Source organism: Lissotriton vulgaris, chromosome 12 (genome assembly GCF_964263255.1).
Source record: "Lissotriton vulgaris chromosome 12, aLisVul1.2, whole genome shotgun sequence".
NCBI lineage: Eukaryota > Metazoa > Chordata > Amphibia > Caudata > Salamandridae > Lissotriton > Lissotriton vulgaris.
This window is the reverse complement of record NC_141700.1, coordinates 203095039-203239217: the sequence shown is the minus strand read 5'-3', so window position 1 is coordinate 203239217 and position 144179 is coordinate 203095039.

Genomic DNA, 144179 nt, shown 5'->3' with positions numbered 1-144179 from the left:
TGCACTTCCTAGGTCCCTCACACACATGCACCCATTGGCATAAGGAATAAAAGATCTCCGCAAAAGTGCAGCACTTTTGTGCTGCCCAACGGGCATTGCACCGCCAGCCTGCCGTTGGAGCAGGGTGCCAATGATGATACTGGACATTCATCGGATGGGATGACAATAGCCATTCAACCTTTGGTATGTGTGAGGCACCTTAAATTCCGAAAAGGGATTACTCTACTCCCTACTTTGTCACACCCTGTAAGAGAGAGGCTCCTTTGAGTTACTTTAGTTAATCCCGGTGGGGAACTGTGTACCTATTTTGTTGATTCTCAGCGAAGAAAGGGAACAGAGGGGAACAGGACTGAAGGAGAGGTACTAAGAGAAGGTGACTGGGGGATGAAAGTAAGGGGAAGGGGAATGAAGGATAGGGAATGAAGGAAAGTGAGGGAACCAGAGTAAGGGAACAGGAGTGAGGGAGGGTGAGAGAACGGCAGTGAGGATCAGTAAAGAGGGGTGATAGAGGATGGATAAAGGCTAGTGAGAATAAGACTAGGGGACTGAGAGAGTGAGGAGACAGAGGGAATAAAGGAAAGAGTGACAGAAGGGGACTGAGTGAGGGAGCAAAGAAACGTAAGTAAGGGAGTGTGGGAGAGTTAAAGTGAGTGAGCATGAGGAAAGGGGACTGAGAGAGTAAGGGGACAGAGGGAGTGAGGCTAAGACAGAGGGAGTGAGGGAAGGAGAATGAGGATGTGTTAGGACAGAGGGAGTGACAGAAGGAGTGAGTGAAGCGGAGTAAGGTGAGTGAGAGAAAGGCAAAGAATGAGGGAGCCAAGAAAGGGAACAGAGGGGGACAGGACTGAAGCAGAGGTACTAAGAGAAGGTGACTGGGGGATGAAAGTAAGGGGAAGGGGAATAAAGGATAGAGAATGAAGGGTAGTGAGGGAACCGGAGTAAGGGAAAAGCACTCTAAGCACTCAAAATTATTTTTTTCATTCTAATTGTTTACACTGTTTTTCCCCGTGGTGTGCTCAGGGTACGCGTACCGGTAAGCGCCCATGTGCGCCCACCCTGAGCTTACTCCGCGAAATTAAAATAAAAACTAAAACCTTTTTTGCTCTTCGGAGTCAACCTAGGCCCCCCTGATAAAAAATAAGGGGGGCAGGGTGTCTCTACCCTGCCCCCTATCAACGTTTTCCACTTTTATTTTTCACCTCTTGTGTCTCTGTTCTTCAGAGTCACAAGATGGCGGACTATGCAGACCATTTAGAATGTTTACAGACACCCAAGAGCCAATTAGCTTTTGAAATTTATAACCAATTAAAATGTTTCTTTGTTTTTGAATTTGTGTGTGATGAAGTTTCATTGGTTTTCTACATGAATATACATGAAAAATGAGAGGGAAACACAGCCATTTTGTGATAGTACTCTTTGAGGTACATTTGTGAGGAATTTTTGGTGTTCTATTTCTGGTGTAAAATTTACACAGTACTAACTCTTCTACTGCTTTCTAAAAGGTGAGTTGTTAATTTGTAAGAGGAATTTAATACTTGATAAAGCTAGTTTTATATTATCTATTACTAAAAACGATAAATTAAAGTGATTTTTTTTCTGCAATTTACAGCAAGAAATTTGAAAAGAATATGGATCTGAATGAGGACACCGTTGATATTAATTTTGAAATTTCTGCGACTTTTGTTGAGGCGAGTTTTATTGAGGTCTTGAATGATCCTGTTGATAACACTATCCATGAAGAAGACCTTTTTTTGAGAGGAGATGGAATGGGGGATTTTAATGATGAGACTTTGGATGCAGAATTAATCGAATGTTTGGACTATATTGAGTTCCAGGACTCATGTATGGAGACTTCTGATGAGGAGATTCCTGATCAGTTAATGTTAGAAGTTCTTTTAAATTATGAAAATTCTGAAGAATACGTTTATATTTAGAAATTATAAATTGTTTGAGACATTTTTTATTATTTTATTTGTAATTTATGAGATTGTAGCAAAATTATTGTGGTATAAAGTGGGACTTATAGTATAGAGTGCAACATTTACTTCCCTTCTCCCAAAAAGAGTGAAATGTAATACTTCCAAACTTGAAAAGGGGGCAGGGTAGAGTGCCCCTCACCCCCTAGACCTTCTCAGGAGGTTCCAAAAGGATCTGTTTATGCTTTCCTGAGAGACTATGGTTTGATTTGAATATACCACAATAACTTGCATTACAACATGCAAGATATCTACAGAGGAAACAATATACATTTCTCAGATGAAGAAAACAGAGTTTTGCTCTTCAATTTTAGACTCTGCATCAGTACCTACTTATAGGTACTGAAATCACCCACATAACACAACAGCTCTTTTTAGAGCTACCCTACCTCTAAGCAATCCAAATTATTATTAAAAACTATTTTCTTTCACTGTATAATGAAGCAAGGAAACACAGGATCTCAGAATTGAAAGATAAGGCATGGAACGATCTCAGTGCACCTGCAGAGTCCAACGATACTTCGAAATTCTGAGCAGCAGTAAATGCACCTTTCCTTGCAAATATAAATGAGGTACCAGCCATTGATGTAGAAATAAGTAAAAAGACCTGGATCAATTCTTCTCTGCTGTATACGCTAAACAGCAGTCCAATGAGGGTACTCCCGGGAGGCAAGAATCACCAAATCCTGATCAACATTTTATTCCCATTAATTTAGATATTTCACTAAAGGACGTAAATGCTGCAGTTGTTGCTAGTAAAAGTGGAAAGGTGGCCGGTCCTGACGGGATACTGATTGACCTATACAAGTCAAACTTGGAGGTGTGGGGTCCTATTTTAACCTGGGTATTTCAGGGATGTTGCGAGAGAGGATTTATTAAAACTTAGTCCGAATCCATCATTGTCCCCATCTTCAAAAAGGGCAACCGGGACAATCCTGCCTGCTATCGCCCGATGTCCCTTCTGACATCTTTGATGAAGGTGGCTGGCAGGATTGTCCTAGATCGATTGCAGGGATGGACCGAAGAAAATGAGGTTTTAAGTGACGTCCAAAACGGTTTTAGGGCCGGCTTAGGCACAAACGAGCAGATTTTAAACCTAAGTATTTTAATTTGTAAATATTCTAAGACAAAATAGAAATTTACATAAGTCGGAAATTGAAAACAATGATAATGAACAACTAAATACAACAGACACCATGACCAACATGCAATTGTGTGAAGAAATGATGATCAAAACATATCCATCAGCAGTAAATGCAGAACACAGTCTAAATTTTGCCCACAACTACCAGCAGGGATTAGGGTGGACATTTTTCAAGAACTGATGACAGAGGAACTTAGGGCAATATATGCAAAGGACAGAAAAGGAAAACAACTAAGATGGAACAACATGAGCAGAGAAGACAATTAGGCATTAAAAAATCTTCGAATGAATGACAATATTGTCATTAAACCCTCAGACAAGGGTGGTAACATTGTCGTGATAGATTCCCAAAAATATTACCTAGAAATTAAGAGACAGCCTAATGATGTGAACAGCTATGAAAAGCTAAGAGGATCCATATGCTGCAATCATGACCCAATTTCACAGTATGCTACCAGCTGGCACGCATACGTTTTGCTAGATGATAATAAATTGGAATTTATTTTAATCACTCGACCTATAACCCCAACACTCTTTGTCTTACCAAAAGACCACAAGAACTTAGAAAATCCCCCTGGATGCCCAATTCTCAGTTCATGTGGCTCGCTCTGGGAAAACACCTCCAGCTTCCTAGACATATTTCTCTTTTCCTATGTAGAAACCTTACCATCATATATTCGTAATTCAATGGATTTTTTAAATTGAATTGGTGGGATTCCCTGGAATGAGAATTATACAATTGTGACCATCGATGTGGTCTCATTGTACACGTCAATGAGACATGATGATGGCATTTAAGCCTGTGAATTTTATCTGAGATCTCGATCGCTGAGTGTACTTGGCCAAACTCAAATGATCTTAGACATGACACGTTTCTGCCTGATGAATAATGGGATGTATGACGTTATAACGCACACCATTACAACTACCTACCATTACAACGCGACCATTACAACGCATACCATTACAACGCATAGCGCTTAGAGGTGCTGGATAGTGGTAAGTATAATTTACTATTCCAACTCCGGTCCCCGTGGACACTAGGGAAGGTGTTGGATAGTAAATTAAACTTATTCCCTATCCTAGAGCGCCCCCCAGCGCAATGCGTTGTAATGGTATGCGTTGTAAAAGTTGCATTGTAATGGTAGGTAGTTGTAAAAGTTGCGTTGTAACAGGTGTATACTGAATAAGGTGTTTGTTTTCTACAAGAAATTCTACAGACAAAGCAAAGGGACTGCAATGGGTACATTATTTTCACCCACATATGCCAACCTGACAATGGGTCTCTGGGAAGCGGAACACATCTGGTCTGAGAACAACAACAAACTAATTGACAATATAATGCTTTGGGTGCGTTACATTGAAAACCTGTTTTTAATCTGGGAATGTACAACAGATGAACTGAACTCCTTTTTATAGTCTCTTAATAAAAATGCCTTCCAATTAAAATCCACCTACAACACTAGCCAAAATGAAATAGACTACCTGAGTATACACATCTACATCAAGGACCAAATCATTTGCACAAATCTCTTCCGCAAGCCAACAGGTTGTAACAGCATGTCTCAAATTGAGAATCCCTTACGGGGAGTTTCTACAAGCACAGAGAAACTGCTCAGAAGATATTGAGAGTTCTATTTATAGGTTGACAAAATGTATGGGAGGTTCCTAAGAAGGGGATATCCAACTGTAGTCTTGGACAATGCGAAGATAAGGTCAATAAACAAGAAAAGGGAGTCTCTGTTAAAACCCAAGAGTCTCATGGGAAAACAAAAGACAAATCTTGAAGAAGACAAAATCAGATTCATCACACAGTACAACTCGTCAAGTAACAGTATAAGAGATGCACTACAAAGCCATTGGAAGTTACTTAATGAAGATCAAGAGCTAAAAACCTATGGCTTGGACCACATTAGCATTACCTACAGGAAGGCGTCTTCTCTGGGGGATTTGCTAACACACAACTACTTTCAGAGGCCTAAGAAAGGAGGAAGCAGAATGCAGTGGCTGCGAGCATATGTCTTCTTCAAATGTCCAAGATGCAAGGCACGTAAGCATGGTCAAAACCAACAAGAAGTAACTACTTTAACGGGAGAAAAAATCTAAATCAAGTAAAGAATAACATGCAAAATTACACATGTGGTGTATGCTCTGAGGTGTCACTGTGGCAAACAGTACATCGGAAACAGAGTGAATAAACTAAAATGATTGATTCTCCAGCATCTAAGAGAAATTAACAACTAAGATTTTTCTACTGCCATATCAAAACATGTATGGAAAGACCATGAAGGCAATTGCGAGAATCTACCCTTCTATGGCATTGAACATATTCCTTGAAATTTGAGAGGTGGGGACCGAGACCTGACATTATGAGAAGCAGAGTCCAAATGGATTATAATAACAGACTAGAGATCCCATGGTGACTCAATACTGATGCAGAGCTTCACACCTTCCTGTAAACTCGCTTTAGACCACTGATGAGATCATGTACTCATAAATAACTGTGTATTTTGGACATTTCTCTTTAATCTGCTTGATTGGTTGTTAGTATGTTGTTTTAGGATTGACATTTTTGACACTTGCACTTTATGTGGGGGAGAAAGGGTAATGATTAGTAATCTGCATGGAGCAATATAGTTATGATTGTAATTCAAACTTATTTTTCCTTTCCCTTTCCATAGTAGGGAGTAGTAGAGAGAGTAACAGAGAGTGAGTAGTAGAGAGTAGTAAAGTGAGTAGTAGAGAGTAGTAGAGAGTGAGTAGTAGAGAGCAGTAGAGAGTGAGTAGTAGAGCGTGAGTAGTAGAGAGTAGTAGAGAGTGAGTAGTAGAGAATAGTAGAGAGTGAGTAGAAGAGAGTAGTAGAAAGTGTGTAGTAAAGAGTGAATAGCAGAGAGCGAGTAGTGGAGAGTAGTAGAGAGTAAGTAGTAGAGTGAGTAGTAGATAGTAGTAGAGAGGTAGAGAGTAGTAGAGAGTGAGTAGTAGAGAGTAGTAGAGAGTGAGAAGTAGAGTGAGTAGTAGAGAGTAGTAAAAAGAGAGTAGTAGAGAGTGAGTAGTAGAGAGTAGTAGAGAGTGAGTAGTAGAGCGTGAGTAGTAGAGAGAGAGTAGTAAAGAGTGAGTAGTAGAGATTAGTAGAGAGTAAGTAGTAGGGAGTAGAAGAGAATGAGTAGTAGAGAGTGAGTAGAAGAGAGTAGTGGAGAAGTAGAGAGTGAGTAGTAGAGAGTAGTAGAAAGTAAGTAGTAGAGTAAGTAGTAGAGAGTAGTAGAGTGAGTAGTAGAGAGAGTAGTAGAGAGCAAGTAGAGAGCAAGTAGTAGAGAGTGTATAGTAGAGAGTGAGAAGTAGAGAGTAGTAGAGACTGAGTAGCAGAGAGAGTAGTAGAGAGTGAGTAGTAGAGAGAGTAGAGGAGAGTAGAAGAGTAGTAGAGAGTGAGTAGTAGAGTGAATAGTAGAGAGTAGTATAGAGCGGGTAGTAGCGAGTGAGTAGTAGAGAATGAGTAGTAGAGAGTAGTAGAGAGTGAGTAGTAGAGAGCGAGTAGTAGAGAGTGAGTAGTAGAGAATGAGTATTAGAGTGAGTAGTAGAGAGTGAATAGCAGAGAGAGAGTAGTAGAGAGTGAATAGTAGAGTAGTAGAGAGAGGGTGGTAGAGAGTAGTAGAGAGTAGTACAGTGAGTAGTAGAGAGTAGTAGAGAGTGAGAAGTAGAGAGAGTAGAAGAGATTAATAGCGTAGTAGAGAGTGTGTAGTAGAGAGTGAGTAGTAGAGAGTAGCAGAGAGCGAGTAGCAGTATGTGAGTAGTGGAAAGTAGTAGAGAGTGAATAGTAGAGAGTGAGTAGTAGAGAGTAAATAGTAGAGGGTGAGTAGTAGGGAGAGAGTAGTAGAGAGTGAGCAGTAGAGAGCAGTAGAGTGAGTAGTAGAGAGTGAGTAGTAGAGAGAGAGTAGTAGAGAGAGAGTAGTAGAGAGAAGTAGAGAGTTAGCAGTAAAGTACTAAAGAGTGAGTGTTAGAGAGTAGTAGAGTGAGTAGTAGAGAGTAGTAGAGAGTGAGTAGTAGAGAGTAGTATAGAGTGAGGAGTAGAGAGTGAATAGTAGCAAGTGAGTAGTAGAGAGTGAGTAGTAGAGGGAGTAGTAAAGAGGGTGTTGTAGAGAGTGAATAGTAGAGAGTAGTAGAGTGAGTAGTAGAGAGATAGTAGTAGAGAGTAGTAGAGATAGAGTAGTAGAGAGTAGGAGAGAGTAGTAGAGAGTAAGTAGCAGAGTAGTAGAAAGTAGTCAGTCAGTGTCAGTCAGTCAGTGTCAGTCAGTCAGTGTCAATCAGTGTAAGTCAGTGTCAGTCAGTAAGTCAGTCAGTGTCAGTGTCAGTCAATCAGTGTCAGTCAGTGTCAGTCAGTCAGTGTCAATCAGTCATTGTCAGTCAGTCAGTGTCAGTCAGTGAGTGTCAGCTAGAGCAGCTCTGCTGACCTGGTTCTCTGGCTCTAAAGCAGCTCTGCTGACCTAGTTCTCTCCCTCTAAAGCAGCTCTGCTGACCTGGTTTCTCTGGCTCTACAGCAGGTCTGCTGACCTGGTTCTCCGGCACTAGAGCAGCTCTGCTGACCTAGTTCTTAGGCTATACAGCAGCTCTGCTGATCTGGTTCTCTGGCTCTACAACAGCTCCGCTGACCTGTTTCTCTGGCTCTAAAGCAGCTCTGTTGACCCGGTTCTATGGCTCTAAAGCAGTTCGGCTGACATGGTTTCTCTGGCTCTACAGCAGCTCTGCTGACCTGGTTCTCTGGCTCTAGAGCAGCTCTACTGACCTGGTGCTTAGGCTCTAGAGCAGCTCTGCTGACCTGGCTCTCTGTCTCTAAAGCAGCTCTGCTGGTGTGGTTCTATGGCTCTAAAGCAGCTACACTGACTTGGTTCTGTGGCTCTAGAGCAGCTCTGCTGACCTTGTTCTCTGTCTCTAAAGCAGCTCTGCTGGCCGGGTTCTATGGCTCTAAAGCAGCTATGCGGACTTGGTTCTCTGGCTCTAGAGCAGCTCTGCTGACCTGGTTTTCTGGCTCAAAAGCAGCTCTGCTGAACTGGGTCTCTGGCTCTGAAGCAACTCTGCTGGCCTGGTTCTCTGGCTCTAAAGCAACTCTGCCGAACTGGTTCTCTCCCTATAAAGCAGCTCTGCTGACCTGGATTCTCTGGCTCCACAGCAGCTCTGCTGACCTGGTTCTCTGGCTCTGAAGCAGCTCTGCTGACCTAGTTCTTAGGCTCTAGAACAGCTCTGCTGACCTGGTTCTCTGACTCTACAACAGCTCTGCTGACCTGGTTCTCTGGCTCTAAAGCAGCTCTGCTGACCCGGTCCTATGGCTCTAAAGCAGTTCTGCTGACCTGGTTCTCTGGTTCTAGAGCATCTCTGCTGACCTGGTCCCTTGGTTCCGAAACAGCTCTGCTGACCTGGTTCTCTCCCTCTAAAGCAGCTCTGCTGACCTGATTCTCTCGCTCTAAAGCAGCTCTACTGACCTCGTTTCTCTGGCTCTACAGCATCTCTGCTGACCTGGTTCTTAGGCTCTAGAGTAGCTCTGCTGACCTGGTTCTCTGGTTCTAAAGCAGCACTGCTGGCCTGGTTCTATGGCTCTAAAGCAGCTCTGCTGACCTGCTTCTCTAGCTCTAGAGCAGCTCTGCTGTTTTGGTTCTCTGGCTTTACAGAATTTCTGCTGACCTTGTTCTCTGGCTCTAGAGCTGCTCTGCTGACCTGGATCTATGGCTCTAAAGCAGCTCTGCTGACCTGGTTCTTTGGCTCTAAAGCAGCTCCCCTGACCTGGTTCACTGGCGCTAGAGCAGCTCTACAGACCTGGTTCTCTCCCTCTAAAGCAGTTCTACTGACCTGGTGCTTAGGCTCTAGAGCAGCTCTGCTGACCTAGTTCTCTGTCTCTAAAGCAGCTCTGCTGGCGTGGTTCTATGGCTCTAAAGCAGCTACACTGACTTGGTTCTGTGGCTCTAGAGCAGCTCTGCTGACCTTGTTCTCTGTCTCTAAAGCAGCTATGCTGGCCTGGTTCTATGGCTCTAAAGCAGCTATGCTGACTTGGTTCTCTGGCTCTAGAGCAGCTCTGCTGACCTGGTTTTCTGGCTCTAAAGCAGCTCTGCTGAACTGGGTCTCTGGCTCTGAAGCAGCTCTGCTGGCCTGGTTCTCTGGCTCCAAAGCAACTCTGCTGAACTGGTTCTCTCCCTATAAAGCAGCTCTGCTGACCTGGATTCTCTGGCTCCACGGCAGTTCTGCTGACCTGGTTCTCTGGCTCTGAAGCAGCTCTGCTGACCTAGGTCTTAGGCTCTAGAACAGCTCTACTGACCTGGTTCTCTGACTCTACAACAGCTCTGCTGACCTGCTTGCTTCTCTGGCTCTAAAGCAGCTCTGCTGACCCTGTCCTATGGCTCTAAAGCAGTTCTGCTGACCTGGTTCTCTGGTTCTAGAGCAGCTCTGCTGGCCTGGTCCCTTGGTTCCGAAACAGCTCTGCTGACCTGGTTCTCTCCCTCTAAAGCAGCTCTGCTGACCTGATTCTCTCGCTCTAAAGCAGCTCTACTGACCTGGTTTCTCTGGCTCTACAGCAGCTCTGCTTACCTGGTTCTTAGGCTCTAGAGTAGCTCTGCTGACCTGGTTCTCTGGCTCTAAAGCAGCTCTGCTGACCTGCTTCTCTGGCTCTACAGCAGCTCTGCTGACCTGGTTCTCTGGCTCTAGAGCAGCTCTACTGACCTGGTGCTTAGGCTCTAGAGCAGCTCTGCTGACCTGGCTCTCTGTCTCTAAAGCAGCTCTGCTGGTGTGGCTCTCTGGCTCTAAAGCAGCTACACTGAATTGGTTCTGTGGCTCTAGAGCAGCTCTGCTGACCTTGTGCTCTGTCTCTAAAGCAGCTCTGCTGGCCGGGTTCTATGGCTCTAAAGCAGCTATGCGGTCTTGGTTCTCTGGCTCTAGAGCAGCTCTGCTGACCTGGTTTTCTGGCTCAAAAGCAGCTCTGCTGAACTGGGTCTCTGGCTCTGAAGCAACTCTGCTGGCCTGGTTCTCTGGCTCTAAAGCAACTCTGCCGAACTGGTTCTCTCCCTATAAAGCAGCTCTGCTGACCTGGATTCTCTGGCTCCACAGCAGCTCTGCTGACCTGGTTCTCTGGCTCTGAAGCAGCTCTGCTGACCTAGTTCTTAGGCTCTAGAACAGCTCTGCTGACCTGGTTCTCTGACTCTACAACAGCTCTGCTGACCTGGTTCTCTGGCTCTAAAGCAGCTCTGCTGACCTGGTCCTATGGCTCTAAAGCAGTTCTGCTGACCTGGTTCTCTGGTTCTAGAGCATCTCTGCTGACCTGGTCCCTTGGTTCCGAAACAGCTCTGCTGACCTGGTTCTCTCCCTCTAAAGCAGCTCTGCTGACCTGATTCTCTCGCTCTAAAGCAGCTCTACTGACCTCGTTTCTCTGGCTCTACAGCATCTCTGCTGACCTGGTTTTAGGCTCTAGAGTAGCTCTGCTGACCTGGTTCTCTGGCTCTAAAGCAGCACTGCTGGCCTGGTTCTATGGCTCTAAAGCAGCTCTGCTGACCTGCTTCTCTAGCTCTAGAGCAGCTCTGCTGTTTTGGTTCTCTGGCTTTACAGCATTTCTGCTGACCTTGTTCTCTGGCTCTAGAGCTGCTCTGCTGACCTGGATCTATGGCTCTAAAGCAGCTCTGCTGACCTGGTTCTATGGCTCTAAAGCAGCTCCCCTGACCTGGTTCACTGGCGCTAGAGCAGCTCTACAGACCTGGTTCTCTCCCTCTAAAGCAGTTCTACTGACCTGGTGCTTAGGCTCTAGAGCAGCTCTGCTGACCTAGTTCTCTGTCTCTAAAGCAGCTCTGCTGGCGTGGTTCTATGGCTCTAAAGCAGCTACACTGACTTGGTTCTGTGGCTCTAGAGCAGCTCTGCTGACCTGGTTCTCTGTCTCTAAAGCAGCTATGCTGGCCTGGTTCTATGGCTCTAAAGCAGCTATGCTGACTTGGTTCTCTGGCTCTAGAGCAGCTCTGCTGACCTGGTTTTCTGGCTCTAAAGCAGCTCTGCTGAACTGGGTCTCTGGCTCTGAAGCAGCTCTGCTGGCCTGGTTCTCTGGCTCCAAAGCAACTCTGCTGAACTGGTTCTCTCCCTATAAAGCAGCTCTGCTGACCTGGATTCTCTGGCTCCACAGCAGTTCTGCTGACCTGGTTCTCTGGCTCTGAAGCAGCTCTGCTGACCTAGGTCTTAGGCTCTAGAACAGCTCTACTGACCTGGTTCTCTGACTCTACAACAGCTCTGCTGACCTGCTTCTCTGGCTCTAAAGCAGCTCTGCTGACCCTGTCCTATGGCTCTAAAGCAGTTCTGCTGACCTGGTTCTCTGGTTCTAGAGCAGCTCTGCTGGCCTGGTCCCTTGGTTCCGAAACAGCTCTGCTGACCTGGTTCTCTCCCTCTAAAGCAGCTCTGCTGACCTGATTCTCTCGCTCTAAAGCAGCTCTACTGACCTGGTTTCTCTGGCTCTACAGCAGCTCTGCTTACCTGGTTCTTAGGCTCTAGAGTAGCTCTGCTGACCTGGTTCTCTGGCTCTAAAGCAGCTCTGCTGACCTGCTTCTCTGGCTCTAGAGCAGCTCTGCTGACTTGGTTCTCTGACTCTACAACAGCTCTGCTGACCCAGTTCTATGGCTCTAAAGCAGTTCCGCTTAACTGGTTCTCTCCCCCTAAAGCAGCTCTGCTGACCTGGTTCTCTAGCTCTAAAGCAGCTCTACTGACCTGGTTTCTCTGGCTTTACAGCAGTTCTGCTGACCTTGTTCTCTGGCTCTAGAGCAGCTCTGCTGACCTGGATCTATGGCTCTAAAGCAGCTCTGCTGGCCTGGTTCTATGGCTCTAAAGCAGCTCTTCTGACCTGGTTCGCTGGCTCTAGAGCAGCTCTACAGACCTGGTTGTCTGGCTCTAGAGCAGCTCTACAGACCTGGTTCTCTGGCTCCAAAGCAGCTCTGTTGACCTGGTTCACTCCCTCTAAAGACCTCTGCTGACCTGGTTCTCTGGCTCTAAAGCAGTTCTGGTGACCTGATTCTCTCCCTCTAAAGCAGCTCTGCTGACCTGGTTTCTCTGGCTCTACAGCAGCTCTGCTGACCTGGGTCTCGGCTTCTAGAGCAGCTCTGCTGACCTGGGTCTCTGGCTCTAGAGCATTTCTGCTGACCTGGGTCTCTGGTTCTAGAGTAGCTCTTCTGACCTGCTGCTTAGGCTCTAAAGCAGCTATGCTGACCTGATTTCTCTGGCTTTACAGCAGCTCTGCTGACCTAGTTCTATGGCTCTAAAGCAGCTCTGCTGACCTGGTTCTCTGCCTCTACAGCAGCTCTGCTGACTTGGATCGCTGGCTCAACAACAGCTGTGTTGACCTGTTTTTCTTGCTCTAATGCAGCTCTGCTGACTTGTTCTTAGGCTCTAAAGCAGCTCTGTCCATTCCTACAATCATCCTGACAGAGCATGACCTTATCTAATCACTCTGCTGAAACATAAGTTCTTATAAACGCTAGGTACCCAGTCACTGTCTATGCACTTGCAGAATGACTTAGGCATTGAGACAAGCAGTGGTACAGTCAAATGTGCACAATATATGCAGTCCCTTAACCCCTTGCAGACTACTGAGTCAGTCCTGCAAAAGTCCAGGTAATAGTCATGCTTGCCTGGAATCCCACTGTGCGTCTGTGTCCACTCCTACAACCACCCTGACAGAAGCATGTCCTTATCTAATCAGTCTTATGTTTCATAAGTGATTATAAACTTATCCTGCTGTCAAATACTAGCACTCTAGGAACCCAGTCACTGTCTATGCACTTGCAGAATGACTCAGGCATTGGGACACTACCTAAGCACTTATAAATTAACTGAGCTCTCAGTTTGCAGCACTGTCATAATTCTAGTTACTAGTGATGTTCTTATAGGATGACCTAGGCACCAACACAAGTACACGTACAATATTCTATGCACAATCCCTACAAACCTCTAAGCAGATCCATACTATTGGTACACCTCACTAAATACTGAAGTAGTACTCATGCAGCCTAAGATACCTCCTGTCAGTCTCATGCAGTTTGTCAATCAGCCATCCAGCACTATGTTCTATTGTATCACTCTGCCAATACCTAAGCAATTACGGGGCAGATTTACAAGCCCCCTGCGCCACCAGTATGTCACTTTTTGTAACATAGAGATGGCTCTGGGGACTCCTCCATATTTACAAGGAGAGGTAAAGCTACCCTGCATGGCTTTTCCTCTACTTGAAAATACAACCTATTCAAACGCGGCACTTTGTGTTGAAAGGGCATTCCATGGGTGTTGCTTTGTCTGTTCCCACACAACACCCATGGAATAACATATCTCAAGACTTACAAGAAACTGTAAATCTGTAGATACGTGTGAATGGTGCCCCACCCTGGAAGTGGTGTAGCGAGGCACAACAAGGAGAAATGTTTTCATTTCTCCCCATTTTTTCCTCTTTCAATGCATGCTGCATTCCACAGCAGAAATTGAAGGAGGAAAATGCCTTTAGTGATTGTTTTTGTGCAGGAATGAGTCCCTTCCTGCACAAAACTAATCTCCCCACGACATAGATATCATTGCACCATGATGCAATGTTGCCTGTGTCACTGCATGGCTGCAGTTTGTGTGCTAGTGCGGTGGAGCGCAGAATTGCGACATATTCATGTAAATATGTCACATCCCTGTGCTTCAGAAGTGCTGCAGCATGGTGCAGCTAAAGGGCTTGCAGTGTCACGCTGCAGCACTTCCTCATAGATCTGTCCCTATGAATTCACCATACAGTACTAATGCATTCTTTCAGGCAATCATGCTCTACACATACATTCAACCAAACTTTCCGGCATTACCATGCAATTAAAGTTATTTTTTTAAACCAGATAAGGTAGGTATGAACTTTTCTGTTTTTTTTTGTTTTCTATTTTTTTGTTATTTTTTAAGTTTTGTATTTTTTTGGTGGTTTTTTAAAAAATAGAACAAAAAAGGTACTAAGTGAACAGTTATCTTTTGAAATTCAACATCATTCCAAAAACAAACAAAAAAAAATGCATTTGTAGTTCCATTGAGCTGCACAAATAGTGTCCACTGACTGTTCACTATAACAGATGATGGTTTTTCACTTAGTGCAGTGCTGCTGCAGAAAAGCAAATTCTGGGCGAATGTCTACTGGTGGTGCTGAAGTGGACGCTCCGGAGGTGCTAGCAATGCCTTGTGGTGGATTTTTTGCTGCATGCCTCATTTCTTCTCATGCCAGATTCTTCGGGTGAATGGTCTGCAGATGTTTATACAAACTCGCTGTTCCACAGGAGTATTTCTTGTCACTGCCTCGCGACAGGACCCTGTCACACAGCAAGCATGTGACTTTTCTTGCTTTGACCTTTTTTCTCCGGCAGGAATGGTGAAAAATTTCCATACCACTGATTCAGGCTTCTGCTTGGGTGGATCTTCCTCCAAGATATCTTCATCTGAAGAATGATGAGGAGATTGCTAATCAGAAGCCATTTCTCCGATGCAATTTTTTAAAAACACCAACAAAATTCCAAGATGTCTCTCATCAACTGCTCCAAACAGAATAATTAATATGGGTGGGATCCTTCAATAGTTACATTGGGAAATGTTGTGAACCAATCAAATCTTTTTTTTGCGGTCACATGGGATCTGCGCACCGTGCGCTTACGAAGCGCGCACCCGACGCGACTTCGTGAAAACAATATACGTTTATTACAAATAGAATTAGTAATACATTATTTTTATGAATACCTTAGATAATCTTTTGCCCTAATATGCACATTAAAGACACAGACATATCATTTTAAAACATAAAAAATTTCAGGGGAGTCGCGCACTCAGCGCACCCCAGCATGTATATGACGTCATATGGGGCCAGCCCCCTTGCAAGCGTTGCATACCGTAATACGCAGGAGTAGGAGTCGCGGATCGGTCGCATACCGGTCGCGCACACCACGTAACAGTGTACGTATATGACTTAACGGAAAAAAACATGCACTCGTCACTCACCATAGATGGATCCTTCACGACTTTTCCAAAATGGCAGCTAGAATACGCGGACCCGCTGCAGTAGGTATGTTTTGTATGCACAACTATTAAAATACAAAAAACTAAATCATAAAAAATATTTCAGTTTTAAATTAATTTCTTTTTTTTTTGCAATTTTCAGAAAAATATATATTGTTGTTTAATAAATTAAATATTTATAAATAAACAGTTAAAAAAAATTAAAAATCCAGTACAAAAAAATAGGTATAACTACTATTGCACTTAAAAATTTGCATTTAAAAAACCTTTGAAATTCACTGAAAAAAACATAGGTTTCAGAGACGCTATAGATAGAAATGAGCATTTAAAAAACCTTGGAAATTCACTGAAAAAAACCTAAGTTTCAGAGACGTTATAGTTAGGAATTAGCATTTAAAATACCTTTGAAATTCACTGAAGAATTTCAATGGTTTTGTACGAGTGAAATGTCCAGCTAACTATAATACTCATGAAACCTATGGTTTTTTCAGTGAAATATATATATATATTGGGTAGCAATATTTAGGATTGTGTTTCCATAGAAAGTGCCTTTTTGTGTTGTTAATAACTTTGGAACGTTGACGCCGCCTGGCAAATCTCCACAAAACATTACTTTTTTACCCTTTTCGGTCTCTACCGCAGGTGATAGTCTACAGTCAGTAAATTGACTAAAGGGGTCCCAAAATGCTGCATTTAAAGTCAATCTTAGGAGCTCATTGGGAAATGACTTAAAAAAGTGTGATAAACAGACACACAGCGACATCACAATTGTTTGACCGTTTTTTCGCCTCAGCTGTCGCTAGGGGATGAACTTATGCATCCCCTCTAATATGGAGGAAATTGTCCATTATTGCACCACAAGTACAAACATGGAAAACGGTAATCCTAAAACCAATGCAGATAAGGTTAACTTAACAGAACCTTACCATATAGAGATAGAGGATGTACTCCAGCACAAAAATAGTAATAGCCCTGATAACTTGCTGATAGCTGATTCTGGAATATCCCTGAGTAAAAGTTTAAAAATGATGACATGGAGCATAGCTTGTATTCAAAATAAAATCTATGATGTTAACTGTAACAAATGTTGGAGGGTTCTGGGGTTGTACTACTACAAGAAACTTAGTGCCCTGAACCTTTTTATGTAAATGGGTACCAAAGTATTTGCACTAATGCAATACCATCAAGAAAGAGAGGGGAGAAGGGAGGTCTGGCTACCCTAATTCTAGATGCCTCCCCTCTGACCATTAGGAAAACCTTAATTGAAGCACAATATGACCAGCTTTTACATCTTTATTCCAATGAAAATCAGACTTTTGTCATAATAAAATTCTATAACAATATTTTTGATAACACAAGTAGCACTGTAATCAACCTATTAGAAGAGGATGTGGACCAATTTGTGAAGAGAATTTTAGGGATTTACGTTTTAATTTTAGGGGATTTTAATTGTGTTAAATGTGATCTTTTACGCTGGTGAGCCTTGTGCGTATTGTGACGATTTTGGTGACAAGATCCCACATTTCCACCATGATAGATATGGAGAAGCCATCAATAATGCAATGCATAAATATGATTTAATAATTTGGGAACTGATCATACCAGATGGTGAAGAAAAAATGTGTACCTTTGTGGGAACAAGGTCATCTTCAAACATAGACCATATCATAATATCTTCAAATGGTAATGATTTTCTTCGTTTGCAAGTTTTATCTGAAATATGTAAAATGGCTTTAAATTCCCCTTCTTAAAAAGTATAGACCAATTAATATGGAGGAATCATATCAACTGCTGCTTTCCTTGGACAATGAAGAGATAATCTGTCGCACTTGTACTTTCTTGAGAATCGCTGTTCGAGCCCGTAAAATGATGGACAATGCCTGAGTCTTTTTCTCTGTATATTAATCTGTATAATTATGCCTTTACGATTCAATAATTGTATACAGTTTTTATGATAATTGTGTAAATTGTGTATGTGCTTTTATGAATTCTTGGAATTCGAATAAAGATTATGAAACAAAACATATCACAATATCTTCAAATGGTAATCATTTGGTCGAGAATGTTTCGGTAAATATTAGTACGGTTAGTGATCATCATTCCCTTTGAGTGAAATTAAAGGTAAACTTGTTATCAAAACAAAGGGGCAAGAATGCAGATGTTGATATCGACATCCAAGGAAATAATGGTGTCTCAATAAAATGGACAGGTGTTCATCCATCTTCATTCATGAAAACCCTCAAACAGAAAACACAAAAAGAAATAGAAATCTGCCTGGATGGTTCCTCTACGCAAACAGCTGTTATAGCTGCTTTCGCCAAGATCACCAAAGAAATTGCAGGTGACCTAAAATCTAAAAGAAGGAAAAAAGTGTGTGGTCTAACTCCAAGATGGTTTAACCATGAATGTACAAGGCTAAATGGGGAGTTGAAACTTGTGTTTAAACAATAACCTAGAGATCCACAAAAAATCAATGCTGTAAGGAAAGAGTATAAAAAGTCATTGGAAAAAAGAAAAATGGAGATCCGTGAGGAGGCCTGGGAGAAATTAAACCAGGCAGTAGAGCTGAAAGATTCAGCCCTCTTCTGGAAGATAATAAATCATCCATATTTTAAAGATAATAACGTGGTGAGGATCGATACTGTAGTACCACCAGAAGACTGGGTGCAACACTTTAAGAGTATTTTTAACCCAGAAGGAACATATATGAGTGATTTGAAAAAAGAAAAATGTATAAAGGTAAACCCAGTGAAAACATCACCAATCACATCAGAGGAAATAAAATCAGCACTCCAAAAAAGTGCAAGCTGGAAAGCAGCAGGCTCAGATGGGGTGCCGATAGATGTTTTTAAGTATGATTTAGAATTCTGGATACCAATATTAATGAAAGTTTTCATGCTGCTTTGGGAGGAGTATTACCAGCCACATGGGTTTGAAGTATTATTGTACCCATATTTAAAAAAGGGGACAGGGAAAAGGCTAATTGCTACCGCCCAATATCCCTTCTTGATTCCTCTTCCAAGATTATGGGCCAAATTATGCTGGAGAGGCTTGAAGCTTGGGCCAGTGAACAAAATATACTAACAGAGGCGCAGTATGGTTTCAGAAGGGGTATTGGGACGGTAGAGCAATGTGTAAACCTAGTGTTGTTAATTGAGAAGTCCACAATAGCTAAGGAGGGGATACTTCATGTATGTTTTGTAGACCTTACCAGTGCCTTTGACTCAGCCAATCATCAAAAATGATGGCAAATTTTAAAAGGGCTTGGTGCTCCCATAGAAATAATCTTATTTTTATCACAAATGTTTGCATATTTAACCTCAAGGGTATGCTATGGAAAATCAGGGGAATGTACGCCTGACTTTGTGGTAAAGCGTGGTATCAGACAGGGATGCGTATTAGCTCCCCTTTTATTTTCATTGTATATAAATAACGTGGACTTGTTTTGACAAAAATTGGTTGTAGATGCCCCCGAAAGTTGGAACACGCCCCACCCCCGTTTTATTATACGCAGATGAAGCTGTCCTAATGTCTAGAACTGCAAATGGCCTGCAAAGTCTAATGGAAAATGTTGCCCAATACAAGAATGACTTGCAGCTGAATCTAAAAAAAACATTTGTAATGTTGTGCAGGGGAAGAGACAAAAGTGTAGACAACATCATGTGGGAGGGTTTTTTATAAATAGAGTCCCAACATTTTCATATTTGGGGATGTTGTATTGTAATAACGGTACATGTAAATCACATTTTGAATTGTGCAAAATGAAATCTTTAAACCCGACTGAGGTTATATTTAGATTTGCAGATAATCAGGGAATAAACCGATGTGAGAAATTGTAACCTTGTATAGGAGTAAGTGTGTCCCAGCAGTTAATTATGGAGCTGCAATATGGGGGAGAGCAAATACGACAAACCTACAAACTAATGAAAACAAGTTTTAAAAAAGAAATATTTGCTGTTCCCAGTGCAATTGCAAACATCATTGTTCATAAAGAACTGTCCGTCCCGTGTATAAATGATGTTATTAATATGGCTAGTCTTACCCTCTGGCATGGCATATGGACGAAGGAAGAAACACAATTTTCTAAGGATTTAATTATTGACTGTCTAGCTCTAGAACATAGTATGAAAATACCATGGCTAGGGCACATTTTGAATCTCTTGATGAAATGGAAAGTAAATTCAGATACCCCCCTATGTATACAGGAATACAGGAAAAGCAAACTGAAATTAAAATATATAACCACTGCAGACTACGAAAGGGAAAGGGTGGCCAACAAAAAACAGACTGTGGTAGCTTATTGTGAACGTCCATACATGAGTGGCACCCACTTATACCTAATTTTGGTTCGGAACATTCAGCACCGGTTTTACCTAACCAGGTTAAGGATGGGTACCTTACATTATCTAATTGCATTTCCAAGTACCGAGAAATGGCAACGAATATTGCCACCCTGCCCGTGTGATGGTAAAACCTTACAGTCCACCTTGCATTTTATCCTTTTTTGTCCTTTTTATAAGGGTATCTGGAAAACTTTTTTAAATACCCTCTTTTTAAAAAATATGCTTTTTAACTATAAGGATGCGTTTAACTTTATATGTAGTCTGAACACTATGAAAATCTGCTCAGTTAATCGCTTCATACAGCAATCGATTGAAAAAAGAAAAGACAACACCTTTGCTGTATGAAAAAGAAGGTGCATAACATTATTTCTTTTAAATTGTACCTTCCTGCACTTTTTGCACTTGCACTTTATCGTATGAATAGTGGTAGTCTGTATTTTTTTTAAACTCAGAAAAAAATGTACTTACTATTTTATCATGTTATCCTCCCCACGTAGCCCAAATTTGTAAATATCATTTTTAGTATTAATTATTGCCTATGATAAACTGTAAGAAAGTATTTTTAGATATATGAGAATTAGTAAGCTTTTACGGTGTTTGTTTCATTGTCACCGAATAAAGCTGTTTTGATTTGATTTGATTTGACTAGTTTGTGCACAGAAAGTTTCGGGGTGATCCACCAAGAGGGGAACGAGAAAAAGGGGGGAATCCAAAGCACATTTTCCCCATTCATTTTTTCATAGGAATTTTAGAAACAGCTAAATCCCAAACAGCTGAACATATTTACACCAAATTTGGCAGAACGTATTTTTTTTGTGATTTAGTTTAAATTGGTTAATTAGTTCATCAGCAACTATAGTTAAAAAATGTGCATCTATATCACGCTGCGAAGGTTTCGTGAACCCAACGTGCTGAGATCTGATTGGCTGCCACCTCATCAACAATGATGTGGTGGCTGCCATTTCAGGACTCGGAGTTCAGTCCTGAATTCCCAAAAAATATTTGAAAAAAGACATAAGGGATCATGATAGGGATACCCTGTCCCTCAGGCCAGATGAAGGGCTCCCAGAGGGACCTTTGCTGTGGCCAAAAAGTTTTTTTTTCTTTGAATGTGCAGGGGATCCGAAAATCAGGACACATTTTTTTTTAAAACATGTTGGCTCTCACAAAAACCTTTATTGGACTCAGTCAGGCTCTTTTATAAAGCTTAAGCTCAACTCTGGGTAGTTGTGGCTTCAAAGAGCAAAGCTTAGACTAAGGAACTAAGTTTAAAGCATTTAATAGTACAAAAACAACAAAATGATAAGGCCACATAACACAAAAGAAACACAACACCAATTTATAGAAATATAGTGTAATTTTATGAATTTTTAGGGTCCTTGATGATAAAAATTCACCTGAAGCTTTCTGAAGATACAGATTTTTTAAGTTTTGTTCAACAAAAGCTTTTCAAACTTTTCAATAGTTTGAAACAGTTAGTGCAGCTACATCTGCCAGACTTGGGAGACCAATTCCAACTAGGAGAAGCTCTAGGGGGCCAGAAAGGATACTTCAGACAGTCACCTGGCCACTAGAGTGATTTCCAGTCTGGTTTCAGCCTTTACAGTATGACTACCATAGAAGACAATGAAGTTATACTAATGCAGAGGATGCAAAATTAAAATATGCTCAAATATGCTCTGGTTGTAGTGTGGTGGACAGGGGTGCCTCCGTGATAAATCCTTAGTCCATGGGTGATATGTGGTGACTTGGTCCACAGAGGTTCAGGGTCCCGCTATGTCCTCTTTTCCGGGGTGGAACAGCAGCAGCGGCTGGCCTTCGGATCTCCAGATACATCGGTTGGCGTCAAATCCTCTATTGGGAGCTAGTGTCTCTCTAGGGTGACCAATATGGACTCTGACGGCACTTCGGGGTCTGGCTGACTTGGTTGCAAATATTGCATGTCAAGGATAGCCTCGAGGGGCAATCAGCTATGGCTAGCAGAGAATCTTCTCCAGTGGCTAGTGACTCTCTGGTTTGGACTTCTTCAGCTCCTTTGTCCCTGGAGCTGGTTCCAAGAGATCATAAAGTTAGGCCTCCAAGTCACTTCACTGGTTAGGTGCTGGAGATCAACTTTTCCCCAAGCTAGTAGCCACAGGCACAGTCCAGATTTTACTAGCCCGAAGCGCAGGAAGTGCAGTCCAGCATACATACAACCTCTCATTGTGCAGTTTCAACGGCAACATGAGAGTCTTTCTTCGGTCCTCTTTCCACATCCAGTTATCTAAGGTTCAGGGTTTCAATGATACCATATTTATCCCTGGAAAGTGCTCAGAGGGGACAATGCTGTTACTATCCAATGGGCTACATGGTCCCTTCCTACTTGGTGATTGATTTCTGGTGATATGTGGCATCTGGCAATCCCAGAGTTCACTGTTCTTGCCACTCTCAAGATGCCTGAACCTTCTCCTGACTGTGGAGAGGTTGGTAGCCCACCCCAGAGGTGTGGCTACCTGAGGGCTATATGCACACAGGAAAAATGATTTTCAGAATTTTTTTCACTGTCTGGCCTGCCTCCAACTAGTCTAAATGAGCAAAGGGCAGCTCCTCAGGAGTGATACCTCAATTTTCCCATCAAAGGCGAATTCCCCTTTCAAGCTCACCTGTTTTATGCTAAAACCCAGAGTGACTTCCTGCAAGGGGGTGGTGACACCTCTTCCCTGCAGCGGGCATTGCTGCAAAGCTAGGGAGTTGTTCACACAACTCTCCAGGCAGTTAGGAAGCTATTTGTGGGCCAGTGCCCCATGTGATGACACTGGACCAGCTAGGATACAGAGTGGCATCTTTCTAAAAGTTGCTTTACTTCATTAGTAACATTAAATGTGACCTGGGCACCAGGTCGGATTTAATGCCACAATTAATTTGATTCCTTACAGTACCAAGTAAGGTGGTCAAATTCAGAAGTTAGCCAGGTTTGGGTGCCAGCCTGTAACCCTGTATTAGCCAATAGTGCTTACTAACTTTTTCACAGTAAAATGACACTCTGAGGTGTTTTGCTGCAGGGACATATATACACATCCATGTGCCACTTAATGCCTGAAGGCTCCATAGGCCTTTCTCAGTAAAGAATTGCATATATCATTAAGGGAAGTGGTGGCTTTGTCGTTAATGGTAAATGCAAAGTCGTACTGGCAGTGTTACAACTGTCCTTCCAGTCTGCAGTGGCAGACTGGGAGCCATTTTGTTCTTTTCTCCACAAAGAGTGTGGCTCAAACAGTGCTGCAACCCTGGGTGGACACTCTGCCTTACATGCCCCTTAGTATCCTGGGTACCATGTACTAGGGACTTATAAGTAAGTCAGTCTGTGTCAATTGGGGCTAGCCAATTTGGCATACACTTTACCATGGGTAAGAACACTGGCACTGAGGTCTGATTAGCATTCCTCAGTGCACTCTCAGAGTTGAAAAACCAGCAGCTATTAGTCCAAATTGGGGCAAAATTTTGGAAGAGAACTGCAAGAAGCCTATTTCCTCACAAATCTTACTCAGTGGCCAAAAATACCTTGGAGGATCCTGGTGGTTTAGGGCTTTGTTTCCCATATTAATTTTAGGGTTTGACACAACTTTGTCCTTGCTCAGATTAAGAGAATAACCATCTTAGTGAGTGTACAGGGAGATTTGTTTTAGCATTTTTCCTCCCCTTTCCATTATTTTACTTGCATTCATCTTTGCTTACAGCATCTCTCTGATTCACATGAGCCTCCCCTTGTTTAATAGGATCATCTTTCACCTCTGCATTTGCAGCACCTGGGTGGCTTACAGGCTTCCTTTCGCCTCTCTCACCTTAACCCCTTAGACTTTTGTTGCATATTTAACTGTTGTTAGCATTATTTCTATAAAGCTTAATTTGAGCTGTCTTTTTAGTTTGTAGTGATTTAGCATCAGTGTATGTAATTCAGGTGGTTTAATATAATTAAGCTGCAAATCTTCTGAAACTATTATTCCATCTTCTGTCTCAGAGGCAGCATCACTATTTTGCCTTGTAGCTACTAAGGTTTGGAGAATAGAAATCAAGCAGGATGGTATATGATCTGTCTACCCCCAGTGATTTCTCCATTATTATAGTACAGAAGTCAGGCCCCTCTGTAATGCATTTAAGGGTTCCAAACTGATACGTTCTTGGCAGCTTTCAAGGCTAGGGGCATTTTCCACCACAAGGTTGCCATTCGATACGTTTAGGAAGATTGAGTCATCTAGATGTAGTCCCACATTACTGATTCTGCCACTCTTCAGAGAGCTCTTGCCCAGCTTAGCAGATTCCTTATTTACTAGTTCTCCATCAAGGTTACCAGTCCCCTTGTGTCTTCTTGGGTTGGATAGTGCTAATGGGCACATCTAGGAGAGTATTATCAGGGACAATTGGAGAAGTGGCGTGTGGGAGTACATCTTTTGATACTTTGAAATTTTCATGTACATTTTTGTTGTTCTTATGTAAGCTACTATTCAGAACCTCACTTGCAGATTTGGATTTGTCTTGAACATTAGCGTGGTACTTATGTGATTCTACTTAGTCAAGCACTTTGACAGCTAGTCACTTATTGTTCTTCCCCAGCTCATCCAACTCATCAGTTTTTGCTTTATCTTTATCATGTAGCACACTCCACAGAGGTGGTGTGCACACTAACTTTATCAATTGATCCGCTACCGGGGGTTTTGTTGCTCAAGTTAATATGAGAGTTATGTATCACTTCCTTACTAGCCTTCTGAAAGAAACTTGTTATTAACTTGAATACTGGGTTAGGTCCTATAGGTGATTCATCTCTACACATTTGCTGTATATGTGCTGCTGATCAGAGAGCATAGCACTCACTGTCATGGGAGCTTTTTTCCCCTTTGAAAGAGTCATGATCAACCTATTAATGAGAGACTATGATATACTCTTAGAGAGTGTCTTGGTGTCATCTGCTTCCTGTTAAAGTGCCTCTTACAGACAGTCATCACACTCCACGTTCTCAACTTTGGCAGTAGCCAAACAGCACTGAAATGTTAATATCTTTTAGCAGTAGCTAGGTAGGTAGGTAGCTAAGGAGGTAGCTTAGGGAATTCTACGTCTGTCTCTTATGATGGTTTACTGATGCCACCTGACTGCCACTTGCCACCAACATGCTCACTGTCTCTAAGTGATCTTCAACTCTCCCATAACTCTCTACTTCTCAAGCAGGCAATTTGGCACTTTTGGGTAGCTTGTTTGTCACTGTGCCCAATTGCCATCGGCAGACAGGGAGGTAGGCCAATTTAGGACTGGCATGAGCACAACATCTGCTTCATTGGACTTAACGCTTGCTCTCCAACTGGCAATTGTTCCAACCTCCAGTTAACCCCAGCTTCTTGCTACAAATTCAGATCAAGGTCCAAGTCCAGATTTCCAGACATGTAGGCTAGTGGGCTTTGTAACACTCATAGGCCCCGGGCCCTGCGGATTCTGTGGACCCCTGGAAGTAACTTTTAGGCCGAAAAACAAACGCAGCCATAGTCACAACCCAACAGACAAATATGAGACAAACATGAGCAAAGTTAATTATAGAGATTCAGAGAGTCACTAGGTGTTGACTTAATATTCAAGTCAGGTCAAGTCATTCCCTGTGCAATGTTCAGTGACTGCGTGAGTACCTACATTTTTGCAGTTCTTTTGCAGGATGGATCCACAGATTAAAACATGCAGGAAATATATACTCCTGTCAGGTTTTACAGTCTTCAGCCAGCCATGCTGCTCCAGCCAGCTCTGACTCGGCCCCACGGACTCCATAGCCTCAGGCCATGCTTGTAATGCTTAGAGTGGCTCAGGATCAAGCCACTGAAGCCATTTCCCCTCCTAACAGTTCCCAGTGTCTTACAGCGGTACCTGGCTGCATGGCTGCCTCAGTAAAGCAGTAAAGCAGCCTCCCTTGCACCTCTGCAAGCTGGCGGCTGGCATCTACCGAGAGGGGTGCGGCAAAGCATTTTTTTTTAAAGAAAAGGAAATGTAATTGAAAAAAATTACCGGATCCTGACGACGTCCTCCTCACACTCTGACCTCTTCTGCAGGGGCTGCCATGCAGGCCCAGCTAACTCCCTCAACCAATTCAGGCCTGCTCATGTGCTATTAATCAGCATGCAAGCAATGCTCTGATTGGTGAGAGCGGCCTGTTTTGGCATATCCAAGGGAACTGAATGTCTGCACTTTGCTCTCAAACTAGCTGTCTTAAAACAGCCTGGTTGAGAGGTTTAAAGTGCGTATTTGAGGCTGGCCATCGCAAGATGGCCGGTCATAGGGACATGAGCACTTTAAACAGTGCAAAAGCATCCCTTTGCCCACCACTACTCCATGCTGTCACTTAGCAGGCCCCTTCCGGTCCTGGCACTCGGTTCAGGATGGGAGGTTGAAAAATAAAATGGGAATAAATTACCATTTTATTTTTTCATCTCTAGGGCTTTGCGAGGCACTTAACTGGTGTGACACTCCTCCACTCCAATAGAGGGCCGCCCCTGAGTTCTCTACAGTTTTCAGTCTTTCGAACTTGTAGAAAATTGCTACATTTAGAGGTACTAGTGCAGCCCTATCTTGTTCAATCGCTATGTGTGGTTGGAAAGGGGTCAGGAAGACCCAGTGATGCAGAAACTGAGCTTGTGCGCAGCAAGCATGAAGAGAGATGTCTGGTCTCCCAGTCCGCCCTGGTTCAGGGTTAAAGTCAAAAGTTCCCAAGCGATTCGAGCCTGCCCCCTGTCCAACACCAGCGATATCATCAGGGATCTGAGTTTATGTAAAAAGGCCTTTGTCAGAATTATGGGAAGATTGACAAAGAGGCATAGAAATTTGGGCAATAGGACCATCTTTGCGATGGCTATTCTGCCTGCAAGTGAAAGCAGTAGACACGCCCATATCTCAATCTTACTCTCCAACAAAGTCACTGCTCGTCCAAAATTCATCGACCAAAGTTCATGCATATTCTGATTTATCCAGACCCCCAAGTATTTAACTGGGCCCCTTGCCCATTTTATTGGATAGTCCAGTGTGAATGGGATTGCACCATCCATCAGAGGGAAGAGTAGATTTTTGCCAATTAATCTGAATCCCAGTGAAGCCAGAGAAGTTGATTATTTCCAGCAGCATGGGGGTGTATGCTGTTTACTGGGTCTGTAATATAGAGCGTGATGTCGTCCGAGAAAATCGTTATGGTCAGACCCCTAGATGAGAAGCCCACTCCCCTATTTGTGTGATGTTGTTGAATTCTGGTAGCCAGGGGCTCCATTGCTATGGAGAAGAGGAGTGGGGACAGAGGACACCCCTGTCTGGTGCCTCACGTTACAGGGAAACTCTCTAATAAAAGGCTGTTAACGCTCAACCTGCGCTGTAGGGCTTGTGTATAAGAGCCTGACTTGGGCTATAAAGGTAGGGCTAAGGCCCAACCTGGTTAATACTGTAAAAAAAAGGCACATTCGAGGGTGCCAAATGCTTTGGTAGCATCTATTAGTATCGCCACGGATGGGGTCTGCGGATGTAGGAAGTGGAGCAGAGCAAAGAATGACCATAAGTTATGTGCTGTTGACCTGCCCGGTATGAAACCAGATTGGTCTGGCCTCGCTATCAATGGGAGAAGTGGTTGTAATCTATGAGCAATTAACTTTGCCACATTTTATAATCCAGATTGATAAGTGATAACGGACTATATGAATCCTGCTGGTAGGGTCCTTATCAGGCTTGAATGGTGTGATTATAACTGCTTCCCGCATTGAGGGAGGGAGTTTCCATTGATTCTTGATAAATAGAAGACTGGCACTTAATGGCTGTGGCACACATTCAGATAACTACAGAGGCATTCACTTTCAGGTCAGGGCCAACAGAGTCAGATAATCACTTCCACTATTTTTAGGTCCATATATTTAGAAAGAAAAAGAGATATGTTATATGGCAACTTGTGTAGGCTGTAGGTCTGCTGCTAGGTACATTACCAGCTGGGCATCCTTTGAATATGTTATTTTGGTTTCCCTTCCTCAGTTTCATATATCAGTTTATGTCCTTTTTCCTCAATGATTTCTGAGAGTACTTTGTCTTATGCATGAAGATTTTGATCGCTGAGACAACATAGTGGTGGTCTGGCAAAGCCTATAGAGCTGGTTCCTTCATGGCCCTGGGGCATATACAGGTGCCTGATGGGGCTCAGCATTGCCTGCGTACTATAGGAACTGTTCTTCAATCATGTATGAAATTGGGTTGTTGGTTACCTGGGAAGTGTGCCCTGGTCAAGCAACAACCACAATCCATATATATATATATATATATATATATATATTGAAATTTATTAATAGGTATCTCCAATAGCCTGAATAAAGATTTTTCTGATACATTTAAATAATCAAATAACATGGTTATGTGTGCATATTTATCATAGTGCACGTGGTTATATGCATTACTATTTTTTTAAATATATTTTTATTCGCATACATGTGCTTAAAATGAAAATAAAATCAATACCATCATAGAAACATAGTAGAAAGGCAGTCCCTTTAGCATATCAAGAACATCATGAAAGTAACGATTCCTGCGTTTCCTTCAAAACATTATGTGTGCTCAGACTCAATACTGCTCATCAATACAGTTCTACTGCACCACGTAATTCCCAATAGATATCAGCATTTTCATAATAATCAAATTATATGATAGCTCCATTTCTGTTGGGGGTAAATGAGCATCCATTGTGTCAAACGGTTCTTTCCTTCTGGTTGCCCATAAACATGTCCTTGTTGTCTACAGTACCTTCTTCTGCACTTAATAATCAAGTAATGTGAACACAACACATTGTACCAGTTCCATAGCAAAATCCGAACAAACAAACCTATAACAACTTCTAAACCCAAACCACCAGAGGATCGCTCACCTAAACTTGTGACTTTAGTTTAACCACATCCGCGCTAGTGGAATTCTCCTTCTATGCTGAGATTTTAAAAAACCCATGCTCCATGACGAGCTGGGCTCGTCATCAGTGTGCGAGGAGGCTACACCATGACGAGCCCAGCTCGTCATGAGCCTGGAAGGGGTTAAAGCATCCAACCAAAAGTTGGCAGGAGGGGGGTAGGAGAGGAAAACAGAAAAAAGAAAGAAAGCGACACAGGGTCTCAATACCTAATTGAACATCTGTAGCTATCCCTCAGAGTCGGTAGAAGAGGGGGTCTGAGTTTGTTCCGGTGTGTGTCTCTGTTCCCACATTCTCACCTTATCAGCCCAGGGCTCTGTCAGTGGTTTATGCCGTTTCGTAACCCTATCGTCTCTTAACAGGGCTTGTTCCTCCGCTCTTACCCAGCGGGTGAAGTCTTCCTCCCAGGTCCTTATTAGCGGGGTATTCTGCGATGTCCACCCAAAATCTATACATCTCCTAGCCTGGATGAGAGCCAGATCTATAAACCTGTGCCCCAATTTTTGCGGCTTAGGACTCAGGAATAATACCGGTAGACAAATCTCTGGGGATCACGCCATGGATCTAGAGAAGACCATATTAAGCGTATCTACAACAGTAGATCAGTAACCTACCAGCTGCCCACATGACCAGATCAAATGATCAAAATATGCGTCCAATTTAGAGCATCTGGCGCAGGCCTGATCCTCCCTGCAATATACCACGTTTAACCTATGTGGGGTAAGGTATGTTCTATGTACAATATTAAATTGTATTAATTTAAAAGCTGCATTTCAGGATACTTTTTTTGGACCACCCAAGATATTTTTCCCACTCCTTCTCAGTCAATTGTCCATTTAACGCGGTCTCCCATCTTTCCAATAAGCCAGACAGGGAAGGAGGTGTTAGTTTCCTTATTGCCAAATACAACCTTTTCACTAAGTGCCCCGCTGAGCCCATCGACAAGAGCGCCTGTAAGGCAGGATGAGTGCCTGGTTCATTCTCCGCTATGCCCCAAAGCTCTGTCATCGCCGTCAATTTTGTGGTAGTTTAAAAACTGTACTGGTGGGAGTGCATGGTACTCTAAAAACTCGGTCAATGGCAACAGTTCACCATCCCTGTATAAGTCCCCAACTCTCTGTATGCCCACCTCCCCCCATCCCGCCAGCTGCCTGCCAATAAGGGTGGACCTCCTCCCTCTTGAGGGACACCCGTGATTGGTATGCTGGGTGCATAGAGCAACGTTTCCTTAGAATGCGCTGCGCATCTATCCCAACAGGTCACCGCCACGGAAAGCAAGGCCTTCACACCGGAAGTTTCTGGTGACGATTAAGCAGTCTAGGGAGCAGTAACATGCGTAGGCCCTCTGGGCAAAGTGATGACATAGATAGATCTCTCCCATCCAACCATCTAGCAAGCCACTAGAGCTGGCCCGCCAGATAGTAACCCTTGAAATCCAGGGCCCCAACCCCTCATTCGCCAACGGGAGCTACATGGTCTGCAGCGACACTCTATTCCGGCCACCATCCCACACAAAATCTCGCAATATCCCTTCAAAGATTTCTAAACCATTGTTTGGGCACCACCACAGGCAGGTTGACAAAACAATACAAAAGTCGTGGCAGTATGACCATGTTGGACAGCGCTATCCTAACCATGACCGGAAGTTTGAGCGTCTGCCAGAAGGCCACATTCGTCCGAAGGGATTTCAGGGCCCCCCCAGATTGCCATAAAAAAAATCAGTTTGTGAATGATAAATCCATATCCCCAAGTATCTAAAGGAGACTGGCATCCATTCTAGGCCAGGCGGGAAGACCACTGGCCGTGGATACGCGGGTAGCAGTGGGAACACAGAAGTCTTCTGCCTGTTCATGTACAGACCTGAGTGTTCCACAAATTTGTCAAATATGCGCATCACAGTATGTATCCCATTGAGGCCATTACACAGATATATCAACACATCATCTGCATAAAGCAATATTATGTATTCGGCCACATCAAGAGGGATCCCCAGACCACGCCCCTCAAAATCGTGCCGCTAGTGGTTCCATTGCCAGTGCGAAAATCAGGGGTGACAGCGGACCCCTGCCGAGTGCCTATATGGCTGAAATATGGGGTCGATATTACTTGGCCAGTATGGACACGGGCCTTAAGCCCTGCATATAAGAGGCGGATCCACTTCCCCCACCTCTCTCCCAGCTGCATCTTACCCATCACTGCTAGTAGAAAATCCCAGTGCAACGAATAAAACGCTTTTTCTAAATCTATCGCTACCACGACAGAATCAGAGAAATTTCCTATGTCGGGGTGGAACATGATGTGATAGAGCCGCTGATGGTTGCCAGATGTGGAACATGTTGGGATAAAGCCATTCTGCTCTTCATGAACCAGGCACATCATGTGGGGCAACAGCTTAGTCACCAGCGTCTTATTCAGCATCGTGAAATCCATATTCAACATGGATAATGGTCGATACTCAGACAAATGACCATGTATGTTCTTGGTTTTTGGCAGCGGGATCCCCAATGCCTCTATAATTGTAGGTGGTAGTTGCTGTTCCTGCAATGCAAAGGCGTACACCTGTTCTAATTTTGGTGCAAGAATATCCACGAAAGTAGCATAAAACTCGACCGGGAGGCTATCAGGTCCTGGTGTTTTTCCGCAAGCCAGGCCAGCAATCGCCCAACCTTACCACCCTCCATATGTTGGCGTGATAGATAGGCTTTGAGATCAAATGCTCGCAGTCTGTCCCATGTAGCGTTTTAGAGACTTTTCACGTCTGCCAGTTTACCCTGCAATCCAGACCCACCCGCAATCTCTCCATCCAGGGTCAAAATTTGTTTTTCGAAGTAATCCAATTCCAGGGTCACTATCCGCCTGAGTCCCACCTTCTGTCCCAAACAGTGTCTCCGCACCACCACCTCGAACGCTTCCCATTCTATCAACGGGGAGCTGGCCGTCCCCTGATTCTCCGTAAAATAGTGCACCAGCTTTGCAGACAGTAGCTGTCGGAAACAATTGTCTTCTAATAGCCCTGGGTCTAATCTCCACAAGGGGATGGGGGTCTTCTCGAGTGTGGGTGTAAATCGCATGAGCAGGGGCTATGATCCGACAAAGACCTACCCAAGTATTCAGCTCCTGTTAACATTACCGACAATGCAGCCGAGCAGGAGAACATATCCAACCTGGTGTGTAAGTCATGCCAGTACGAATAATAGGAATATTCTCTGCGTTGTGAATTCTGCAGTCTTCCAAGTACAAATCCCACCCCGTCGCCCAGCTTCTAAGGCCCTTCGCCGTATTAGCGGCGAAAGAACCCTTCAGTGGAGGGGTCGATCTATTCCGCCCTACTTCTTACACACAATTGAAGTCTCCCCCACCATCAAGTTTCCATTGGAGATTCCAGCCAGTTTACCAGATAAATGTTAAAGGAAGGGGTGTTGCTCCCGGTTAGGTGCATACACACAACACATTGTGATCTCCTTCCCATTCAACGTACCTGAGATTACCACAAACCTCCCATATGTGTCAATTATTACCTAGTAAGGGAAAATGGAACCCTAGAGTGAATCCATATTAACAAGCCTCTCGCAAAGGCTGAATAAGTAGTCGCAAACAGCTGTCCCCTCCACCTACGTCTGAGTCTGGTGACCTCTACCTCTGTAAGGTGTGTCTCTTGAAGGAGGACCACGCGTGCGCCCCTGTGTCCGATATAATTCTGTATCTGATATTGCTTCAAGGAGGAACCCATAACCATGATATTCCATGTTAGAAATCTACATTCCACAAGCCGTTCAACATTTTTAGCCATTATTATACATGATAACCTCTCGCCACCTCCCCCCTGCCCACCCTCTAAAGCAAGCTAGATCCTCTGGTGTACAACAACAATCCCAACCATAAAATCCCCCAACCCACGAACGGTCTGACGACTGTCAGCTGCCCAAACTCACAGTAGTACTGCATAACAATTACCCAAAACAGGTAATTAAGGCACCAGGTTACAGGCACCAGCGCCTACAGGGGAGCGTGGTCTCCTTGTTCAAAGTGTTTAATAGTGAGAGAAGCAGGTAGATTTCACAGCCTGAAGGGCCGTTCCAACCCCGCCTCAGACGCGCCCAACCAGAGGCCCGCCCAGCCCTCCCCTAACATCACCATACCATGCAGTATAGAAAGAAAGACACCTAACCAATTACATATGTTCATCTTCCCATTGGGGGTCACTACCGGCATGAAGCCACTTTCGACTGGGGAGCCATCCGACTCAGAGTTCTCAGTCCCATATTTCGCCTCTGAGTCTCTGTCCAGGGAGGTGTCCCTGCTACGCATCATGATGGACACAGCTTTTAGCGCTTCTGCTCTCTCCTGTGCTATCCTAGAAGGACTAGTTATAGTCTTATATTTCTGATGTCCCGCAGTCGTTTCCTCTGAGTTGGCCGTTTGGGTCGACACTCCGTACTCAATTTAGTATTCCCTTCAGTTCTATATGCCTCAACCCAGTCCCAGGCGAACCTCGGGACTTCACAAAAATCATCTAGCATTATTTTAAGTCTAGCTGGGAACATCAAGGCATACTGGATCCCCTCATCGCATAGTGCCACTTCACTTCCAGAAAGGAGGTACAGTGTCTCTGGACTTCCATGGTGTAATCTGGAAATAAGGACACTTTGTTGTTATCAACCATATAGGGATCCGTTGTACGCGCTCTCTGCAACAGCAGGTCCCTGTCCCGGAAGTGAGGTAATCTGGGCACCACTGCACGCGGTGGCTTTCCAGGAGCCCGTAGTCTCACTGGCACCCGGTGTGCCCGCTCCAAGGTATAGAATTGGGAGAGACCCCCGGCGCTACCACCATTTCTTCAGATACCAGACTATGTCTGCTCCTTCCACTCCTTCCGGAAGCCCAAGGACCCTCACATTATTTCTTCTGTTGCGTCCTTCCGCGTCTTCTGCCCGCCTCTCAAAGGTCGCTACTCTAGTGGTCAAGTCCCGGACCTGAGCAACGAGGGCCTGATGCGCAGGAGTAAGCGTTCCCAAGGATTGTTAGGTTTGTTTTACCCTCTCTGAGAGCTTAGCATGTTCAGCTCTTAACACCCCCAGGCCCACCCCCTCCGTGCTGATGTCTTGGTGCAGGGTCTCCTTTGTATCAGCGATAGCTTCTAGGATCTTAGCAAATTGTTGGTGAATGGGAATGTCTAGTTGGTCTCCTTCACCGTCAACCTCAACAGCGTCAGTTGCATTCTATTCTAATTCTGGGGGAGGTCCCGTCTGCTCCCCCCTAGGTTTCCCCATTTGCAGCTCTACTTGAGCTCTTGTGGAGGAACGAAAGCGCTGCTCTCCAGGAGGGTTCGCGGCCAACACCAGTGTCCTCTGGCTGCACCACTCAGTTATTCGACCAGGATCACTAGGGCTCCGTGCACCACAGCCAGACATCTCCTAAGTGTGATTGCGCAAATACTGAGGCAGGGTAGGGAACAATCTTGTTGCAGAGAATATGCACAGCACCCACAGTCCACTCCCAGCGAGCCAGGGACCCTTAGCAAAGGGACAATCTATCAGGTAGCAAAGGAGCAATCCCAGGCCAATGCCTGGTTAGAGATGTTACCGACCCATGGGTGTCCCAGTCACAGCCCTCCGCCGCAGCTGACTAACACTCACGTGATTACAGCAACAGAACCTCTGAAAACCGTCTCAGCTCCCACGAGGTCATCCAAGAGGTCATCCAGCCCCAGGTTCTGCCTCAGGAGGAGGAAAAAAGAAAAACTGGGGGGTCCCTGTAAAGTTACTGCCCCAGAAGATGTGCATAAAACAGCAGTCCCACCAGGTGGCTATCGTTCGCCCAGGGGGTCCAGGCAATCTCTTGCCTGTCCCCACTCACTGCGGCCAGCGCCTCACAACCGGCGCAGGGGCTTGTGTGTCCAACTACAGCTCAGGGAGGCAGCACTCGTATGCGTCCTCTAGGGGCCCTCATGCGCCCTCCTTCTCAATGCCAGGGGACAATTGCAGACCAAATACACTCGGTCCCACCGTCACAGGCCAGATCACACAGCCAGACCCTACCCCCTTGCGGGTGTGATCTTTAGCGGTCCCCCAGGCAGCACTCCGATCAGCACAGGAGCAGCTCCCCGATCCGGTCCCCGGGTCGTCTGCCGCGTCTAAGCAGTCTCCTGCTTCTCCAAGGGCGTCGGCGGGGGCCTGTAGGCAGACAGGATGGCAGTCTCCTCTCTGCGGCACAGGCCGTCTCTCCTCGTTAAGCCGTCATTAAAGCTACAGCGCTTCCAGGCCCCATAAACATTGCTGCGATCTCCGTTTGTAGGTCCAGGGTCAATGCGGCACCGATGGTCAGCGCACAGGGTCCCGCTGATGTAGCCCTCGGAAGAGCACCTCCAGGCACGGGCAGAGTCACCAATACACAGGATTAATAATTAGGCTGATGCGGAGTGCTTGGCTCACGCGTCCGCCATCTTCGGTTGCAAAACCACGCCCCGTTATTTGCATTACTATTGATCTGTAGCCTGAAATCTATGACCTATATTTACTGATTTACCTGCATTTAGCATTTGTTTTCCCCTTAATGTAATTTTCCCTACAGCTAGCATTGTTTTTCATAGGGCTCCCTATTTTTCAAAAACAGAACCACAATCCTTGTCAGGGTGAGGCACAAGCCAACTCTATATTAACCTGTGTTCAACCCTATGGTAGGTTGGCACAGAGCAGTCAGGCTTAACAGAGCGGAAATGTGTAAAGTATTTGTGCAATACTTCAAACAGTAACAAAGTGAAAACACCAAACAAAAAGAACCCCACAGTATGTCAGAAATATAGAGTGATTTTTAATAAAGAAAACAAGACCAAATGACAGAAATTATATCAGTAGACTCAGAGATATGAAGTTTTAAATATTTCAGTGCAACTAGCCCCAAAAATCCCAAGGCACCAACTGTGGGTATCTAGTCGCACCAGGCTGGAGAAAAAATCATAAGTTCTGGCAGACCATGACAGAGCACCGGCCGGCTACAGGGACCAAGTTAGACCAGCTTGAACAAAGTATTTTAAATCCTGGTTTTCAAAGCATTGCAAGGATCCACATTGATGATGCCTCACGCAGCCGAGGCAATCCGTAGGGTCCAGCGTGACAGCAAGGCTGTGATGCAAGGTCCTGCGTCATCTTCAAGGGTCCCGTCAATTAGGGATTGTAATAAGAAGTCCAACATTGAGGAGACATTGTGCCATTGAGGCGATGCATCAGTTCCAAAAAGTTGCACAGCTGCTATACTGAGTCCGACAAAGTTTTCAAGGCTTCCGTCAATAAGGGATGTGTGGGACTGCGTCGCTCAGTGGCGGTTATGAATAATTTGTAGGCTGTGAATGTAATTCGGGTCTTTGCAACAGATCTGATCCACTAAGAAGCAGCGATGTAGTGGTTCTGCTCAGGGTTGCACCGCGAAGCAGAGGATATTTGTTGCTACTGCTGGGTCTAAGAGGCTGTCAAAACACCTTAAGCCACTTCCGGGGGTCCACTACTGGGGTGGCACCAGTTGACCAGGTAGACTCCCAGATGGTAGAGTCCAGGTGCAGTGGGTCAAGAATGTTGGAGCATTCTGTCCATGAGGCCCAAGTCAGGGGCCCAGCCATCTAGCCTGTGTAGTCCCTCTGGGGAGCTGGGTTTAAGAGCTGTAGGTCCAGCCCTTCTCACCCAGGCAAGAGGGCAGCAGGTCACACAGCAAGGCAGCCGTCCTTCAGAATGGCACTCTTTTCAGAAGCACAGCAGTCCTTCTTTCTGGCTTAGTATCCACAGGTCCAGAAGTGCACTGAAGATCCGGAGTCTGAGGTTCAATGTTTATACTTAGTTGTGCCTCTGAAGTGGGGAGAAACTTCTAGAGGCTTGCTTTTGAAGTGCAGAGAATGAAATGAAATGAAAATTAAACTTATATAGCGCGTAACTACCCTGAGGCCTCGCAGCGCTTTAGCTAGAACCATTCAGGCGGCAGGGCAGGGCGCTAAGCTCTTGCAAACAAATGCGTTTTGAATAGCTTTCTAAAAGCTGTCATGTTGTTATTTTCTCTCAAGACCAACGGAAGAGCATTCCACAATCTTGCAGCATTGTGTGAAAAAGAGCGACCACCCCAGCGTTATTTTTTTACTTTTGTGGTGGTGGCCAGATGTAGCACACTGGAGCTGAGAGCTCGAGAAGGGAAGTATGGAGTGACCAAAGGGAGCATGATGGATGGACCTGACTTACGAAGAGCCTTCTGAACCAGGCACATAGATTTAAATTGTATCCTGGGCGCTACCGGGAGCCAATGCAACTTCTTCAGGGCAGGTTTGGCCGACTGCCAGCGAGGAATCTGAAAAATTAGTCTGGCCGCACAATTTTGAGTAACCTGGAGTTTGGTAATTGTAGCAAGGGGGCTCCAAGGTAAAGTGCCTTGCCGTAATCCAGGCGTGAGAGAATCAGGGCCTGGACCATGACTCTCTTCGCCTGGAACGGCAATAGAGTGAGAACCTTCCGGAGCATTCTCATAAGTCCGAAGCACGTGGCAGAAGTCTTAGTAGCCTGGACAGTGAAATCAAGTGAACTGTCTAGCCAAACTCCCAGGCTCTTTATCTGGGGTTTGGGGGGAGGAGGGGGACCTAGACAGGAAGGCCATATGGGGGTCAGGATGGTAGGTGATGGATTACCCAACAGCATGACTTCCGTCTTTTCCCCGTTTAATCTGAGACAGGAAAGGCGCCCTGCCTTCCTGGCCGTGGCCCCAGACTAACAACAGTGGGTATGCAGTCCTTTGTGTGGAGGCAGGACAGAGTCTATTCAAGTGTAAGTAGGGCTTTGCCCAGTTCCTCCCTCCCATCCTGCCAGTGATGGACCATCCAGATGCATCCAAGCTCCCCATTTTGTGTGGCAGTCTAGGAGAAATACACAAGGCCCAACTGTTAACCACACCCAGTCATTTGACCTAAAGACTGGCTGCAGGCACCAAATTGCTAAGGCAGGAAAATGCCAACCTTTTAAAAGTAGTGTTTTCAAAATTGCAATTTAATATCCGACTTCACCATACGTTAGGATTTTTCATTACAATTCCAAAAGCTCCAAACATGAACTGGGTTCCTGCTAACATTTTGTAATGACAGCTTAATAAATGTAATAAGGTAACTCCAAAGGTATTCTTTGTGAGATGTAAGCCTAGAAGTTGTGAAAAATGAATGTAAGGGGTTTTCACTACCAGGACATGTAAAACTTAAAAACACGTGTGCTACTTTTTAAGAACATTTCATCCTACCCTCTGGGCTGACAATGGCCTATCCTAGGGGTGACATATGTATTAAAAAGGAAGGTGTGGCACTGGGAAAAGGTTTGTTTTGCCAGGTATAAATGGCAGTTTAAAACTGCACCCACAGGCTGCCATGGCATGCCTGAAACATGTGTACAGTGCTACCTAAGTGGGTGGCAAAACAAGTGCTGCAGGCCCACTAGTAGCCCCAGGCACAGGTATTGCTATTTTACTCTTTTACTAGGGATTCATAAATACATTAACTTTTGCTAATTTGGTATATGCAAATTCTAACATGTTTTAATGAAAGAGCACAGCACAGAAGTGCAGAGAATACTAAAGCCAGCAAAAACTAAGTCAGAAAACAGTAGGATTAAAGGCAAATATATAGGGGAAAACCACACCAAGGATGCCAGGTCTAACAAATGTCTATTGCATTTTTATAATATAAGATGTTTAAAACTTTTTTAATTAAGGAGCAGAAAACACAGAGATGTACACAAGATACCTTTGTAATCTAGATTATTTGTACAAGTCCTGAAACATGCCACTAGTGATGGAATGTCACAGAGTCCTTGTGTCTTCACTCTTTCCCTACCTCATTCCCCCATTGTTTCTGCATAGGACCCTAGTGCCATCTGTTCAAAAAGGTTTGTGGGACCATCCTCAGAATTCAAACTGTCTCAATGCTCAGCGGGGCTGCAGCATTCACGACACCATCAACACTATGCTGGGTTCACCGTGTCTAGAGCTGATATCCTCCATTACTTTCAAACCTTTAGGCTTGTTTGCTGAATGGAATTATCATGGTCCCCGCTTGACAACACAGGCCCCCTCCTTTACCCCATTGTTGAGAGGCAGCACAAGCAGCACAGAAGCAACAGTAGCTCATTACCATTGGTGCACTCGGGTTGTACTTGAGTGCTCAGTCCTCTGGTATATACCAAGCATTGCACCAGTCCTCGTGCTTGCAAGGACGCATGTGACGTCAGGCCATGTAGGATGGGTGGCACACTACAGACCGGAATAACAATGTCCATTGTCCTGCAGATGCCATAGCTGTTAAGCCATGTACGGATCACAAATATGATAAAAATCCAGATAGCTGTAAAAACTGTACTTAGTGCTACATATAAACAAATATATGTTTTAATGATATCCACCTTTGTACCATGCTAAGGGTTACATGAACAGATATTCCCAACAAGAAAAAACACTTGCACAGAAAGATGAATTAAGTATTTGACTTATAGAGACTGGGTTTAAATTGTGAGTAAGGAAGAGACTGAAGGCTGTCCCTGGCCAACCATTCATCAGTTGACTAATGAAAGGAATACCCCTTTTATGTATTTGCCTATTTTTTTGTGGAGAGAAGGACTTAGACTAAAGTTCAATACAGGCTTCTGCAATATAGCTTTGCACGATACCTGTTGGGTTCCAGATCGATTCATTGTTGTCTGACAAGTTTGACGTTCTCTGTTTGAAGTGCAGGCAGTTCAGGAGGTAAAAATGCCAATACCTAGGCAATGAATGCCTGGCGTTTAAGGTTTATTTTCAGTTACTACAAAAGGATCTATTTCGAAAATGGTTATTAGATCTGTACAATTTGCAACATTTACAAAAGAGATAAAGTTTTAAATTACACCGGGAGACATCTGTACGTTTTATTCTCTGCATGAAATTCAAGAATGGTGTTCGCTCAAAGTGTCTGCTTCTGAATTCCCAGAAAATTGCAGTTAGCACCCAATTTAAGTAATTCTTTGATTTCTAACAACAGATATGAAGAATCCTCAAACGTTTTACTGCACTATGCTTTTTGCTTTGAAGGGTTATAATATGATCAATGTTCCTTTTCACTTCTGTGTTATTACTTCACATTTGAATGATGTTTTGTTCATAACATTGCTATACTTATTATTCAACTCAAAGATGGTTAATTACCTTAGTAATTAAAAAATGTATTTACTTAAATAACAGTGCTGCCTCAAACCGAGAACACCTTACATATGAGTATTTACGCAGATGCCTAAGGGGTGGATGACTTTCAGATATGTAATATTCTACTTTGTTACATTTAGATATTTAAAAAAAAATAGAGTAACACAGTAAAACTCCTTAGGGTACATTCGAATTGGAATGAATAATTATCAGCGCAGAGTATGATGCAAGGGAGTATTGTTTCTTGAGATCCAAAGTAAAAGGTTTTGGATATGCCTTCAGAAAAAAAAATGTAGGTCCCTGTTAATCAGTTGAATGCAGAGTATTGTCTTTTATTACTGTAGGCATTGTAGTCTATATTCTAGGGGCAATCCCAAAGAATCATTGCTTTAGTAATTCTTAATTTTTTATATATGGATTGTGTTTTGAGGAATAGAAGGGCATATGTACAAGAAGTCAATGCCGCCTTAGCTGCACTTTTCCGACGGTTTTGCGGCGTATTTACATCGCCATATGTACAAGCTGTCACTAACCTCTGTTAGCGTCAGTTTACCAGTGAAAACGTGGCATAGAAAAGATTGCTACTTCTGTTAGAGATAATGACATGCAAGGGAGGTGTTCCATGCAAAAACGGCAGCTTACCCCACTTCACAATATGTGCAAGGGAATCCTTGAAGGTAGTAGGACCCACAAAACCGCCTCTAACTGCAGTTAGAAGCAGTTTTTTTAAGACCAGATAATAGCTGGCCTTAAAAATGGAAAAAACACCTGGGGCCTCATTTCAGCGAGTTTTGGTGCTGGATAAAGCTGCAAGCAATGTTGCTGCGCTGCCCTGCGACAAAACTACAGGGCAGGACTGCACAACATCAGTAAGATAGTGCACATTCCTGGGCCTCAGTCATGAAAGTGCTGTAGCGCTGCGACAAGACAGCGTTGCAACACTTTTCACTACGCCCTTCTTGTGACACCATGGATGCGCTGTATTCACTGGACAGATCTCCATGACGCAAGTAATGACAGACATGTCTGGAATCCTGACGTATCTGTCTGCGTTAAGGTCATGCATTGCTGCAGGTGTGTCACAAGTATAACGCAACTCCAGAAATGCACGAGGCCAGCCTATCCATGTGGCACTGCGTCACCCTTATGCCTGACATCAGGCAGGCATAAGATACTGACACAGTGCCGTCCTACGATTGTTGAGGTAAAATCTGATTGATTTCACTGTGGCACTCCTATGAGGCCTTGTCACGTGGGAATGCACACCCTGCATACATCATACGGCACAGGGCGTCACAAGGTCAAGCATTTGCCTACATGCGTCACTTCGCAAATACTGTGCAACATGGTGCTGGACTTTTCCTTGTCTTTTTCTTGATTGGTGCCAGGGTGTCGCCAGGGTGTCGCCAGGGTGTCTGCACAGTTGGAGATCCATCGTTGACAGTTGCGTGCTGCTGTGTTATCACCTGTAAGCAGTGGTGGAGCTGAGGGATCTGACGAGAAGTTCTTTGGTGGCTTTGATTCAGCTGCGAGGAGGGGCGATGATGGTTGTGTTGTACGGTTGGCATCGTGACGATGTGATGTATACAATGATGTTCGGTTCAGGAGAATCCGGTGGTGTGGCTGTAGTTGAAGTTTCCGCTGGTGTAGGAGACGTGCTTGACCGTGTGTTCTGTGATGTGGCTTGCTGCAGTGACTAGCTGCTTGAGTCTGATCTTGACGAGCTTCCCCAGAAAGGGGTGGTGTTCTGGTCATTGGGGTTGTCCAGGTGGAAGTAGAGTTCACCGAGTAGGATGTCGTCGGTGGATGGGAGAGCTTGGGGTGCAATGAGGTCTACAATGGTATCAGAGAATAGGGGTCCATTGGCCCAGGGGGCCTGCCCTGCAGATGAGGGTGTCGCAGAGGATGTTGTTGGGATTGGTCCAGATCTGGAAGTTGAGGTGTTCCATGGTCACCGTTGCTACAGAAGCACACCATGGCCTGAGTGTGCTGTGCTTCTGTAGGTGATGGCAATGCCTCCTCCTGGATGGCCGGGGTGGTCCTTGAGGGTGATTTACTGGCCATCAGTGATGGCGATGGCGATGTCCTGTTTGGAACAAAGATTGGTCCTGGCAGGAGATGTGGCATCCAGGTTGATGACGAGGAGGGTGCTGGCATCGTAGTGGTGGAGTGTCCGAGAGGAAGGGGCCCTTTTGCTGAGAGAGGTCCAGAGGCAGACGGATGCAGACGGGCTTGCCTATGGCTTACTTTTGGCATGGGACATGTCCAGTACAACATAGGCATTTAATCACAATACCTTTACAACGCAACTACAACTATGAAGGTGCCTTTACATCGCATTCCATTCCAATGCATTATGAGGTTAGTAATGGTGTTTTTTAAGTTTTAGGTTGGGTATTGGTTTTGGGAGTCAGAGATAAAATTTGGGGTGTATAGTGGGGTAAAATATGAAATTTGGAGTGTATTATGGGGTAAATGATCCATGTTAGGGTGTGTTTTGGGGGTCAATGATACATTTTAGGGTTCAGGGTGTGTTTTGGGGTGCAAGGGTTAGTTTTAGGGTTACACTCACTGAAGTGGGAATAGCAATTTTTCATCTCCACTATCCAGCACTTTTTCTACTGTTGCACTCCTGAGTCTGCTTGTAAGCAGTGGGGTGATGCCCTTATGTCATTGTGGTTGAGCTGCCACTAGGTGTGGGTCACACTAGGTGCTCGGCCTACACGACTCGACCCCCAGGCCTCCTCTGCTACGTGTCCCACCTTCTCCTTATCTGGACACTACACCATGGCGCAATCAGCTGTACTCTCACCAAATCTGTGACTCCGCCAGAAGGTGCCTCAACCATGTGGGGTTTCACAAGCCTGGGTGCAGCAGTCACCACCAAGTCTGCTGGGGAACCTCCCGATGCAGGTGATATAGCAGGGCCCCCTGGACTCCTCCCTCACGATGACCAAGCAAGTCAATGCAGTCTCATCCTCATGTTTCAACACCCTGCGCATGCTCCGAACGATCTTCCGGTGGATCCCCACCGAAACCAGAAAGACGGTCACCCAGGCCCTCGTCACCAGCCAACTGGACTCCGGAAACGCCCTTTATGCAGGAACCACAGCCAAACTTCAGAAATGCCTTCAACGCATACAGAACGCCTCCGCATGACTCATCCTCGACATCCCTCGCCACAGCCACATATCCGCCCACCTGAGAAACCTGCACTGGCTAGCCGTCAGCAAGAGGATCACTTTCAGGCTGCTCACCCACGCACACAAAGCACTCCACAACATGGGCCCCGAATACCTCAATAGCCGCCTCTCGTTCTACACTCCTACTTGAGAACTGCACTCCACCAGCCTCACCCTCTCCAGCGTCCCACGGATTCGCAGAACCACCACCGGAGGAATATCGTTCTCCTACCTAGCAGCCAAGACATGGAACTCCCTCCCCGCACACCTACGACTGACCCAAGACCATCTCACCTTCAGGAAACACATCAAGACCTGGCTATACTACTGGTTCCATATACTAGGAAATTATAAACAGGGTAAAGTCCTTGTGAATTGGGATTGGCAATTCACACATAACAGTTTTAGGGAGAGAGAATTGGCACTCAGGGTCACCATCAGCATTGGAGCAAAACATGTGGGTGCCATACACAATAGGCACTTTCCCGATAGTTCCCATTTGTGCTGTTCAATAGTAGAGGTGGAGATAAGAGGCAACTAGGATTTTTCATATGGGAGGTGGAACACTTACTGTGGCAGACCCTGGGGTACTTGCTGGCCTGTTAAAACCTTGTAGTCATGGTTTGTAGATCAGAGAAGAAAGGGAGTGTGAATGGGTAGTTTTGCAATAAGTATAAGAATGTTGGCAGAAATAGCATTTTATATGAAACAATTCAGCCTGTAGGTTAAGTGGAAGAGTGAACTAATTCTCCATATCTGTGCGTGTGCACGCCAGGAGTGATGCAATGTTGGTGTCTTAGTAACGTAGAGCACTGATCAACATCTTGCCACCACCAATCCTAATTATTTGCTGCTAATCAAGGACCTGTATTTTAAATGTGCTTATTTTAGCCTGCCTAGTTTTTTACATTTGCAGTGTGGGAATTGTGGAATTGGGAATCTGATTGTGGAGGAAGGGAGACTCGAACCAGCTCTTTTGCAGCTCCAGGACCGCTAACGGCCATTTTTCCACTGTGGCGCAGTCTAGTGGCTGGATGCTGGCCCTTTTAAAACGGGACGCTGCGCTAGCGCGCAGCGGGCGCGCCGCTAGCGCCGAAGGCGCACTAAAGGTAAGCCCATCAGCGTCCCGGAAGGGTCCGGGGCGACCTTGCTGCCAGTTTTGTCCCAGTGCCGCCCAAGGTAATTACCTATGATCAAGATCTTTTGTTAGCGCTTGATAAGGGTGGGGCATGTCGACCCCACTCACTTAGACCGGGGAATAATGGCTTTGAGAGGGGTAAAGATTGCACCTGGTCAGCCTGGCCCCCTCAGAAAGAGCATAATGTTAAAAGGGTTATGACTGCCCCGGTCAGGGGTCATGAGATCTCAGATAAAAACTGGAGGGTTGCTCTATTGCATGTCCGCTCCCTGAAAAGACATGCATTTGAAATCTTTGACCTTCTTACTGACTCATCCCCAGACCTGTTGTTTCTCACAGAAACCTGGCTAACGGAGGCTTCTAATCTCACTATTGCCAATGCTATTCCACAAGGCTACCAGATTCTGAGGAAGGATCGCCCGGTGGGGAGAGGTGGTTGAATAGCTATTGTATACAGGAGTTCCCTTATTTGTACTCCGCTGCAGAATATGGAGATAGAGGGGGCGGAAAGTCTGGGTTTCATTTTAACTCTCTCAGCACAGCAATCCTTGGCAGGAGTAGTAATCTATCGCCCCCTTGCCCGGGTAAGAACTTCCTGGATTCTATTAGCCATTCCATCTCTCCCATCGCAGCCAAATATAGCCATTGTATGGTGGGAGATTTTAATACCCATATGCATAAATCTTTGGAGACCGACTCTCTTAGATTGTCTGAATCCCTGGATATTTGTAATTTAACCCCGTTTGTTTGTGGACCTACGCATGAGAAAGGCCACGTACTGGATCAGGTTTTCTCTTCTAACCAGATTTATATGCCTGCCATCTTGGCATTCAGCTGCTCCAACCATCATCTGATTAATTTTAGAATTTGCAGAGATAATGCCAGACCCCAACCCCTGGAGACAACCAAGGTGAATCATTGTTCGAGACCATTTCATCTGATAACATCTGAGGCTATTCGGTGCGCGATGTGGCAGAAGCCAATTCCCTTAAGGGGCGTCCTGGACCAGGATGTGAAGACTTTTGAGGATTGGCTGCAGCAGCAAGCCACTGAACTAGCCCCTGTTTGAACAAGGCCTGATAAACCCACTCTAGCCTCGGCCCCCTGCTTTTCTGAGGCCTTAAGGGAGAGTAGAAGAGCTTGTAAACTTCTTGAAAGAGAGTGGCAGAGGAATTATAATTCCTCAAACACATTGACCTACAAATTGACACTGAAGAATTATCCCAAGAGTGTACGTGAGGGAAAAAAACTCTATTTGTCTATAAAAATTGATATGGCAGCTTTTAAGAGTAAAACCCTCTTTAATGTGGTGAAGAGTTTTACCTCCCCTGCCTCTACAAGCCAACCATTTGTTCCCACTAGTGACTGGACGGAACGTATTGCCCTCTTTTTTTATGAAAAAATTAAATTGATCCAGGATTCTTTTGGAGCCAAATCACAGGAGCGAGAGGATATTGAGGGCTCGCTCTCAGCCGCCTGTTCCAGCTCTAGGGCTTCCCTAAGGGAGTTTCCAGAGATTACTTTGGAGCAGTCTCTGATGTTTATGGCTCGCCCACTGATCCCTGCCCAGCCAAAGTGTTGTCCTTAATAGCCGATGTGATCAACCCTTGGGTGAATTCGATCTTGAACACCTTTCTACGGGAAGGGTTAATGCCTCAAGGGTGGACACATGCTAAGATCCTTCCCCTACTGAAGAAACCTTCGGCGGACCCTGAGACTGTATGTAACTACAGACCCATCTTGCTTTTTACCTTTCTTTTCGAAGGTTCTGGAGAAATTTGTTAATAAAGTTTTAACGAACTATGTGGAGATCAATGATTTGCTACACCCTAGCTAGTCTGGCTTAAGAGCCAATTTCAGTACTGAAACAGCCTTACTCGAAGTTGCAGAAACTGTTAAAGCTACATTGGATAGAGGAGGGAGAGCTGTTTTGGTGCTGTTGGATCTGTCCGCAGCTTTCAACACCTTGCCTCATCAGAGATTACTGGAAAGACTCAGTGATAGCGGTATTGGAGGCACGGTGTTGAGTTGGTTTGCATCTTTTCTTTCAAACAGTAATGGAGCTCAGAGGGAATACGGAAAGGGTCGCCCTCCACTCACAGTCAATAATACACAATGAGACCCAATCCAAATAGCGAGCTAATGTATCAGTGACTCAAGGGGGGTTGAACACATCCTACTCCCCACTACTCTCTTATCCACATTATAATGAGATAATGCACTGTGCTCTGCCCTGTTTAAAATATCTGTTCTCCAAGACAGCACATCAGAACGAAACGCTCAGGGTGACCCAAATCGTAGTGGTTCACAACAGTCCACACCACACATTGGACCTTACTCTAAATAGAGGAAAAATGTGCAAAAAGCAAGTGACCCCTCACGGAAACACCACCAAGCGGGGTAACTGGTATGCAATTTCCAGACAGGCCCCTGTCTCATCATCGGTGGTCACTCGCTCCTCGGGGAAAATGAGATGAAAGGAAAGAAGACGTGTCCAAAACAAACAACGTATAAAGTGATATAGTGAAGTGCAGAAAACTCTGCTAGTGACAAACACACACAAACATAATCGTAGAGTGCCTAAAACCACACACAATACACCAATCCCTTATCCACTTTTATTCGTAGGGTGGTGATCGCGTGCTCTTGATTAATAAAAAGGCTGGTAGCTAGTCATGCATACCATTACCTACAGGACACTGTAGGTAATGGTATGCCATACCTTATCTCCCTCAGCGCACTTCGAGATCTTCCTCCCAACATTTGATCATCTCTACTAGAGTGTTACGTGCCCAGATAGGGGGAAGATCTTTTCATGCAACTGCCTCTCGGCTCTGGAACAGCCTTCCGTTTGTGATCAGACAGAGTGTGACATGATATCTGGATGTTTTAGCGCCGGGACACTCTTGGAATTAGCCGTGCGCTCTATAAATAAACGTTAACTTAACATAACAAAACATATCTCATGCCATCTGTGGATTTCAATCAATGTGGATGCCAAGATACTTGAAAGAGCCAGAGATGACCCTCAATCTAGTTTCCAGTTCTGGCATGGGACAGACCCAGAAGGTGTATGTTTTGTGACTTATCCCAATGTACCCACTGAAGTATCCTGTATCCATAGACTTCCAGCATTCTGATAAGTCATGGCAAAGTCATCTGACGGGACTGCAGGTAGAGCAGCCTATCATCAGCCTAGAGCAGCACTCTACTATCACAATGCAGAAAGAAAGAAAGAAACGCCTTGGTCCTCTGTGTCCACTCTAATCCAATTTGCCAGGGGTTCAATCACCATGGGAAGAGTAATGGAGACAAGGGGCATCTCTGCCTCATGCCATGCTGGACAGGGAAGGCAGAAGAAAGTGGCCCATTGACCAAGACCCTGACTGACGGGTGATCAAATAATGCCTCAAGTAGAGCAAGAAATACGGCCTGAAGTTCATATGTCTGAGTATTTGAAATAGAAACAGACAATGGACCGTGTGGAATGACTTTTCATAATCAATGCGGAAGAGGCTGCTGCCCCTGATAAGTGACCAATGTGGGAAAGGGCAGTTTAAAGGTGACATAGACAATAGCATGTGCTTCTGCCAGGCAGAAAGCCATTTTGATTCTCGTGGATTTGTGATTGACTACGGTAGTTAGCCGTGTGGCCAGTATTTTTGCCAAGATTTGTGATTCAATATTAAGCAAGGAAATAGGTCAGTAAGAGGCACAGTGCATAGTGGTCTACCTGGCTTAAAAAGGTTGGAAATAGTGGCGGACTGAAGGTCGGAGGGAAGAGTTCTTGTACGGCCTGCCACTTCAAAAAGGAGAAGCAGGTGGTATATTAGGAGTTGGGGTAAATCTTTTTAAAAATTCAGCTGGGAAGCTGTTTTAGCCAAATGTTTTTCCAGGACGGAGGAGCAGAAATGGTGGTCTGCACCTCCAATAGTGTAAATGGTTCATCTAGTGTAGAATGTTGAGAGTTCGACAATGGGGGGATCGGGAGGTCGGCAACTATTGAGTGAATATGTTCTAGCTATAGCGGAGGTCTGTGGCAATAGAGTGAGCAATACTATGTTGCAAATATGTTGGTGAGTTCAGTGGGGTTGGACGTGAGGCATTCCTCTGGAGTCTGAATTATCAAGACAATACGGGGCCTCTTCCTTTCAGGGAGAACCAAAAGAACAATTTGCCAGCCTTATTGCCATGTTCATAGAGTTGGTACTGAGATAGGAAGGCGGCCATGCAGACCAAATCCAGGAGTCTGCGCCTCATTGTCTTGTGCAGGTCATCTGCATGTTGCATGTGAGCACCTATGGTGATGTCCCGGCATATTGTTTGAGTACAAGAATCTGGGACTCAAGGAGTATAATGTCCTGTTGTCAATAGGTTCTTTACCTTGAATCACTGCCTTGAATGCCTCCCACAGACTCGCTGGGGAGGCCACTGTGTGTTGGTTGCGATTGTAGATTTTTAAAGGTGTAGGAAGCTTTTTGCAGACTGATTTTATATATGGAAATGTGCATTGTGTCTTCCTTCACTGTTTACAGCTCCAGCATATATAAGTTGTGAAAAACAGATGCTCTGTGCTGCATATGATTAAGACCGTCATTAGATTGAAACGCGTTATGCTGTATCACAAGGCTTGCCTGCTCCGATTCAAATCTAATTTTACCTATTTTCCGAATGGAGGGCTTTTATTGTGCTGGAAGTCTGGCACGATTTCTGAGGTGGAGTATATATAAATACGGAGCCAGCAACACCATGAACATTTGGTATTCGAGTCCTAAGATAAACGGACTACCTAAACCAGCATGCCACGGAGCATACGCCCACTGGGGCGGGACTGTGCCTAATTAAATAAATGAGACTGAGCACATCATTGCTGTTTCCGACAATTTTTTGCAGCCAGTGATCAAGAGCTATTCTAAGCTCGAAACGCGTTTGGCAGAGTGCAAAGGTGATGAACAGGGTTACGAGGTGGCTGCTGTGGCCGGAGGCTGTGTGCTGAATCCCCTCCGTGTGTGACCACTCCAAGGGGGCAACCTGGTGTTTTTCAAATTTAGCGGCTAGTCCGGTCGCGGAGTGGTCCCGCTGCTTCATGAGCAGATCCTGGTGCTCGTATTCACGGACACGTATCGGAATGGAGGGGGCCTGACCTCCGGATTGGATTAACAACAGCACAGCGTTTTCCTTGTTTGTTCGCCACGAAACAACATGCTTTTAAACCTTTCCACTTGGATTTACAAATACGGAGCCAGCAACACCATGAACATTTGGTATTCGAGTCCTAAGATAAACGGACTACCTAAACCAGCATGCCACGGAGCATACGCCCACTGGGGCGGGACTGTGCCTAATTAAATAAGTGAGACTGAGCACATCATTGCTGTTTCCGACAATTTTTTGCAGCCAGTGATCAAGAGCTATTCTAAGCTCGAAACGCGTTTGGCAGAGTGCAAAGGTGATGAACAGGGTTACGAGGTGGCTGCTGTGGCCGGAGGCTGTGTGCTGAATCCCCTCCGTGTGTGACCACTCCAAGGGGGCAACCTGGTGTTTTTCAAATTTAGCGGCTAGTCCGGTCGCGGAGTGGTCCCGCTGCTTCATGAGCAGATCCTGGTGCTCGTATTCACGGACACGTATCGGAATGGAGGGGGCCTGACCTCCGGATTGGATTAACAACAGCACAGCGTTTTCCTTGTTTGTTCGCCACGAAACAACATGCTTTTAAACCTTTCCACTTGGATTTACAAATACGGAGCCAGCAACACCATGAACATTTGGTATTCGAGTCCTAAGATAAACGGACTACCTAAACCAGCATGCCACGGAGCATACGCCCACTGGGGCGGGACTGTGCCTAATTTAATAAATGAGACTGAGCACATCATTGCTGTTTCCGACAATTTTTTGCAGCCAGTGATCAAGAGCTATTCTAAGCTCGAAACGCGTTTGGCAGAGTGCATAGGTGATGAACAGGGTTACGAGGTGGCTGCTGTGGCCGGAGGCTGTGTGCCGAATCCTCTCCGTGTGTGACCACTCCAAGGGGGCAACCTGGTGTTTTTCATATATATATATATATATATATATATATATATATACATATATATATACATATATATATATATATATATATATATTTGCGTTCCTGTATGTCGACCCTTCTGATGAGTAGCTCTTTGGACATTCATTTTTTTTTTGACAATTCCTTTTGTCAGTAGTTGCACCTCACTGCATGAGTGAGCACTGGCTTCAACAGTATTATTATTGATAGTTATATATATTCATTATCTACAAACATTTTGTGTGTCTTATAAATGACTAAATTCAATGTAAATTAATTAAAACATTTTAAAATATGTATGATTTTAAATCAGGCAGAATACTTACGCTACTTTTTTTAAAAAAAGTGGGGCCCTTTTAGTGTTTAGCTGAGAGGTTATTCCATCTTAAAGGAAGACCTTGATGATGTCAGTGGCACAAATTACTCCATCTCCACTACCGACATAAACCTCAGATGACCCAAAAGGCCATCAGAGGTTCCACAGCATGTCTACCCACCAGGTTTAGAGTGGGCAAGCACATGGCCAAGTTTCACTGTCGGTCACCACCACGTAAAATATGGAGGTGAAGAGGCAGTCGAAACTGCAAAAAGCCCCCTTCATCATAGACACAAAACTCCCATGGTGAGGGGGGAGATTCTTTTTTTTTTTAAGCAAAATCTTACGATGGGTTTTTGTTTCAGAATGTTAATTTTTTTTAAAAAAACAAGGTAAGGTTTTCAATTTCAAGTTGACAGAGCCATTCATTAAACTTACAATGCATTGACAGGAACTGCTATGACACCAGTGAGAACGGTTCCAGCCAATGCTAAGTATATTCGCTGGGCTGGCCAACAACTCAGAATTTGGCAGATGGGGTCTTCGTCTGGGTGGTGGAGTACTTGACTCCATCATGCTGGCAGAGCGAACACCCATCCACAAACATCTAAATCAGGTCCATAGTCAAAATTGTCATTGACGGCATCAGACTCGGAAAATTTTAAAATATTTATTAGAAATCAAGTCAAAGGAATGTGTTCAGTATCTCATTTGCTTCAGGAACTTTGTAGTAACCATGATAATAACCAGGTACATATTCACCCTTCCACAAATAATTCCATAACTGTGTTCTCCAGCATGTCCCTTAGTGAAGGCACATAATGCGAACTAGGTGAGCATTCTACTGCTTTATTAAAACACTGTGATTTTTTACAGGTTTCTGTTCTCGGACAACTGCATAGTGATATGTGGGTTGATTCTTTAATAAGACTTGTCTGTGGCACAATCTATGAATTTCCTAGATAGATATTAATTGACTAGGAGCCTATCATAATTAAGCATTTGCATGTTAGTGAGACTCTCTCTGATTTACAATTTAACAGCAGTCTCTGGAAGCTTGTTTTAAATGTCAGGGGACATAGCATTCTATATTCCAATGGGAATTCAAGGATGGCACAAAGTTGAGGTGGAGAAAGGGCCTACTGCTGGTTGTACTTGGTGGCCTTCAACATTGATGCAGGCTGAGTTCCTTCTTTTGTATATGTGTGATGTATGTTGGAAGGGAAATAACATCCTCAAGAGCTTGCTGAAGAACATTTTTGTTTCAGAGAATCGTTTTGAAATGTTGATTCTTTTGTGAAGGACATGAGAAATACCTGCAATATGTATTATTTGATATCATGTACATATATATTTTTGCAATCATAACTCCTGATACCCTTGTGTAATTTCTGTGATATCTGGTATCATTATAATATTTCATATTTATTGCACTTTACTATAATGTCTGCAAATTTTAGATGTTTACTTTTTTCATGTGGATGTTGTGTCAGTGCTTGTAGAATACTTGCCACATATTTTCTCTAAGGGAATACCAACTCTTTGAGCCACGACTAACAGATGTAAGCCCAGGATTACTCACTGTGAGAAGTTGGCCTGGCATATGCTGTCCAGTCCATTAGTTATAGTTGGAACCTTGTACCAGTCCAAACAACCCCTTAGAGGTGATAGGTTAAAGACAACCTTTATTGAAAGCTATCCTAGTGGTAGCTATGGAGAGCAGCCTTCAGGATAAGTCTTGAAGGAATGTAAAGCAGTTGATATCACACAGTAAATTAGCACAATATATACGTTGAGCCCTAGGGGCATATCAAACCATATATTAGGAAAGTGGTAAAAGAACCACGACTTGACTAGACACAAGGACTAGAGCCTGTAGAATCACTCGGACCATAAGGAACCACCCAAGGTAGTGACACAGGGGACCCACTGGGATGCATGAAGTGTGAGAACACAGCCTCGAATCACCTTTAGCTTCTATGGGGAAAGTAGCAGTTGGAAATTTAAAGATCAAGGACACTTAGGAGAGGACTTTGAGCAAACCCCTTTAGTCTTAAGGGGTTCTAGGGCCAACACCCACGGGAGCACCGGAGTCCTCGAGTTACCTCACCCAGGGAAGCATGGTGCATTGGTTTCTTTTGGTGTTGTGAATCATCATCGTTTTCAATGGCGATCTGTTGCAAAGTGCTGCTGCCATCCAAGTGAAAAGTGTTTGGTGTGATTCAAGCCTGGATCAAAGATGAGAAGAACATGAAAGCAGAGGGGACAGAGTCTGGGTCACTTGCCAGTGACCAGGGGCACGATAGTCGAATGACCACTGATGTCGGGTGACTTCAGGTGAAAGAGGTGAAGGTTGACTCATCAGCCACGAGGACCAAGAGGCGTTGACACCAACAAGGATCTGGAATCAAGCTGTCCCACAAAGAATGTCAAGTGCTGCAGTGTTTGTTCCTAGATTGGACCCAACAAGCCTTGGCAACAGCAACCCATGCAGGAATCAAAGAAAGGCTTTGGTGTGGACCAGCAGGGTCCAAGGGACTCACCACACAGTGGGGAGTCAGGGCACATCTGGAGCAACCAGAAAAGCCCAAGGAAAATCAGAGTTGCCTTCATAGGGACCCACCAGTTGATGGACCAGGGATCAAGAAGGGGCCTCAAGTGGAAATGCAAGAAGCGGGCTCACGGAACACTCATGGAGTATAGGCCCACAACCTTCGCTGCAGAAGGTGCTCAGTGCTTGGGCTACAAGTAACCCAAAGCACAACTTCAAGAGACGTCAAGAAGGTAATGCACTTGCAAATGTGCACAGTGTCCAGGGGTTCTGGTTCCACGTCACTCAGAAGGGCTGCGGCTCTCAGCTTTGCTTGGGACTCAGATCGGCCTCTGAGAAGTCTGTAAATCCTCTTCCTGTGTTGCAAATACTTGGGAGTCCGGTGGGAGCTTCGGAGATGCAGACAGACAATTTCTTCTTTGGTGCCTGCCAAGCAGGGGAGTCACTCCTTGACCCCAAGGGAGATTCTTACATTCTCTAGTCTTGAGTAGAGCGTCACAGTTCCAGGATTCAGTTTCAGAGTTTCGTCCAGGTGTAATCTAAAGTCCTGTTGCCAGGGGATCCATACGTATACCTTAGAAAGGGGTTGGACATACTCTGGGGACTCACCTATGGGAGGGTCTGGAAAGAGGGGTGGCTGCACCCATTTACTTTGACCAGTTTCGTGCCAGAGCAGTGGCTGGTAGCCCATGCAACCGGTTTGAACTGGGCTAGGCACAGGGACACCATATGTGCCCCCAGTCTTCAAAGCACTCTCAGAGTGCACCCACTTAGCCCCAATACACTAAAGCCTGTCTGGGAGGTGGTTACACCTCCCTGTGACAGGAAACCTATTGTCCAGGCCTCCCCTGCCAGAGTTTTGGTCAGCAGCAGGAGGCCAGTCTGGTGTCTGTGGCTGCAGCATGAATTTTGTAATGCCAGGGCTCGCCAAAACTGTTACCGGGTATACCAGTGTGTACGTGTCTTTCCCTCTAAGAAAAACATTTCGCTGGATCCCCACCGAAACAAGGAAAACAGTCACCCACGCTCTAGTCACGAGCCGACTGGACTACGGAAACACCCTCTACGCAGGTACCACCGCTAAACTCCAGAAGAAACTACAACGAATCCAAAACGCCTCAGCCAGGCTCATATTAGACATCCCACGCAACGAACACATCTCTGGCCACCTTAAAGACCTCCACTGGCTACCCGTTAATAAGAGGATTACTTTCCGACTACTTACCCACGCACACAAATCACTCTACGACATCGGACCAGATTGCCTCAACTCTCGACTGTCCTTCTACACCCCCTCCCGCCAACTTCGCTCTTCCAGCCAAGCCTTCGCCACTGTACCTCGCATCAACAAGACCACCATGGGAGGCAGATCCTTCTCATACCTGGCTGCCAAAACATGGAACTCACTCCCCGCTTACCTTCGCCTCACCCAGAATCACCTAGCCTTCAGAAAGCAGCTTAAAACGTGGATATTTGACAAATAATCCTCCTCCCCTTCCTAAGCGCCTTGAAACCCTCTGGGTATGTAGTGCGCTATAGAAATTTTATGACTTGACTTGACTTGACTCTAGAATGGTGGAATTCTACCCTCGCCACCAGGACTGCTGGGGGGGTAGGATTCCAAAGTGTTTGACACCAAACACGACATGTTTCCATGCAGCCATTCCAAAGTTAGCATTTACTGCGAGGTTATAATGCACTTAAGAGTATATGGCTTGGCTGCATCACAGAACAGCCACAGAGAATAGGCTCCGAAAGCTTCACAGGGGTCCCGGTCATGCAAAGGCACCCTCTAATACAAAACCAAGCACCCTGCGTTTAGGATTGATAAGGCCTCCGATAGCGGTGACTGATAGTTTTTTTATGTGCAGTGATTTAAGGTAAATATAGGTAACCTACATCCTAGTAAGGGGTGCATGCACCACTTTACACAAGCTGCAGAAGCAGTCCAGTGGTGTCGTTTTGGAAGGCTTCCCAGGGGTGGCATAATACATGCTTCGGACCCTGGTAGGCCTCTGGGGTACCTATGCCCTTAGTACCTAGTGTACCATATACTAGGGACTCACAAGGGTACCCCAGTAACCAAACTGGAGTGTACCTATAGTACATGGAATCAATTTAGAGAGGTAGCAACTGGGCTGGAGTGCTGCGTAGTAGGGCCCCAGACAGATTAAAGTCGAAAAACAGTGAAACATCAGCAAAAAGTGGGGGTAACCATAGTAAGCAGATCCTACTCTCCTACACTCACTGAAACCAGTTTTTTATTTTTCTCGCTTAACCTTGTGAGAGTTCAATCACTGCTCTCTCCACTGGTTCATAACCAAGGGGCAGATTTACAAGGAACTGATGCATCTGCATGGATGTATCAGTTTCTTTGCGCCATCGGCAAATGTCCTTGCGCCAACATGGATGTGCTGTATTTACAATACATTGCTCCATGGCACAAGGATTAACAGATGCGTCAGAAATTATGATGCACCTATTGGCCCAAAAGTGAAGCATTGCTGGAGTCGCTCATGAAAGTGACGTAACTCCAACAATGCACCACAACAGAAAGGTGAGTGCATTCAAAAAGCCCTGCGTCATTCCTTATGCCTGGTCTGAGCCAGGTGTAAGGGTTTTGACGCAGTGAAGGTGTAGAGTGACGCAGTAAAATGTTGTAAATTTCACAGCGCCAGTTCTACATGGCTTTTTGCATCGGAACGCTCACCCTGTATACATTAAACCTGATGCAGGTATAATGTGAAGCAGGGCTTTACAACGTGACACATCTCCCTAGATGTGTTACATTGTAAAATGGCTGCATTGTTTACACTGTCGCTGCGTCAAAAAAGTGCCGCAACAGCAGAGCAAAAGTGTTGCACAGGGCTTGTAAATCTGCCCCCCAGTTTCCAACAGTTTTATTGTCAATGCATCTGGTATGTATTGATACTGGCTATTTGCTGCAGATGACTGAGAGATACAATATTGTGATGTTTTATAAACATTTGTAATCTAGCCTTAAACATTAAGTATTCTTTCACGCATTGTTCAGTGGCAAACTGAGAGCATAAGAGTAGTGTCAGTGCCCTCTTGAGCATGGAACCTCTTCCTTAATGGGAATGCCTAAACACACAGTAGATTTTAGTGATAATTCCATTAAACATATGGCAGTATCAATGTTCCAAACCTCAGTGTCATCTGAATTATTATGCAGAGGTATTCACATATTTATCAACCTGTATATTAGGAATGAATATTTATATAGGTGTTAGTTTATCTAATTAGTTAATTAATTGAATTGAAATAGGTCAATCACCGTACAACATCTGATTTATATACAGTGAGACAATAAATACATGCTCAAAAAAATAATCGTTCAATACATGTGTAACCTGGATAACAGCAGAGTGCTAAAATAAGACCAGAGACAGGTTGTTACACAGATTAGTTACATAGTTATAGCTGAGTTCCTAATATGCTCAATATATAAAATGAAGAAAACCAAATAAACAATATAATGAGTAAAGATGGAAATCGTTTTCAAAGAGGAGATACATTGAAATGTTTAAATATGTCTTATTTAAAGAATATCCATTCAATTAAATAGATTGTTTTAGAATTGAGAATGATGGGATTAGATTTTTAAAAATAAATGTATTAAGTACATTTTGGTGATAGACATAAACAAAGTTAAGAAGACAGGCTCCCCAATAGGGACTCACAAAAGTATGCAAGTAGGTTGAAACTCAGACTACAAGAAAGTAATTGCAAGTGTCAACATATCAAGTCAGTGCCAAGAAACATTTGAAGTGCCAACACAACATATAACCGTGTATGTCATTTAAAATACAATACAATAAATAAAATAACAATGCAACGGCACTAAGTGTATTCCACAACAGGGAGAAGGTGGAAAAAGGGAGTATGAGGACAGGCAAAGTGTGCGATGAATTGAAGGGATGCAGCGAGATCAGACAGCGATACAAAAAAAATTAAAGCATTATTGCAAGTAGTGGGGAGGGACAAGTTCACTAAGTATCCATGCATTGCAGATGGATAAGAGAAGGGAGAGATGTAAGTGCAAGGGACCCGTATGAGTAAAGATGAATCGGGGGTGCGTAAAGATGAATCGACGGAGGGCGGTACTGAGTAACCCCTGTTGTTGGCGAACAATGCCTCCCAGGTTTTGGGGGAGAATCATCCTGGGATATGAGTTGTATGAACTGCATGAAAAGTGTGCAAGTGGCATGCGTCTTCATATCAGTGGGCAGTCCTCTCCGCTGTACCGCATTTATGTACAGAACCTTGCCACATGGCTAGTGGCAGAGCAGTTGGGGTTCTCCATTGTAGTGTAAGTGTCCTTTTAGCCAGTAGGAGGGCCAACTCAGGGAAGAGTATGAGTACTTCATATTTCATTTTGTGCTAAAAATGAGGAGGGCACAGGCCTCCCAGGTATGCATGTCTGGAAGTTTGGTGACTATCCAGAGCGTGCCATACACTCCTCTCTAATAGGGAATGATGGTGGGACAGGACTATAGCAGGTGGCAGGGATCCTCTGACTTGCATTGGGGGCATCGGAGATCCACAGTGGGCAAACAGTGATTTAGCCCCGCAAGAGTTAAATACGGGCAATGAAGGAAATGCAACTGTATATTTTTTTAACTTGGTATTTATGGGATGCTCTGAGGAAAGGTGAGCGCCAGCTCCCACTCAAAATCGTTTAGAGCCTTATCCTAATGAGAGTGTTGACATTTGAATAAGGATTACCTCAATGCAGGGTAGCAGGGGCCCTCAGGCTTACTCCGCAGCCCCAACAAAATATTGATTGAAACGAATTACACCAACAGTGACAGAAAGCTAGATCTTGATCCAGAAAGTGTGCTTTTTAGGTCAAGCCTGGGCAGCACATGTGCTGCTCTGCAGGGCATGCAATATTTAGGTATGGACTTGAAGCTCAGCCCACCCTCTGCCTATCTTTGCAATTGGCTGCTGTGACTAGCCTTTGTAAATGTTGGGTTTTTATTTGTTGATAGGCTTATTAGTCCCTCCTTAGTACCTCCCTGTCTTCTTTTGTAACCTCCCATCAGGACTGGACCTTTTACTGTGTTCTTACTGTATAACTTACATTAGCCCTTCGGGAGGACTCTTTGCTTAATTAAAGATCAGTGATGGGACGCCAGCGATTTCAATGTCACAATGGGCCCACACGCAGCACCGGATCATTATCTTTTAAATACTCTCCCTACCCGCTGCACAATCATGTACATGATATTTTTTTATTTTTTTATTTTAACAACAGCGCGGCGTGCTGTGTGATTGATTTTTAAATTTGACAGCAATGCCCTTTATTTTTCTCCGGCGTGGCCGCTCAAATGCATATTTTCAATTTTAAATGCTTTTCTAACAGCGTGGCGTGCCGTGTGCTTCATCTTCAACAATGCAAGGCTGCCAAAACTGTCTTTTCAAACTTGTAGGTTTAAAAATGCGACAGGCTCTTTAACAATGCCAGAGCCCGAACCGGTTCAACAATGGCAGGTGCGCCCCTTTGTTATTTTTTAGGCACTGGAAGATTAAGTGATTTGCCCAGAATCACAGGATGTTTGAGCCTCCCCTCAGACTCGAACCTGCATCCGCAGCTTCAAAATCATCCACCATAGCCGTTAAGCCACACCCTCTGTTATTGCTCGTTACTACATAAAATTAAAGTGTTTTAGTTTTCTTTTAGTCTTCTTACCTTTGAAACTTTTTGTTTACCCTGTATCAGAGAAAAGAAGGATGTATGCAACACAGTTGTCAATGGGCATGTATGAGCTTCTCTTCAACAAATGTTCTAAAACAGACTTTTTTAAACAGGTAACCGAATAATAGAGAAACTGCACCTCGTCACAGCTAGTAAGGCTGTGCAAATGCAATTAAAATATAGTACAGTGTTCCCGCAAAAGCCAAACTCCTTAATGTTTGGACTGCGGGTCAAAAACATTTGAAAAGCATCCTTCATTTAAGAAAGCATGCTCTCTTTCAGAGGCAGCACCCGGTGCAGTGCGTGTTCTCTGTTGTGTGTGGCACCAGGCAGACTGCCTGTTGCAGTGTATGTCTTCATGTAAAATACATGTGAATGTTTCGTGTAATAATCACACGTAAATGCAGCCTGGGAAGTTTCCACTCAAACTGCATTCAGGGTTGAGTTGTCTCTGTTTCTCAGATTCTAGGGCGGGGTCTAGAAGGTCTCTAAGCCCCCTCACTCGGCTCCCATCTGTGCCAAAACCCTTTATGATTGGGGGGGGGGGGGGGGGGGGGGTTCCATCAGGGGTAGCAAGCACTATACAAATGCAAACCTTTTTACCTATTCTACCCCTTTGCTATCCTTCTCAATCCAAATAACTGATTAACATATTCATCACTCAAATTACTTTCATTTTTGACTATACTAATTCACCACTAACATTGTATGGGCTCCAGAGTAGCGTGCTGCTCCTTAAAAAAGCGCTTCAACACACCATCAAGGGTAGCAAGTGCTATATAAATGCAAACCTTTGTCCCTCTTCTATCTCTCCACTATCCTTCTCAATCAAAATAACTGATTAACATATCCACCACTCAAATTACTTTAATATTTTCACTATACTAATTCACCACTAATCATTTATGGGTTCCGGAGTAGCGTGCTACTTGCTGAAAAAGCGCTTCAATGCCTCGTCAGAGGTAGTAAGCACTATATAAATGCAATTACAGTACAATACAATAAAATGCAAATGGTTACAGTAAGGGTACACTTAAAGGTGAGGAACATCTTTAGTGTTATTGTTGAATTTAGGGAGGCATGCATGATTAGGGTTTTGAATACAAAACAGTTAGGATAGAGGATGAAAACATTTTTTCTTTTAAAGTTCTGGCAGGTACACCCAACAGATTAAATGATCATGGTTATTTATAATTGTACAAACTATCATAGAAGAACATGTCACACTTGCAGATGGGCACAGAAAATATTTAACTCTGCTTACCAGGGCAGATTGGTACTTTATGAGTTTTTCTGATTTCAATTTATTTTAAACCTTCTGTTGATGTTTCACATTAATTGCTTCATTCCAATGGATTTCTGTGTAACATTTATGTTCATGGATTTTTCTTTAATGGTTGACTTGGTAACAGTTTTCTTTGTATTTCTGTGGATGCTTTCCATTAGAGCACTATTTTACAGCTGGTATCACTGTTTTCTCTTAGGACAGCTATAAACTATGCAGACTCAGGCAATAAAAAGCCTTAGACCTCTAACATTTGACATTATATTCTTCAGACAATACATTGTAAGAAATCTGGTTACTGATTGGGGGGAGGGGGGTATAACCCAACACAAGCAACAACCACAATCCTTGTTAGAGTGAAGTCACAAGCAAACCCCAAATTAACCTGTGCTCAGCCCTCTAGTAGCTTAACCTAGAGGCAATGTGTAAAGTAAATATGGAGCACTTAAACAGTAATACATTGAAAACATGAGACAAGAAAAATTCCAAACTAATGTAGACTTTTTTTGTAAATTGTAATGAATAAAATGATATCAGATTGACAAAATTTCAATCAGTATAACCTGGATGTTAAATCTTAGAGTTGTTGGTGGGAAAAGCGCCTGAGAGGACCAAACTCCTGTCCTACTCCCAAATCTTGTTCTGGAAAGTCCTTCCCCTCCCCTGTCAATGCTTCAAGATGTCTGGGGTGACAAAAGGATAGTGTCAGTTCCCTTTGATTGTGCTGGACACAAGTCTGTTGAAGTGCAAGGGGGCCAGGTCACAGCAGAAGGCACAAACATTTAGGACACTGGCAGAAGGCACAAATGGTTAAGACAAGAAAATGGCAAGTCTCTAAAATTAGCATTTTCTGAATTATGACTTAACATCTGACTTTACCGTTACAGAGGATTATAAATTACAATTCATTTTAGTTAAAACACCATTTCTTTCATAAATAAGTGTGGCAGAAATGGATGCACATAGACAACCTGCACAGTAATGCTCATTCGTGCTATTTGATAGCCCACGATTAGTAAGAAATACATCAAGCAGTCCACTATGTCCCCAATTGGGCAAATCATAACCCAACACCAGTCAATCCATTGGATTAAAACATTACATTCATTTAATCAGATATGTTTTAAATTGAAATTTTGTTTTAAATAGAGCACAGATACAGACCAATCGATTTTTAACTCTTTTCAACAAATTACATCGAGTTTGGCCCAGTCTATCATCATTCATGTATATTTGTACATACGCTTAGTTTTATGGTTAAAAGGCTACTTTATTAGGTGGTACAATGAGTGCTGCAGGCTCATTAGTCATATTTGATTTACAGGCCCTGTGAACAGGTAGTACCATTTACTGGAGTCTGTGTGAAAATTTGGTAAATGTGGCACTTAGAATCCTCCCAGTGCCAAGTGTCAAATATACCAGGATATCCAGTCAGACAAACATTGGGGATCCACACAAACAAATGCCCATTCCTATAACTGCATTTTATAAGGTGAGATACTAAGTTAATTTTAGCCTTCCTATGAAAGTGCCTTTCTGAAACATTAGCAACCATTTTTTATAATGGTTGTGCTTTGCATGACTCTGAAGAGTGAATACAGCATCTGGGCTGCAGCCTCACCCCCATGACCTTCAGAATTGCATATCCCCGACATTGGGGGTTAGTAGGATGGCGGACGGAAGGACGTCCGCCGGCATGAAGTAGGCGGAAAATGCCTTTTTTCAGTCCGCCATCCGCGGCCAGTCCGTCTGTCATATTAGGATGGGAAGCACTGTCAAATTTACGTACACCGCGGAAGAACAAGCACCGCCGCGTAAATACACCCGACCCCGCAGCGGACGTAACCAACCAGAGACACCGCTGTACGGAATGACGTCTCCGACCGTCCACATAATCACGATAGCGGATAAGACACAGCAAATCGCAGTGGAAAAACCACCAGCCTGAACACGGCGGATTCACCACAGCGGAGAGGCAAAACATTGCAGACATATACCCACCACAGGCAGATCGCCGTCATGGACCCAGCTCTGAACACATTTCCGATCCTCTTTGTGCTCCACCACCAGCAAGTCATGGACCACCGCCACCGCCGACGCAGGTACGCAAACACACCAATCAATGCCGCAAGGGGGGTACCTGCCGGGGCTGTGACGTGGGGAGGGGGAGGTGCATGTTGGGGAAACAGCATCAACGATAGCACCAATATATCAACAATGCAAGGAGACAACCAGGAATGACAACCAGAAACCACTACACACGAATAAATTGTTTAATTGCAGATATTAGTAAATTACCCCTAGAGTAGGCAGGAGCATGGGCACTGGATACAACTGAAAAGGTACATCTGAGGTAGCACATGAGAGGGCACAATGCAGCATTCTAACATCAACAGGGCAGTGTTCATAACAGAGCAGGTACATCAGAGGCAGCACATGAGAGGGGCAAAGTGCATCAACAGTCCATGGCAAGGCACAGAGCAGGTACATCAGAGGCAGCACATGAGAGGGCCACAGAGCAACAACACTACATGGCAAGGCACAGAGCAGGTACATCAGAGGCAGCACATACGAGGGGTTAAGTGCATCAACAGTCCATGGCAAGGCACAGAGCAGGTACATCAGAGGCAGCACATGAGAGGGCCACAGAGCATCAACAGTCCATGGCAAGGCACAGAGCAGGTACATCAGAGGCAGCACATGAGAGGGCACAATGCAGCATCCTAACAGCAACAGGGCAGTGTTTATAACAGAGCAGGTACATCAGAGGCAGCGCATGAGAGGGGCTAATTGCATCAACAGTCCATGGCAAGGCACAGAGCAGGTACATCGAAGGCAGCACATGAGAGGGCCACAGAGCAACAACAGTCCATGGCAAGGCACAGAGCAGGTACATCAGAGGCAGCACATGAGAGGGCACAATGCAGCATCCTAACAGCAACAGGGCAGTGTTTATAACAGGTACATCTGAGGCAGCACATGAGAGGGGTTAAGTGCATCAACAGTCCATGGCAATGCACAGAGCAGGTACATCAGATGCAACACATGAGAGGGGCTAAGTGCATCAACAGTCCATGGCAATGCACAGAGCAGGTACATCAGAGGCAGCACTTGAGAGGGCCACAGACCAACAACAGTGCATGGCAAGGCACAGAGCAGGTACATCAGAGGCAGCACATGAGAGGGCACAATGCAGCATCCTAACAGCAACAGGGCAGTATTCTTAACAGAGCAGGTACATCAGAGGCAGCACATGAGAGGGGCTAAGTGCATCAACAGTCCATGGCAAGGCACAGAGCAGGTACATCAGAGGCAGCACATGCGAGGGGCTAAGTTCATCAACAGTCCATGGCAAGGCACAGAACAGGTACATCTGAGGCAGCACATGAGAGGGCCACAGAGCATCAACAGTCCATGGCAAGGCACAGAGCAGGTACATCAGAGGCAGCACATGAGAGGGGCTAAGTGCATCAACAGTCCATGGCAAGGCACAGAGCAGGTACATCAGAGGCAGCACATGAGAGGGCCACAGAGCATCAACAGTCCATGGCAAGGCACAGAGCAGGTACATCAGAGGCAGCACATGAGAGGGGCTAAGTGCATCAACAGTCCATGGCAAGGCACAGAGCAGGTACATCAGAGGCAGCACATGAGAGGGCCACAGAGCATCAACAGTCCATGGCAAGGCACAGAGCAGTACATCAGAGGCAGCACATGATAGTGGCTAAGTGCATCAACAGTTCATGGCAAGGCACATAGCAGGTACATCAGAGGCAGCACATGAGAGGGCACAATGCAGCATCCTAACAGCAACAGGGCAGTGTTCATAACAGAGCAGGTACATCAGAGGCAGCACAAGGCGTGTGTCAAGCGCACCGTCCCATGGACATTAATAATGCAAGGGTGGTTACAATGGACTATCTACACACCAAGTACAATGACATGTGAGTGATGGGAACTACACCTCACAGCACAGAATCTGGTGGACTGCTCGACCTAGTAGCCTCGGACACAGTGGCAGGATCTGATACCGGATTGGGAGACACAGCCATAGCGCAGTGTCCTTGCCCTTGGCAGTGTCCTTGTCCTTGGAAGGTGCCCTTACCTTGGGAGTACCTTTGGAGGGGGATGCCTGTGTTACGTGTGAATCCCTGTCACCCAACACCCCTTGAGGATCCTGTGTGTCAACTCCAGGGTAGCTGATGTCGTGGTCTGTGAAAGATTTCCCTGCCCTAGGGGATGGTGTCTGTGCCCTCCGTGCCCAGCCTTTCTGGCTGTGGCTGCTTCTAGTGCAATACCCCGAAAATGAGGCCTGCTCAGAAATGTCACTCTCCGCTGAGACATCAAGTGGTGTGGATGGGGCAACTGAAGTAGAACCTTGTCCATGTGACTTTGAATGGCTGCAGACACTGTGTTGGATAACGACTGAATTGTTCTGTGGAGACCAGCAACATCGCCATGCATCCCCTCCATGAATGCTACCACCTGCCCCAACTTCCTATCGTGGTCTAGGAATGCATTGATCATGTTGGTCTGCCCTACACACAGCTGTTGCAGCAGATCAACCGCCTCAGCACAAAGGGCACTTCGTGTCACAGGGGCAGGGGCAGCGGTGTCTGCACCGAAGGCCACTCTGCTCCCCCTACTCTGGCGAGCACGAGCAGTACTTGTTGCTGTTGGTGGCAGTGTGGGCCCTGTGTGCTGTGTTCCGACTGAAGGTGTAGATTGCCCACTCCCTGTGTCTACCAACAGTGCTGACTCACCAACACTGTCTGAAGATGAGGACGATGGTGTCTCCACATGTGAGTCCTCAGGGACAGTCCTGTCCCCCTCTCTGGGGCTGCTCTCTTCAGTCTCAGTCTGCGTGTGTGTGATCTCAGATCCGGATGCATTGCCATCACTGAGCTCTGTCGTTTGTGGGTCAGTGCCCTCAGCCAAATCTGAAAGAGAGAGAAAAGAGGTATACCTAAGTGCCACACTCACGTACTGCAAATTACAAAACCAAAACTTCATTGACTGCTGACCAACATGCAGCACCCATCCTGCACAAGAACCACCCCTACCAGACATCCTCATGTCAAAGAATCGGGGGTGCCTGTGAAACATGTACATCCAACAAACAGGGCAAGTGCATGCAGACCGCCACACATGTGGTGCCATGGGAACACAGACCTCAACGGCATGTCCCGGGACCCTGCAGTACAATTCAACTGGTATGTCCACCTGGCTGGCATGGATGCCAACGCTCACTCCAATAATGGCACCAACATGCAATTGCAGCACAACATACACACCACAGATGTCACTACTGTGTCTGAGCATCAATACATGCATGCACTCACTAGTCACAAACACATTCAGTGTGCTTACCACTAGTTTGCTGCTGCTCCCCGCTCAACCGGGCGTACAGGTCAGGATGCGTCACTGCAATGATGCAGGGCATCAGAGGGGTCATGGTGCGTCGTGCAAGCCAGGATGATCGTGGAATCTGCCCCACTGTCATCTCTGCCACATTCTTACTGAGCCTGGAGATGTCGTCCCAGCGCTCGTGGCAGTGTGTGTGTCGTCTATTGCACACCCCCACTGCCCGTACATCACGTGCTAAGGTCCTCCACACGGCCTTGCGAAGGTGCAGCTTGACCTACCATGATGGGAGACAAAAGGGGAAAGTCAGTGGACATTTGGCCATTCACACAGATAGGAGCAACACGTATCTTTCAGCAGCCATGCACAGTAGAGCACATGTGAAGGTCCCACAGCACACCGCGAAGATTGCAGAAGCCAGGAGTCAGTGACCACCTCATGCACACCAACATGTCCCCCACTGCACTTACCACCTGTCCGGGGGCACCGTAGAGCTGTTCAAAGTGGAGGAGCACACCGTCCACAAGGATATCCAGCTCCGCTGTGGTGAAGGGACAAGACATGATCTCTCGCACTCTCGGCATGGCAGGGTCCAGGACTGTGGCACAACTGCAGCAGTTGGTGGATTGCTCTGCAGCAGCAGGTAGAGATGATGGGTGCAGGCAGCAGTTGGTGGATTTCTCAGCAGCAGCAGGTAGAGGTGATGGGTGCAGGCAGCAGTGGCTGGAAGCAGTGGATGTGTGCTGCAGAAATTCACACATATATAGGGCCCTGAGCTGATATCAGTGGCACACGTCTGCAGCAATTGGTTTTCCCGGGCTGCCTCTTTCAAAATGAGCCAACGAATGGCCCTGCTGTGGCGGTGCACGACTTCCGCTATTTTTTAATTTGCTTACGTGCCCAGCGTTACCTGTTTCCATTGGCTACATGTGCAAGGACCGTCACGGTCACACACCGGCAACTGATTGTGCGCGCTACCGCAATGGTGCGCGCTACCGCGATGGTGCATCATTTGAAAGTCAACACTCACTGGCGTCGTAATGGCGGAGTACGCATTCCGTGGGGGCAGGGCAGGCTAACACATACATCTGAATGTGCAAGTAGGAATGGCAGTTGGTACCCCCCTTTCAGTCACATTGCAGCACCCACCGCAGACCGCCGGGCCTGGCCGCTCACCCACCGCCGGTCCTGGCTGGTCACCCACTGCCGGGCCTGGCCGGTCACCCACCGCCCATTGTGGGTGGTGGGTGACCACCCGTTGCGGGTGGTGGTTGACCACCGGGTGGGGGCGGTGGTTGACCGGCAAGGGCCAACCATGCCAGGCTGACATCAATACACAGGGCGGTCACCCACTGCCCGCGCCCGGCGGTCACCCACCGCCCACACCTGGCAGTCACCCACCGCCCGCACCCGGCGGTGAGTGACCTGCCAGGCCAGGCGGTGGGTGAGCGGCCAGGGCCAACCATGCCAGGCTAACATCAATACACAGGGTGGTCACCCACCGCCCGCACCCGGCGGTCACCCACCACCCGCACCCGGCGGTCACCCACCGCCTGCACCCGGCGGTAGGTGACCGGCCAGGCCGGCGGTCTGTGGTGGGTGCTGCTATGTGACTGTAAGGGGGGATTCCAACTGGCATTTCAACTTTTACATTCAAATGTATGTGTTAGCCTGCCCCACCCATGCGGAATGCGTGCTCGGCCATTGCGATGCCAAGGAGTGATGATTTTCAAAAGATGCACCGTCGCGGTAGTGCGCACATGCAGTTTGCGGGGTGTGTCCGTGATGGTCCTTGACCAGGCAGCAAATGATATGCACTATTGCAGTATCATGGATCATCTCATGTGTTGGGGAAGGCGTACCCGGATGGCGTGTGTACACACACTGCATGTCTCCGCACACATGTAATGTTTATAGTTGTACATGTGTGTTAGGACATGTCCGGAATGCATCAGGAATCATTATGTAATGCCAATGGCCCGTGTACACGTGTCGCATTTATGTCAATTGCTTACATGTGTGGCCATACTATTGACCTTGCCAGTGGTGAACAAAGGCCAGTGATGTGAGCCCAAGTTGCGACAGATGTGCATGGCTATGTGTTGACGTCTTGGTTTTGAGGTCACACGTTTCTATTGGTACACATCTACACAGTACATCAAGGCTGTGTACCCACATTCTGAAGCTGTCGTGAGTGTGTGGTTTGTGTGTGCAAGTAGCATTGATGAGGGTATACATGCATACTGTGTATGCGTATGTGTGTCGCCTGTTGTATGCCCATGCCGTTCATGTGAGGATGCAGAGCATTGTAGGTGGGGTCATGGGTGCATGATGACAAGGAGGGTGTGGTCCATGTTCATGTTGTGTGTGCACGTCTATGTGTGTCCGTGGGGATGCTTGTCCACACTTGGGAATTCAGTCATGTTATGATGGCTGTTCATTCAAAATGTGTGCACGTAACATTGGACATGTTTGCACACAGGATGTTGTTTGTGGATTACATTGTGTGTGTAGTCAGCTGTAGTGCCTTATATTTCGGTCACGTCACACATACAATCAGTGTCTGCAACATGTATAATTTGTATTGTGTTGGTCAAGATGTGATAGTGTGGCACAGCTGTGCGTTGTTGGTCAATTGACATCTGCTCCCATCTACTCCCACACAGGAGGGCTCCAAATGTCCATCGACCATACACTGTGATGGAGGACATGGTTGAAGAGGAGGTAATCCGCAAATTCCGGCTGGACAGTCGGAGATTGCAGGACCTTGTAACCCAATTGTCACCTCATCTGTAGCCACGCAGGCCATATCCAGAAGCAATTGCACCCAGAGCAAAGGTGATGGCGGCACTTGACTTCTTCGCAACAGGCACTTTCCAGTCCACAGTTGGTCTTGCCGGGGGGATGTCCCAATCCATGTTCAGCATGGTACTGCGGGATGTGCTGGATGCCATGATGCGTTGCAAGGATGATTACATCCATTTCCCGCGTCCGGCAGAGCTGCCTGCAGTGAAAGGTGACTTCTAAGCCCTGGGCCAGATCCCATACGTAGTGGGTACCATTGATGGGACACATATTGGTCTGATTCCACCACAGGCACGTGAAGCCGTATATCGCAATAGGAAGCACTACCATTCTATCAATGTGCAAATGGTGTTTCTGGCTGACAACATAATCTCCCATGTGTGTGCAAGATTTCCTAGGTCCGCACATGACTCCCACATCCTGTGGAGCAGCATTGTCCCCCAACTGATGGCTAATTTGCATCAAGAACGTGCAAGGCTTGTAGGTGAGTGTGCTGTGATGACTACTGTGTTGTATGTGTGCCATGCTGTTCCCACCAATCCTGGTAATGATGTTTGTGTCTGTCATCCCCCCACCTAGGCGACTCTGCGTACCCAAACCGACCATGGCTGCTGAGCCCCCTACAGAATCCGACTACCCCAGGAGAAATGCGCTATAATGAGGCCCATGGAAGGACACGTCGGGTGGTGGAATGTACATTTGGACTGCTGAAGTCTAGGTTTAGCTGCCTGGATAGAACCGGAGGGCCGCTACAATACTCACCAGGAAAAGTATGCAAAATCGTGATTGCCTGCTGCATGCTCCACAACATGGCCTTACGCAACAATAAAGCACTGATCATGGACCCTGCGGACCAACAGGTTGCTCCGCCTCCCGTACCACCCATGTCCAGTGTTGAGGAGAGTGGGGAGGAAGAAGGTGTGGACCAGAGGCGTCAGCTCATTGCTCGCTACTTTCCTGAATGTGAGTAACTACCTCTTGTGCTGGTGTTCAAAGCGTGATGTATGTTCGCTGGTGATGTGTGGATGTGGTGTGTGGATGCTGGCTGTATGTTCTGTTCGCAAATGGGTGTGGGAGATGGTGTACATCCAATGCTCCCTGATGTGTGTCCTGTGATCCACTTAATTAGTGATGAGTGTGGTTTGTGGGATGTTGCTGTACCATGTTGTGTGATGGGTGTGATTCAGTTTCCTGACCTGTGCTTGTTGTTCTCGCTTTATCCATAGGTCACTCCCACAGAGGCATGATTTTCAAGAACATTGATACCTGCACCTGGTAATGACAAGTACTTTGACAAACCTGTGATCGAAACATGGAGGTCACACAGCATTGAGTGTTTACGTGGTGTTTATTTACAGGGTGTGGATTACTGTTTGTGCATATTTAAAAAATAGGTGTTGGGGGAAGTGAGAGTTGAAGGTCATGTCAGATGAAAATACTGTGGGGACACCACATTGTGTGATGTACACCTAGTCCAACAGACGTGTGCCAAGGCTTGGTATTGTGGGGCAAGATAGTCCGCAGAGTGAATGCCAGGCTCAAGGAAGGGTGAAGTCAGATGGTGCATTGCCACTGCTCTCAGCTGTATCCAGCCTCGGACGGCCCCACCATCTAGGAGCCGGAGCGGTGCCAGACATCAGCAGCCAATCTAAGTTATACCTAAGTACTCACCATGTCCAATTTAGGGAAGAAGCACAGAGAATGGGGTCCTGATTAGTACTATCCGAGTCAGAATAGTCAAAAAAACATAATGACACCAGCAAAAAGTAGAGATGACCATGAAAGCAGATCCTACTTTCCTACAAATACTCAGACACACCTAACCTTCCTGTGTTTGTGGCTGTCTAGAGGGAATGCACAAATGTAGCTGTCACCCATCCCACACATGTATTGGAGACCGGCTGCTGGCACACGGAGTTGTACAAGCAAATTAATGTCCACTTCCAAAAGTGGTATTTCTAAAAAAGTAATGTGAAATCCAACTTTAACAGTAATGATGATTTGTCATTATAAGACATGACACTTCTAATACTTTCTAATCAGGAATTACAGCTTAAAGGTGTATTAAGGAATTCTCTATGTTAACCTATGAGCAGAGTAGTCTTTGCAGTAGTGAAAAACGAATTTAGGTGTTTTTCTCTACCAGGACAAGCAAAACTGAAAAGTACAAGTCCTACCTTTTACTTACACAACACCCTGCTCTAAGTGATACATGAACCTTACCTTAGGCGTGCCTTATGTGTAATAAAAAGGCCAGATTAGGTCCCTGGCAAATGCTTTTAAATGCCAAGTCACCGTGGCAGTGAAGTAGCACTCACAGGCTCTGAAGTGGTAGACCTGAGACATGTTTAAAGGGCTACTTGTGTGTGTGGCACAATCAGTGCTGCAGTAGAGCTATATGCAACAGTACAAAAATTGTGAGCGTGTGCGTCTGCTTATGCTAGCTAAATGTATTGTTGTGGTAGTATTTTATCCCCCAAAATTAATCGTAGTTATGCGAGCAGGAGTAACTGAGTAACCTGTAATTCTGTATCGCAGAGCAACACGTAATAACCACATTTACCCCGGCCTATTTGAAATTCCACCCAGGACTTTCAAAATACCAAAGAGTAATTTATGTGCTGACAAATGTCACTTTAGAAAGTGCCAATGTTCTGCTCAGTTTATTCAGACTCATAGCTCTAAGTACAGTGCATCTTTATCTGCAGTGAATTTCACGGGTTATTTTTACTTACCCATAGTCTATTCAACTGAATGTATTTATGCACAACTTAAACGAGAAAGGCGTCGTGGCTCAACAGGTATGGGAAGCAGGGACATGGCATGTTACAGAAAAGTCCTGCAAAAAAGAGAGTGATAGTACATTAATGTTTGACTGAACAAAATAGAGAGCATAAGAAAAGGCAGCTGCTTATTGAGAGATACCTATTCAAATCAAACTATGTTGGAAAAGATATAGAAAAGTGTGTTCTTTAAGTGGACGTCTTCATAGTCTTCCTTGACAGACATGGTAGATAGCTGTGTCAAAAGCATTTAAAGATTTATGGGAGTGTGCTTGAAGAGGAAATGTAATTATTATGTATTTGATAGGTTTGCACATATCCCATCTAGCAGCAGGATGCCCTGAAGCAGCTCCATTACTTTACTTTTATTATTAATTAGGTTTTAATCATTTATCAGCAAAATAGAAGTCATGTTGCTCCTGTAAGCCAAAATAAAACTGTAGATGTAGCTGTCAGATTTTCTGTCTGCGATCTTGGAGATATGCTTCTATTTCAGAAGGATTTCGTTGTAGATCAATCAAGCATGCTTTTTTTAAATCCGTGAAAATGTGTTTGAAGATTCTACCACTGTTTAATTTGTCATGACATTTCTCATAAAAACGTAAATGTATTTGTCATTTACTTTATTAAGGATGTCATCAGGTGAAGCAACAGTCTTGTGTCAGTACATTGGTGGGCTGTTTTATTTTCGGTTTCAGATGCTGCCTGTTATTTCTATTTTCAAAACAGGATAAGATGCAGGCAGGAATGAAAGCAAACTCATAGAGTAGTTTTATTGAACATAGGTGGGATAAAAGTAGAGATTGCTTTAAAATGTTAATAGGTGCAGTTGCTTTTCCATAACTAAAGAGTATTTCCTGAAAGAGTGCCTGGAAATGAGAAGGTCCTGTAGCCAGCTAACATACATGTTGATAGAACCAACTGAACGCAGAAGTGTGCTGTTTTCACACTTCTTTCTAATGATTCACACACTATTCTCTTCATGTAGTTTTCAGTTTTTGTTCATGTATACATGTTTACTCTTTATTAAACACAATCACTGCACACTATATGGCTCTCAATATGAATGGACTCAACTCCAATGCGGCAGATAGCTGCAGTGGCCGATCCAATCCTAATTATAGGATCCATGGGAACACCACAGATCTGGAGATTTTAACTTCTGAAAGCAGCCAAAATCAAATCACTGAAACTGTAAGTAAAATTCTGATATTACATTGGGAATTAGACTTGATGTTAATGTTTCCTCGGTATTTCATCATTTTTAATTGGACCTTCAGAGTCCCTCTTGTAATTTAGTACCCTCTGCCGCTCCCCCACCCCCGTTAACCCATTGCCATTGCTATGCGTAATTCAGGACAGAGGTGGGTAGTCAGTGGGAATAATAGCTGACCAGTCACAGTGAGGGCCTAGGTTCTTTGGTAATAGTGCTAGTTTCCAAAGTCAGCCATAGCCTCCATTCACAACCAGTAAAGGACATAGTAGGTGGAGATCCTACCATTGAAAAACTGCATACCTTCGCTTATCAATACTGAAGTGAATTATTTACCTGCAGAAGTTATGTCCCTACTTATTTCTTTCATAGAAGGCCACTTGCGCAAGACATTGTACACACATTTTCTGATTGCAAATAACGGATATCAGTAATATCTCGTGGATCAATAACTACAGCATGTGCATGCTGGTTTGTGTGAATACTAGCACCAAACCGCAATCAATAGTTGGCAAGATTAACTATACATAGTAAAGAGTGCTAGTGATATTTACATTAATTACTATCACATATAAATATCATATCCAGAAAATAATGTGTAATGGTCACTGAAATTAAGGTGAATGTATCTATGTAAACCAATCTCATGCAAAAGCTGGCGGTACATTTTGAATGTGCACTTTTAACATGCAAAATATCACCGAAAAGCATAAGCGCGCCTCAATTACGTGGTCAGGTGGCACCATTACAAAGGTATGCACGTTTTATTCAGAACCTACTCAAAAACAGCAGCAAATAGACACCAACAAGGACATCTGCACATAAGCAATTTCTAGGCAATCCTAACACATACCGTCAGGGCTACATCACGAATGAATGTGTAACAAAAGATGCTAGTACAAAAAATGGAAATGACAGGCCTGCACATGGAGCATGACGGAAGCATGGTCCTTATTGAGATTGGTACTCCCTGATCCCTATGGACTTATGCTGAATGGGCTGGCCAAAGCCTGTGAGGAGGAGGAAATGGTTCATTATACAGTTTAGAGAGTGGTACGGTCCATCGATTCAATGTGCTCCATGACACACAACTTAATTTCCTGTCACTCCAGACACTTTCCCTGGCTGTTCAGTGCTGATCTACTGGATGGGTAAACTTTTACCACCTGGTCATTTAGGGTGAGTATTGATGCAGTGATGCAATTCAGAGAACCTACATTTTAGTAGCTTAAGCCCCTCTGTTCTACACAGTAAATGTAAATGTAGTTGAGCTTATATAGCGCACAGCTACCCGCAGTGGGTTTCCCGGCGCTTGCTTAGGGAACCCGTCCTGGTATTCCCCTGTGAGATAACCACGGCAGGGTATCCACAAGGTGAAAGCCAGGCATCCCGCCGCAAGGGGCCGTTGTGGAGATTAAGCAAGCTATTGCCCAGAGTCGCAGAGTGTGAACCCGTGAGTCGAGAAGGCACCGGAGCGAGAATTATCGAGTCCGTGGAATTTTTGAGCCCAAGACCCGCCGAGGCGGGGAATTGAACCCTGGTCCAGGGCCGATCTCAGATTCCGGGTCTGCCGCCTCTAACCCCTGAGCCACACTTCTCCACAGTGTTGTGTGCTGACTGGGCAACCTGCCTCAGGTATGTCAACTAGTCTTTCAAGAAGTCTCTTATGTCACGGAATGCAATATTGAAATGTGCCTCTTCTCTATATGTCACTGTGAAATCAGCATGCCATACTTCCAGGTCGGATATACACTGATTCAACTTTTGTAGAGTCAGCAATGTGTCTGAAGGTGTTTGTACTGAATCTAATTGCCAATCCTCCTCCATGGTCTCAATTGGAATAGGTATGATGTCCTTTGGCTGAATGTGGGCCTTGACCTTCTTTGTGGAATTAACAGGCTCTATAAGGGTTGTACGGTCCAAATCTTCAGCTGTTGTCAGTAATCATACAAGATTCAGAAAACAAGTTATGTGTTACAATCACTAAATCCTGTGCCCAAGCATGTACCATATGTTCAACAATCCATTGCTTTATAAATCATGCAGTCGCTCCTCAATCTCACACACCTTAGGTTAAGTGTTTTTGCTTTGTTTTAGCTTTTTTTATTGTCAACGAGAGGAGATATTGCAATCATACATTTAAGTAAAATACATATAATCCAAATGAAAAAACACAGCAAAAATAAAAAGAGAGAGATACCATCATATAGCATGCACATATATAGCATAGATAACAGAATTGGCACAAGCATATGTACAGTATTCCACAATAGCATTTTTTACTAAGCTTCTTTTCAAGGCAATGAATTCATTAGTGTGATTTCTTTTGCTTAAAAGCAAGGTATCTTAAAGCTCTCCTACTCTAGGACCCCCCAGACAAATCTATATTTCTGGAGAGCCTGAACTCTCCTAACTTTAGCCAGAGCCTACTCTCTTTCCCCAATTTCTTTTAGAATTAACCACTATTCCATCTCCGTATGTGGTTTTGGAGAGATCCATGCTCTAGCCATCGCTAGTCATGCAGTTACAATCATTATTGACAACATAGGGCCATTCTGCCCAGCATCTTCTCTAAATCCTAACATCTTCTCTGTTATTGACAACCTAAAATCCCCACCTAATCTATTCGAGATAGCCTCTAGGATCTTATCCCAGAACCCCTTCAACAAAGTGAGGAGCACAAACATGTGTACAATGTCTGCTGCATGTTGCCCACATTTAGGACAATTCTGACAAGCCCCTCCCTGGGGTCCAGCCCATTAATTCCCAGATTCAGACCATCAAGCAATTTTTTCTGGTGTATAATAAAGACGACACAGTGTCCGAAATTGCTCCAGTTGTAGATTAGTTGAGTGTACAAATCGGGAAATATTATCAAAAGCTATCTTCATCTTGTCAAAAGTAATAGCCTCCCCCAAATACTCACTCCATTTAAGCGCCAGTTACTCAGACCCATCTGCCCTATTCTTACACAACATTTGATATCCCTTGCTAATAGTAGCCTGCTGATCTGGACATAGATACATTCCCACATACTAGCCCCGCTAACGTCTGTATTTCTAACCTCCTAACCAGATGGTCTCTAACCTATAAATATTTAAAGAAAAGACATTGTGGATTATTAAATGTTACAGAGATATTTTAGAATGTCTTAATACCATTGCAATCAAACAGTTGTCCCAAAAAAATGTACCCCATATTTGGCCCATTGAAGGGCTGTGTTATCATGATAAATGCCAGGCAGCATTGGATTGCCCCATATAGGGAGTTTACTACGCATTAGGAGAGAGTCTAGTCTCAATATTTTTCCATATATAAACAGAGTTCCATATGGTCTTAAACCGTACGCATTTAAAGTAGTTGGGGTCATTAATGGGATAGAGAAACTGCTTGCTCTCAGCACCCAAAATCAGCCAATGCCATGCCTCCGTTAACTCAGGATTCAAAAGGCTCCACAAGCGGCCAACAAAAGCCAATAAAAAGACAGTTTAAAATCGGGTAGGTCTAACCCTCCCTGATTAAATGGAAGTTTCATTAATCCTACGGTCCTTCTTGCCTTCCGATTCCCCCACATAAAACTACTGAGAACACTATCTAATTTTCTAAAGAAAACGTTCGGAATACGCAAAGGAATAGACCTAAAAAGATAAAGAAATTTGCGGAGTATCATCATTTTAATGTCATTGCATCTGCCTAAAACACTCAATGGGAATTTATTCCATGCCTTTAATTGTTTTTATACTTTATTAAATTAAAAAACATAGTTTAGAGAATGTATTAGCTCGATTTTAAGAGAAATTTGTACCCCCAGATAAGTAGCCGTCTCACAAACACCTTCACCAACACCCTCCGGCTGAAAATTTAACAAAACTTGAGTTCTATTCCGATTTAGCTTATACCCGGAGAAACGCCCAAACTGTTATGCCTCTCTGTCTATATGTTCTATAGCCTCCTTTGGTTTCTCAGTAAACATAGCTATATCATCGGCATGCCCCATCAGCTTAAGAGAGCGCTGCTCAATATTCAGTGGGGGGGTTGCATAATTAGCCAAAAGTGTCCAAATAAATGGCTCTATGTAAAGATCAAATAAAAGGGGTGAAAGGGGACCGCTCTGCCTCGTACCGCGCCTAATAGAAAAAGGGGTGGTTTGAATATTAGCATAGAGTAATTTAGCTTTCGGGTCCCTATACATAGCAGCTATCAGCTTTCGAAATTTCTCTTTAATCCCAAATGTCAAAAGTGTTGCCCAAAGATACTCCCAGGCTTCCCGGTCGAATGCTTTTTCTGCATCCAATAATATCATGCCTAGTTGAATTTTTAATTTCCCCGCAGCATCAAAGGCAGCTATTGCTGTATTAACATGGGCAGTTGTATCTCTCCTGGTGATGAACCCATGCTGCTGGGTAGAAACCAAATTGGCCATCATTGGGGTAACCAGGTGGCCAACAGCTTGGCGAACACCTTTGCATCTGTGTTAAATAAAGAGATAGTACGGTATGAGGCTCGTTCTTCAGGGTATTTAACTTTCTTTAAGAAGAAAACTATATTAGCGATATTCCATGAATCAGGTACTTATCCTGTCCTACCAATTTGAGAAATAAAATTGTGCATTACCGGAGCCGGAAGATTTTTAAAGTGCTTATAAAACTTAGCAGGGAGAGCATCATCGCCTGCAGCTTTGTCTAATGAGAGCCCCCCTATTGCATTCAAAACTTCCTCTACTGTAACCTTCTGTTCTAAAGAGAGGGATTCTTCCTCAGTCAAAGTCGGTAGATTGCTCTGCTGCAAATAATTAATCATAACAGTCATATCCAAGCCTACCTCCAGAGAGTATAATTGCTCATAAAAGTAGAAAATTGGTTAGCTATCTGCCCGGGTTCTTTAAAGAGGACACCACCCTCCCCTTTTATAGCTTTAATCTTAGTTTTGAGCTGACTATCTCTAAGTTGATGAGCCAAGACTTTCCCAATCCTATCACCATATTAATATTGAAATGTTTAGTGTTTAATGAAACAGGCTGTTACTTTTTCCATTAATACACTGCTTATGACCACTTTCTGCTCCAAAAGTAGTCGATACATATGGTCTTGTTCTGTCCTTTGATAATGGACTGCATCGGCATGCTCTAGTTCACAAATAAGCTTTTGAAAAGCATCCTTAACTTGGCCGTTCCATTCCCTATTCCGTTGATATATAAACTGCTGAATCGCTCCCCTAATGTATCCTTTCATAGCATCACAAGTGATCAAAAGTGAGGCTGATAGAAGGACTGCGAAGGGTTTAGGGGAAAACAGGACGTTGGCCCTCTAACAGTAGTGTTGATGGTAGGTCGGTGAATGATAGGATAGTCAAAAATGTCTCACGGTGCAACCAGTATTGAGGAAAACCCTAAACCTCACTCAAGAGCCAAAGTCAAGACCTTGGAACTAGAAAACGCATTAAGCAGATACTAGGCCCACGTGTAAGATAAATAGTACAGATACTACGATGTTGAACACATAAGAATTTAGGTCGACACCGGTGGTGTGAAAGATACATTGTTTTTATGGAAATTTCTTTCTTTCTTTCTTTTTTTTCAAAACATACAACGCCAGCCGTCACATGTTTCGTCAACAGGAGAGATCCTGTGACTCTTCAGGGCTGCAAGGGTGTGTATGTTTAGAAAGAAAAGAAAGAAAGAAAGAAATCTCCATAAAATCAACATATCTTTCACACCACTGGTGTCGACCTAAATTCTTATGTGTTAAACATCGTAGTATCTGTAATATTTATCTCACACATGTGCCCACCAAAAGTGAGGCTAAACCAATGTGTCTATGAGATAATCAGAGATTTGTTTACTAATAAAGGTCCCAAATTCCGCATTTGTTACCAGATGCCTAGGGAACATAAATAATCGAGCAGTTTTTGCTTGAAAAGAAAAGATTATGGGGTTATGATCAGACGTAATTTTGGGGCATATCTCCATATCTGCTAATGCCAATAAAGTATCTGAGACCCAGGCCATATCAATTCTTGACTATTGACGATGTGGTGCTGAGTAATATGTATAGACTAGTTTATTTAAGTGTAAAATCTGCCATGCATCCTGCAAAGAGTATAATCTGGCTAAGTGTTTTTGCTAAGTGTGTTATTTCTATTGCTTATATCCTTTAGTTTATCTTTCTGTTTGCAATGTTCCATGTGCTTGATAATTATCCATGTGTCTACAGTCAGGGACTTTCAAGTTATGTACTTCCCAGAGTGATTGACTTGTTGGTAATTTTCCATGTGCTTGCAGTTAAGGACTTTCCAGAGCCATTTAACAATGAAAAAACATGTGACCTTCTAGAAAGAACTTCCCACCTATAAATTCTCAGCCAAACACTAGTTGGTGCTTGGCTTTATTTCCTGATAATAGAATGCTCCTAGATCATCACACCTTCTTCTCCCTGATCCAGTCTTTTTTCCTGGCCCTGTGACATCTGTGCTCCCACAGACATCCCTGAGCGTCTCAACAGACTTCTAGGATCCCTCCATTCAAGAAAAGACACACCATTGAGCAACAGCAGCAAATCTTCTCGGTGGCTGCAGCTGTTCTAGAGTCGACCCGTTTGTCATCCCAGCATTGTGATGGCATAACCTGCAATGAAAGGAAGGCCAAGGAAGAGAAAATAAGGTTAGTGCACTATTCTTTGTTTCTTTTCAAAAACAATTCTAAAAAATAAAACACTTCAAGACTTCTGAATAATATCAACATAAGACACCATCTGCTGGAAGCTCAAGAGACAAGTTGTGAACCTTTAAAAAGGGAAAAGGAGAATTAAAAAAAGAAGGAGCGATCATGTAACAAAAGCATATGACATAACATGCTGATGGGGAAACCTGTGAACTGTTATTTGAAGCTCACAAATGGAATGGGTAATTCTATCCCACAAGAACTAAAAGAAAAAGCGTTTTCTGTGTTGTTATAAGCATCTCTGAATGTAAGTACTTCCATTGCTCAAATGTTATTCGAACTAACCATGTCAATGTGTCAATGCTTCTATAGTGTGTGTGTGTGTGTGTGTTTATTCTCCTTAGTTACTCTCCTATACACCCCTAGATGATGCACGCCGAAAGAAGAAGACTCTTGGGGCATTCCCGAGCAGGAGAGCAAGCTAGACACCACTCAGAGAGCGCAAGTCTTTGCCTCTTCAATTATTTTGTCTCAAATCCCTTCCCTTTTAGGACAGCGCCTTGTTTGCGGTTATCATTCCTTGAACGGGCATTGTGCTTGCAGTAAGTAGGGTCCAACATCGTCTCTGCAGACAAGTTCTCCAGGTGAGTGGTCTGACATTATGTGCAGTTCTCGAAAAGTTTGGAAAGTGTTGAAGACAAGGTAGTAGAGACGGAGCTAATACAGACACTAGACTAGAGAACACAGTTTGAACAGATTTCCTCATGTCTGGTGGTGAAAAGCGCTTCTGAGGTAGAAGCTGCAGTTTCTTTACTTAAGGCCAGAGCAGACACCTGCTAATGTTTCTTTTAGTTCTTGTGTTTTTCTGCTTCATACATGTTCTCAGCCAACATTTATTCCCTGTATAATTGCTGTTTCTTTACTTTAAAGCCTCTCTCTTGTTTCCCTCCTTTGTTTAAATGTTCATGTCTTAGATCCATCTTAGTACCCTCCTTGCCCATTGGAATTCACATCTTGTGTCCTGCTTGTTTTCTGTATCCTGGGGTTCCTGCTTGGTATGCTGATCTGATGGGATTTCATTGCTGTGCCATACAACAAATGGTTCTGAATCCCTTGAAGTTCTTTAACCCCTTCGCTGCACATGACAAGCTCAGCTCGTCATGCAGTACACTGGTCGTGTGCTTATGACGAGCTGAGCTTGTCATGAACAAATGGCACCAGGGATTTTCCAGCACAGGAGGGGAAAACCTCTAGCAGCCAAGGTGTTAATTTCACCTGAATTTAACAGCATTTAATATAGTGGGAAAGATATGTCCTTTGCAGAATATAGTACTGTGTTGCAGTCTTAGCTCTCCTACTTTACTCAAATGTTTAATTTTTAGGCAAATCATACTATCTCTGATGCCATAGCCTGACAATATGTGGGCACTTTGCATCAAGTTAAATTGAAGAAATAAACACAATATTTCCCAGTCATATTCCAAGGAGAAGCCCCAGTCATGGGCTTAATGTATACATTCAGGGCTGTCTAACTGTAGGTGTCCACGTTCGCTATTAGCATTTCTAAAAGTGAATGTGTTCCTGAAGCTGGACTGGTAAAACCCATCTTCATTGTAACTTCTCCCCTCTCCTCAGTTACACGGTAAATACATTCTTACAGCACACAAACAGCGCCCCCTGCAAAGCAGCTTATGATTCCCCAAACCAGCAAAAAAACTAGACAGTTGGCCACCCTGTGTAAAGATGATGATTGCAAGTGTGCACGGTTTAGGAGCTCTAAAAAAATTTGCAGATCATCAGGATTCTTATACATATTCTAAAAGGTGGTATGTCTATTCGCTGATGCCCTCTGTATTAGCCCAACAGTGAACTATTTTTTTATATGTTCATCTTTGCAACATTGTTGAGTGCATTTGTTCTTTCATGCTTACATGCTTTTGTATACTTCTCCAAGAATGCTGGGACAGGAGTGACTTTACACCTTATACTCAATGGTCTTACCTTGCCTCCTTCTTGCAGAATCTATCTCCAACATTTAGCCAGACATATTTTGATGGACCTTCACTTTGGTCGCTCCCACACTATTTGTTGTCAAGCAAGGTGTTGAAGTGTTGATAGTGTGTATGGCTTACTGGCAAGTTCATATGCTGGGTCTTGATCATTTCCACACTACTTCTCACTGTTTAGTAGCGCTAATAATGGCAAGGTATAGGTGTGCCTATTGGTAGCCTTCTACTCTTCAGTTACATTCAGATGATAGAAATTGTGCAATGATTATCACAATCTGTCTTGCAAAGGGCACCCACCCCGGGCAACCCCAGCATGGCAGCAGAGACTGTGCTCAATAACCCCCATCTCTGCACATTTAAACATCAATGTGAGTTAAAAAATGAATGTCATTCATATACTTTGGGACATTATGTTAAGGCCAGATTACTGCAGATGGTATCTAGAAAAATTGTGAAGCTTCTTTTATTGTCTTGGGAGCTTCCAACCCTTCCTTCTCCACTGATTCCCTTAATTGTAGACATGTCAAAAGATGGACACAATTTCTCCTACCAGGCGGGAGGTACCACAATAGTTGGAGTCAGTCACCTTTGGCCTGGGCCTCCTTCTTGTGACATAAACCAATGTACCACACTCTTCTTTTAAGGTGTCTGTAAGGCTTCTTTACATTAGTGATATACCTCATCATTCACTTTCTCAGTGATCTCCTCCCACAGCCATATGTTGGTTCTGGGAGGGATTTTGAGCATCGGGTGGCCACCAAACAGCCATAGTTATGCACAATCTCCTTTGCCAATACTTTGAGCTCTGGATTAGAGAGTTTATATTTCCTCTGCCTACTGATATTAATTGTGCTGTAGTTTACCTGATTGTGCACTGTTAACATAGGATGCTATCAACAGATAGAAACAGGGCACAAGTCGTGGGTACATTCGAGTACACGGTGTCCACCTACTATTTTCACAGGGTGGATGCCGTCCACCCTGCCAAGAAGTTAGGCCTCACAGAAATATGCTGATCTTGTCCCAGTGTAGTTTTCATACAGCCGAACACATTCAGCAACACCTCCACCTTGTCTGCTTGTGTGCGTTGGCAGTGAGCAGAATTATCTAGTGTGAAAGTAGAAAAGAAAATAGACACTTAACATATGAAGATGCTTCACATCAACGGCCATAGGTGTACTGCTGATTTCATTCACTTTCACCTTGGCCAAAGATGAAGGCTGAAGTTGAGCGGCATCAGGCCTCCTTTGATGGAATATCCTGACTGGACGTGGCTTGGAACCTCACACTTAAATGCAAGTGAATTGAATGGGAAACAAGTGCACACAGCTAGTTATCTCTCCACAGGTACTTAAGACTGCTTTTGACTTTGTTCAAAATCTTTAAATAAGTGTATGCGCTCTTAGAATGTCAGATGTGTTGATCTGTTCCAATATTTACACAAATAACAATTTAAGTGACACTATTTTATTCCTTTTATAGCACTGCTCATCCCAATGCACGGAATCAGAGCGATTTACATAACATACACATTAAACATTGACAATAAATCATGTAAGTCGGTAAACCAATGTAAAAGATGTTACATGAGACAGCGAGGGTTACATGGTGTAGGAGTCACATGTCCTTCATACCTCACTGTGGTATAGTAGAAAGATTACAATATATAAAATGAAAGTAAAGAAAGGATCACAGTGTTCAAAGCAGTAACCCACTTACCTATCTATATAAAATAAAAAACTGTCATCTGCATGCTACATGATCTGCTTTGCATAAGACACATTAACTTTCTATACCACTTTGATTCAAAAGTTGCCTACACAAAACACAGATCTCTCCAGCAAAAGTGTTAATCTCCAGAGTTATCTCACCATTATTATTATTCCCTGAGATTTACCTGGCACCTCTCTCCAGCAGATGCCTGAGCCCCATAACAATATTTAAAAATGTAGAACTTGCAATCAATTAAGCAGAACAGATCTACTACCATGCTTCTCCTTTTTGCCAATTTCTTTGTGGCAGAGTTGAAAACAAATTTATTAGTTGAGGCCCAGATTTTGCATTGGCATTGTGCCACTTTTCTGGCATAAAACTTCAAATCATGAATATTTCAACACACAATATCAATATTTATCGAGTGCTGTAATTTGCCGGAATACTCGTCATCACAGTGGCACCAATACAGATAATCTATGTGAGCAACATTCACTATATATCTTGATCTGTTGCTTAGGTTGAGATTGGCGCCAGACCGGATTTATAAATGAAGATGATTTTATATAAATGAATTTATGTCAATTGCTAAAATAACTAAATGAACATCTTAGTTAATGAAGTCATGTTCTGTTAATTATTGCTACAAGGTCATAAAACTTCCCTCTACCTGAGCGAAAAGGCAGAATCAGTGTAATAAACGTAAATAAATGCAGTTGAAATACTTTACACCAATACAAAACCATGAAATAAATATCAGTTGTGATGTATCATAACAAAAAACTCACACCACAGAATTAGCAGTTAAAGTGTATTATAAAAAAAGAATCACACCACAATTGGTAAATGTATTTTTTCAAGTTTGCACATTACAGAGAGCCTTATTTAAAGTTGTAAAAACAATGAACTAGGCGTCTGACAAATGCCACTTTATCCAATAGTGCCCTGGGTACACTAACTGTCTCCTTTTTAAACGTAAAAGATTTTTATCAATTCGAGCAATTTCTTGACAAAATCTATCCTATTCTGGCAAGGAAATTGTACATTCAATGGAGGTATGGAACCCTACCCCTCAGAGCATTTATGAAAAGGTGGTCCAGTGCAGTAATAGAACGATGTCCAGGGTGTAATGTTGACAGCGAAGATGAATTGCATGTACTATTTTTCTGCCCTGCTTATGATAAAATCAGGAGACACTGGCTTGTGACCCTATGTAAGAACTTGGGATTCAAACACTGCATGAACGCTTTCAGAGTCCTAAAAACTAACACAACAAGATCAATTGTTTTCGCAGTGTCACAGTTTTTACTACTCATGTGGCGTAAGCGATTGCTCTTGATCCAAGCTCTGTGAATTGATTCTTAGCTACTGTAAAAGGCGAGCGGGATCTCTTTTTTTTGTTATCTATTTGCATGGTGTTCCACTATGTATTTGTATTTGCAGAGATGTTTTCCTCTTTTTTTACACTGACTGTAATTTTAAAAATCATTTATTTATTTTGTATCTTCTTAAATGTCATCTGATTTGCAAATGACTTGTTTGTATCTATATCTTTTAAGGCATTCGCCGAAATAAAATTTTTATGAACAAACGAAAAAAGAATCACACCACAATTGGTAAATTTATTTTTTCAAGTTTGCACATTACAGAGAGCCTTATTTAAAGTTATAAAAACAATGAACTAGGCGTCTGACAAATGAGATGCATGATCTGCAAATGAACATATGGAGAAGTAAATACAAGACTTGCCAATATCATTTCACAGGTCCAAAAATTGCTTCTTCAGAAAGCACAAAGCCATCAGTGAATGTTCAACAACACCTCTGAGATGATTCCAAAAATAGGAGGGCTGGAATTAGTATGGAAAAAAGGAAGAAAACAACAATAAACGCTTACGGATTGAATCGTGGGTGCGTTGGCAGTGAGCAGAATTATCTAGTGTGTAGAAAAGAAAATAGGCAGTTAACATATGAAGGTGCTTCACATCAACAGCCATAGGTGTACTGCTGATTTTAAAACAAAGACTTCCTGTCCGTTTTTTCGTGAAGGAATTAGCGAAACCAGCTGTGTATTTAAATTGTTTAATTTTGGCCAATTGGTGCATATTTTTTTGGGCAATTTTAATATTAATGATTGCTGTTCTGTGTTTTAAAATATGATCTAAAGGCTGTCCTATGTATGAACTACTAACTGATATTCATAGTATAATAAATTGTCTGGACATTTTCCAAGGAAGTCAAACTCTCTCACACTGTGCATGCTGTATGTTAGACCTAATGACTGAATACGTGGGAAAACCCAATATACCGTTGGAGGCTTGGGCTAGATAAACAATATCAAGTAAAAGTGTCTACATGGATTTTGTTTAGATGAAACAAATTTCTTTACATCATTGACTCAACAGATTCAGTATGACTAAAATCTGTAAATATACATGAGTTAATCATACATATAGTCATGAAATGCACAGAAATCTTAGTAAAGAACAACAAACACGGGTATATCTTTTGAAAAATATATTTTCTTTGTGGTTTTCAAAATTCATAGGGTACATTCAACATTCATGTTGATTATCAATGCATACAAATGAAAAAAGGTACATCTCCTTACAACCTATATTCCATAAGTAAAGATCTTCTCCTGCTGGATTTTGGAAGTGACTAATACTTACACTGAATAATACAGTCACTTAATGTATATCAATACACAAGGAGTTGGATGATTAAATCGACGTTTCGGTCTATAATCATATCAATCTTTTAGACCATCTTCAGGAAAACATAAACTGCATTTTCGCAATGGCCCTTCCAAAAACTGGTCAATCTTTTGCACCTGGGCAGTTTTACTTCGACTTTAGACACTGTTTTTCCTGATCGAATTCTGATTTTTTCGATTTTCAAAGGAATGAGATCTAATTCTTCACGTAGTGTATACTCAACGGTAAGTCTTTCTGATGTTCGGTCAATTTCATCAGGTAAACTGGAGCGTAGCCGATAGAGATCCTCTCAGTGGAAGCTTCACAAACGAGTGCATGTTACGCCCTGGCACCATTGACTTGGGTCTCCCTTCCATTTTTTGCTGTTGCCTCCCATGTTTTTGTTATGTTTTTGCTGGTCTAGATGCTTTGGACACTTTGCCACTGCTATTCAGTGCCAAAGTGCAAGTGCTCCCTATTGTAAATTGATGTAATGGATTAGTGACTCCATGATTGGCTATTTGATTTACTTGTCAGACACTAGTATAGTGCACCTTGTGTGCCCAGGGTAGCACTGATTGATGTACTGGGGTGAATGTAAGACATTGTTCTGCATTCTGTTCATCAACTGTGTTTTTTGCAATTTTCACCCCGAGTGGGCTGGGTATGCTCAGACGTGAGTCCCAGGCTCTCCACATCACTGGAGTCAAGCTATCCAGGCTGAAGAAGGCGGATAGCCAGAAACTGGTCCTTGGATGCTTGATTCCGGTCTAGGAAAGACATGGCTTAGTAGTTCGGGCTGGACTGTTCCCATGAGGCACAGGGTCAAGGCTGATTTGCATATAGCCATTGTCTGACCTAGGGTGGTGTGGAGTGCAAAAAAACTATGGATTTAGGCCCAGATCTTTGTACTGGGGTGAATGTAAGACATTGTTCTGCATTCTGTCCATCAACTGTGTTTTTTGCAATTTACAATGCGGCGCACCGTGGCGCATGGATGGGCAGATGCGTGTCGCATCCCCCGTTGGAAAAACAGCACATTGCTGGAGTTGCGTCGCAAGCACAACGCAGCTCCTGCAAGGCTCGGGGGTGCCCTATCCCTAGCATGCTGCGTCAATCCTTACACCTGCTTCAAGCAGGTGCAGAGTTTTGACGCAGCATGGCCTCAAAAGTGACTGAGTGAAATCGTGTAGATTTCACTCAGCCACTTTTAGGAGGCGTTCCTGCACCAGAAGGCCCCCCCTGCGCCGGAACACCTACATGTGGCGCAGGGCTTTACAACGTGACTCATCTCCCAGATGCGTCACGTTGTAAATACCCACAGCATGGCGCTGGCTTTGCGTCGCCGCTGCGACACAAAAGTGACGCAACAGTGGCATAAAAGAGGTGCAAGGAGCTTGCAAATCTTCCCCCTGCTTTTTGTACCCACTATCTTTCTTGTGACTTGAACTATGAACTTATAGGTCAGTTTGCAAAGTGTCAAATCTCACAGGCTAATAGAATAACCTACCTAATGAACATTGGTTAAGTAGTGTAGTGTGCCACCCAGCACAGCGTAAGCGGTATACACGTAGACATGACTATGTGCACTCGCAGCACAATCATATTAAAACACATCAATATGCATGGTGTGCACACATCCGCAGCCAGTGCCATGACTCTGTCTGATCTTAACCTGCTGCACTGACCTGTTGAAATATAAAATCATATATAATCATGATTGTCCCACTATGCACCATATAACCACATATACGTATTCATAATCGTGAAGAAACAAATATTGTATATTAACTTAATGGTAGGTTATGAAGGTCCGTTCAGACCTATTAATATAGTCAGGGCCACCTTGTCTCGTCTCCCTTCATTCATCTGCTATGTCCCAGAAGTTACATGGTATAGCGTAGGATATGAAACCAGGCTATATTGCTCAGTCTGCTTCTCCTCCCTTTCGAACATGGCTCAGGGAAACCCAAGGTCACACTTGCCCTTCTTGTGGGATGCGCACATTCTAGCAGGGCCCGTTTCTGTATTCCTCGGGTCTAAGATAGACAAGAAGGGCACCTTTCTGACCTACCCTCGGAATAGCTTTTAGCTTAGCCACTGACAAATGGTACGAACCTTAAATGGGTTTTCCTGTTGACAAACGGGCAAACTTGTGTACTTCCTTTTTGGGTGTTAACTTGAATATGTGAAACATATATATACTTCGTATCATGTGTGTTTCGTTAGACTCCTCTGCGCACCTCCATGGGTCGTGTAGACCGAGGCTCCCCTGTCAGGGCTTGTATTTTGATTCAATAAACGATTCAACCTTCTCCATTGCCGACTGCCATATTATTCTGTGATTATAGATATATTTATATATATCCTTGGACTATTGGTAAGTATAATCCGGCCTTCAGAAATTTAGATCCTTCAGTTGGCGACTCCGCCGGGACTCCGCGTTAGGGTCATCCCCTCCTGTAATCAGGAGCAGAAGGGACAGGGAGGAGTTCTGGCCGAGTGGGTGGACAAGAAGTATTTATTTAAAGACCCCGTTAGTGGAGAGTCCGCCCTCTAACCCAGTATCCCTCCCCGGCTGCTGAAGACCCTATGCCGGAGTCCTACGGGCTTAACCCGAGAGAAACACAGACTGTGTCGGTCTGTCTAGAAATCGGCAGTGGAGAAGTCGGGATCGGCCTGAGTGCACCAGGTGAGTGAATCTTTTGATTAAGATTGGAAACGGATACTTGAAGGAAGTGTCCATTTGGAAATTGTACCTTTTTGTCGGTGGCCGGGGAAGCCGGTCCACGAGGGAATAAGGAAAAGGGTCTGGCGTTGCGGTGCAGGGGCTGCACGAGCAGACACCTTTTGGGATTTGTTTGATTCTGTAAATTGCACTTGGTACCTTGCGGAGCACGGGGTGCTCGCTCGGCCAAACTCACTCAGGAGAAGCTCTGGGAACAGCTGGGTAAGCTAGGGTTCTGGAGCCTTGTGCCCCGAAACACCTGCCTAACCAGAATATGACCAGGGCTTATCTAAGAAGTGGGTTTGTGGTCTTCCTACCGAGTAGCTTATCTGTGGTTGAATTTCAGGATTGGTCTGGAATTCTTTTGAATTTGATTCCCCGAACGGGAGTCTACGGGCTCCGTTCGTATTAAAAGACATGTCATTTGTATTTGATTTTGTATAAGAGCTCATTTCTGAAACCCTAACGCAGTTTTTGCGGCATCTTGTAGGATAACAAAAAAAGGAAGAGTATAAGAGAGCGAATGGTGAAGAGGGCACGCCCGTATGAAAGGAGCGATTGAAAGTTTATCATACTTGTGGTATTATTGTTATCATGCCTTGTTTTAGCAAAATATGTTTTGGTTGCTGCTGTCGGAGAGGTGCTCGGCTGGAAGAAAGACAGCCTGCCCCTCCCGAAGGAAGCCCCAGTTATGATATGTATGTTAAGCATGGTCTTACACCAATTTTATTTAATACATTATGGAACAAATATACGAGAGATAATGCTGAATTGCAATGGCCTCTCACAGGGTCGTTTGATGAAAACAAAATAACGTATTTACAGAATAAAATGTTTATGAAGAAAAGTCGCCAGTCCATGTTTGACTCCTTGAACCTATAGTTAAAGGAGGCTAAACGACGGCGAATAAGGGAAGAGAAATTGGGAAGGATTAAATCTGGACAGACTATAACTCAAAAGGCTATAGCTTATGACAAAGGAAAATTGGAGGAGAATATTGCCCAAATGGATAGGCAGTTTCGTTTAGAAACAGACAAAAGTTATGTGGCTCGACCCGATACTGGCGATGAATTAGAAGGGTTGTTAGAAGCTTGTCCGCCTCCTCCATATGCCCCACAGGGTTTATACCCAGCGGTGCCATTGGCCCGTTTGGACCACCGAGGGCCTGCGCCTGTGCCTGCACCTGCGCCTCCGCCTGCGCCTCCGCTTTCGCCAGCGCCTCCTACACAGTATCTTGTAGGAGCAATGGCTACAGCCCCTCTAGACGGGTCTGTACGGAGTGCGCTGCTACCCCCTCCTTCGATCCGACCATCTACTTCACCCCTGGTTCGTTACAACCGGATTCGGTTGTTCCGTCTGTATCAAGTGCAATATTTCTCTCCCCCCCGGCTCGAAGCATTATAGATCCTCGAGCTTTGGCTACCCTGGACACAACCCCTAAACGTTTGGGGTCGGATCTGAGTGACCCACGGGTTTATACCAGATCTTCGCTGGGTATGGAAGAACGGAAAACTATAGTAAACCAGGCGTCCCAATGGATGCGGAATGCTATTTACACAATGGAGGATATTTGGAGTACCATGAAAGATTACCAGCCCGTTGCGCAACAACTAGCTTTAGAAAATATGGCGATTCGTTTGATTTCGCTATAGGAACAGTGTTTTGAGGAGGGATTAGCCCCACAGATTTTAAAAGATATAAGAGACAAAGCCCACAAATTCCACCTGCAGGCCGATGAAGTATATCAGAATGTGGCAACTCTCTTGCAGTATCGCGAGCGCATGCATCGGAAATGTGCCGATTGGGGAACACAGAATCCTATGAGAGAAGTACATCCTCTTTTCTTTCCAGAATTACCTGAACCCAGGGATGGCGGGGGCAATGTAACTAGACCTAGAGAGGACGCAAGGCTTCAGGAACAATGGGTTTATACCCCTTGGAAACGAAGCGAGGTCCTTACATTAAAAGCTCAGCTCCCTGACCCTCGTAAGAATCCCACTGCTTATTACAATGAATTGGGCGAAGCTGCCAACTCTGCGATCATGACTATACCCGATATCGAGTTATTCTTTGGCCTCTGATCCCGGTCGATATCTGGAGACAGATACATGATACAGATCATATTCCCGAGTTAGGTGGAACGTGGGATCAATTGAAAAATTGGGATAAGGAACAGAAACCTGGGGAAAAACCACGAGAGGAAATTTTAGCAGTACCAGATAAAATTATTACATACATGCAAACCCTCCTGCCACCTAAGAAAATAGATTGGGATAAGTTAGCTGCTTGTAAACAGAAAAAGGAAGAGAGTGTCTCGGATTTCTTCACCAAATTTGAGAACACATTTAAAGATTTTAGTGGGCAGGATTTATCCACGGATGGGGGTATACGATTATTTGTAAATAGATTTGTGACGAATTTGTTACCAGAGATCATGTCACGCCTTCAGGCGGCCGAGAGTACATAGACTACGTCCACCCCATCTGTGATCCTTAGTATGGCTCAGTATTATGAGCACCGAGAGAATGAAAATAAGGAAACGACGGGGAAGAAAACAAAAGATTTGAAGACTAGAGTCTTGATGCAACAAGTTAGTAGAGGACAGAATTCTGGACGAAGTGGGCGCGGTTCCTTCCAAAGAAGGACTGGCAGAGGACGAGGAGGTCCCCCGAATGTTGGTCTGAATCAATGCTCGTATTGTAAACAAGAAGGGCATTGGAGAGCGGACTGCCCGTTGTTAATGGCAAGAAATGTCCCCAGTAGAGGACGAGGCCGGGGCCGGGGAAACATTGATGGAAATAGCATGCGGAGAGATGATAAGGATTCCCGGAAAAATTATTTCGATAATCCACAGAACAGGCAGTACTAAAATGTGAATTTCGTGGATGACGAATACGATAAAAAAGATTATGCAAGAGACTGCCAAGGACAGAGAGGGGGCCACATTACAGTACCAATTGACCAAGAGGGACCTTATGTACAAGGGGAACTGTTGGGTGCATCAATTGCTCATACCATGGTCCCAGGGGCGGCTCTGTCTGGTCACAAAAATGTATCAGTAGGGTTCTCTGGAATACCAGTGGTAAGCCCCATTTCCAAGCCTCTGCCCTTCACTATAGGACCTATTTCTATACAGTCGCCTTTTTGTTAACATCTAACTGTGGTGAGATCCTTTTGGGTTTAGATATCTTAAAATAATTACATGCTCGGATTTGCTGCTCACAGGATGGTGTATATATTCGACAATGCAGAAACCTTCTTTGCAGGATGCTCAATATTTTGCGAAAAATAAGCATCTACCCCCTGAATTCTCTACAATTCCTCAGACTTTGTGGGCGACAGGAGACACTGATGTAGGTTTGTTAAAGATAGCCCCCGTATCTATTACTCTGAAACCTAATGCACAGCTGCCTCGCATTCCACAATATAAAATTTCACCTGAAGGTGAACGGGCTATGTTAAACATTAGACGGGACCTTATTCAAAAGGGGGTGGTAGAAGAAACAGCAGCTAATATTTGTAACAGCCCAATTTTACCGATTCTGAAGAAGACACCAGTTGATGGTGCTCCAGATTATAAGAATACTTACCGTTTTGTGATTGACCTTCGAGCAGTTAATAAAATAGTGGTTCCACAGTATCCAGTGGTACCTGATATAACTGCTATTTTAACCATGATTCCTCCCACGGCCAAATACTTTTTGGTAATTGATCTGAAGAATGCCTTCTTTAGCATCCCAATTCATCCAGATAGTAGGCATATCTTCGGATTCTCATTGGCTGGCCGAAGTTTCAGATTTACACGCGCTCATCAAGGCTATACTGAAAGTCCCAGTATTTATAGTCAGGCATTAAAAGCAGTCCTTGATGAATTGATTCTGCCTGCCGGAAATTCCATTATCCAGTATGTAGATGATATACTAGTGGCTTCCGATACTAAGGAGGGATGCAAGGAGGCTACGGTAAAATTGTTACACCATTTGGCTAACAAAGGAAATAAAGTGTCCCTTTCTAAATTTCAATATTGTTGACAGGAAGTGACCTACTTAGGCCATTTTCTGTCGAAAGCGGGGAGACGATTGACTCCAGAGCGAATATCTATAATAACTAACATGTCTGTCCGTCGTACACAACGTGATGTTTGTGCTTTTCTTGGCATAACCTCTTACTGTCACCAGTGGATTCCGTACTATTCACTACTCTCTAAACCCTTGTTGCAATTGACAACCAAGGATGTGCATGAAACCCTGCCCTGGACGGATGAATGTCAAGAAGCCTTTGTATCTTTAAAGTCTGCTCTTTGTTCTGCACCTGTGTTGGGAACCCCAGATTACTGGAAACCTTTTTCACTTTATGTGCACGAGGTAGACGGTTGTTCATTATCAGTGTTAACAAAGACTTTTGGGGAGAAACAGAGACCCTGTGCATATTTCTCTTCGGTTTTGGATATTGTAGCACGAGCCCTCCCAAGCTGTCTGAGGGCCACTGCTGCAGTAGCACTGGCCATCCGACAGTAAGAAGGAATAGTCCTTAACACTGATCTCACAGTCATGGTACCGCATGCTGTGGATATTCTTTTAAACAGGACCAAAACACAACACCTCACGAGTGCTAGATTGACAGGATATGAATTGACATTGTTTGCCCCTCACATTACTATTAGGAGATGCACTACTTTGAATCCCGCCATGGTATTGCCTCTCCCTGAGAAAGATGAAAGAGTTGATATCCATGATTATGTGTTTAGAACAGAAGAAGAAACAAAAGGACGTGTGGATTTAACTGACACCCCTCTACTTGAACCAGATGGAGAATTATATGTGGACGGCTCTTGCTTTAAGTTGCCAGATGGCACTGCGATAGCTGCGTATGCCATTACCACTCTGAAGACCGTAGTGCAAACCGCAAGGATTTCACATCACTCAGCTCAGGCAGCTGAAATAATAGCCTTGTTAAGAGCCTGTGAAATGAGTGAAGGTCTAAAAGTAAATATTTTCACAGACAGCCAGTACGCCTTTGGCTTCGCCCATAGTTTCGAAAGGCCGTGGAGGGAGCGGGGTTTCTTTACTACTCATGGCCATAAAATACAGTATGGTCCCTTGATTGATCGATTGTTATTTTCCTTAACCTTACCAAAGAAGTTAGCCATCATTAAGTATAGTGCACATAAGAAGGTTGTAGACTTTATTGGAAAAGGGAATGCCTTTGCTGATTCAGTAGCAAACGAGACAGCTCAGACTAAAGGAAGTCCTATGTTTTCTAGTGCAACTACCCGATGGCCCACTGAAACATCCCTATTTGATAATACCCTTGAGAGTGTAAAACAATTACAGAAGGAAGCAACTGCTGAAGAAATACAGAAATGGGAACAGGAAACTGGGAAATTAGATGAGAAAGGGTGCTGGATAGACCGATCTGCAAAACAGCGATGGTTGCTCCCTAATGCAATGGTATATGCAGTAGTTATGATGGCACATGGACCGGCCCATATCAGTGCTAAAGGAATCAGCACAGTACTAGATCCGGTATGGAATAACACTAATATTTCTAAAACAGCAGCCCACATTGTGAAATATTGTCCGGTGTGTTTACGACATAATCCTGGAGGTAGAGAATCTGTTTTGAGTGGCATTTTTCCCCGCCATCCTTACCCTTCGAAGTTTTACAGATAGATTTCATACAAATGGAACGTGTAAATACTTTAAAGTATGTATTGGTGGTGGTGTGTGCTTTCAGTAAATGGGTTGAGGCCTACCCCACCAAAGATGCTACTGCAATCACCACTGCCAAAGTTCTGATTAAGGAATTCTTTCCCAGATTTTGTTTGCCCCGAATTATCTGGTCGGACAACGGCCCCCACTTTAATGCTACACTTGTACAATGTGTTTGTGATGGCCTGCAAATCAGACAAAAATTTCATGCCGCTAGACACCCACAATCTGCTGGGCTGGTTGAGAAATATAACGGCATACTGAAGCCTAAAATGGCCAAAATCTGTGCAGACACTAGACTAAAGTGGCCTGATGCCCTCCCAATAGCTCTGCTATCTCTTAGAACAACTCCTCATTCAAGGACTGGCCTGTCCCCTTATGAGATCACATTTGGCCGTCCTGCAAACGTGTGGGGAGTCACTAGACCTAGATCTTTTAGAGATATTGATTATCCATTGATGACAGATTACCTTTATGCGTTGACTAAAGATCTGCGTTCTATTCATCAACAGGTATCGGGCACATTGCAGCCACTACCGGAGGGTCCTGGACATCGGTTGGAGCCTAGCCAGTGGATACTGGTGAAGAATTATCAGCGACCATCGAGTTTAAGGCCCAGATGGTCTGGTCCCTACCAGATTCTATTGGTGACGAGGACGGCGGTGAAGGTGCATGGCCGCAAACACTGGATACATGCGAGCCACGTCAAGCGCCTCCCGCTACCACTGCCTTCTGATCGACAGGAGAAAGACGGAGTGCCGTGTCAGGAAGGAGAACTGATTCAGAGCTTTGTGCCCTTTTCGGATGCTCAAGAAAAAGGGCAATCGAGTGCAGTGTTGCCTGAAGGGGAAGGTGAAATAGCTCAATCAGAAGCAACTGCCTGTCCTGAGGCAGCACGATAGGTGACCAGGCCTGTCACCCATGCCACTGAATTAGTTTCTGACCAGGAGCAACCTGGCCGTTGTCGCTACGATCTGCGGCCCCGAAAACAGCGCAGTACCCTACTCGCTAATGAAGGAAAATAGAACGAGACATTGTGATAAAAAACATTGAGCAGAGTGATTGGGGTGCTGAGCGAGACACTGGACAGAACTCGCAGAGAGCTGGGAACATTGTGTAAAAAGCTCTGTTCAGAAAGAAAGACTGAGATAAGGGCCGCAATCGTGCTTTTGGAATTTGAAAGTTTGTTTTTTTCCTTGGATGAGAAATAAGGGTCTGCCTGTGAGGCTCTAAAATACGGACACAGGGAGAAGATCCCTCGCAGGGAAGAAGAAACCCTCTGGTGGTTGGCATGCTTTGTGGATACAAAGATTAGTTTTGGACTTTTAGCAAGGGACCAAAATAGATTTGGACTTTTAGAGAGCATGTTTCTCTTTGGTCGAATTATGATGGAGGATGAAAGACCACTGGCCCTTCGGCGCCGTATTCATGATATGCAATTGTTTTCAGGATGGCCCGCCAGAGTGAAGGTGGCATTCATTGTTTTAATTGCCGTAATTACTGTAATTATGATGTGTGTGTTTGTAGACTTAGAATTTCAATATCCAGTTCGTAAATTGTTGAAAACTACTCCTGCCCCAGAGGAACATCAATTTTATTCTCTGCCCCCTCATAAGGCTAGGCATAGGGAGACTTATTCAAAAAACGTATTCATAGAGATGTTGCACCAGACTCACCGAACCACAAACAAAACGAACTGCTGGGTTTGTGGTTTGTTGCCATCAGTTATGCATCAACATGAATTATTTATATCTCTCCCTCTATCGTATTTAGCTAGTTACGAAGCATGGTGGCAATTGTTATCATTGATGTATTCCCACTATGTTGTAAATCCCAAAATATATTCTGAAAGAGATTATGAAGCTATTTTAAAATATATAGAGAGACATCAAGGATTTGACGCTGAAGGAGATAAAGGTCAGGGTTCTTTAGATCCAAATGCTTGCATGAATGTATATACAGACTCTAAAAATGATACTTTGTTACAAGAAGAGATGCAGGACTTTGAGCTTTTTAATTCCACTTTGTATTTTCAACATTTTAAGGAACGTAATGTTACAAAAGATAGAGCTCTGCCAGTCCCCATTATAAATTCCACTTCTTTGTTTTGTATTAGGGGGCGAAGTCACATTAAGGTAGGAAGTAGTACCTGTAATTACACTTACACGTTGCAAATTGATAGTACTCCCCCGATGATCACTCCCCCTAATGTGCATTTCGTTTGTGAGGAAAATGCCTATACTTGGCTCCCACGGGGATGGGTAGGACGATGTTATCTGTCTTTTCTTTACCCTCCTGTTTATGTTGCCCCTCCTAATTATCATAGGACTCATCAGCTGATGAAGAGAGACTTAGAGACTAATAGAACTATTAGAAGCTATAATACTGATAAAACTGACCAGACAGATACCTCGCTACAACAGTTCAAAGATATTTCTAAGGGCCTGGTTCCATTTTGGGGTCCGATTTTTAACAGTCGGAATGTAAGGCGCTTGTCTAGAATGTGGAAAATGTAGTCCAAACAATGACTGAAATATTAGCTAACATCACAGTAGAGCTTCAGGCTACGAGGCTTGTTTCTCTTCAAAATCGGATGGTGTTAGACGTCATCCTGGCAGATAGGGGTGGATCTTGCCGTGTGATCGGCAGCTCTTGTTGTGTTTACATACCTGATTCAGCCCCTACCATACACCTCGCTATTAAAAAATTGCATCTATTAGCTGGCAAACTACATGAAGAGAATGGTACCTGGTCCCTCAGTGGGTGGTTCTGGAGCCTCTTAGCTACAATGGGCTTGAAGATATTTATGATCTTGACAGGGGTATTTGGAATAATTTTTACTTGTTGCTTATGCCTTCATTGTGGCCCGGCATGCTGTACCTTCTGTGCTACTAAAATAACGTCTTCTTTGACCCTGGCCCGACAACAGAAGGTGGAGAAACAAATGATTCAAAAGGAAGTAGCAGATCTTATGCAGATCGATGAAGGGGTATTTGTAGAGTAGAGTAGTGTAGTTATATTGGCCATAATGGGCCAAAAGGGCCGTCTGTTGAAATATAAAATCATATATAATCATGATTGTCCCACTATGCAGCATATAACCACATATACATATTCATAATCATGAAGAAACAAATATTGTATATTAACTTAATGGTAGGTTATGAAGGTCCGCTCAGACCTATTGATATAGTCAGGGCCACCTTGTCTCGTCTCCCTTCATTCATCTGCTATGTCCCAGAAGTTACATGGTATAGCGTAGGATATGAAACCAGACTATATTGCTCAGCCTGCTTCTCCTCTCTTTCGAACATGGCTCAGGGAAACCCAAGGTCACACTTGCCCTTCTTGTGGGATGCGCACATTCTAGCAGGGCCCGTTTCTGTATTCCCCGGGTCTAAGATAGACAAGTAGGGCACCTTTCTGACCTACCCTCGGAATAGCTTTTAGCTTAGCCACTGACAAATGGTACGAACCTTAAATGGGTTTTCCTGTTGACGAACGGACAAACTTGTGTACTTCCTTTTTGGGTGTTAACTTGAATATGTGAAACGTATATATACTTCGTATCATGTGTGTTTTGTTAGTCTCCTCTGCGCACATCCATGGGTCGTGTAGACCGAGGCTCCCCTGTCAGGGCTTGTATTTTGATTCAATAAACGATTCGACCTTCTCCATTGCCGACTGCCTTATTATTCTGTGATTATAGATATATTTATATATATACCCTTGGACTATTGGTAAGTATAATCCGGCCTTCAGAAATTTAGATCTTTCAGACCCACCACATTTGCAACAAGACTGGAAAATCAAGGCCTACACCACCTATTCCAGAACTCGCAACAGGGATAACCGACACATCTACACTCTTCAACAATAAGAAGACTGTTGAGAAGAAACAATAAATACCATCTATAAGAGGAACTTTCAAGGCGCAAATTTCTCGGACAGCAATCCCACATACGGCCTCTCACACCTGGCATACAAGCACAACACAAAAGCACTCCTTGTGACACTAGGGGGCACTGTGACGGTATGATATTCATTCAGTAGCCAGCCCCCATTGTGGCAAGGCACGCAGGTTCAGAGCCAGAAACCAACAATGGTTAAACCGACCCCTGTCTGAGCACCACCTAGCAGATATCCGGAAACATCTCAACTTTGCCTCACAGAAAGCAAACTACATATGATGCAAAGAAAAGACTAACAATAACCAACAAAACTTAACAAGCCAGGGGAAGGAGAGCAATATGGGGCATGTTACTTGCATGAAGACAACGCAGCCACAATCTAGTACTCTATGCAAGCGATAAAAAGGGAAATATCGCTCTCCAAGGAGCAGGCTGCACCAGCCTTAAATGTACCGCCTTAGCCAGTAGCACAAACCCTATCTACTCCAGGCACAATCTAGTAGCCCATCCACTTATAAAATTTGTAATGTAACATACTCCCAATCAGTGAAGTCGCTGCACCAGCAGTTCAGCCACATGGATGGGCGGGCTAACCAACTTATTCGAAGTGACAAAGAGACTGACCCCATGATCAAATGGCCACTACTCCTGCATTATGCAGATGGGGAAGTCTACCAACTGTCCCAAAATGTGTCTGACAAAAGGAAGGTTAATGTCTATGATGTAGAGATGGTATCACTTGAGTCACAGTTCAATCCCAAACTGAGTCCTGATTACAAATGATTTGGCCTAGGATAGACCAAGCAAAAGGAGGGAGAGATAATTGACATATTTTATGCAGGACTGAGAGATTTAGCAAGCACATGCATTGATGATGACTCCAACAATGGGAATCACACCCAAGAAATTCAAGGGTCAGCAGTCGTCTGGACCTGAATCCTTCGCAAACCACGTGTAAGCCTCAATGAAATTCTTATGATAGCAGATCACATGAACTGGCAGTGGTGAATGCCACCACAATGGAGAAAGTCATGATGAAAATGGACTTTGGTGACAGCGAAGACACCTCAAAATCCATCGAAATGGAAGCTGCAAACAAAGCTGGGCAAGAGACCCTCTCTGGCTACTGAGGGTACAATGCACAAGACTGCCTGGCGCAAAGCATGACTTGCTCCACATGCGGTTGTTTGAATCATTTCACACATGTATGGAGAGGACAATGTGGATGATGGGCTAGTCAAAGAGACCTTCACCCACAACCATAAGACACATGAACACAGGAAAGATGAAGCACCACAGAGGACAAAACCCACATAGCATTGCAAACTCACACAAGAGCCAACCACAGCAGGTGAACCTGAGGAAAACAAATACATGTTCTTCATCTTAGCTGTAGGCTAACAACCAAAGAGCAAGCATACCCCCAATCCTGAGATTGCCATCCACAGAGCAAAAGTCACAGTGCTCAAAGACACTGGGACATCTGTAAATGTGCTGCACTAAAGACAATTTGATCAACTAAAACCCCAACCAACACTGCTAGTTTCTAGACCATGCATATAGGCATATGAGAATCAAGACCCACTACTGCTCACAGGTATCTTCAACACCTATGGCCAACATGGGGATCTGAAGGAGTTGGTAAAATTCTTTGTAGTCAATGACTGCACAGACACTTTTGTCAGCTGCAGCACAGCAGAAGCACTAGGATATCCTTCAATTGACACAACAATGTCAAAGACGTCAATGCTATAATTCAGAACTTCCAGGAGCTCCTCATGCGACTAGGGCGTCTGAAGCAAAAACCAATTAAGCTCCATGCAGACCAAATGATCATGCCAGTCACGCATACACAGAAGGGTTTTCTTACTCCTATGGACAAAAGTAGAGAAAGAACTAAAGTGCTTTGAGTAATTGAGCAGAACTGAGTAAGTCATTGTACTCACCCAGTTGGTCTCCCCATGGTAGTGATGATGGAACATAACCAGCCAGACACCATATGAATATGCACTAACATGAGGCTCCATAGCATTGCTATCTGCAGGGTACACCACATTACACTGAGACATTTTAGAATACTTCAACAGAGCAAAATGGTTCTCCAAACAAGGTCTGAATGTCAAATACAACTGCTTCATGCTGAAAAAAGACAGTTGCTACATAATGACCTTCTCCAATTACATTGGTGTGAGATTATAAAGAAGACTGAGTATCAGGTAATTCTCAGCCACTGAGGTTTTCCCGAACACAATACAAAAAACACTGAACAGGTTGAAGGGTGTAATAAACTAGATACGACATCCTCATCTATGCCAGATCCCTCCTGGAACACATTAATAGACTGCAGGGCACAGTACAGCTACTTCATGAGGCAAGATTAAACGTACACAAAGAAAAATGTGAAGCTCTAATAAAAACCATTATATGTTTTGGTTACATCTTCTTAGATTAAGGCATAAGTGTAAAACCCAATAAAGTGTTAAAATATGCCAAGCTCAAGCACTCTCGTCAGCCACTGAGGTCAGAAGCTTCCTCAGCATGGCGATATATTTCAGGATCTTCATTTCGAACCTGGCCGCAATGTCACAGCCCCTTGGAACCCTCACCAAGTCAGCGAACACCTGGATGTTGCAATACGAGCACAATACCATCTTTAGGAACATTAAAAAAGCAGTTCTGAAGAAGAAAACAATGCACTATTTTGACACCTGAGCAAACACTGAGGTCATTGTAGAGGCCACCCAGATGGCACTGAAGCGGTCCTCTTTCAACAGCACAAACACAATAGCTAGAAGCCAATAGGTTTTGCTGAAAGAACACTTACAGACATGGATAAAGGCTACTTTTAAATTGAATGCGAGGCTCCGGCAATGTTCTAGGCATGCAGTCACTTTCAGCTCTAACTCTTTGGGAAAGACTTTACAATGATAATTTTATTTTATTTATTCATTAATAAGCGCAACATTCATCCAAGTGGATATCATGGACCTAGGAGAGCAAAAACCTTAGTGAGGGTGAGGTGACATTCAAGGTCTCTAAATGATTAGTTAAACCCTGTGGAACAAATTGGTTTTCCACTTTTTTCTAAATTAATATAGTCTTCAGTAAGACGAAGTTCCAACGGAAGTACATTCCAGTGAGTTGCTGCCAGATGCGAGAAAGTGCAGCCCACTGCTCAAGCCCCCTAATGCATTTCTTTTTTGCCAGCGCCTGATTGCATGACCTTAAATTCTGTGTTGGAACATAGAATTCAACTTTGTCTTATAAGATTCTGGGGCCACGATGGTGTAGGGTTTTGTGTGCATGACCCAGGAGCTTGAATCTTGACCTTTGGTGCACCTGCAACCAATGGAGCTCCCTCGTGCATTCTGAAGCTGAGCTGTATCTGCTTTTGATGCACATCAACTTAGCAGCCACATTCTGGATCACCTGCAGACATGAGAAAATATAGTCTGCCATGGCCACAGAGAGTGCATTCCCGTAATCCAGTTTACTTATGAGCAAGGCCTGGATGATGGCTTTTCTACATTCCAGGGCGATCCATAAGAAGAGTCTTTTTAGGAGTTTTAATGTAGCAAAGCTTCTCCCACAAAATGCACGGACCTGATCCTGCATGGTTAGTGCATTGTTCATGAAAATACCCATGTTTTTAGTGACTTGTTTGGGCACAGGTGCAAGTCCAAGTGATTTGAGCCACCAGGTTGCATCCCAGATTAGATGGGCTCCTCCGAAGAGAAGGATCGCTGACTTATTGGCGTTTAGTTTCAGACATTGATGTGACATCCATGCCACCATTTCTTAGATACAGTTAGTTTAATCCTGGTGTCCTCATGTCTTTCTTCAAAGGCTATCAGCAGTTGTGTATCGACGGCATAAGAGCAGATACTGAATCCCCATTTTTCGCTGATTTTAGCCAAAGACGATACATAGGCATTAAAAAGGATTGGGCTCAGGGAGGCTTCCTGTGGGACACTATAGTTTATAGGTTTTGGGGTGGAAGTGAAAGGTTCCATTGTCCTATTTGTGTTCTGTTACTTAGGAAGGAAAAGAACCACTCAAGGGCTTTAGAGTGTATGGCCTTTTCATGTAGGGTGCTCAGTAATAGGCCATGCAATACAGTGTTGAATGCCGCTAACAGGTCTAATAGGATCATGCAGCAGCCTTGCCCTGGTCAATTAGGGATCTGGTGTTGTCTAAAAGTGCTAAAAGTGTAGCTTCAATGCTGTTAGAGGCTTTGAAGCCAGTTTGGGTTAGATCCTGGAGGTTGTTGGGTTCAAGGTAATTGGACAGCTGTTTGATGACCAGCTTCTCCATCGCTTTAGATAGATATGCGAGCTGAGAGATAGGTCGGTAGTTTGCCGGATTATGGACGTCCGTGTCTGCTTTTTTTAGTAATGGGACTACAGTGGCTTTTTTTCCAGATCTCTGGGAATACAGCAGTGTCCAGGGAATTGTTGAATATGCGAGTTACGTGAGGACATAGTGTCGGTATAATCCAAGAGAAAATAAAGTGAGGGCATGGATCAAGCGAGGACCCTGATTTAACTACAGGCATAGCTTTGGCAACCTATTCTTCTGTAAAGGGAGCAAAACTGCTGAGGTGGGAGTGAGCCTCGGGTTTTGATTCAATGTTTCCCAGTTTATAAAACTTGAGGGGGATTGGTTTCTGAATGAGGAGTAAATCTCAGAGACTTTATCAGCAAAGAAATTGTTGATTTTCTCACAACAATCTACTGATGGAAGCAGGATTTGGGACATGCTCAATGGTTTACAGAGCTCTTTTACTATTTAGTAGAGCTCTTTGGGTGAGTTTCTGTTGTCATTTATCCACTTTGCGAAGTAGCTAATAACGCTTTTAATGGCATTGATGTAGGATCTCAGCTCTGCTTTGTATGACAGACTATCCTCATCCCACTTGGGCAGTCTCCACTTATGTTCAAGTACTTTACACTTTCTTTTTATTATTCTGAGTTCAGGCGAATACCATTATTCAGATGGTGTTCTGGTAGATTTATTTTCTGATCTGGGGGCACATAGGTCCAGTGTGTTGGATATTTTAGCTTGGAGGCTATGCGTTCCCATTTGCATAGGGAGTGTCCTTAGGGCTTTTAGATTCTTTAGGGAGAAGTGGTGATGGAATGTGTCAGGAGTGACAAGCTTCCAAGCTCTCTTTGCCACCACTGATTATATAAACGGGCTGTTAATTTAGTCGGAAGGAGGAGGGTAAAGGAAATTAAGGAGTGGTCTGTCCAGGAAAGGGGTCTAACCTTTGAGATATTAGTAGTTTCTATGTTGGAAAATAGAAGATCCAGAGTGGGTCCAGCAGTATGCATAGGTCCTGTAATCCACTGTTTTAGCTGCAGAATCTGTATGTCATCTTCCAAGTGCTTGGCTATGAGGTTATTAGTATTTTCAAAATGGATATTGAAGTCCCCTATTACTACGAAGTGTTTGTGTTTCAAACATGGGAGGAATAGTTTAGAGAGCAGTTGCGTACTTAAATCAGGTTTGTATCCAGGGGGATTATAAATAATTGCTCCCCCAAGTGTTTTATGGTCGCCATTGGATACTTGAAAACCCAGTGTGCATGGTTTTCAGAGTGCTTGCCCCTAGGCCATTTTAGCAGAAAAAATAACCACGCTGCAGCCGCTGTCTTCTGCATACAAATGGTGGAGACAGCACTGATAGAAAACAGGTGGAACCAATACACTCATGTGAGGGAACAAGATCATCGTCCCAGAGAGCCTCCAGTCCCGCACTATCACACTTGCCTACCAAGGGCACCAAGGCATTGCAAAAATCAGGGGAGAAGGTGTGGTACCCATTCCAGAAAAAACTTCTAAAATCCACAAGCACCAACTTGTGCAGCCTTCCATTTGGGCCAAAACTTCTAGTTCTAATGGATTGACGTTACAAATTGATATTAAGATTGTGGCGTTAACCACAATCAAAAAGATGAAACCCAAGCTGGAGAAAATCTTTGCTGCATATGGGATACCACAACGACTAAAGATAGACAAACACCTACAGATCTGTGAGCAAGAATTCAAGGAGTATCCCCGAGAGCAGCAGATACAGCATAAATAAATCACAACTCGGTGGTGCCGTACAAATGTCGCAGTAGAGAGATTCAAGTAAACCCTGAACGAGACACTGTTCTTTGTGATGGAAATAGGGGATAATATTGAATGGACTCTACAATGGTTTCATACAGAACACTCGCAACTTCACCATCCGATGTTCCCCCGGCAAGCACAATGTTTTGTAAGACTCCACAAGGCACCATTCCAACTGCCTAGGGATGATGTCCACCACAGATTGACCACCAGAGAAGGCAAATGTGGAGGAGAGAGACCAGTAAGTGGGCCAAATGGAGAAGAGATAAAGCTTCAGACATACATATTTGACACTGGGTACTAGTCACAAAGTACAACCCGGGAAGAAAATTCTGTCTACCCTGCACAGCATGAGATATATGCATGTGGGCGAGATGGTGTGTGCATGCATCACAATCATAATAAAAGGGATCAGAACGAATGGGATGCACACATTCAAAGCCAATGTAGTGTCCCTGACTGATCTGTACCTGCTGAGCTACCCAGCAAGCCAGGCAGGTTTTGAATTGCAACTCCTTACGAATGGCCGCAAAGACAGGGATGGTGTCCAGCAAGGGTCAGCAGATTGCCATCATTGTATTTGGATTTAAAAACTGCTGACATTTTGTAGAACAGCTTCCTTAAAGGAAACAGGGCTGCTTTTAAGGAAAAAATTCAGCTTTTAAAATCTTAACTGAAAGTCGGTAGTGGTGCAATGAACCACAGCTTACTGACCTTAAACTGCGACTCTAATTCACAAAGGGAACAGGGGCCATAGGGAACCTCACTTCTTTTACTAATAAGTTACCACTCCAACGTGCGAGTCAGTAACCTATCAATAGTTTTCAACCAGAATTACAGGTGTAAACCATTCGAGCAGTGTCATTTTGGTTCCATCGTTTATGTTTCATCAGTCCACATATATATTTACACATGGACTCAAGTAGCCGTGTGACTTAATATCATTACCGTGATGTGGTGCACTGAACAGCTACAGAAAGTGCATTTCTGGTGTAATCTTGACATTTATACAAGTGTGCATACCTCCAGTATGCGCCAGGCAGCTGTGTTGCAGAGAGGTGTTCAGAGGGCACACCCCCTTTTTACAACACTCTGCAACACAGCTCTGTGGCGCTTACTGGAGATACCTGTTGCACTAGTTGCCCCCTAGGGGACCTCCGGATTGAAGAGGAATTAATTCCCCAATTTAAAATGCGCCACAGGGCATGTTGGCACTCACGTCACCTCAAGCCCCGCCCCCTAACTTCACCACTGTGCAAACACGCCCTGTAGCATGTTCTAAGTTGGGGGATTAAGTCCCCTTGCATACTGGGGGTCCCTGGGGGCCCATGGGGGGCAACTAGCCCACCAGGAACCTCCAGTATGCGCCAGGGGGCTGCATAGCAGATAGGTGTAAAAAGGGGCGTGGCCTCATTACACATCTCTGCAACCCAGCCCCCTGGCACGTTTGCAGAGGGGGAAATAATTCCCCTTGCATAGTGGAGGCCCCTGGGGGGCAACTAGCCCACCAGGAACCTCCAATATGCGCCAGGGGGCTGCCTTGCAGAAAGGTGTAATGAGGCCACGCCCCTCTGTACACCTCTCTGCAACGCAGCCCCCTGGTGAGTTTTCACAGGGGGAACTAATTCCCCTTGAATACTGGGGGTCCCTGGGGGCCAACTAGCCCAACAGGAACCTCCAGTATGCGCCAGGGGGCTGCATCGCAGAGAGGTGTAATGAGGCCACGCCCCTTTTTACACCTCTCCGCAACGCAGCCCCCTGGCGCGTTTGCAGAGGGGGAACTAATTCCCCTTGCATACTGGGGGTCCCTGGGGGCCAACTAGCCCACCAGGAACCTCCAGTATGCGCCAGGGGGCTGCATTGCAGAGAGGTGTAATGAGGCCACAGCCCTTTTTACACCTCTCTGCAACGCAGCCCCCTGGCGCTTTTGCAGAGGTGGTACTAATTCCCCTTGCATACTGGAGGTCCCTGGGGGCCAACTAGCCCACCAGGAACCTCTAGTTTGCGCTCAGGAAGGTACAGAGTACTGTACAGAGTACAGAACAGAGTACGGTACTTCGTACCCCGTGATTTTAAAAAAAAATTGGGGGGGGGGTCTTGTGGGTCCTCGTGGGACCCCCTGAGCAGGCCTAGGGGATCAGGGTGTTTCTACCCTGCTCCCTTTGCATGTTGTGTACGTTTGTATCACTGCTTTCTTGTGCCTCGGTTCTACTGAGGCACAAGATGGCTGCCAACACTTCCTGGTTTGGAGTGTTGACAGACAGTTGACAGCCAATGACCATGCAGCTCGTGCTCGGGAAGGTACAGAGTACAGTACAGAGTACAGTACAGAGTACGGTACTTCGTAACCCGCGATTTAAAAAAAAAATCTAAATTTTTTGGGCCTTGGGGGCCTGGTGGAACCCCCTGAGCAGGCCTAGGGGGTCAGGGTGTTTCTACCCTGCCCCCTTTGCGTGTTTTGCTCATTTGTTTCACTTCTTTCTTGTGCCTCGGTTCTACCAAGGCACAAGATGGCTGCCAACACTTCCTGGTTTGGAGTGTTGACAGACAGTTGACAGCCAATGACCATGCAGCTCGTGCTCTGGAAGGTACAGAGTACAGTACAGAGTACAGTACAGAGTACGGTACTTTGTAGATTTCACTATGATTTTACTTTTGATTTTCTCAGGAACTACTGAACGGATTTACAGCATTTAACAAAAAGCACAATCTGCGCACCGAACTCTACCTTTTTTTTCCAAATTTGGTGTAATTCCGTTCAGCCGTTCGGGCTGTAGCCCTGGCTAAAGGTCCTAAGGAAAATCTGCATTTGTGTTGTTTGAATATGTTTGTCAATATTTTTATAATCATGTATTCATTCAAATAGTACTCTCCATCTATACTGTGACTGTATGTGTATCCATAAACATGCATTTATACATTTACGGACATGTTTGCAATGTTAACTTGACCAAAGGCCCTAAGCATTTGGATTTCTTAATGTTTAACCTTCAAAGAGATGCTTGCACTGATTGCAATGTTTTCTCTCCTCTGCAGGTGTAGTTGTATGATCTCATAAATACAGAAAGGCATATGGTATGTGAGAGATAGTGAGGTTCGGGAGGAGTACTTTTGGGAAAGAGGAGTAGCCTTTAGGAGCAAAGAGAGGACTACTGTCTCTGCGGAATTGGGAGACGGGAGAAATCCAAGGATATTCTGATGTGCGGACCAAAGGAAATGTAATGAGGTCTGCCATTCACGAATATGGATAGTGTGCCCTATTTCATATAATGTGCTCCCATCAGTGCTCACAGCGCATTAGTGAAAGGTGAAGCAGCTGTTCGAAGTAGCCGCTACTTCTTTCACAGTGTAGGTGGCATCAGGTCCATATTTTAAAAGGGGTGCAGAGAACCCCTATGCAGATGGGTGTAGGGAATGAATGCACCTGCCTACAGTGGAATATCTTGGGGGCCTTTGACCCATATCAGATGGGGTTGAATGACTATGTGTCACCTGTTTGTGGCGCACAGTCAGTGTGCCTCCTATGGCCTTTTTACCACTGCCCCTTCATTCAGAATTTAACATGGATGCAAAATCAATGTTCTCCTTTGCATGGGACTGCACCCCCATGCAAATGAGGGCATCCCCCTTAAGATAGTGCAGGTGCTATATGTGTTACAGATGAGGCCACACAAGTGTCTGAGGCCAATCCAGTAGTACTACAGTGCCCCTTCGACACAGAGAATGGGCACACATATGCAGTAGACCCCTGGCGCACTGTATGCAACACGACCCAGGGCCAGCAAAGAAAGATTTACATGCATTTTACATCAGGCGTTTAAGCAATGTTTACTTCTACTCAAAGAAAGACTTTCATTTCTTTAAAAGCTTAAACATGATGAAAAGGACTGAAAATATGTTTTTTGTTAAGAGTAGATAGGGCTATGCAAAAAGAAATACTCCGACTAAAATAATCATTATGAAAATCCATTGCTGCTTCAATAAAGGTTCTTTTAGAACATAACAGGAAAGCTAATTAAGAGAAACGCGAGAGTAAATAAAACACAAGCTACACAATTATTGTCGCTTCACTGATCAAAACAAATGTTCAATAATGCTGTTCTGTTTGCAGCTAGCAAAGTAACATCTACAGAATACAATGATGACATTCTGAGGTTGGAAAGAACATTTATGTGAAGTACTTTTCGAGAAAAGGCTACCTGGGGCAGCAGTGACCAATATATTTTGGCTTGGCGACCAGGTTATTATGAATTGAAATTGAAAGTTGAAATTGAAAGTGTCTTATAAAGCGCACTTCTACCCGCACCGCAGGCCTCGTAGCGCTATAGACCGCTGGGGAACCCGTCCTGGCTTTCCCTGTGAGATAGTCCCTCCTGGGAGTCTCCAAGGTGAAACCAGGCATCCCCGGCGTTTGTGAGGGGCCGTTGTGGAGATGAGGCAAGCTAATGCCCAGAGTTGCCGAGTGTGTTCTCTGGTTGGAGTAGGTACCGATGCGAGAATTATCGAGTCCGCTGATCCTAGTCTGAGACCCTGCCGCATCGGGAATCGAACCCTGGTCCCGGGCCGTTCTCTGCTCTCGGGTCTGCCGCCTCTAACCAGTGAGCCACACCACTCCACATGAAGAAGTGATCAGGCATTTTTTTTGCACTGGCAATAATATTAGCTTTGACAAACATGACAATTTTTTTTTACAGCTTTTATAGAGAGCAATGATTTTCTATTTTTTTTTTTTTACTTTTCCGCATTCTTGAGACTAACGTGACTTTTCAGACTATACATGTTGCACATATACTTAATTTAACATTATCAAAGTGGACTGCAATAGATATATTTGCCAGAAAACACTTAGGGCCTCATTTATGAAGGCCTTGCGCCACCGGTGCGTCACTTTTTCCCATTTTAAAAGTGACGCACCGGTGGTGCAAGGCCTTCATAAATAAGGCCCTTAGGGCTTGATCCACGTAGAAATTCGTAAATCTGTACCAGCAGGTGTGCTGTCCTGCATAGGTGCTAATGTATGACCATTGGCTTGCACAACAGATTTAAATATTAAAGAAGGCAGCTTGCACTAGTCACAGAATTGTAGGCATATATCTGGAAACAGTTTGTAAATTCCGGGACACACCTTTGCATTGCACATGGTGTACAGTTAGCTGGATGAAATGCCAGCGCCCTGTCCAATGTCTCGGTTTTTCCACAGGAATATATTTTTTACGAAACCATTTCCCGCACATTCCCATCAAGTTTCGAAACGGCCTGTTCACCTTGCCACCACGGAAAAGGATTTAGGGCCTGATGTACAAAGGTTAGGTGACAAAGCAGTCCCACTTTGTTGTACAGTGATTGCTTTGCAACAACCTCATTTTTCAATGTGACTGATTTACAAATCAATTGCACATTAAAACCACCACTCACAAGTCACTAAAGGTCTTAAAAAGCATGCAGCGACTCATTGAGAAAGCCTTTGGGTGAGGAGGCAAGGGACGCCAGACTCCATTTTCTGCATTTGCATTCACGAAAATGCATACTTTTTTTTATTGGAGCTCCTGCTTGAGTGGCCTCGAACAAAAAAAATAAAATGCACATTGTGAGAATGGCATCAGTAGGCATACTACCTCCTAAACCCAATGCTCACATATTTGATTTATAGAGTGCAGTCGATCATGCACAACTTTGATAATCAATTAATCAATAAATCAATCAATCAATCAATACATCAGCATCTGTAGAGCACGGCACTGTCACCCCAGAAAAGACAAACAGAGGGCAGATAAAAATAGAGCAGAAAGGGCAAAACAGAGTAAGAAACGAGCAGAGGAGGTAGAGACAGAGAGCAGCAGGTAGGCAGACAGCAGAGGGTAGTGGACTGTGTGCAAGCTGGACAAGGGAATTGTCACAGGGGGAGCTGGCACGAGGACCTGCTCAATGGGAACGAGCTCTGGCCTCCATTAAGTAAATCCAGGGGGAGGCTGGGGCACTAGGTGGCGGAAAGAGGGAAACGGCAGAGGAGGGAAATGGCAGAAGGATAGAAATGGGGGGAAGTGGGAGGAAACAAGCAGGAAATGGTAAAACCGAAGAAGAGGGTAAATCAGAGGGCAGACAAACGAGCAGAGAAGGCAAAACAGAGTGGAAGAGGGCAAAACAGAGGGCAGAAAAACAAGCAGGAAAGGCAAAACAGAGCAAGAAACGAGTAGAGGAGGCAGAAACAGAGGGCAGACGGCAGACAGGCAGCAGAGAGTAGTAGGCTGCAGGCAAGCTGGGCAGGACAACTGTTGCAGAGGGAGCAGGCACAAGGACCTACTTATTGGGATTGTGATGCAGCCTCCATTAAGTAAGTCCTGGGGGAGGGTGAAGCACTGGGTGGTGGGAGGAGGGCAATGGCAGGAAGAGGGAAGAAGTGATCAGAAAATGCGAAACAGAGCAGAAGAGGGCAAAACAGGGCAGAACACGAGCAGTAAAGTAAAGGCAAAACAGAGGCCAGAAAAATGAGCAAAAAAGGCAAAACAGAAGTCAGAAAAACGAGCAGAAAAGGCACAACTGAGCAAGAAATGAGCAGGGGAGGCACAAACAGAGGACAGCAGATAGACAGGCAGCAGAAGGCAGCGGAATGCGGGCAAGCTGGACAGCAGAACTGTTGCAGGGGGAGGAGGGGGTGACGGTATGAGAATCTATGATGCTTTCATCGACAAGCAATCAACCTGTCAATTGTTTGCAAATGTAACTTTTGTAAATCGGAAGGGGACACAGGCATCTCTTTAACCGCATTGCTGCTGCGGTTATTTTTGCGCTGTGCGGCTGTTTTCGAATAACCGCGTTACATGACGAGCTCAGCTCGTCATCCGCACACGTCACCCGTGGCTGATGACGAGCTGAGCTCGTCATCAGCTTCGAAGGGGTTAATGCCCTCTCATTTTTCAGGTCATACTGTGTAGTAAAGTGTGCTTTATGAGTTAGAAAGGAATTTCCGACTTGCGATTACCTAGCGAGCACTTGGGCTGCTAAACAGTTTAGTACACTTGACCCATACTTCTTCCTTGAAAGGAGTAAATCTCATGCCATGTCCAAAACAAACCATATTATATGTTTTCACAAATGTTCCAGGCTACCAAGAGTTGTAAAGCCCACTGACCAGCTCCTGCAGGATGTTTACTCCAGTGCATTATTAAGGGATACTGGAATGGTATTATATAGGAGTAAAACGATTGATGAGTGCAAAGTGAGTTTGTGTTTATTTGTTGTCACTGTAAATTCACTTGTTTGCTCTTGTACATCTGATTTGGGAACGTTTCCTGAATGTGGCCCAGCGTGATATTCTCATGTGCAATATCATTGTGTATAGAAAACCTCTGCCAACAGTAGCCAGACTGCCATTGAAAGGCTGTCGGAAAGGGCCATTGTAATGCCTATGGAGGTTCCCAAGCAGGCAGCCCCCTCATTGTAGGGATCACATTGTAAAAACTTTTCTACCGCACACACGATTGTCCATTGGTTTCAGCCCCCAACAGCCTAAATGTAGTATGACAATGTCTCATGCCCAGCTGTCTGCAGATCGGGAGTAACCACTTTTTTCTTGTTGGCATATTGAACACCCAGTACTCTGGTTAAGAGTACCTGTCCACTAACGGTAAAAAGGACTTTACAGGAAGAGTGCCGCGTCTGAACTTGACATACAATTTCCAGGCTAGTGTTGCCGAAATTAAGTCTGAAAAGTATTCAAAGCTACAGTGGTACTTAAGGTCCACAAAATCAATTGTGAGGGTTCCTGCATTCTTGTTATTAGCTTCCTAACCCCAGACATTGTCCCAGTACAGTTGCTTTACACATGCCTTAGCTAGGGGATTTGAGTGGAACCTGGTTTCCCAGAAGTCATCTAAACCCTGTTGAGTTCGAACTTTCTTGAGGTTAGTTATCCATTTTATCTTTTTTCCCTTGTCCATGACAGCTATTTCTTTAAAGGCACAGTAGTAGTTATCTAAGGCCGAAGTGTACCTCAATATCGGCCAATATACAATAGGTCTAAGTCTTACCTTACTTGAGATTGATTTTACACCAATATCCCACAGCAGCGGGAGAATAAGAGGCACTCTAAAGTAATCAATAGTGATCTTAAAAAGTTGTTTTCAACAGTTGACAAAGATGATAACCCCATGTGGTCCTACAGTTCTGCTCCATATAAGGAATTCCTTCCTCCTTGTACTGGTAGATGTTAAGTGCTGGTGATAACTGCCTTTTTTTAGAACATTTGTATAACCTTAATGTCCCTGAAGCAGAGTGACACAAGCGGAGTCCGCTTTTCCTAATTTGGGGAAGCTAAGGCATTTTTTTGTAACTGTGCCTGATGCAAAAGTAGTCAAATTCAGCCACCCTTTCCAGGTTAGAGCCACTCATTGTAATGGACCCTTTTAAGACCCTTTGTGGGTTAATGGACATGAACTTGGTTTTCCTAAATTCATCTCCAAACCACAATCTTTACAGAAATATGCAATCTGGTCCATCAAAATCTTTATACCTTCTGGTGTTTTAGACACCAGTAAGGTATCATCTAAAAACAAAATATGGGGGTTCTATGGTCTGCAATCATTAATGTGTCACACCTGCACTGCTCCATAATGGCTATTACGTCATTCACATATAGGGAAAAAAGAGTGGGGGCTAACACGCAGACCTGGTACACCCATCTCTTAACCTTTATTCATTAAGTGAGCTCGGCTTGCTGACCTCACCAAATTTGACTATAAGTGTCCAAGTGCCGACGTATTAGAATATGAAGCAGTGGCTTGGGAATCTTCTTAGCACTGAGCTTCTCCCAAAGCTTATTGCAAGGAACTTAATCAAGAACAGTTTTTAGATCTACAAAAACAACATATAGATGTGCTTTCTGAATAACCACCGCTTGCCAGTAGCTAGTCCTGAATCTGGGCACTTGATCAATAGTGCTGTCCTGTTTTCTAAACCCTACCAGGAGATATGACAGAGCATCAGCGTCTTCACTCCATCTTTCAAGGATATTCAGAATCGGTCTACAGAATATTTTTGGGTAGACATCTATCAAACTGATTGACCTGTAATTTTGTAGTATATCCTTTGAGCTGTTTGTGTGAATGAGTATGATTTCTGCAGCTTTCCAAGAGTCAGGGATCGCAGCACCCTGTAAAACATTTGCAAGTTTATTAAAATATACTGCCCAGTTGCAGCTATCTGCAATTAATTGATCCCCAGCTTTATCTGGGATAATGCTACTGACTTCACTCTGAGTTGCCTCTAAATCTATAATTAGGCAGCGTTGAGAGCTAGGTATCCTAGGGATAGATGGAACATTAATGGCGGAATCTACCTCTCCTGCCATGTCATGTACCTCTGCAAAGTCCTCCCACAACACCTGGGGTTGCATATGGTTATTCATACTCACTTGTCCACACTGGCACCCATTGACCACTAACTTGCAGACTGTTTTAGTGTTGTTTATTTTGCCTGCATCATAAAAAAGATCCCAGAGTTGAAAATCCCACATCATAAGAGCCTGCAGCTGCACTTCTTTGTATTGTGTTCACATGTATCTTATAAGATCGCTGCTTCCGCCTTTCAAGGCTGGAAGCAAATCCCTTTTAGCAGCCCTACAATCATTGTTGAAATATGTATTATATGCTTTAGTGTTTGAACAGGTGCTCCTAAGATTTCACTGGAAGCATTTACCACCAATGGTATAATAAAGGACTTTGGGTATAGCAAGAATACCCTGTTTTTTTATTCAGGAATATTCAGTTTGTCTATCTCCTCCATAGCAGTGATGAGGGCCTAATTTATAATTTGCAGGATCTTTGGTTTTGGTGACCTTTGGTTGATATATAATATTTACCCGTATACAATGAATTATGTTATGGTCAGTGTCAAATTTTGTGACCACCTTCATGTCTTCCACAAGCCTCCATAGGGACAGAGAGTCAAGAACATAATTGATCCTGCTAGTATGGCCTGTCCAGTTATCTGTATAGTAAGCTGGGTGATCTGACCTAGTGAGACCATTACAGGCCTGCAGGCCTCAGAACAGAGTAAGTGAAAGCAATTGGTAAGTGACATCTGTGCGCCACGTACCAGGAGGCATGTCTAGAGCAGGTATTCCCCTTTCATAATCCTCAACCTCGCTGGGGGAGTCACCAGAAGTGTCTAATGGCTCAGAGTTGGTGTTAAATCCCCAGAGACAACCAGGGAATCATGAGAATCCAAGTTTCCCCTGTGTGACATGAAGTGCTTCAATGTCGATGTCTTTTCACCCCTTCTGACGTTTCTATTGTATATGCTGTAGATATGTAATAGGTGACCTGCCTTAATGAAAAGGGATATAACCTGTATGTCAAGGGAGGGCATATCAGGTGGCCCATTGACCACATTCCGTGCTGATTGAACCCAAAAAGTTAGGCCTCCAGAAGGGTGACCTATTCCTGTAAAATGGGCTGGGGTACAGAAATTCAGATGCCCACTCTGTGTACTGGATCCAGGCACCATGTCTCCGGGAGTAAACAATTATCTAAATAATCAATGAACTTGCCCCAGTTAGGGTCACCAAGTTTGTTCTTTAAACCTGCTACATTCCAGGACAGAATGTTGATATTATTTAAATCATTAGACACTTCAAGGGGTTGTACAGTGAGAGAGGGCACCTCAGTAAATACCTCTAAGGACCATTGAATACCACTTACTTGACCCTTAGGGAAAAAACCTCATCCCAGATTCTTTCTTATCATGTGTGCTAGAAAAAATACTTGGGCTGAGTCAATCAACCATTGATTTTCCTAATTCATCTCTGCAGCTAGGCGTGGAAGGCAAGTGTTAACATTGTGGAACCATGGGCAAGAGGGTCTAAATTTGAAGTGGATTAAATAACCTGGCGGAGGATTGTTGCGTAGACCCAAGCCCACTAGACCCTCAATCAACTGTGTCTGCCTAACACTGAATTCTATGTAGTTGTTATTGTTTGCTGTCGAATCATGGAATCTAGTGGCTTGTATATTGGTGAAACGAATTAAGGAGCAGCATTTGTGCACATGTCTTATCAGTTGGGTGCATTTATTTATGAATAAATCCTCATTTTCTCTTGCCACAACATTTAGCTTTAGCACTTTAGTCAAATAGGCACTGAGGAAACCTATTGCTACTTCTCTAAACCCCTCTCCATTATGAGCCCTTCCCCTTGCAAGGTGGGGGTGACACCTCCCTGTTATTTGAGTTCTGAATCCAGGTGTTTGAATCTTAGAAAACATTGCTGGAGCCATAATCATGTTGAGGCCAACCCCGGTGGGCCTATCTTCTAGTGCTTGGCGAAATTGGGTATTTTAGCAGGGGGTAAATGTGTGTGACTCCTTAAACTATGTGTGGGATTATCTCTTACAATTTTGCACACATTGCGTTAATCTACTAAAGAGGTGTATATACTGTTAGGGGAACTCTGTCTCTCACAGTAATTTTAGGCAGCTTAGGTTGCCTTACTTTATATACTTCAGCCTTCAGGGACAATATTTGCGTCCTCAAGTCAATGACCTCAGATTGGAGACACCTCACCAGGACAGCAATTTTGTCAAAGCCAGGTGCCTCTTACAAATGCGCATAGGAGTTTGGCCCATCAGGTTCCCTTCTACTACTGTTCGTTCTAATGGCTCTCCTGGCCACTACAAGGGTGAAGATGAGAGAGGGCTTAATATCTATTCTTGCATGATATTGCAGACTCCAGAGATATGAGTGGATGTTCCATAAGTTTAGAATTTGCAAAGGTTTTTGCTGAGTCCTGAGGTACGCTAGTCACAGGAGCTTCCAAGCCTCATTTTCGAGAGGTATTGGCAATTTGAGTTTTGACTTAATATCAAATAGGAGAACAATCTTACCATCCGCTTGCCCTTGGGTCTGGGATCCCACTTTCTCACCCCCCAGTGGAGTTTCAACCTCCTCAATCAGTTTGTCGATGACCTCAAGCATCGTGTCAGTTTGAGGTATGCTGGCTGAATCTGAGGGGATGAGGTTGGAACTTTTGTTCCTTTTCCATGCCAAGTTCTCATGGCTTTTCTCTTACCCGTAGTACAAAGTCCATTAGAGCTGAGTTTTTAGATAGTAAAAATCTACGGTGGAAAAGGTAGTGTCACTTATGCTATGCTAGAATAAGGTATCCCAAGGGCCAAGGTTAGAGTGGTGGTCCAGCCTAGCCTCCTCCAGCTCTGATGGGAGTAGTAAGAGCCTGCCCAGGCATGGCCACCGCTGCAGTAGACCACCAGGTGCTTTATGCGTAGGGGCGCAGAAAGTTAATTGTCAGCCCCTCCTCCTGAGGCACTGGATCCTGGGACTACAAGTCCTGTTTTCGGCAGCCCAAGTCTGCAACAACCTGTGCCACGGGAGACTAACAGGTGCTTTATGCACAGCTGCACAGAAGAAGAGAGTCAGCCCCTGCTGGGGCAGTAAATCCTGGGACTACCAGTCCTGCTGTTGGCAGCCCTAGTCTACAACAACCCATGCAGTGGACCACACCAGGGGCCTCATTTATGAGGCCGTGCTTGCCTTTTACGCTGCGGTGCGTTACTTTTTGTGACGCACCAGCAGCGTAAAAAATGTGCCTTGTTGCACCATATTTACAAATTGACGGATCTAGGTAGATGCGTCACTTTGTAAACCCCTGCTCTACATTATACCTACGCCAGGTATAATGTATGCAGGGGGGGCGTTGTGACGCAAGAAAGGGTCATAGAAGTGACGCAGTGAAATCTATAAGATTTCACTGCGCCACTTCTAGGACACAAATGCGTCAATTTCTTACGCCTGTCTCACAGCAGGCGTAAGACTGACACAGGCCCTTTCACCTGGGGCTTGCCCCAATGTGAAATGACATATTGCTGGAGTTGCGTCACTTTTGTGACACCCTCCAGCAATGCGTCACTTTTGCACCATACAGATACGTCAGAATTTCTGACGTATCTGTAACTCCTTGCGCCATGAAACGTCATACTGTAAATATGACGCATCATTGGTGTCGCAAGGAGGGCGCAGTGAGAAGTGTTGCATCGCTGTTCTCACGCACCGATGCGTCACTTTTCATAAATGAGGCCCCAGGTGCTTTATATGCAGCAGTGCAGGAAGGAGAGAGGCAGTCACTCCTTATGGAACTGTGAATCCTGGGACCATGAGTCCCAATGTCAGCAGCCCAAAGCCTGCAACAACCGCCATGGTGCATTCATGTATTTTAGCTTTGGTTATGCATTATTGTGTACTACAGAAGTGTTGCATTGGTTTGTATTGCTTTCCTATTGTATTATGTAGAGGTATTATGTTGTTGTGGTGAAATAATGTTGTTGCATTGTCTATGTATTTTATTGCGCTAGTATTTTTGTATGTTCTGTTTGCGATTTTTTTTTGTGATCTTGTGGTGTTGTATTGTCATGTTTTGTTGCATTTTGCTGTAGTATGATGTTTTATTCCATTGGCATATAGTAGTTCGCTGTTCTATTGATATATTTTGTTGCTGTGACGTGTTGTCATTTTTGTACTGTTGAGATGCTTTGTTGTGTTTTTTTTTTACTATTTTGCTGTGGTATTGTGTTAAGTGCTGCATTAAACATGCACATTCACTCTAATGACACAATACCAATGCAACAAACCTATTTTCCCAACACAGCAATAAATGGAGTTATTCCAGAATTATTATAGCTTCAACCCAAAAATTATTTTGTGAACGGCTTCTTGACTTTCTAAATGCTACAACCCAACATAAATATGCCCATTACAATGACTCTAATGCCTTTGTCTCAATTGAGCTTTGGTAGTAAGGTAATACTTGCAAGATGTGATTTAAAATTCAAGGACAATTTTTAACTGCCCTGTCTTTTCAGTTTTGGGTTTTACAGATTGTCGGATGTAAACATAAAAAGATGATAGGACAAGTCACATACTCAATGTGATTGTAACACATTTCGCAGCAGTTGCTATTCTTTTGAAGGAGTATTGTGGAACGACAAACTTAAAGTTTAGGCGACAAAGAAATTGTAAACATTCACATATGATCATTCTTAAATGTGATAGTAAAATTTAGAGCATGTTTTTACTATGGAAGTAAACCGGAGAAGTTTCTTAAAATTGTATGCGGTCATTATTGTCTTCAGTTTAAAGAACATAGTCAACAAAAGGGTTAAATACCTTTACCACAAACAGTATCTGCAGATAGCACAAATGTACTCAGTCTCCCGCACCATGCAAAATAACCATGCATTGCGCATTTACACATTTAAACCTGGCCATATTTGCAAATATTGCTTTATTTAGCTATCTGGTTCACTAATGCGAATAACAATAACCAGTAAAGAACCTTCTGCCAGATTCATCAACGTAAAATCGGCTCGCAAAGGGCCAGATTCTGAGAATTTTGCCCTTTGCGAGCGCAATTTTTGCATTTGGGATTCATCATCCCAAATGCAAAAATCGCTATTATAGAATTCGCAATTTTGCGAGGAATTGCATTTAAGGAATCTCTATTTGAGATTCCTTAAATGCAATTCATGAAACATTTAAAAATTGCAAATTCGCAATTTTGGGCCGCTATTTACCGCATCGAGGCGCAGTGTTTATGACGGCGCTACCTTACAGAAGTGATGCAATGGTGGGGTAAAGTTGGCGCAAGGGGATTGTAAATCTACCCCATGGTTCCGTGGGACTCTTTTGTTAGCCAGTAAGTATAACTCTATCTCTTAATATTAGAACATGTTTATTATTTGTAGTTGAGATCCAGAGGCCAACAAACTATAAACACTCCAGTACATGTATGATGCACACTGCCTGGAGGTATGTCCCCGCTTATTAGGTATTGATTCATTAGGACATATTTGTCTGATGTATGTACTTAAAAGCCTCTCTACACTTTGCACGTTTAGGGTCCCGAAAAGACCCTTGTAAATTGTATGTAGGATTGAAACGTCAACATTTCAAATAGGATTGCCTGAGATTCAATCAGTTGAGGGCAGTACTCAATTAATATAAATTGAACTGTTGATCTTTATAGAATTCTAAGATATCCATCTGTATATATGTATCATTGAAAATATTGTATATCACTTCCCTTTTGAGTACTGTGCTGTCTGCACTTATTTTTTCTATGTGATGTACTATACTTACTTTGGATAATCAATCAAGTAATAATTTTAAGAGAGAGAGTTATGCTGACTGGCTTACAAAAGAGTCCCACAGAACCACCTTGTTTGTTCTTGGTTCACTGGTGGGGACACTTTTATTTTGGTGCCCAGGTCTATTTTTCCCTGTTTGATACAGTGCATCAGTGTGTGACAAAGAATGTTTCAATTAAATAAGAATCGAAGAATAATCCATTTGTATATCACAGCAGGTGGAAATGCATGCCTAAAGCACACAAAAGGTGATGGGAGAAGTAGTTGCAAATAGTCTTAACCACTGGTATTCGCTCTGAGTAGTATTCTAAACCACCATGTTTTGCCTACAGTGCCCCCCTAGACAGGCACCCGCCCCTATGCAAATCAGCATTAACCGATCTCCTCATTGGAATAGTTCATTTGTAAATGTCTGGTGAGGCCCCTCCAGAAGGGACCACAAGCAGACCACAAGAAATACCATGTGAACAGCAAGCTGGCAATAATGATGCTCCACAACAAGCCAGGCCTAGAAAGCCTTACCCACACACCATTGTGGTATGAGACTTGGGCAATGATCATTCAAGCCTCACACACATAGGGCTAGACTTTTCACAAGCTCAAATGCAGGTAAAGTGGCATAAAGTAACACAAAATGGCACAAAGTTTTGCAAGAATGTATACCTCCCAGCAAAATAAATATTTTGCAGTTTTTAGAAGGTCATTGCCTCAATCAAGGTGAAATTGGACTTGAGCTCATAAGGTTGTTATGTAGTCTCATTTAGGGTGAAAACATTTTACGTGGACCATTACAATTTAGCGGTGGGCAGTTTTTGCCTATTTTGATGTGTGCATTCTGAAGCTGAGGGACATGGAGGGAAATCTAGTGGGCAAAACAGTTTTCCCATGGGTGTGTAGTGCACAGATACCCACACCTCTAGGGAGGGCTACTAAGCTTCTGACCTCCGAGGAAGGGTCCCAAAATTTTGAGAGGGGACAACATAGTGCACATTGGGAATACTAGATTCCAGACATAACTGGAAAATCAGCAGCAACAAGGAGCTCACCTGGTAGCCCATTGGCTAGTGACCCAGGGCTTTTCTTGGAATAAATATGGCACGCCTGGCCCCCTTCGTCTTGGATCACATCTGAACTGGACCAAGGAGCAAAGAAGAATTATCCTGCTACCCCTTGGACTACACAAAGAGAGGCTGCACTGTCTGCTGGACTGCAACTGCTGCACCATTAGCTAGCGAAGAGAGAACTGTGCCTGTGGCTCCAGGCATGGAGAAAAGTTGTAATCCAGCCCCAGATCAAAGGATTGACTCAAAGTGATAGTGGACTGACCCCCTGTAACCTGCACCAGAGTCATACCAGCTGAAGTATCCCACACCAACAAGTTGCTTGCCTCCTCAGAAGATCTGCTGCTAGCTACCAATGGGCACCCCAAGTGACCAATACTTGATGGCAAAAAGTTGCAAATGAGTCAGGAGTATCCAGGAGTGCCATCTTAGTCCAGATTGGTCACCGAAGAGGGACACCAGCCCCCAGCAAAGGGCTTTGCTGGGACCGCTGAACCCAGAGATCACTAGCCCAACCAGTGCTGGCCTACTATGGCTTCAAAGAAGAATTTGAGGGACCATGACCTCTGTGACCAAAGTCGCACCGCCTGACCCGTAGACCAAGGAATAACTGTGAAGGAACCCCATTGACCGCACAGCACCAGGAGCGTCCGTGAGCATCTTAATCTCCAGTATCCTCATCATCAGGAACGCTCCACTGATGTCTATTGGGGTCAGGCTGTAAAATATTGAACTGGAGTAGAAAATGCTCTGGTGACCAGGTATCTGTCCAAATCTACCTCATTGGCCTCCCAGATCTTCTCCCTGTTGGATTTTGTCACCCAAGCCAGGCCAGAGTAGTTGAACTCTCTCATAATCTTTTCAAATCTTTTAAAAGTTTGCAAATGCCAAAGCTTTTTTGCAGTTGGATAAAAAAATGATTTCATTAAACATTTGTATCTCCAGAACTCTCTGTTGGTTTCTAAATATTCACAAAAATATAATCTGGTATTATAGATTGGTATTGTATTCCTTTCATGTTGCATGGCTTTCTTATTTCGTTGTTTGGTACAGTTAAATGCTTTACACACCTTCAGTTGTTAAAGCCTTTCTGTTTGAAGCCCTAGCTACCCAGGGTTGAGCTATAGGTTGTGCAAATGAGCCTGTCTAGACCCAAGACAGACTTTGCAAGTGTATTCCACAGTAAGGGTACACAGCCATTCCATACAATACACCACAATTCCCACAATCTCCTTCATACTGATGGGCTATATGGATTAATTATCCCAGTCTATCGACAAAAAGAGGGACAAAGGGGATATAAAGGTCCAGCACACACACCCCGTCAATACAAGTACACAAAGGTGAGCAGTTCTTATTGCAAGAGAACTGATATAAGAGGGTGAAACAAGAAACAAGGTCAGGGGACCTGATGGATTGAGTCAGGGGATCTGATCCATCAGCAGCAAGGGCCATCACACACCCCAAGGGGTATCAAGCTCCAGTTTAGGCAACACTTTTATAGAACACCTCACACTTCATGACGGTAGCTTAAATAGAACTCCTGCGAAGAGCACCCCTGTGAGGCCCATTGGGCATTGCAGCACCAGCCCAACTAGGAGCTGCCCAGTAATGAAGCATGACTCCCCTTGGGGTGTGTGAGGGCCCTTGCTCCTCACGGATCCCCTGACTCAATCCATCAGGTCCTCCGACCTAGTTTCTTCTTTGTCCATCTTTTTTTTAGGTCACTTGCAATAGGAACTGCACACTTTTGTGTATACTTAATTATTCCAGCAAGATGTAATAATAATCTTGCCTAAACTGGAAACTTAGTAGTATTTTAATTATGATGGTTAGGAATTAAATGTGTACATTTGTATGATATTCTGGATTTTTCTGAAATAAATACATTCAAATTTGAACATGACCGGTGGGTGTTGATGTTCTTGCAGTCCAGGCTAAAGTTAATAACATGGATTCCTTGCAGACATAAAAAAAATGACTGTGCATAGAGTAGATCATTGGGGATCCAACATTCAACAGGGATAGGGTCAGATCTGGAGGTGTTCATCTGGATTACTTTGGACCAGTTGCTCAGCAAGTATGCAAACCACTGAAGGATGATGCCAAAAAGCCCTCTCTCCAGGTGAGACTATTGTATATGTTTTGATGATCAACTCTGCTAAAGGCTGCCAAAAATACAGTATGGTATAAATAGTCTCCATTAACAGTGATTTAAAGTCATTCGAAGTGCATTGTTAACTGCTAGAATAGTGGCAACCTTTGAGCTACACTGAGATTTAAATCAAGGCTGGTAATGAGAGAGAATGGATATTGCTGGGACTCGAGAGGCAGTTGTCATTTTGATGGCATTCCCCTAAACGTAAGGAGTGTTATTGGTTGGTAGGTAGTCAGGCAATTGGAGCAGTGTTTTATTTTGAGTGATAGGATATATCTGGTGGTGAAATATGTCTTGAGTGAGGGACACACTGATGATAGGAGAAGTTTTTTGGGGGTCATAGCTTTAGATGGATTCTAATGTTAATGATGGAATGATGCTATCTTTAGGTGATGTGACATTCAATAAGTCAAGGAAGCTGAAAACCAACCTCTGAAGGTCAGAACATAATGGACAATATTTATAGGTTGTGTACAAAGTGCTGACTGTCATGAGCTACAGCGGTTCAAAATAGAAAATTGAAGGCCTTAAAGCAGAACAAGGATGTTACTGGGATGGAATATAAAAGCATTAGGCTAACATAGTTTAACCTGTTAGTATTTGGGAGTCTCTGAGGGCATGGCAGTTTGTGCTGCAGCTCACCTGGTCACTGCAGTCCTTAGCCTTTGCCCTTTTGGCTGAGAACTACTATCTATATATCAATATATATATCTATATATATATATATATCTATATATATATATATATATCTATATATATATATATATATATATATATATATATATATATATATATATATATATATATATATATATTCACAGAAAAAAAACATAGGTTTTACACACGTTATAGTTAGGAAGTAGCATTTAAAAAACCTATGAAATTCACTGAAAAAACCATAGGTTTGACACCAGTTATAGTTAGCTGGAAATTTTACTGACATAAAACCAATGAAATTCCACGTTATAGTTAGTTGGACTCACTATAACTTGCGCGTGCAATGCACTGCTGATGACGTCACATATTACATCACTCATGACATGGTCAGTGACATCACTCATGACACCATCCTTGTGACATAGTGACAGACCTCCTTTCACTGTAATGTAACCCTTGAAACACATATTCAAAAATAGAAACTGAAATTAAAAAAAAATGCAGATACCCATATCAGTTACAACAAGTAATTCAGTAATTCCACCATCTATATACACATCCACTCATACATATACTCACTCATCATATGAAATGATACACCTATACATCCTGTTACACACCGACAATCATCGAAAAGTTACTCACAGACATACTCACACGTGCAAATAAACTATTGAACATCCATTTATTTGAATATAGAGTTATACACACACTTCCACCTTACTTCTATTGAAAATTACACATATTTATTCTCTTAAACAATCACTTATAGAAACACATACTTATTTAAACAGGAACTCTTTCAATCTCTTACTCTCACATATACTCACTTATATACATCAATATTCACATATACTAGATTAAAACATATGTCGTTACTGATAAAGACACTAGTGAGACAGTCATTCACTCACTAACAAACACATATACACACTCATCCACCCATACAGTCCTGCACATATGCTGTCTTCAAAACACATACAAACAGAGAGTCAGTCACTCATGCATCTATGTGCTAAGTAATACCCCCACCAAACCATATAGACACTCATACTGATACTAAGAGAAACATCTAATAACCCATATACATACACATGTAGCTACTTACCAACACATGTAGCCACTTATACACAAAGTGAAACACTAATATATATATATTTAAATATTTAAACATTACTCACTAATATTTATTTTTCAGAAAGACACATATTCACTGGATGGTGTCATCAGTGATGTCATGAGTGATGTCACTGACCATGTCATGAGTGATGTAATATGTGACGTCATCAGCAGTGCATTGCACGCGCAAGTTATAGTGAGTCCAACTAACTATAACGTGGAATTTCATTGGTTTTATGTCAGTAAAATTTCCAGCTAACTATAACTGGTGTCAAACCTATGGTTTTTTCAGTGAATTTCATAGGTTTTTTAAATGCTACTTCCTAACTATAACGTGTGTAAAACCTATGTTTTTTTCTGTGAATTTCATTGGTTTTTAAAATGCTAATTCAGAAAAATGTCGTGTATGCAACCTATACTTTTGGCAATAAAGTTCTGGCAATATTTTTTTCGAAAACAAGCCGTTTTCTTCACTGTTCAAGTTGCATAGAGACTCCTTGTAAAACGATACAGAATTCGAAAGTCTGTACCTTGCCTTTTTTTAAACACATTAAAATTTGTCTGTAAATAAAAATAGCCTTACTAAACTTTCGTGCGTGACCCGGTGTGCGCACTCTCGGCAACAGTTGTCAATAAAATGGATATCGCATTTCCAGGCTTTCGTGCGCGACCGAGTGCGCGCACCTGCCTATATATTTCGTGAAAACTTTGCAATTTGAACTTTCCAAAAACAGCTCCAGGAGCATATTATAAAGGGCGTTTATCGGCTTTCGATCGTGCGCGACCGTGTGCACGCAACCACCTATATATATTTCGGGAAAAGTTCGCGATTGCAACTTATTAAATTTCTTCATACACCCACCATAGAACTTATACTACTCAGAAGATATATTAAATCCGGATATGTTTCGATTTACTCCTTTTCACGTTTTGAAATTGGACCGCTACTTCCAACCAGATACTATCACCGCGTACACGTCCTGAGACGCGCATGTGAAGTCATGTGACTTGAAAACAACACTTCCACTTGGTTCCTAGTAGTTTCTATGCTGCGTCAATACCTACGCCTGCTTCAAACACATGCACAGTTTTGAAACAGCATGGGCCTGAAAGTCACTGAGTGAAATATCATACATTACAGTCAGCCACTTTCAAGACGCATTCCTTCAGAGGAACACTTACCGTTTATTAGAGGTAGATCGTCCGACTCCACCGGAAAACACCCCTAATAAAAAATACATATATATAAAATGCGGACGAGCCGCTGTATCGTACTAGCAAACTTTAACTTAAAACTCGTTAGAGAAAACAAAAGGAATCGAACAAAATCAATAGGCCACTGATAGGATCTCTTTTTGACCTTGCTAAAATAGAAACATTAGGAACAACCCCTCATGAGAAATATGAAACTAGTGAAACTAGTGAGAGAAACCGAGCTCGACGCCATCTTGCCCCCTTTTAGGCCCCATCACGAACATAGATAGCCCTACATAGCAAAACGTGATCTTATCGCCTGCCCAACTTCAGATCTGACCCCCCCCCCTTTTGCTCTCATGTCCTGTCGGAATGTCCGGCTGTAGATTACAATCACATGTTCCATTTGGGAGGGGAAACGACATCAGAGCGACAAATATTAGAAATATACCACACGACAGCAAAATAACAGATTAAAACGTTTTTATTCTTGAACAAAAATATATTAAAACAACTATGGAGAACCATTACGCGAATAGTCCGGAGGCGACACCATGCGCCAAGGCCTGTCCCCAGGATGAACCAAGGAATCCGTTCCTGGGACCGTGGCAAAGAGCAGCCGGTCGCCATCGGCCAGAGAAGGCATGGGCCCGACTCGAGATGTAGTTCTCTTCCCATTCTCTTCCTCTTTCGGCGCCTTGCAGGCCACGAGGGGGGGATGTCTTGCATATGCCTCCGACCCCCCCCCCTCTCTTCATCGCCTGGTCCGGCCATAACAAATGTCAGCAAAACGCCATGGGGTACACTGGGAGGGAGAGACGGCGCGGACGATAATCTTTCGGCGCCTTGCAGGCCACGAGGGGGGATGTCTTGCATATGCCTCCGACCCCCCCCCTCTCTTCATCGCCTGGTCCGGCCATAACAAATGTCAGCAAGACGCCGTGGGGTGCACTGGGAGGGACAAGCGGCGCGGACGAGCCTCTCCCGCCTCCCCACGTGCAGGCCCCTCACCTGCACCCCCAACGCTCCACGCACCCGTCAAAGGACTCGTCCACTCTTGCGGTGCAGCAACGCTCCATGCACCTGGCAAAGGACTCGTCCACTGTGCCGGTGCAACGATGCTTCGCCCGACAGGCTTGAGTCCATCAGCTCCTGCAACCCAGTGACTGCCGGTGGTTGCAGATCTTTCCTTTCAAAATGCTGCCAACAATATTTTCTGAATGGCGTAGCCACGAGACGTTGGCGCTCTCATGCTGACGCCAGCCTCAGTTTGAATGACCAACAATCCGGGGCGCGGCGCGGAGCGCGTAACGTAAGCATAACAGGTCATGTGACTTGTTAAGGCTTTTCATTGGTTTAGAAATATTTTTATGAGCATATTTGACTATTTTATTAAAGACACTACACATAACCAGTTTTTCAAGTTATGTTTAATTTTAAATGAAACGGTTTACATTTTCACTTTTTATTTCCAGTAAATTTGAAAAATAAATGTTTATAGTTCCATATGCTGAAGCACGTCAGCTTCCCACCCTATGTCATACAATTCTGACAAATCGGCATCCTCATCATGTTCTTCATCATCCTCAGGATTTAAATCATCTAAAGGTTCCACTTCCACTGACGTTTCAATGACATGTTCAACAATAAGATCGAGACCAACGGATTGCTCATTATCACTCATGGTTAATGTCCTTATCTTTAAAGAAAGAGAACAACAATGAGATGTTGCAGAGTAAGAGACAAATCTCAGACACTATAATAGTAAAATTGTTTAACAACAGTTACATTTTGCAGCTATTATTTAGCCATGTCCAACGATGCTGAGGAGGTGAGTCCTATGTCCAAGTTTTCAGTGAACAGGACTCATCTCTTTTTAACCTTCGATAAGCTTCACCAACTCTGTGTCCCCTGCTCATACTTAAATGTAAAGGAGCAGATTTATGTTAACTGGCGCATCCCCAGAGATGCACCAGTTAATGTGCACCGCTGCTCTGCCACCCATGGTGTGCTGCATTTACAATGTGGAGCACCATTTACTCGCAGTGACAAAATGGCGGTCAACACTTCCTGATTTCCTTCGAATCGAACGTTAACAGACGTCACGCAGCAAAAAAAAATTCCGCTCGCGCGCAGCCCCTCCTTCCCCAAAGTAGCAATGTTGGGCTACTTTTGGGCTGCTTTCTAGTAGGGTTTTTGAGCGTCAGAAAGTCTACAAAAGCCGTCGGCAACGGCCTGGGGTGGAGAACCATTACGCGAATAGTCCGGAGGAGACACCACACGCCAAGGCCTGTCCCCAGGATGAACCAAGGGATCCGTTCCTGGGGCCGTGGCAAAGAGCGGCCGGCCGCCATCGGCCAGAGAAGGCATGGGCCCGAACCGAGATGTAGTTGTCTTCCCATTCTCTTCTTTTTTCGGTGCCTTGCAGGCCACAAGGGGGATGTGACATACCTAATAGTATAACTCATATATATCCGACCTCCCCCTCTCTTCATCGCCTGGTCCGCCATAACAAATGTCAGCAAGACACCGGGGGGTCCACTGGGAGGGAGAGGCGGCGCGGACGAGCCTCCCCAGATGGAGGCCCCTCAGCTGCACCCCCAACGATCCATGCACCCGGCAAAGGGTTCGTACTCTGTGGCGATATAGGGACACTCCACGAGCCCAGCAAAGCGTTCGCATACTGTGGCAGTATAGGGACGCTCCACGAGCCCAGCAAAGGACTCGCCCACTGTTGCGGTACAGCGACGCTCCACTCACCCAGCAGGGTCTCGTCCACTGTGGCGGTGCAACGATGCTTCGCCCGACAGGCTTGAGTCCATCTGCTCCTGCAACCCAGTGACTGCCGGTGGTTGCAGATCTCCTAAAAATGGCGGTCGACTTTGCAGGAATGGGCCTGGCGTGAAAAGTTGGCCTGGTCACCTGTTAACCAGAAAATGGGCCCCTGTCTTTCCTTTCAAAATGCTGCCAACAATATTATATCAAACTCTGCATCGGTACTTACTTATAAATGCAGAAACAACTCAATTAACACAAGGGCTCTTTTCAGAGCCACCTTATATCAAAGCACTCAAACTTCTGATTTATCTCCATTTTCACACTTTTGTAAATAGGTGTGCGCGCCCGAGTGCGCGCACCCCGCAACTTTTTCGAGAAAAAAATATATATATTTTCGCTTTTAAGGACCTTACTGCACACCCTGAGAAAACCTACGCAGCAAAACAATCTCTACCTTCTCCCCTTTCCATGTTTCAACGCTTTGAAATGACAATATATTTACTCGCAGTGACAAAATGGCGGTCAACACTTCCTGATTTCCTTCGAATCGAACGTTAACAGACGTCACGCAGCAAAAAAAAATTCCGCTCGCGTGCAGCCCCTCCTTCCCCAAAGTAGCAATGTTGGGCTACTTTTGGGCTGCTTTCTAGTAGGGTTTTTGAGCGTCAGAAAGTCTACAAAAGCCGTCGGCAACGGCCTGGGGTGGAGAACCATTACGCGAATAGTCCGGAGGAGACACCACACGCCAAGGCCTGTCCCCAGGATGAACCAAGGGATCCGTTCCTGGGGGCATGGCAAAGAGCGGCCGGCCGCCATCGGCCAGAGAAGGCATGGGCCCGACCCGAGATGTAGTTGTCTTCCCATTCTCTACTTTTTTCGGTGCCTTGCAGGCCACAAGGGGGATGTGACATACCTAATAGTATAACTCATATATATCCGACCTCCCCCTCTCTTCATCGCCTGGTCCGGCCATAACAAATGTCAGCAAGACGCCGTGGGGTCCACTGGGAGGGAGAGGCGGCACGGACGAGCCTCCCCAGATGGAGGCCCCTCAGCTGCACCCCCAACGATCCATGCACCCGGCAAAGGGTTTGTACTCTGTGGCGATATAGGGACACTCCACGAGCCCAGCAAAGCGTTCGCATACTGTGGCGGTATAGGGACGCTCCACGAGCCCAGCAAAGGACTCGCCCACTGTTGCGGTACAGCGATGCTCCACTCACCCAGCAGGGTCTCGTCCACTGTGGCGGTGCAACGATGCTTCGCCCGACAGGCTTGAGTCCATCTGCTCCTGCAACCCAGTGACTGCCGGTGGTTGCAGATCTCCTAAAAATGGCGGTCGACTTTGCAGGAATGGGCCTGGCGTGAAAAGTTGGCCTGGTCACCTGTTAACCAGAAAATGGGCCCCTGTCTTTCCTTTCAAAATGCTGCCAACAATATTATATCAAACTCTGCATCGGTACTTACTTATAAATGCAGAAACAACTCAATTAACACAAGGGCTCTTTTCAGAGCCACCTTATATCAAAGCACTCAAACTTCTGATTTATCTCCATTTTCACACTTTTGTAAATAGGTGTGCGCGCCCGAGTGCGCGCACCCCGCAACTTTTTCGAGAAAAAAATATATATATTTTCGCTTTTAAGGACCTTACTGCACACCCTGAGAAAACCTACGCAGCAAAACAATCTCTACCTTCTCCCCTTTCCATGTTCCAACGCTTTGAAATGACAATATCTTTACTCGCAGTGACAAAATGGCGGTCAACACTTCCTGATTTCCTTCTAATCGAACGTTAACAGACGTCACGCAGCCACTTGGGTGCGTGCACGCATGCGCGCCTATAGATATATAATTGACTTTAACTTTAATTTTCTCAACAACTACTAAACGGATTTACACCATTCCAAAAAAAGCGTAATCTGCGAGCCGGACTGTACAGTTTTGCCAAATTTCTTATAAATCCATTCACCCGTTCGACCTGTAGCCGAGTCTAAAGGTCCTATGGAAAATAACATGGAGAAAACACGTTTTGGGACCCCCCTTTTATCTCAGCCCCCACTTGACCAATCCCCCCCAATCTTTTAGGGAAGGAGCGCAGCGGACTGAGCCATCTTCTTTGAGAAATTCGCTAAGATTCTTCCACCAGGGCCAAAGTTATTCCAAATAGAATGTTGAGGATTTCCTATGGAAACTAGGTCCTAACTATAACTACCTACTGGCGACCGCCAGTAGGTAATATATATATATATATATATATATATATATATAGATATAGATATATTACCTACTGGCGATAGCCAGTAGGTATATATAGTTAGAATTTTTTCTCTATGGGACTTTTGAAAATTCTATGTCTAATAACTTTGGCGTTTGTGGACGGAATCGGCTGAAATTTTCAGGAAAATGGCACATTTTGTTTCTGAGCAGCCCCTGAAAATTTGGGGGGGTTTCGTCAAGGGGGGGCCGAGAAAAAAGGGGGGTCCCAAAACGCGTTTTTCCCATGTTAATTTCCATAGGGCGGTTGGACTCACTTTTAGCTCGAACGGCTGAATGGATTTGCACGAAACTTGGCAAAATTGTAGGGACTGTTAGCCCGATGTGCCTTTGCTAGGTCTCAATATATGTGCTCCAGTAGTTTTTGAGAAATTAACGTTCAAACCAAGATATATATCTGTAACAGCGCTCTGGGCAGCGATCCGGTCCGCTTACTTTTCGCTTATCGGAACTTTGCGCGCAGAAAGCTGATTGGCTCTCCGGTGTCTGTCAACATTCTAAACAGTCCGGAGCGGATGCCATCTTGTCTCTCGGTAGGATCGAGAGAGAAGAAGAGGTGGAAAACGAAAGGGGAATTTAATGAAAGGGGGCAAGGTATCCCCCTCTTGACCCCCTAGGAATGTTGTTGGGGTTATTAAAGGGTCCCGTGGGGAAAAAAAAAAAAAAATGATTTTTCACGGTAGAAGCGCGGCCGCGAACTGGTAGCGAAACGGGAATTCGCCATTTTGTGCTTTGTTAATTAAATTACTAGTTATAAGTGGGTGCGGAAGACGTATCCTAATTCCCTATGTTTTCTGAGGGTGGCTGAGGAGGCTGATATATGTTGATACATCTCTTCCAGCGGCTGTGCGTGAGCTTTTTTTTTTTTTGCTGCGTGACAGTCCGGAGCGGCCGCCATCTTGTCTCTCGGTAGGATCGAGAGAGAAGAAAAGGTGAAAAACTAAGGGGGAATTTAATGAAAGGGGGCAAGGTATCCCCCTCTTGACCCCCTAGGAATGTTGTTGGGGTTATTAAAGGGTCCCGTGGGGAAAATAAAAAAAAAATGATTTTTCACGGTAGAAGCGCTTCACGGGCCGCGAACTGGGCCGCAAACTGGTAGCGAAACGGGAATTCGCCATTTTGTGCTTCGTTAATTAAAGTACTAGGTATAAGGGGGTGCGGGAGACGTATCCTAATCCCCTATGTTTCCTGAGGGTGGCTGAGGAGGCTGATATATGTTGATACATCTCTTCCAGCGGCTGCGCCATCTTGCCTTTTTTCGAATGCCACAATTTTGTCGTGCACGGCAGCCATTTTAGATGCCAGGCTGGTCCCAGGCTATCACCTAACCCTGCGGATGTAGTTTATGGCCCCAGCTGTAGAGAATTCAGACATGCCAATCCTCCCGATTCAGGCGTGTGACTACTGATTTCAGTGCTAGTCTCCCGCCTCCCGATTTCTGCAAGCAAAAACCCGGGGGCATATTACGAACAACTAGCGATAATTTTTGTCTCTAACTTGTTTAGAGACAAAAATTATCGCCGCACATCGGCGATTTTTATCGCAGATAAACCTTGCTATTATCGCAGAAAAGTCAGCGATATTCATGTATTATCGACCTAATGCTCTTAGCCATGTTATCCACCTCCCATTGGATAACATGGCTAAGAACTGCTCAAGGCAGGTGTTAGATTTAAGAGATATTCGCGCTTAGCGCGAATATCTCCAAAAGTTGGTAATAGAAGGTAGCGATGTTAGGGACTGTTTCCAGTCGCTAACATCTTGGCACGCCACTTTGCATGTCATTAGTGATAAGTATCACTGACATGCAAAGCGGGGCCCAAGATGGTCGCTATCTCCTTTTAGCTGTCACTAACTGGTGTTAGCGACAGCTTGGTAATAGGGAAATAATTTTATCTCCGCTTTCATGGCTTTTAAAGCCAAAAAAGCGGAGATAAACCCCCTTGATAATATGCCCCACGATTCCTTGGGGTTTCAGCTGACAGGGCTTGGTATTGTGTTACATGGTAATTTTTCCATGAAACATCAGAGGGTCGATGCAGGGGTTCTAGAAGGTGATAAACCATTTAAGCCTCATGAACAAGCGCATGGTCTTTTAAAGATTTGTGAAGTACTCGGGGCGGCGGTGTGTGTGTGCCCTCTTTCAGGAGCGGGCGGGGGGGCACTGCCAGCAACTTGCCTGGTCAGGTAGTGTTCAACACGTGCATCACCCTTTCTCTGCCTGCTATTGCGCTCCATGCTTCGGAAAGGTAAGAAAAAGAACGTGCATTTGAGTTTGAAATGTCCGATCCTGCAGCAGCACACTTCCAAAGCCCACACATGACAATAACCCGATTCAAGGCCCCATTCACCCGTTTTTAAAAAAATAGATAACACTCCAACAAAGTAAGGTTATAAAACTTTATTAACTACTAACTTTAACGAACGGAACAAAAAGTAAAAACATTTAAACATTTCTCAACACAAAAAGCAACAATGGTTAGAAGCTGTCTTTTGTGCGAATAGTCCCAAGGCAGCACAACGTGCAGAGTTCTGGACGGCACCCAGGTGATGTCGCCTGGGTGCCGCACTGGTTTAGGGATCCTACAATGCTGCTCCGAAAATTGGCGTGGGGCGTCCCGGGTGGGGCGGGGGGAGGCCTCGTCAGTAGCGGTCTGTTGTGCGAATAGTCCCAAGGCAGCACAACGTGCAGAGTTCTGGACGGCACCCGGGTGATGTCGCCTGGGTGCCGCACTGGTTTAGGGATCCTACAATGCAGCACAGAAAAACAGCGTGGGGCGTCCCGGGTGGTGCGGGGGGAGGCCTCGTCAGTAGCGGTCTGTGTCCAGTGTCACATGGCTGACACAACATGTACGACAGGCACCCAGGTGATGTCCAGTAAACTGCCGCACTGGTTTTGGTATCCTACAATGCTGCTCCGAAAATTGGCGTGCGGCGGCCCGGGGGGGGGGGCGTGGGGGAGCTGGCGTGAACGGGCCTCCCCAGGTGGCGGCCATCTAGCTGAGTTGCGCTCGCTCTTGCGGCCACAGCGTCTCGCTCACCATGTTGTTGAGTTGCTCCCACTCTTGCAGTGCAGCGATAGGCGGCTGCCACATGGCTCTTAAAATGGCGGACGGCTCCTCGGTTTTGGGCCTGGTCCACTGAAATGGCCCTGGGACACTTTGGAACTCGGACGCTTGCCTGCTAGGGCTTGGGCTCCATTCTCGAAAAGCGTCCCCTCAGCCGTGAAGATTGTATAAAAGTCTTGGGGGCCCCCGACTCCCGCAGGCTTCCGGTGGGGAGCGGCTGCCATGATTGCTCGCGGAATGACCACGACGGAGCCACGAGATGGTGGTGCTCTCATGCTGACGCCAGCTTCAGTCTGAATGATCCAGAAACAAGGTGGGGCTTTCATCGTTTGGGAAAAAAAAATGTTCTAAACCAATGAAAAGTGTTATTTTTAGGTCATATGACCAAGCCTTCCATCTTTAGGAAACCAAAAGTAAAATGAACCAATGAAAAGTTTTATAAACAAGTCACATGACCTGTTATGCGGCATAGGGCTACAAAAAGCGTAGAAAATCCGTTGGCACGTGAGGCGGCGTCAGTAGCGGACCGATGTGCGAATAGGCCGAAGGCAGCACAACGGGCCGAGATCCGGATGGCACCGAGGTGGTGTCCAGCAAATTGCCGCACTGGTGTGGCCATCCTACAATGCTGCGCCGAAAGACGGCGTGTCCAGCTGAATTGCGGTCACTGTTGCGGTACAGTGACTCGAACGCGCCGAGATCCGGATGGCACCGAGGTGGTGTCCAGCAAATTGCCGCACTGGTGTGGCCATCCTACAATGCTGCGCCGAAAGACGGCGTGTCCAGCTGAATTGCTGTCACTGTTGCGGTACAGTGACTCGAACGCGCCGAGATCCGGATGGCACCGAGGTGGTGTCCAGCAAGTGGCCGCACTGGTGTGGCCATCCTACAATGCTGCGCCGAAAGTCGGCGTGGGGTGCCCCGTTGGCTTATGAGGTGATGTCAGTAGTGGACTGATGTGTGAATAGGTCGGAACCAGCACAAGGCGCCAAGATCCGAATGGCAAGTCCTGGATGTTGAGTGCCTCAGTGGAGATTTCTGAGCAGTGCTTGTAGGACTGTCTGAAGCTTATTTGCACCTGCTGCAGCTTCACTATTGCCCTGGTGTGGCCAAAGGTGGCACATGACATAGGCGGCCGGCTCCCGAGGTCCGGCGGAACTTTTTTCCTTTTCCTTTCTGCTTCTTTTCCTACAATGCGTTTCATCTGAAGACACGACCAGGTCCCTGAATGTGTGCAGGGGGACGCTATTGATTGAATGAAAATGGCGGCTTGACACAAAGCTGACTCAAGCGTTACTGTTGGTGCTATACAGACAAAAATTGGTTTTCAGTTTGTACATTCTTCAGGTTTTTTTTTTCCATCCAAGTCTGATTGAGAGTTTGTAGAAAAATGGCTTCAGATTTTCCACATACTACTCTTCAACATTCTTCCTAAATGTAACAATGTGAAACTCACTAGGAGAACGGCTGTTTCTGTTTCCTTTCAAAATGCTGCCAACAATATTTTCTGAATGGAAGACACCATCTTGTAGCATAAAGGGCCGAAAGGGGTTCTGGTCTGGCCGATGGTTGGTGGAGACATTTTGACTATATCTTGGACCTGCCCGGCCTCGCCCAAAATGGCGCCGGTATAAATGGGACTCGTAACTCCTTGCCCGCAAATGTATATCTAGAAAATGTTATTGTAAGTGGCCCTGTCGTATTTTAATTACAAAATGTACGTCCACCGATTCCGCAACTGTTAGACACCTTTGTTCTTGTCACCTAATGGCCCGCTCGTTACGTTCTTCTACAGTGTAAATGTCTCCTCATCATATACGATTTCAGTTTGCTCCGTGGCCGGCCCACGTGGTTATAGGCCCGTATTTGTATACTGACATTTTCACAATAAAGGTTTTTAAAACAAAACACGGTAGTAGTATTTACATTTGTAAAGTTTTTACTTTTAGTGACTGTTTTCGAATCAGTAAAAGGCAAGTGAAATAAAGCAGTCCAATTACATGACGGATAAAAGGTATAATATGTAGGAACGCAGTAAAGATAAATGGTCAAGGGCAGTTGTGTTTTTCATGTCTGCAACATAAAGTGATCGATAAGAATCTGATAATCAGGCGTATCGGCGACTAAGACAGCAGGCCGAATCTCTTTTACTCAACGGCTCCGTCATGGAAGGAAGAAACGCCCTTTTTCTCGAAAAAGGAATATATTTTACTTGCAAGACAGTTGTAAATTTTCCGGGAAAGTACATTAGCCTGGAATATTATAACATATGTTTGAAAAAAAAATATTGTTTGAAAATAATAAAAAGCGTAATTTTTAGGTCATATGACCAAGCTTTTCATCATTAAATTAACAAAAGTAAAATGAACCAATGAAAAGTTTTATTAACAAGTCACATGACCTGTTATGCTTAAGTTACGCGCTGCGCGCCGCGCCTCGGATCACTTCCGGGTGCGCTAACGCGGCGTGTCATAAAACGCATTACGCGACAACGTAGGTCAAGAATATAGTCTAAATGTCTCCACCAACCAGCGTTTAGAACACAACCCCTTTCAGCAGTCCAAAAAGTTCTGTTAAATGACAACAGAGGGGACAGGCAACAAGAACCATCAGTCAAAGAGGGGAGGGCAAGTTCTTCTCTTCCGGTTCATGTTGGGGCGCTACCGGAACTGATCGAATTGGTAGTCTATAGTGTTTCTGGATGTTTCAGACTAAAGCTGGCGTCAGCATGAGACCACTACCATCTCGTAGCTCCGTCGTGGCCATTCCACGAGCAATCATGGCAGCCGCTCCCCACCAGAAGCCTGCGGGAGTCGGAGGGCCCCAAGACTTTTGTAGAATCTTCACGGCTGAGGGGACGCTTTTCGAGAATGGGACCCAAGCCCTAGCAGACAAGCGTCCGAGTTCCAAGGTGTCCCAGGGCCATTTTAGTGGACCAGGCCCAAAACCGAAGAGCCGGCCGCCATTTTGAGAGTCCTGTGGCAGCCGCCTATCGCTGCACCGCAAGAGCGGGCGCATCTCAACTACATGGTGAGCGAGACGCTGTAGTCGCAAGAGCGGGCGGTAAACAGCTGAATGGCGGAAGAGGCACAGTGTAGCAAAAGCGGGCGGAATGGCAACTAAAACGATAAAGGGGCGCACCACTACAGCTTGTCTTCAGGTCAAACGGATTGTGGGACAAGGTCCAGAATTGAAGAGTCATCAAAAGGCAAAAAGTTCCGCCGGACCCCGGGAGCCGGCCGCCTATGTCGGGGGCGATCTCAGGCTACACCAGTGCTATAAGACTTGGGGAGGGTGTCGGAGCCAAGCGTCTTCTCCGAGTCCATGGCCATCACACCGCCCCTCAGGGGCCTCCGTCAAGCTGTTTAGGAAGGTAACATATCACATTGTTTTCTAATGCAGTCAGGTCCACAAACGACACTCACTTACTTTGAGAATAGTGAAGCTGCAGTAGGTGGAAATAAGCTTCAGACAGTGTTACAAGCACTGCTCAGAACTCTTAACTATGGCACCCAACATCCAGAACTTATGCTATTTGAGAATGGTAGTGACATCGAAGCATCTCAGGGACCAAAACCATTAACGTACTTTCACGTATGAAAATCTTACTTGGGGAGGGGGCAGGAGCGAAGCGCCCCCTCCCAGTCAGCGCCACCACACCGTATGTTGAAAATCTGAAGCCATCATTCTACAAAGTCAACCAAACTTGGATTGAAAAATCTAGAAAAATGTACAAACTGAAAACCAGTTTTGGTCTGCATAGCATCAGTAGCAACGCTTGAGTCAGCTTTGTGTCAAGCCGCCATTTTGATTCAACAAAGCACAGGCATTGAAAAAGGCTGAAATTCAGAACTCTAAACTATGGCACCCAACATCCAGGAGCTTGCCATCCGGATCTTGGAGCCTTGTGCTGTTTTCGTTCTATTCACACATCGGTCCACTACTGACATCATCTTATAAACCAACGTTATGTAAATAGTTTTTTAATAAAATGTTTTACCCTGTTTCTTTGCTGGTGTGTTGTCTATATTTTTAATATTTGCATAGGGTTTGTCGTTATTTTGTGCGGGATGGGTGATGGAGCCGAGCTGTCTTGCAGCCCTCATGGTGTGGAGCTCAGTTCATCTCACTATTTTCGTATTTCTCATGAAGGGTTGTTCCTAATATTTCTATTTTAGCGAGGTCAAAAAGAGATCCATTTAGTGGCCTACTGATTTTGCTCGATTACTTTTATTTTTTTACACGATTTTTCACTATCTGCAAAGACTAAACAGAGTATTGCGCCTTTGTGCTTGTTTGTAAATAGAGAATGATCCAAAGAGAACCAATTCTAAAACAGTAAATGCTTGGACAACAATCAATCAAATGGAGAGACAAGGAGGCACGACGGATTACAACGGGGGTAAAGGCCTGCGTTAACTACCCTTCAGTATCTGCAAAGAGAGAGTACTACTAAGACAAAAGAGGGGAGGCGGGGGGGTGCAGCGTTCAAAGCACATCAGCGTGCATAAATACGAAAATGTTTTTATCTATCACGTACTTGACATTTTAAAGCTTTTCATATTTGCTATTAAAAAACCAATGAAATTCACAGAAAAAACCATAGGTTATAGTGGATATATAGTTAGAAATTTGCATTTACAAAACCTTGAAAATTCAATGAAAAAACCATAGGTTATAGTCCATATATAGTTAGGAATTAGCATTTACAAAACCTTATTTTACTCGCATAAAACCATTGAAATTCCATATATAGTTAGAAGCGCTAACTATATATCGCGCACCCGCAATCCACTGCTGATGATGTCACATATTACATCATTCATGACATGGTCAGTGACATCACTGATAACATCACTGATGACATCTCAAATGACATCACTGATGACAACTCAAATGACATCACTGATGACATCTCAAATGACATCACTGATGACAACTCAAATGACATCACTGATGACATCTCATTTGTCATCACTGATCACATCACTCATGTGATAATACAATGAACCTCTTCAGACTCTAATATAACCTTACATACACTCAGTATAAACAGACACTCACAGACTGTCACTCATCCATGGAGTTACTCACACACCTAGTCAGTCATGCAAAGAATCAATCACACCTCCATTTCCTCAACTATAAAGTTATACACATCTTACTTATTCAAACATATAATAACACATATTTATTCTCTTATATAATCCCTGATACAAGCTCACAGTGATCGATACAGCCACTCACACATTCACTGGCTCTTATGTTCAGTTATTTATATATCTCAACTCTCACATGTATTGTGTTTTACATACGTACTTACTTGCACATGTAGCAATGAGAAATCCATTCACTCACCAACACACCCATGCATAGTCAACCGCCCATATAGCTGTTTCCACATGCACTCTTGAACTCATACTCCTAGTGAATCAACTGCTTACACATCTATGCACAGAGTCACGCACCTCCCAGCCACCCACACACACACTCAGCCTCCCATTCAAATACTTGGGCAACCAATCAATAACCCATATGGCCACTCTTATAGCTAATGATCAACACATGCAGCAGCTTACACAACAACAAACATACTGATGCACAAATTAAGACAGTTTAGTCACTAACCCATGCACTCAGTGAGACACATTTAATCACTCACTCATACAGTCAGTCATGCACCTACTAAATTCTTCAGCCAGACACTTATACATCCACTCATTCTTCAATATGTGAAACATATTTAAACTTTACAGACACATACAATCACTGGATGTTGTGATCAGTGATGTCATCAGTGATGTCATTTGAGATGTCATCAGTGATGTCATCAGTGATGTCACTGACCATGTCATGAATGATGTAATATGTGACATCATCAGCAGTGGATTGCGGGTGCGCGATATATAGTTAGCGCTTCTAACTATATATGGAATTTCAATGGTTTTATGCGAGTAAAATAAGGTTTTGTAAATGCTAATTCCTAACTATATATGGACTATAACCTATGGTTTTTTCATTGAATATATATATATATATCCTACTGGCGGTCGCCGGTAGGTAGTTATAGTTAGGACCTAGTTTCCATAGGAAATCCGCAACATTCAATTGGGAATAACTTCGGCGCTGGTGGACGCGTATTTTTCTCAAAGAAGATGGCCCGTTCCACTCCGCTTATTCCCTGAAAGTCTCGGGTAGATTTGTGAAGCGGGGCCCAGAAAAAAGGGGGGTTCCAAAACGTGTTTTCCCCATGTTAATTTCCATAGGAAACTTAGACACGGCTACAGCCCTGCTGAACGGAATTACACCAAAATTGGCAAAAGGGTAGAGTCTGATTCGCAGATCACCCTTTTGTTTAAATGGTGTAAATCCTTCCAGTAGTTACTGAGAAAATTAGAAGAAAAAAATATATATATCTATAAGCACGCACCGTGCGCGCACCCGTGAGCGCACGGTGCGCGAAAAGGGTGTGTGCGAGCTGAATTCTGATTTGTTCTTAGACGTCTGTCAACATTCTAATTGGAGGAAACCAGAAAGTGTTGGCCGCCATATTGTGTCGAAGGCAGAAGAGAGCCCAAAAAAATAGTGGAAAACGTGAAAAGGGGGCAGGGTAGAGATTTCCTGACCCCCTAGGCCTTCTCAGGGGGTCCCTGATGGACCCCGAAGGCCCCCCAATTATTTATTTATTGTAAATCACGAGGTGCGCGCACGGTGCTCGCACCCCCGCGGCAGGAGAGAGCTAAAAACAAAAGTGGATAACGTGAAAAGGGGGCAGGGTAGAGACCCCCTAGGCCTTCTGAGAAGGGTCCCTAAAGGAAGAAAGAGAAGTTAGGGATTAAGGCAAAAAACTTTTGCACCACTATTTAAGTACCGTAACTAGGTCCAAAGCGAAGATGCTAGATCCAGGAATGTAATCCCTATACAAACCCGATAAGAAACCCTACTTTCTTGACTTACTAAACTTAGAAAAATAGACAGCACCCTTCAGAGTTATGATCCAAGCACTAATAAAACCGCAGTGGACAAAATAAGGAAAAAACTTAGAAGTGATACCCTTATTAGTCAACCTAAAAAAAGAGACAATGATTTCTGTAATCAGTGTATTTTTGTGACTGAATATGGTGTATATACCAGCCACATTTATAATATGCTCCGCAAACACTGGCATTTGTTACAGTCAGACACCATGCCAAAGGAAATAGTGTCAACACGGCCTAGAGGTGTGTATAAGAAAGGCTCAACAATAAAAAATCCAATTTGCCCTAGCTACATTAAATCCACAGCGAAAAAAACATCTACTTGGCTGCCTGAGAAACCGGATGGTTTCCATATATGTGGCAATTGCTCTGTATGCAAGTTTGGTTGTAATAAAACTAAAACATTTAAGTACAAAGGACCAAACAATTATACCATAAGGGGTTTCATTAACTGCAATACGACCCAAGTGGTATATGTACTTTTTTGCCATTACAAAAAAATATATGTGGGTAGTAGCATTAGAAATCTGAAAATAAGAATTCAGGAGCATATCCGGGGCATCAGAAATCGGGATGTACGCAGTCCAGTAGTACAACACATCTTGGACTGTCACCCCCATGATGAAACCATTAGTTTCCATGCTGTTGATCATGTGGAAATCAATGCTAGAGGTGGGGATAGGACTCTATCCCTGAGACAACGGGAATTCCGCTGGATTTGTAGATTGAGATCGGTTCATCAGGGTATAAATACTAACAATGAATATCACTATTTTCTGTAGGGATCCACAAATTACAGCTTTAAACCCTGAGAATGACTGTACACAGGATTCTGTTTTCTGATGAAAGTGAAATTGTTTCTTTTTTTGTATAATCTGATGAGACTATATTGTGTCAATCATGTCTATGTACTATGTTTGGAACTATAGGCTTTTATTACATCTAGAAAATAATTGCTAAAATTAGACTTATGTCACATCAGAATGTCTTAATATCTGACTTGAGGTATGACATCATTGCCATATATAGTATGTTTAGTAAAACATTTCATGTTTAATTAAACATACCAATATGTCGCCATCTCTGACATTGATTACAGATCATCTAATGTGTTTCACCTATTGCCTCACTGTAGCGTAACAAAAAACAAAAATTCCTTTTTGATTCATTTCATATATATAAATTGTTACATTGAGATGCGCTGCATCATTCAATATATTGAGCTGCATAGCATCACATTTAATATTTTGTTCCATCATTTGATCGCGTTTGCTGTAACTCTAAAATAGTGATTGATGAACTACCCATGTTTTTTGCTTTTCATGTTCTAATATTCTGTATTCATTTAGATAGCTTCCATACCGCTTTTACATGTCGCCGAGTTTTGGCGAATTTCTCACAGATCGTTCTTATATGGTAATGCTATCTGGCTAAGCTCTATACGCTCGTTCCAATATGGCGCTGTTACTGTGTCAGTTCGTTTACTCGTTTCAATATGCTGATACTTTGGTTGTTCTATATAGAATGTTCCTGTGAAATACTGTCTCCTTGATAGTATCAATATACTGTCCCTTGGTCCATCTCCAGATAAATAGATTGATATATCGAGCTGCGCTGCATCACACAAAATACCTCTTTTTACTATGTGATCGCGCTTTTTGCATGAATCACTTATGGTTTGCTTTACTCGTTACAATTTGGTATATTTATTTACTTAGGCAGCTCCCTTACTGCTTTTTAACATGTCGCCGATTTTGAACGATTTTAAATGGATCGTTCTCACATGAGAACGCTATTTCGATAGCATATATACACGTTCAAACATGGCGCAGCTATTTCGGCAGACTCTTAACCGGTTCAATACGAAGCGTTTTCTTTCTTCCACTATACCTATGCGTCTAATTAGATCATTATCGATAAATCATTCAAGTACATGTTAATTACTTTATGTATAAAAGCTGGGTCTACTGGGCTCTTAGTTGAACCAGAAGACCTGTTGTTACGCTCGTCGTTGCGGTGTTCTTGGTAAGTGGGGCTCGCCACATTTCCCTCCTTTATTTTAGTAATTTGGGTTTCCTTTGGCTATTATTATATTGCTCTGATATATTCTACATTTCTAATGCCACTAGGCCCACTTATAGATCTCTTGGCATGGAACTGATTCCCACTTTGTTAATCTTTTATCTATCTAAGATGGCGCCGCTTATTACTCTTTTCGATACTCTAGACGACTGTGTGAGCCAGCATTGGGTTAATCTTTTATCTACCTAAGATGGCGCCGATCATTGCCTTTTCAATGCTTTTGATTACTGGGCGAGCAACAAAAACTTTAACTTTGCTCGTTTAACTATATGTGATAGACGACACCAATTATGACAGCACTGGGCTATCGTTATCGCTCCCATTATCGGTTGTATTGTCTCTGTACTGCCTTGTGATTCAGTGACTGTAGTTTCTTTGGCCACTTTGACATTATTATACACCATCTGTGGCATTTGACATTGTGTTTTAGCGATTGCCCTAGTATGGACTCTATGTTCCATTTACTGTTTTTAAAATATGTGATCTTCACACTAGATTTCTTATTGTTTATTCATCACATTTCTCAAATTCAAGTTGGACTGTATGTAGAGATCGTGCCTATGAACCGCCAAAAGTCGACCTATTTTTTAGTTCGTAAGTCACCTTATTGTTTCACATGAAGCTGCAACTTTGTGTATGTTTCAATATAATGTTTTTCTCTTCAATAGAAAATAAAACACCTATTATTTTTATATTTCCCAAGGGCTTACTTTGGCCTGATTAAAACCGTTGCCACACTTTTTCCATGACTTTATCTTGAATTACCAATACTCCTTCAATAAGAAAGGACTACCTTATATATTCTGTGAGTATGATGGTGCCGTATAAACTATGATACCATTCCCTAGACTAGACATTTGTACGTAACATACTGTATTGGAATATTCATTGGTGGTTATTACCCTTGCAGATGAACTATTGGACTCTAAATCATGCAGCATCTATGAATTTGAAAATGATACGTTCTATTCAGGTATTCCTTTATGTGTTTTCCTTGAGTGTCACATTAGAACTTACCAATATGTAACTGTAGGTATAGGAACCTGTGTACATTTTGTTCAAATCAGGTTTTTTGTATTTCCTTTGACTGTTACATTGAGAATCACCAACAGGTGTTTTTTTCAATAATAACACTGTAATTGAAGGTATAGGAAGCTGTATATATCATGTCTAAATCAGGTATTTACCTATGTATCTCTTTGGATATCAAATCAGAATTCGACAAAATGCTATTAGCTTCACCAAGAATGTATTTGTGGGTACATAAAATCCATATTGTCTCTCTATTATCCAGTATCTTCCTTTGTGTGAATGTTTTCCCAGAAAATAGTTTAAATATTCTAGAAATCTCCTTGTGTTGCTAAAAAATTCGGGTTCTCTCTCTTATTTAAGACAAAGTTTGTCTAGATATTGGTGCTTAGGGATTGCACTTTGTAAATATGTGTTTTTGTATTTTTTTATTAATGTAAAGCCCTGAAGAAGTCCGGTGACGGACGAAACGCGTTGGCTATTTGGCTATCCGCGATTATTTTAAAGAAAATGAAAGACTGAATAAAGAACAAAAAACTGAAGATCCAAAGTCTCCTGTGTATATATTTGTTGGGAAAACAATCATGACAATGTCATATGTGATTTAACAAATACTGAAATATTGTTCATCTTAAATTGTGTACTTAACTCTGAAGGGTACTGTCTTTTTTTCTGGGTCCCTGAAGGACCCCGAAGGCCCAAAAAATGTTTTATTTACAAAATCGTGAGGTGCGCGCACGGTGCGCACACGTTGAAAAAAAAAAGTTCAATAACAAATGACACAGTCTATAAGAAATACAGCTCTTCTTGGAGAAGTGAAGTTAGTTCTTAAAATAACTTTTTTTGTCTTTCAGTTTTAAATATATATATATATTTTTTTAAACAAAAAACGTAATCAGAAAACGGAAAACTGTTCAACAGGAACAAAAAATTAAAAGAAATAAAAAATTATCTTCAGGAGCATTGGTGCTGCCTAATCTTCATCTCGATTAGGTACACGCTCTGCTCCCCATAGCAGAGGATTTTGTTGCAAAAATTGCATTTAATATGTACATTAGCCAAAAGTGACCGGAGATCTAAA